Genomic DNA, 137018 nt, shown 5'->3' with positions numbered 1-137018 from the left:
CAAGGGCTTGCTTTTTTGTGTTTTAGAGCAGAATCAGAAACATTATCTGCATAGAAAACCTCTCAATATGTAAATAAAGGATATATATACTATTGCAAAACAAACAATTGCACATGGATTGTAGAAGAGACAAACCCTGAGAATCTGTTCTATTACCTTGTAAAATATCCAAAGAATCGGGAACATAAAGATCCAAAGTCTTGACAGATTTAAACTCTCTTGAGCTTGTTTTTCCAGTTTCATCTTTGTCAGCCTCTGAGGAATTGCTTCCAAGCGTATCAGCAGCCAATAATGTGTCGATCTGTTAGGAAATTAAGAATGGTTCCCTTGTTTAGATAACCAGAACTAGCCACAAATGAGTCGTGACTAATGAATTGGTGTCAACTAAATGACCAGTACCTATAGGCAGAAGCGTACAAAAAAGGCTTTAAATAAAAAAAACAAGAAGAACCTTACCGCCGGAATCAAAATTCCCTGAAAGTGTCGAATGTTTGAAATATAGTTTTTAGGCTAAAGGTAATGATCTAACTTAGCATAAATCTAGGAAGACAGGAATCTGATCTACATAAAATGGGCTATCTTTTACGCGAGAAAATTTATGTATAACCATCCTTACGTGTTCCTCCTCTTTGGAAAGACCAGTGACTGGAGAAGTGCATCTATGATCTTCAGAACCAACAAGTTTGCGCTCCTGCGAAAGGGCCACATCCTCTTTAAGGGAATTAGCAAACCTCAGAGACTCCAAATCTGAGTCATCCTTGATTGAGAATGAATTATTTGCCACCTCAACAGCTCCATTCAACTTGACAGCTAATGACAAAGAATTCACTTTTATATCAACTTGGCAATCCTCGCCAGTATGATTCTTCTGATTCTCTTTCCTAGTTATAGAAAACTCGGCATTATCAGAAACATTATGCGCTTGGAGTTGCTTACGTTCAGGACCACTAGCAGCGTGTGTTGTTGCAGTATTATGCTTCCTACTTTTCTTCCTGGTGCTCTGGGGCTTGATTAAAAATGGAAGTAAATCAGGACGTGTACATGATTCTGGAAATTGATCATCAGGTTCTATTATACAAGCCTCATTGCACAAACTGGTGGATGACAAATTTTTCTCTGTGTTCCCATTAACATTTGAGACAAGGTCCCGAAGCAGTCGCTGGACAAGCGCATTTCTGAAACCAAAAATCTGCATGCCACAATTCAGATATTACAAAACAAATTTTTTTTTTCTTTGCCTAAGCAATCATTTAACAAGTCTACTAAACCGTTTCTTTCCTTAATCCAATACATACAAAAGTAAAATGGGACACAATATATTAAGCCAGAAACATCAAATAAATCATGGAGCTGCTACATGCATATGTAATAAAACGGACGCAATATAAGAAATATGGCACCAGCAAAATATTTTTACTACTCCTAAGAGGTGAAAAATAGTGCAATCATTAAGTCCCTACAAAGAGATGTTACGATCAATTTAATTAGCTTGAACCATCAATTGAAGGCACTGCACCCATTTGTACCTTCATTTCTCTCTCTTGCTAGTTGCTACTCTCTTAATGGTACCCTCCTCACTAGTGCTGTTCTTTACACACAAACACTTGATTTTAGGTGGTTCTTGACACGAGCTGGCCACACATGACAAACACTTGCTCTCCTCGCTACCTTCTATTGTGAAAACCTCATCACCATCTACATGGCCTCAAATTCAGCTTTTCATGCTCATACCATGCATATTGAGCTAGATTATTAGTTTGGTCGTGAATGGGTTGATTCTCGAAGTCATTTACTTTCACTTTCCTTTGACCTTCAGTAGATCAAACTGTGACTTGTTCACTAAAAGTCTTTACAAGCATCATGTTCTCCATCTTCTCCATCCGAGACTGCTAAGTTTGCGCGTAAGTGTAAAATCATGTGTTGCACTTCCATACTAGGTTTAATGTGTTTCCACATTTCAGGCATGTTTGTTAATTGTACAATGCAATATTAGGCTTGCATCAATGGGTATATATACCTCAACGATGAGTATAATAAGACAAGTATAACTTCAAACAGATTACCTATCCTTCTATCAAATGATGATTCTTCACTTTGGTTTACAAGGGAGAAGTTCAAATGTAAAGCCAAAGACTCTAGCGCCTAGCTGGAGAATCGTCAGGGGGTTTTCAAGTAGTTTCAGATTTTCAATCAAATCAAGTTAAGGAATACGTTTTCCAAACAGAATGCAAAAACTAGACATGGAGATAATTACCAGACAGCAAAGGAATATTTGCGTCCAAAGCTCCAAAAATGACTGCAACAACCAGGGCACTATTCCAGTTAAGCCCAAAGAGTGGTAGGAGTGCGCCACGGAAAAGAAGCTCCTGAGTAATCCAGTCATCAGTGTGTCGCAACATGGAAGTTTTGGTTAAAAAACAATTGCATGAGGTTTTCCAGGTATACCTCACTAAACCCAAGGCAGAAATGCTACGACCACATAGTCCAAAGGCTGCAGGGAACTAAGTACCTGAGATACGGGAACATGAAGCACATATCACAACAGCACCACACTGAACTGTGCTTAACTGCTTATTAAGTATTAACTTAGTCATTACAGAATATTTATCCACAAGAATAGATGAAGCTGCCGGACCTTACTATTGTTAGATAATGAAGTAGATTAACCAAGACTCATTTAAATTTAGGCTTTTTTACACCTGCACCCCCATTTGAATATCTCGTGGTCAGGGCAGTTGAAATGTCTTGAATACCCTTTTCATTGAAAAGTTACCAAAATTTAAAAAACCCTTAAATTTATTTTCAACATTTTCCTGAACCATGCTATCTATCCCCAAACAAACTAGACGAAGGAATGCAATAATTGGTTGATGATTTATGATTAACACCTACTTAGTCTCATTGCAGGCAGGAGATTCCCAGGTAGACCCTGCCGAATGTTGGTTATGACAACCTTGCAATTGTTACGCATGAACCAAAACATCCAAAGTGTGGCTATTTTAAGTGCTCATTTTGTTTTTGCAACTTATGCATCACTCCAAAAACCAATTTCAGTAAACGATGGGAAAGTATGCATCTCAAAGTGACAAGTACCGATTATGTCCCATGCGGTGGTCGCATTAAATGACAAATGAGAATGGTATACTGACTGCTATCAAACACTTGAGTTCCAAAGCATTTTAGGTCTTTGTAGGTAATTATCGAGTAGTAAAGTGCAATTAAGTATGGAAGCAACCAATCACCCTTACATGATAGATTAAGAGCAACTGTTCCTAAAAGAATTACCATATGTGAATTACTTGAAAAAGAAAAGTATAAAACAGAAAAATACAGCATACCTGTTGATTTGCTGCTTCACTAGACTCCGCAAAATCAGGCCACATTTGAAGCAAAAGATATCGGGATGACGAGATTAGTACAACTAATCCAATGATCAACTCAAGATGCCACGTCTCAAATATGACTGTCAGACTGTAGAACATAAAATTTATACTCTCGTACGGTATGATATAAGAATAAGGTGCTTAGAAGAGAAGAAAAGGAGAAACTGAACTGTTAACTGCAGCCAATTACTCTCAATAATATTTTCCAAACACATGCTCAAGCATGTAGCAAACAGCAAGGAGGATGTCTACCAATTTTACTTAGTGGCACCTTTTTTCGCTTTCTTTTCCTTTAAGTTAAGAAACTGTTTTCGTGGCATCGCGGTGATCTATGAGACTAATCTGGAATAATAGCTCTAGATTATAGTTTTTAAATTTTTTTGAATGATATATGCAAGGATCAAGAAATAAAAGAATAGTGGACGACAAATGTAACTTGGTTCCTTAAAGTGGACCGACTTAAGAGAAATCTCTTTGGTGAGTTCATGGTAGTTTCCAACGTCTTGGTGTCAATCCTAAATTATGTTTCAGCTTAATTACCTAAAAACTAACAGCAACATAACAAATTACTGGCGTAGAAATGCATACATGACACTTCTGAAGAGCAGTCAACAACTGGCAATCCTTCTATAAATGCGATCTGAGATACCTGCAAGTTACAAATTTAGGAAGAGATGTTGGCGTATGGAAAAGTTGTAGAGCAAATCTAATGGGTCAAGCTACGACGACAACAAAAATTGACACATAAAAACCAGACTATCTTAACCATTCATATATGATAATCTGAATGTTGTCAATATGGTTGCTCAATTCTCATACATATTACAGGTCTCTAGGCTGTAGCACATTAGGCGTCATTTCTCATAACATCTTTCCAACCAAAATATGCATGTTCCAGTAAATTCTTAATTTTCTCAACAAATAAGAAGGGACTAAATTGATACAAGAAATGGGAAATGGCAATGCAAGGAGTTTAGCAGACCAACCTGTCTAATTACTAAGCCCAAAGCAAGTATCAGACCAGAAGTAACATTGTAAGCTTGAAGTACAACCTCTCTAGGGGTGCTAGATATCAAATTCTTCCCAACCAAATTATCATTTAACAAAACCCCATTACTTTGACCAACTAATAAATCATCTCTGGCAGAAGACTTATCTACCACTGCACTATCCTCAACTTTTTTAGTCCTACTTGTGGTTAACTTCCCATCTTTTTTCGACTTCTTCACAGATTTTCGACTTGCAAAGGATTTCACAACAACCCCAAAACTTTGTAGCTTGGTAGAGAAGTTGTTTCTCTGATGATGAGATAACAAGTGATAACAGTTTTTAGTACCTAATAATTCAAAAACATGCGGTTAAAGCAATATAATATAGACATCAAAAAGTGAATACTAAGAGAAAACCAAGGGGGAGAAGAGATTGATCTACATGTGCAGATGATCAAGTCTCTAAATCAAGAAAGAAAATCACATGAGCACTTCTTAAATTCAATAATAGCTCATAACAAATAAATCAAAGACCAACTAATAAGCAATACTAAAACTCAGCATAAAAACAACTTAAGCATGGAAACAACGATTCGGTAAGTAATACTGTATATGAGAAAACAATAAAGTAACAGAGTAATAATGTTTCTCCAGTACTAGTAATAATGCTTTAGACCTAACAAATGTGAGAGAACCTACTGAGTTACAATATCACAATTGCATCAGTGCGTGAATTGAATCAAGTACAATTATGTATGGTGTCAGTTAGTTTAAGGCTTCTAAGAAATATCAAATGTTTAAGGTTCAGCTTGCCAGCTTGGTAGACAGGGTTTTAAATGGTCTGCACTTCCTTTAATTTGGATTGATCGTGAACCAAGCGTGACTATTAACTGCTAATTTTCAAGTTACAATGCCAGAATTTTGTTCCATCAGAACTTCGAACTCTTGAAGTTCAAGAAGATGAAGAAATAATAGTGTGGAATCAGATATGAAGAAGTACGAAATATATTTAAGTCTCATACAAAAAGTTAAATGGAAATTGGGAGGCAAATTAAAGAGAAGAATTACATGTAATATAGAATAAACATTGAGTGTTACAACTTACGAGTACAAAAGAAGAAATATCAGTACATGACCTCAGAAACTCGGTATCTATGTTCGTTTAGAGCAATCCAAACAATTCATGCGACCTCTACCTTGGCAATTTGAGCATGCAATGGATCCCTCGTTCGTCTTCTGAGCCCCTAACGACTGGAAAATGTCATCCACAAGGCTAAAATTGAGTGCATTACTTTTAACCAAACTGGATCCTTTACATCTTGAGCATGCTATTACCCTCAGATCACCACATTTCTTGCACATCCCTAGAGATCTGCATACATAAAGTGTTAGTTATTCACTTATTCCCATCGCCTACATATATACATAACAGATCCATCATAAACTTGAAATGAATGCACCTGCAAATATGGTGTTAGAAAAATAAAACAAGCTGTCTAATGAGAGTAAAATTCATATCATGACATCAACAATAGGGAGGATGAAGAGACAGAAACAGTACTTCCATCATAGAGGGTGGTGTTTTAAAGGGGTTTCATCATGCTTTGGACAATGCAACTTAGAGTACGATGGTAAAATAATATTTCAACAGAAAAAAAGAAGACATTTGCACTATATCCTCTTTCTTTCACCCTTTACTGTCTATATCACAGCAAAGTTAAGTCCACATAACTTACATTAAAAACAGAATAATAGGCATGCCACAAGCATATCGCTTCCAAGATATTTCTATGTAGGAAGTATAATCAATGATCAGATACTCCAATGCTTTTCCACAATATTTCACACTCTATATCCTGACTGCATAAGTTTTCATGCATTGTAGTAGGCATGTCTGTGTTTGTATAAAATCACAGCAAGCTAAACCATTTTAAGAGCAATATTAAACGGTATGAGTAAAAATTGCAGTTTCCTTTTCTTTCCTATATCAACATATCATGCATCTGTCAAGGCCAGGGTAATCACACGTGGAAGGACAATTGGATGGATGGCAAGGCCATTAGACCAGAGAGTACATTCTGGAGGCCAATTAATACCACCTAGAGAAATATATTAACAATGACGGGTGGAATGTCTCTCATACTCGTAGAGCTCTTACTCAGGATCTATGGAAGCCAATAGCCCCGATTACTGACCTAGTTGGAATATGGAAGGACAAAAACCACATCTTGTATGAAATGAAAACAAAAAAAATGTTTAAGTTTTACAGTCTCAGGAAGGCTATACGATATGCTTATAATGCTTCTGAAGGGTATTGTGGAGTCTAACCTTGCAAGGTCTCAACCTCATCAGCAGAGCGAGAAATCCCTAAAATCTGTTGAATGCTAATGGCTTGCTCCAATTTTGGGCATTCTTGAGCTACACAGACAGTGCAATCCTAAATCAGCAAGGTGCGGGGTGTATGCATTACAGATAGCTGTAATGTCATTAAGAATCCAGGTTTTCTAATTGTACTGAGCATACTTAAAGTTCAGACAAAATCCTCCATCAAGTGTAGAATTGTCTTTTTTTCCTTACTCTATCCTCCTAGGAATCTTTTCAGCCTAGTTTATAACATTGACCTCTAGATCATCATTCAGATCTCACGAGACTTTACACTTGTTCCTCACCATTGTTTATGGGTAAATTGATGCAACTTCGCCCATTTGTACAGCTCTTAAAGGTCATACTAAATCTGGGTCAGGGACAGGAGTAAGGGTACTGTAAAACAGGTAATTATGCAGATTAAGATGACACAAGAAACAGACTAAGCCTAAAGCTTTTGCAGGGAAATATTCTCACTTAATCAAAAATTTCTAAATGTAAGCCACAGAACCTAGTATGAAATTCTAATAAACTTTACAACCTAACACTCAAAACTTAAATAAATTTTCTAAGTCTTACATCATCCTAAACTTACCATACTTCAATGCTTTAGTACAAAGGTAAATGCAAGCATTCACATATAAACAGTTATAGGCAAATGCGCAGGGCAAGAAGCGAGCCTATACTGGCCTCGACGGTGGGCAAGAGACTTATATAATGATTTGTCAATTGTACTTAAGCATTGAAGAAGAGACTTCTATGAGCAAGAGATAAGTGCAGAAACATGAAACTCTACATGCAAGTTTTGGTACAAGACAATATGAAAAGAATAATAGTTCTATATAACAAACTTTTAAAAGAAGAAGAGAAAAACATACGTTATTTGAGAAGCTGAAATGAAAGCATCAACTTTAGGGGCAGTAATTCACTTGCTGTTTTCCCCTCAACTTTTCTTTCTATTCAACTTCCTTATCCAAGTCGTTTGACTATTTGATGGGCCTTGGTAGATCATGGGTTGGGTCGCTCTCTACTAGGACTTGGAAATGCACCAACCCATGGATCGGTTCGATGTTCTATCTGAACTTACTTACAGTCTTGTTTTCTACATTTTTAACTTCACCGAAAAAGAAAAAAGGCTACATTTTTAACCAATCCAGGACAAAAGTGGTAGGGTAGTAGTAAAGAAATGTGATGGAAATAACAGTGGGTCTTTCTTTTCTCTATATAAATGAGTTGTGGATTTAGGGCTTTGAATCATTGTTTGAGAACTTGCGGCGGGGCTGTGGAGAAAGAAGTAGGATGAGTTATGAGAAGCGTTGGGCATGAGAGGATTGGCAAGATTTCTCCTTGGTTTAGTTTAGCATTTTCAGTCTAATCTAACTAAGGAGATAAGTTTGCCGAATGCTCTCATACCGAAGGTTTCTCATTCCTCTTCCCTCTTCCTTCATCTCCTCAAATCCAAAACAGTTCAACCGATTGGCTTTGGTTTCCTAGCTTTGATCTTCAGTACTTGGTTTGTTCAGTTCATACTTGACACAGATCTTATATTATGTAAACCCAATCTAATTAATTTGTTGTTCATTTTTTCTTCACTCTATATGGTACCAACTGTTAATAGATTTGGTATATATGATGTTGTTTGTTCAGCTTTAAGTCAGCATGCTAATACTCGATCTGGGTAGATCATTAGTTTCTAAAAATTATGCAGCTACATCTAAATCTCTTGAAGCTTATACTGTGCATGCTAAGATGAATCCTTATTCTTAAATAATACATCTTATATTGTACAGGTAACTTGGACCATTGGTGCGTAAAGCTTAAGCAGCCGTGAAATATGTCAATTTTTTGTTTTAAGCAATTGGTAGATTTCAATAGTAGCTAGTTGATAGTTGATACTGGATACGGAATAGGTTACCAAAAAACAGATATTGGATACTGAGTATGAAAACGAATACCATCCTACACCATAAATGATTGTCCATTTGTCCCAACTCCCAAGTGAATCTCTTGAAGTTGCGAAAATGTTCACAAGCACGTCCTATCAAAGTATCAACTACCAGGCTACCAGCCACTCAATATGTTTTACTCTCAACTTCTGCTGCATTTTAGTCACTTTCTCTCAGTACTCTAATAACAACTAACACAATAACCGATACTGTCACGGCACGTTTAAGTTTTAACTACATATATTCTGATTTAATTAAGTTGCTAAAGTTCTTTTTGTTTCTTTTTAAAAAATAACCCGAAATTATCATAAACAAGCCCAACTTCTCATTTCTTTGTTAAATTAACTATATAAATGCCCCCTTGAGCTGTAGTTTTCTTTTCAAAGGTCTGACAGGTTGCCAGATTTTCAACTCCTTTTGCACCTAAATCTTATAAGTATCTAAGAAAATGTGTAAATAATAAGAGCAAATGTGAAGAGGGGCACAACAAAAAAATTCCGTGAAAACATAAAATTCGATTTAACCCCTGAAACCTGTGAAGATACCTTACCAAAAGCAACTTTGATAGTTAAACCATGAAAATCGTAATCCTTTAGTATAGTTCACACCACAATATAAAATATCAGGATATGAGTATTTATCGATATTCAATTTCTGGATATGTATCGTAGATATATCTCTCTCTTTGGGGATATTTGACATTGTTTCACATGCAAATATCGTAGATATATCTAAAATATCGATAAATATCGTGGATATTATAGATATTTATTGATATATCATGATATATTATTTATATTTATTTAAAATATAATAGTAAATATTAAATAAAATTGTTATATACACAAAATATCCCCAAATATCTCCAAATATCACAAATATTGTCAAAATATCACCGATATTTACAGTCGTATATATCTCTAAACATATCGTGATATTTATATATATTTTTCTGAAATCTGGATAGATATCTCCAAATATCGTGATATATCGAGATATTTTGTACTATGGTTCACACTTCACATAACGTACTATTCAATGACACTGGATAAGAACAAGATAGTCAAGGGCTTAATCAAGGTATAATGATGTTTTATCATCTTCAAGTCTTCAACACTACTTTAGAATAAAAAACTTATTGAGGCGTGTTGTGGAAATACAAGTTCAAACCGATAATGACATGAACATTTATGTGGTTAGTTAGTTTAGTTTGTTTTCAATATATATATATGTATATGTATATATATATATATATATATATATATATATATATATATATATATATATATATATATATATATGCGCCTTAATTTCCCACTAACCATACAACAAACCATACGCATAATAAAAATAAATTTAGTTCCTCCACGAGGCGCCTTAGGTTCTAACTAAACTAATAACCAGCCAAACATATTCTATACTTACCGCATTTCATGCTTTCAATTCTGAGAAGTGGATTCGTCTCTGCACAAGTAATTAGTTTGACCCACACTTCTGCAAAACCATATACAATCATTTATCTAAAGATATATCATTAACCAATATATTACCATAATTATATTAATTAAAGCTTTCTTTGCGTGTCCCTAAAATCACGTCGTATCTATGTCTTACATAGTTTTCCTGGCTACCACAATCGCTTCCCAACGCCGAACATGTACATCCACATGCATCCCCTCACATAATGAACTACTCTGTGCGTAACTACCCTGAGCGGGATGTCGCATACCAGGTAACCCTCACACGAAAGTCATTATGCAAGTACTGCCACTATTCGGCATAAAATATCGCGCATCTCGTTCTAGTTTTGCGAACGGAATAATCAAGCCACCATTCGGCTACGCCATAAGGGCCATTCAGCTTCTCTGAAACGCCAGAAGGGCCAATCACATTACTTACGCCAGAAGGGCCATTCAGATTCACTGAAACGCCTGAAGGGCCAATTATATCACATACGCCCATCGCAAAGGCCAAATCATGTGAGTTGTGGTAGCTAGGTTCTAGGATTTTTGTTACGTAATTTATTCAGGTGTCATACATTTATATCTCAGAATAATTTTTATTCTATCTCATGCCAGTATACTTAATTGTACTCAATTCGGAAAAACAATATTTGTTCCCGACTCTTCGATTTTCGAGGTGTGAGGCACTCTCAACTTCCAAAAACCCATAAACAGTTTAAACATGCGGAAAATTTAAAAACCAATAAAATTTTTAACTTAAGCAAAAGTCATCTTCATTATAAAAATTCACAAATAAGATTAGGTTACAAATCTCTTTTCAATAACTCTGTATTTAAAATTACAAATGAAAATACAAATAACATTGTCTCAACTGAAAATCTATATCACCTCAAAGGAAAACAAAGCTTATCTTGAAATGCGATGCTAATGCAAACCACAAGCAGCAACCAACCTTCTTCAACACTAAACCTGTCAAGACTTATCAACTATGTTCATTTAATGAACACACCCGATAAGCAAACATGCAAATCGGGTCAGCATTATAAACAATGCTGGTGTGAGTAGCTCTAAAATATAACATATACTTGTACATATACATACCCAATCCATAAGGCAGTTAGTTCCTCCACCGAGGTGCCTTAACTTCCAACAACTAATACAACATCCTTAAGTACAATAATTAAGGCAGGTAGTTCCTCCACTGAGGCGCCTTAACTTCCCACTAACCACACAACAAACTATACGCATAATAAATAAGGCATGTAGTTCCTCCATCGAGGCGTCTTAGGTTCTAACTAAACAAATAACCAACCAAGCATATTCTATACTTACTGCATTTCATGCTCAATTACAGAGTGTGTCGTCTCTGCCCAAGTAATTAGTTTGACTCAACCTTCTGCAAAGTCATATACAATCATATATTTAAAGATATATAGTTAACCAATATATTACCATAATTATATTATTTAAGACTTTCTTTGCGTGTCCCTAAAATCGCATCGTATCTATGTCTTACCTAGTTTTCCTGGCTACCACAATCGCTTTCCAACGCCGAACATGTACATCCATATGTCTCCCCTTACATAATTAACCACTCCGTGCATAACTACCTGAGCGGGATGCCGCACACTAGATAACCCTCACACGAAAGCCATTATGTAAAATCGCCACTATTCGGCTATGCGGAAAGGGCCATTGATTCATTTGAAATGCCGAAAGGGCCAATCACATTACTTACACCGGCGGCCATTCAGATTCTCAAAGCGCTAGAAGGGCCAATCATATCACATACGCCCATCACCAAGGTAAATCCCATGAGTTGTGGTAGCCATGGACCAAAATATCGCTGATATATCCGATATATCGCCGATATATATCGGTATTTTGGTACACCGACATCGATATTTCGACATATATCCACCGAATATAGAATTCTTTTTCCGATATATATCGAATTTTCGATATGAAACTTTATATCGCCGATATAATCGATATTTCCGATATAATCGATATATATCGGTTGACTTTTTGACCATTTTAAAATATAAATCCGATATTTCCAATATATTTCCGATATATATCGGATATTTCCGATATTATATTTCCGATATATCCGATATTTCCGATATTTTAAATAGTTTGGACTGGTTACCAAAAAAATAGATATATCCGAAATATCCGATATATCCGATATATATCGGTTTTTGGGTACACCGATATATTCATCGATATCGATATTTTGGGCCTTGGTGGTAGCTAGGTTCTAGAATTTTCGTTACGTAATTTATTCAGGTGTCATACCTTTATATCTCAGAATAATTCTTATTCTATCTCATGCCAGTATACTTAATTGTACTGAAGCTCAACGTTTCTCGTTATAATACAATCCACATTATCATGTGCCAATACTATTCATTGCACGATATTTTGTATTGTTGGTTGATTGATGAATGGTGGTAGTGAGTGAGTGCTGGAGAGTGTTGTTGAAGCTTGGGACAAAGCTTCGACAGGTGTTAATGGCGGCGCCCAGTTTTATTTCAAACTTTGTTGTTGGTTGGTGGGTTTTGGTTGTGTATTTGAATAGATTGTTGGTGATGGGGTTGTGTAGTGTGTGTGAGGGCGGTTGAATGGGGTGTTGCTGATGTTCTGGAGGAGCGCTAATGGCGGCGCGAATTCGAGATCTAGTTTGGATGAAGGGTATTGATTTAATGAGTTGGGGATTTCGCTTTTGTTAAAGTGATTGGGGTTTTTCCCTTGATCATTTTCGAGTATGTTTGGAGGGGTGGCGATCGGAACTGACGGTGGTCGATCCGGTGGTGGAGGCTGCTGGTGAGTTGATGGAGAAGACGACTTGGTTGGACTTGGGCTTGGGCTTGGGTCGGGACCAAGTGGGTCGGTTTTGTTTGGGCCCGATTCTATTTGTGTTAGTTGGGCCAGTTCTATTTTGTTTCTTTGGCCCCCGGTTTTAGGTTGTTTGGTTGGGCCAAAACTCTATTTTTATGTTGGGCCGGTTCTATTTCTTGTTGGGGCCAGATCTAATTTTTTGTTGTTAGGCCGGCTCACATTAGCTTTCTTTGGACCTGTTTTTCTGTTTTTGTTTTGGGCTTGGTCCATATGTTTTAAAGTGGGTCAGGTTGATTCACTAGGCCAGTTTAGACTTTTGGGGCCGGGTCCTAAGGTTTGGGTTTGGGCTTGGGCTTGGCTAGTTGGGTCCGAACCATTTCCTTAGTCATGAGCCCATGAGCCATGCACCTTTGCCCTTAGCCATGAACTAGGGCTATAACCCTGAACCTGTTGAACATGGAAATAACAGTTTGAGTTTGACAATGACAGGTTGACTTTGACATTGACCGTTAACCGTTGACCGTTGACCGTTGACTGTGGAATGTTGAGTTTTTTCCAGATTTTCACATATTTAAGAATATGGACAAATGTAGTAATAAAATATTGTCGAAAATTGTATAACTTTGTTTGTCATTATCTAATTAAGATTTGACGTGAGTAATGTGTAAAGAATATAAATATTGGCACGTAACAAGAGGAGAATTCTTATAAGACTTGTGATTTGGACTCGAATAATTATGCGTGATATTTGGACTTGAGTTGTTCTTTCTTTTTAAAGTCATTTCATTTTGATATTTAGTGGAATGGACTTATATTTTTATTATTTATATACTGTTTATATTGTGCACAAATGGAAACAATGCGTGCCTTTGATGGTGAATTGAGTTCACATAAATATATTGAACGAATACGTTACAGGATTGATTACTATTATGAGTTGCTATTTAAGTGAATTGTAGTATTTATGAAGGCTTGAGATATTCCATATGGTGTAGTGTAATATATAATTGGCACGTGAAATAATAAGTTTCAAGATTTGATATAAAGATATTTGGATATTGTGCAATGAATAGTATTGGCACGTGATAATGTGGATTGTATTATAACGAGAAACGTTAAGCTTCAGTACAATTAAGTATACTGGCATGAGATAGAATAAGAATTATTCTGAGATATAAATGTATAACACCTGAATAAATTACGTAACGAAAATCCTAGAATCTAGCTACCACAACTCATATGATTTGGCCTTTGTAATGGGCGTATGTGATATAATTGGCCCTATGGGCGTTTCAGTGAATCTGAATAGCCCTTCTGGCGTAAGTAATGTGATTGGCCCTTCTGGCGTTTCAGTGAAGCTGAATGGCCCTTCTGGCGTAGCCGAATAGTGGCTTGATTATTCCGTTCGCAAAATTAGAACGAGATGCGCGATATTTTATACCGTATAATGGCAGTACGTACTCACATAATGGCTTTCGTGTGAGGGTTACCTGGTGTGCGCATCCCGCTCAGGGTAGCTACGCACGGAGTGGTTCATTATGTGAGGGGAGGCATGTGGACGTACATGTTCGGCGTTGGGTAGCGATTGTGGTAGCCAGGGAAACTAGGTAAGACATAGATACGACATGATTTTAGGGACATGCAAAGAAAGCCTTAATTAATATAATTATGGTAATATATTGGTTAATGATATATCTTTAGATAGATGATTGTATATGGTTTTGCAGAAGGGTGGGTCAAACTAATTACTTGTGCGAGACGCGCCCACTCAGAATTGAGCATGAAATGCGGTAAGTATAGAATATGCTTGGCTGGTTATTAGTTTAGTTAGAACCTAAGGCGCCTCGTGGAGGAACTAAATGCCTTTTTATTATGCGTATGGTTAGTGGAAAGTTAAGGCGCCTCAGTGGAAGAACTACCTGCCTTACTTATTGTAGTTAAGAGTATTGTATTATTCGTTGGATGTTAAGGCGCCTCGGTGGAGGAACTAACTGCCTTATTTAGTGTGTAAATATATGTATAAGTATTTATTGTATTTTAGAGCTACTCACACCAGCATTTTTATAATGCTGACCCGATTTGCATGTTTGCTTATCGGGTGTGTTCATTAAATGAACATAGTTGATAAGTCTTGACAGGTTTCATGTTGAAGAAGGTTGGTTGTTGCTTGTGGTTTGCATTAGCGTCGCATTCAGAATATGTTTTGGTTTCCCTTAAGGTGTAATAGATTTTTAGTTGAGACAAATGTTATTTTATATTTTCAGTTATATTTATAACTAAAGAGAGTTGAAAGGAGATTTATAACTTAATTAGTTTTGTAAATTTTTGTAATGAAGAGGACTTTTGTTAATTTGGAATTTTTATTGGTTTTTAATTATCCGCGTATTTAAACTGATTATGGGTTTTTGGGAGTGGAGAGTGCATCACACCTCGAAAATCGAAGAGTCGGGAACAAATATTGCTTTTCCGAATTCTGTCGAAATTATATATATAATTGTTGTAAAGCAAGTGTCTAAAATAACATTACTTGTGGTACGTTGTTGGTTAAGTAGTTTGTCATCACACATGAAATCTAGGTTCAAGACTTCCCGGCATGCCAACAATTATTAGTAGAAAATAAATGACCCATAAATAAGGGGAGATCGGTCTCTCCAACAAGTCATGCGCATGAGGTTATAATCGTCCAAAGACACAAATATCGAGACAAGCACGTAACTGTTGAAAAAAACAAATTAAATAAAAAAGAAAAAAAAAATATATTTTCTCATCCTCTTACCTCATCTTCTTCTCTCAACTTCCTCACATTATGTTTGTTAGATAAAATTTCATTGCTGAAACTTTGAAGTCGTAACTAATCCACAAAGCCAAAAGAATATTATAGTACAAATGGGAACTTTATAGACTTAGGGCATCACCAACGGAGCCTGTATCTAGGCCTTGAACTTCAAATTCGAAGGACTAATCCAAAAACTAGCCTCCAACGCAGCCAATTATAATCCTGGATATCTCTTTCTATTTCTATCGATGATTTTATAGGAGTTGAAACCCAAGCCCGTTCGCACGTGACCATAAAACATGACTGCACTGCACTCCAACAGTTCATTTTTTTGGTTTTGCAAAACCCTAACGGATATATTTTGAACAAAAGCAAGATATCGAATTTTGCAGTAAACTTCAAAAGCTTTAAAGGACATTCGGTTCTACACATACACATAAATCACGACATTCCACACAACAGCATTCTTTAAGCCTAGTGATTCCAGTTCGATCACAACTTGACTTCACAATATATTCTCATTGCAATAACTTTAAACACAAATACCCACAAACTAAATAAACAAACAAAATCGCAAACACTAACAATAATCTTGAATCAAAACAACATCTGCATTAACTTGATATGGAACTACTCAAATTAAAGGATGACCGTATCAACAACAATAGGAACAAGTTTCACATTCAATGTGATACAATATCTAAACCCAAATCGAAGCCACTTCATCCCAAAGTGAACACAAATATAAATGAATGTGAAGAGAGAGAGAAGAAGAAGTGCTTACAGAAGTTTGAGTTGCTTTAGTAAAAGAGAGAGACCAACAATGGAACTTTCAGAAGAGAGCTCCCACCACAATCGAGTTGTTGGGTATTTTTTGTGAACGAGAATGAATTTCACGTGTGTTTTGAAGGGTGTTGTCACACCCCAAATTTCCAGATAATATTTAAAACAATAATATTCAATTATCTAGAAACCCGGGGTGAAACAAAACCCAATACCCTGTTATCAAACACGATAAAAAAAACTTAAATCAAAAGAAAACTAAAAGGAACAACTCTTCATCACATTATTAAACTACAAAGAAACTAACCAACTCTATTACATCTGTCTCAAAACAAAACCGTACACTTCAGAAAAACTTAAACCAGGAGACTCCAAGAGCAACTCCAAATCACGTGTCCTCATCCACTGCACTCCACCATCTATGTTTCCAAGAACACACCCACATTGCAAAACAAAGCAAACATGAGTCAACAAATTGAATTTGCTGGTATGAGTAAGACTAAAAATATAAAATAATATAGTAGTATGTTCAATCTTTCAAATCAAGAAATATACTATCAATCATTTCAACTTGGAAGACAATTTAGTTATGTATTCTCAAAACGGCATGCAGTTTCTTCCCAAGTAAGATTCCAACCCCCAATATACATTTCCAAGAAATCTCAGATACAATTTTCATCATGCTCACTTTTCAAAATAACTCATAATATAATTTTCACTTACATTCAACTTATTACATACACATGTGATAACTTATTTAAATATGAGTTTGATACACTTTACTTTTAAGTCAGCACGTCGTCTTAGGGTAGGACAACGTCTCTGCATAAAAAGTTAATAAGTCATACCCTCCTACAAAACAAAGTTAGATTTCCCAAATGTAATCATTTATAGTATACATCTATTTCACTCTTACTGCAACCATCATGTGTATATATAATCTGGCATAATATATCGCTAATATTAACTAACATTTATATCATACCACCATATCCATCATATCACGCTAACCATATTCACATTCCTTCGTAAGAAATTATATGCATCATATCATAATATATCACCAATCATATCCAACAACTCGGCAACTCGCTCATACTTAAAGCCAATATTTTTCTTAAAACCGCCACTCGTCTACTGATGAGAACGATAAACTATATCACAACTAGGGAGTACATTCATCCCTCATGAGTATCAACTCACACAAACCACGTATATATTTCTTTGTAAGAAATCATGTACATCATAATACATAAATATTCATATGCAATAACTCAGTCACATGTAAAATTAATGTTTTACTTTAATATCACTCGTCTACTTATGAGAACGAGGAAAAAGTCATAGCCAGGGAGTACATTCATCCCTCGTGAGTATCAACTCACACAAACCACATAACCATTTCTCATAAGAAATCATATACATCATATGCAATAGCTCTATCACACGTAAAATCAATATTTTACTTTGCTTATTAATTATCTCGTTGACTCATTTATTAAAAGACACAGCCCAACATTTAGTTCCTACTCCACGATTTGCACTACACACATTTGCCAAATCACACATATCCGTGTGCCTCACTCACACCGAGTACCACTACAAGACATATGTCCCAAGCGGGATATCGCCTTCAGGAAACATACTTTCATCTTGTAAACTCGTAACTTGTGAGTCACACCCATCTCTGGGCTTTCCATACACATAATCACAAAGCCTCCTTTGGGCATAACAAAATATCAGGTTATTTATGGCACAATCAATGAATACCTTGGGTCATTCCCACTACATTCAAGGAATACCCATCATAATACTAACAGGTCATTCATGACACATTCAATGAATACCTTAGGTCATTCCCGCCACATTCAAAGAATACCTATCATAACACTAACAGGTCATTCATGGCACATTCAATGAATACATTGGGTAATTCCCGCCACATTCAAGGAATACCCACCTACATTCCCATACATTCAAAGAATGCAGCCAACCCGCAAGGCGAATACATTAGTTCTTCTCTAAGGCGGCTTTTCACATGACATAATTAGTCATAAACATTTTATTTCTTTTCTTTTCATCAAAGAGGCGTGGAGAGATCTAAAGATGTGGATGACACATTAAATTTTCACCGGACACTTTTACACCGGATTTTTAACACTCAAGAGTTCTAATTTATTATAATATTTTCATTACAAAACAAACATCGTCTCAAACAATAGAATCATTACTAAATATTCCAAACACAATAACTAATCAACTCACCTCATTATCAGTTATATAAATCATAGATATCAAAAGGTTCAATCAGGAATAACGCATTAGTTGAATGTCTCATGAATACATTTTAAACAACCACAATCACGTACACAATTAAGTACTAATATTGTACATATATAACTATCACAATAACTAATAACTAATAACTAATATATAATATAGTGGCTGCACTTTTGCTCAAAGCTGCCTACGTATCCAAATCTTTCAAGATTGGAATCAAGCCTTCGTATCTTATCAGCCACATAGTCAATGCTATAGTTTTTCCTACATTTATCCAAATGACATGTAACTTAATTATTTAGAAACTAAGGTATGCAGATATACTTTTTCATGTAGAACTCGAAGTCCCAACCTCAGCCCATCTAGAAGGAAACTTAGGTCGAAAATGGTAAAAATCCAAATTTTCAGTAAACTAGATTTCTGACGGACTATCTTCCGAATGACACAACTCTTTTCACTGGTATCTAAACGCATCGAGGCTTTTTGTGTTGAAAAGCTGATACACAGAACTTACTTTCTAATGTTTTACAAAAATATTCAATCTCATTCTAAATATTCGAAAACTAGGCTCGAATACAGTGCGCAAAAACTGATTTTTGACACACTATTTTCTCCCAGTCAAACTTCCAAACACCATAATTAATTCAACATACCTCAGAATGCAATGAGGCCAATTGGAATAGAAAACAGACTTCCAAATCTTACTTTTTTACGTTTTCATAAAAATCTAGTTCAAACTCTAACTAAATTAAAACTGGACTTGAACACAATGCACAGAAACTGATTTCTGACGCACTATTTTCTGTCAACCAAATTTCCAGACATTATATCTATCTCTACAGATCTCAGAATGCAACGAGGCCAATTGGTTTGGGAAGAAGACTCAGAAAACTTGCTTTTTCATGTTTTGGTGAGAGTTTGAATCTGACTCTAACTATGTGAAAACTCGATTTCCAAACCAGGCACAGACCAGATTTCTGCAGTCAGAAAATTCTGACATGCTAACTTCCGAACACCGTAACCATATCCACCAACCTCAGAATGCAACAAGATCAATTGGGTTGAAAATCAGACTTCCAGACCTTAATTTTTCGTGTTTTAAAAAAAAACTAGATCAAACTCTAACTAAATTAAAATTGAGCTCGAAATCAGACCAGCGCTAAGCATAACTTTCTTACATCTAAAAGAGAATATCTAAAGTATTGCAAGTCAATTGGTATAAGGGCTTAATACCGACTGTACCATCTAGATCGATCCATCCACATATATATATCAAAAAGGTAATTTGCGCGAGTAGCTAAACTCATTCAAAAACAATAGAACCCAATTATCTAATCTAAGTGCATAACAATTCAAGGTAATAAGAAAGATGCATATCACCGTCTAATTTTGGAGCTTTGTGTCAGTACCACAAAAACCAGACTTCTCATATATATATCTAAGGCCCTTCAAACCCATCAAAGTCCTGCAGACCATCAGTAGTTATATCCAGAACACTCAAAGATGTCCAGAACACTCAAAGATGTCACCTAGCTCAGGAAAACTTATAGTTAATTTTTTATTTTACAAATATCTAAAATGGTTCCATTTGCTCATTACACAAGGTCAGGACTTTCTTCTTGTGTCAACTTTGCTATTTCAGTCGACACAATTGTGAGGACTGTTCCGTACCTCATTGTATCTGTTATCTCTTTTGTAAGATTAATACCAAAGTTTTTAGTGGCTATTCCCATAGATGATAATAAAAAAAAAAGGATTCAATGTTTACAAGAATCATCTTCGCCTAGAGTAACTATTATATTTGTAACCCTTTTTAAACCAAAGTTAATAGAAGGTGACTTCTGGTCAAACACCTGTTATAAACATGAAGTTCTTCCAAGATATATATTATGTCGGCCATCCTTGACCATAGAAACCATACCCACGAATAGTTATACCTAACCAAATTGAAACTTGAGTTCGCAACTTAGAATGCCATTTAAATCTTTTTGATCAAATTAATATTTTCATCACAAGGTTCCAATAAATAAAATAAATAAATAACTAATACAATCATATGATTATCAGTCAAATACATTTTTTTTTAAAGAAAAGGTTTAGACTACTCACTCGTGATACGCTCCTGTTGCCAGCAAATCCCCAGCAAGAAACCTCCTTTTTCTTCTTTGAGTAAAACTCTCTCTCTCCACTGTTTAAAACTTTCCGTGTAAACTCCTGTGTAAACACCATTTTTTTTTCAAAAACCCCTTAAAAATAGGGAATGGCCTAGGGTTTATCTTCTTTACCCTATCTCTTTCTAATCTTTATCCTTTTTATTTTTATCTATTATTATTATTATTATTTAATTTTATATATATTTAATTAAAAAGGAGAATAAAAATAGGGGTGTTATAGGTGTTTAGTTCTAGCATTGGAACACCATCTTTTTTAGAGTTTTAGCTCCTTCAAATGGACCTGATAATCCTTTAATAGTTAAGAATTTTGTTGGTATTTGGTTTAAACCACCACTTGATTGGCCTCTAGAGTTAGAGGAATGGAAGTTGACATGCCTTTACATATATTGGTCCATTTGGAAAGAAAGATGTGCCCTTATTTTCTCATAAAAATACAGGTCATTATAATTTGCCAAATACATAACACAAAAAGCAAAAAACATTGCGTACACGTGTTAGGAAATTAGGCAATGGTTAGATTAGAACTGACGGACAGCTATAGCCCTCGCCGAGAGTACATATATACACTATAATCATCAGACTATCAGAGTCAGTTCTTTGGCAACTCCAATATAACACAATTGTCATTCCTTATATTAAGAACAAAATGTATAAATAGGTAACGAACTATACACAAAATCAAACATTGGTGTATAAACTTGTTTTTTTAGCAAATTTGGGTAAGAAAGTGTACCACGTTTTGCAACGTTAGCTTCTATTTCACTTCCGTCCTTATATATATATATATATATATATGTGGCATGGTATTTTGTTTTTCTCTAATTATATTCCTACGTGGCTACCTAAAACTTGGACATGGTGTGCCGTATCTCCAACTGAGTTAGCATCCTCTTCCTCCACATCAAATGTAAAGTCTTCAGTGTCGCCGTTGACAAAATTCGTAGACAAAAATGAAGCGGTGGTTTTGGACACAGACAAGAGACAACCCAAGGAATCAAGTTTGTTCAAATTTCCAGAAGACGTTTTCAATATGGGGAATCCGATGTTGATATTGATAGCAATGGCTGACCCAAAGTCATAAATAATCCTCCATAGAACACATTGGAGGAACACAAATTGACACAACTACAGAACTGGGTGCACAAAATCGGAAGTCTATCAATCCTCATACAAGGAATTTGAGCTGCATTTCCCACAAATGGTATCCCCATCTCTCCTAAATACCCAATTTAAATACACCGATTCGAAACCCCAACAAGAAAAAATTCAGCCCATTCTTCACAAATTGTTAATCATCCTTATCTAATTTAACAAATACAACCCATTGCCATGTCCTTCACCAATCACTATTACTTGATTCACCAATCACTATTACTTGATTCGCCACAAACCGCCATTGAATCTCATTTCCAACACGAATAAAAGATTAATGAAAGGAAAAGTCAAGTTCTTTTGTGGCTCTGGACCTTAAAGAATCATGCTTGTGTTAAGTCTCTTTCTCTCTCTTTCATTATTGAAAGATGATTATATTCACTGGACATTTAGTTTATTGGAAGCAGATTAGTTGCATTGACTTCTCAATTGGAGGGAGCTAAGGTAAAGAAAGAAGTTGATGGAGTGTTGTTAGGCCTTTTATCAGTTGTGTTTTGTTCTCTTTCTACCATTAGAGAAGCTTGAAGGATTGAAATGTTTTTTTTCTTCTCCAAAATTTCACTAGTTTGCTACAGTGATATCTGCTAAATAATCAATATATGTCGAATTTGCAGGATTCTATATGTCATCATACCATGTGGCAACCTTTTACATAGCCACACACAAAAATAATTAGATAAAAAGAAAAAAAAGTGTGCCACGTACGAAAAAAAAAGGGGACAGAAGTGAAACAGAAGTCAACGTTGCAAAACGTGCTACACTTCATTACCCAAATTTGCTCAAAATAAAGTTTATACACCAATGTTTGATTTTGCGTATAGTTCGTTACCTATTTATGCATTTTTTTGTCTTATATTAATGATAATTTTCTATTTGAATCTTGAATTGCTTTGTCTGAACTATGAAACCTGTCTCACTTGTGCGGTTGTGCTCCATGGAACTCCGCTATACTGGTAAAGGACATTGAGCTTGTGTGTTGAGAATGTTTCTCTATTGTTTTTCACAACATAGTTATGCACTGATACTTCCTCACCTAAAAAAACGCACCTCATTCTTAAAAATCAGATTGCCAAATGCCTCCTTACGTTTAGCATCCTTAACCGTCACCTATGACAAGCCAGGGTGATTCGCTTAAACTCTTTCCTTTTCATGCCTCATCGCCAGCGAATGTCTAGACATGTAGTATTCAAGACCTAAATGGCCAATTTCATAGCACCACCTCTTAAAGAACCAACATATGCACAGCCTTCACAGAGTACAATAACCAAAAGTAATTGATCATAGGATTCCGACTATAGCAAACTCTATTGCTCAATAAACTAATGACTACTATACTCCAAGCTAAGATATCTAGAAGATCCAAGCTTAATCAATTAATCATGAGGCTGAATCTAAAAATTAAACTAATGGCATGTTTAATTTCTATTGTAACGTTCTTGTTACATTGCTTCCAAAGTCTTATTATTATTGGGGTTGTGTTAATTACATATGATAAGTGGTAATTTGATGTATGGAATGAGTAGTCATAACACACACGGAACTACATTTATATCAAGATCTTAATTACTCACAAAATTTACGTTAACGTATAATTTGAGCAAATGTATCGACCCAAACCTAAACACTTAAGTATGTGATTAACTACTAGAATCTAACTCTCTAAGGAATCTATGTGAGAAGGATTTTTCAAATCGGATTTTACACTACAATTAATTTACTTGCTAACTAAGAGAAATAGAGAGAGAAGAAGATGTGGAGGGTTAATTCTACTCACGAAAAGATTAAATTCCATTAGTTAAAGCCTTCTCACTACATCTCTAATCCTTCTTGGGTTTATAGACAAACCCAAAGACGGATTCGAGTTTCGATCCCTAACAGTATAATCTTATCTCTAAGATCATACTGTTAGCATAAGAAGTTAAACCAGTATCTCATTTCTGAGAGTACCATTCAACTTCTGACTAGAATAAACACCAACCTTTCAAAGTTGAGAACTTGACTACTCAAAGAGGTCGTGTGCGCTACTAGTCCTAGCATCACTTGGGTAGTGCGCGCGACACTGTCTAGAGATCAGGATCCCAAAATTTTCCGAGAGCTACCATTTTGTGGCAGGATGCATATGCTAGTCTATAATACGTGAGCAACTTATTAAAACTCCGTTATCGGAGTCTGTTTATCACATTGGCATTATTAACCCTCCACTAGGGAGGATTTTAGCTCATGATCATAGGATTTATAAATCACAAACTAAGTAGGTGAAAAAAAAAATTAGAAAAACAGAAGTACTAAAATTGAACTAGAAGAAAAGATTTATTACAAGATTGAAGTTTCATTCATTAATGTTATTACAAGTTCTAAACTTACAAACTAGAAAACTTGGTAAATGAAAACTAAAACTAAAACTAAGCATATGGAGAGAGTACTCTATCCACGTACTCCTCCATGAATGAATGAATTCATTACAATCCATATATATTTTCCAAACAAAGAAAAAATAGCACATGTTTGTGCACAAAAATCTCCATTATTTAATCTAATGAAAACTTTTGCTTATATTATTTTTCACCATTTACTCATATTAGGTCCATGTTTTGTGGCATGGTGTCTTGTGTCAATAATGAAAAAACTCAATTGTGTAGGCCCATGTGGTGGGCTACGCGTGCTTTGACCAGTAGTGGGTATGGATGTTGACTTTTTACAAAGTCCCGTCTTTACGTAGAGCTCATCCCACTGATCGTTTTGACAGCTCACTTGTCGAAATCGGAGTCCAGGTTCAAAAGATATGAGCGTCGAAAGTTTGATGATTTTTCTGTATGTTAATCTTGTTCTGACCTGGAAATATCCTATTTGAGTCCCGGGCTTTAGTCAGGTTTTGTTGAGCTTCACATGTGCTAAGTAATAATACTTCAGGTACAAACACTATTCCGTGTTTAAATACTGGTTTTATCATCATTTTTACGTTGACTGTGAAACCTGAGAAAACACAAAAATATAATTATTTCACGATTATTAAACACATAACTAACCAAAATGTTATGTATCTACGAGGTTTTATATTACAGATTTGGGTACTTATCACACCACCCCCAAACAGCATTTTACTTGTCCTCAAGCAAATAAGAGACTAAAACAGATAAGTGACAAAAAATGTGTAGTCTTAAACTAGTTCTCGTTTTGTAGAGTGTAGTTGCATTTACCGTATACAACAAGACCTTAAACCACTAGAAATTCCCTAGTAAACGATTTATAACCTCATGAGAGTTTTTTTAGAGAAGATACTCACAAAGTTCACCTATACTACAACGACTTAGTAACAGAGGCTTGTTTCTTTTATTAATCTCATATATCTACACATCTCACAAGTGAGGAACGAGGATTAATTCCTTTGAAACTTAAGTTAATATACACACAATAATTAAAATATCTACATATGAACATGCAGTGAACTTTACAATGAAATGTACAAACATGATGGTTTCTAGATCCTTTGGAGAGCGCCCTTAAGTAGGTTCTCACAAGTATGTGTTGAAATACAAATTCTCTCATAATTTTTCCACTCAAGCTCGCTAACTCAAGTGTGGCAGTGGACACACGTTTTCTCATATCTCAATGACAAACAGAAGAGCCAAGGTCAATAAATCACATCTAATACTTATTATCATACCATCCTACTCCTAGTTGAGTTAGATATATTTATTAGGTATTGCGGGGATTAGACACCAGAATGTTGGTTTAGTTCAATGAAAATACATTGTTTATAAATTACTACAGGATAAATCATAATTTTTTTTTGGTCGATAAAACAATATTGTATTAGAATCATAGTTTGGGATTTCAGAATTATCAGAATTCTAGAAAACCAAAATCCACAATAATATTTCGATCTGTTTCGGCAATAAACTGCTTCAACACAACGAGAGCAATGGTAAAGAACGCACTAAGAAACAGAGGAATTTGATGTTGGGGGAGATGAAACTGAACCAAGATAATGGCTGCCTACGTACCCAAGATCTATTCTCTAGGGATCAAGTTTCAACGTAGTTCCTTATGAAAAATAGTTTGATATTTATAGAGGTAGAGTAGAGAGTCCTTGTAGCTCAAGTAATCTTGTATCTTGAGTAATTGTGATAGAGCATAACTGTCAACTGATAACTATCTCTTTGATAATAAATTAATCTGGACATAAATCAATGTACATTAGTGGCAAGCCATGTGGCTGAGGTTCAACCTTAGACACATGAGTTAATGGGCCTGTACATTTATCTATGGTATTGCAAATTGGGCTTTAGCCCTGTTGATTAAACGAATAAAATAGAGGCCCCTACTAATGGACGTTTGCCACGTAGGTGGGGGTCGAAACACCGCCCCCTCTTTGTCATGCGAACAAAGTTCACATGGCAAAGAAGAGAAGAAAAATCACGGAAAACGTGAATTAATAAAAGAGTAAGCGGAGTGTATAACAAAGTGTCGTGGAACGTAAACGATAAGAAAAATGGACAATCGGGAAAAATTCGTGAATTAGCGGAAAGAAAAAATGTCATAGGAGGACTAACCAAGTATTTCTCCAGTTGTTGCAATGCCATCGCACAATCAACGTTTCAAGTTGCCGCCCCCTTTAAAGTCTGGAAGAAGGGATGACAACGATCGGAACATTTAGAAATAAATCTATGAAGAGCGGCAAGCCGACCAGCAAGTCGTTGAATTTCCTTCTTACTATTTGGTGATGGCCTATCAATAACGACGCGTATCTGATCAGGTTAGCCTTAATACCTCTACGAGTCATGAGGTATCCCAGAAATTTTCCAGAAGAGAGGCCAAAAGAACATTTGGCGGGATTGAGTCTCATGTTATACTTGTTAAGCCTATCAAAAACAAGTTGAAGATCGGAAAGATGATCACCAGTAAGCTTCAATTTAACGACTATATCATCGATTTAAGCCTCCATTATTATCCCCAGCAGATCGGAAACAATTGTATTGACAAGCTTTTGGTAGGTTACACCATCATTTTTCAGACCAAAAGGCATAACAGTGTAGCAGAAAATGCCTTGGTCGGTAATGAAGGCGGTGAACTCTTGGTCATCCACATTCAAAGAGATCTGGTAGTACCCTGAAGAAGCATCCATGAAAGATAGGCGTTGGAAGCCCGAAGTGGCGTTCACCAGTTCGGAAATTCGTGGCAACAGATACGGATGAATCGGACAAGCTTCGTTAAGGTTCGTTAAAGTTCAAATGAACTTTATGATGAGTGGGAAATTACATCAAGGGGACTTCATGTTAAGTGGGGTGAAATCCATTTTATCCAGAAAATTTAAACAAACAGACGCCCCCGGTCGAGCCTATGTGGAAGATGACACCTGCCATTACCTCTTACAGGAGTTAGAGATTTTAGGCGGTACACACGTTCGGGTCCGACTCGAGATTGTCTTTTTTTTCGCGTAACCAAACCCTATCTAGGTCGGTAGTTTGTCTAGGATTGTGATCTTCCCTCTAGTTGCTTCTGTGACACCTTCCTTCCTTATCGGATCAGACCTGTCTAGGACGACGATTTTCCTCAGTCAGCGAGGTCGACCTTCCCTGTCGAGTCGGTCGTTTTGGGATATTGGTATTCCTTATATTTTCTTCGTGACACCTTCTTTTCCTCGTGGGTCGGACATGCGGGATGACAATTTTCTCAAATCTGTGAGGTTGGCCTCCCCCGTCAGTCGGTCGTCTAGGATGAAGGTTTTCCTTATAATTTCTTAAAGTGGCGCTTCTTCCCCTGCCTGGTCGGACTGTCTAGGATGGCGATTTTCCTCAAATCTGCGAGGTCGGCCTTCCCTGTCAGGTCGGTCGATCTGGGATGAAGGTTTTCCTATATAATTTCTTCGTGGCGCCTTCTTTCCCTGCCAGTGGTCGGACTGTCTAGGATGACAATTTTCCTCAAATCTGCGATGTCGGCCTTCCCTGTCAGGTCGGTCCAGTCTGGGATGAAGGTTTTCCTTATACTTTCTTCCGTGACGCCTTCTTTCGGAGGCATTCGTACCACCGTTAGCGGCGGCGGCGGTCTTGCGTAACCTAGAACCTAGTAGCGTATGCGTAACTTTTTGTCACGTTGTTGCTTGATGTTCAAAAGTGAGTCGACATCCTTTGGCGTCTTGCTATTGTAGCGGAAACAATTAACAAACTGATTTTCTAGTTCATTGAATTGGTGAATTGATCTTGAAGACAACTCACTAAACCAGCGTAATCTTTCTCCCTTTAGAGTTGATGGAAAGAGCTTACATATGAGCGGATCATCTCCACCCCATAACACCAACTTATTTTTGAACGATAGAACATGCAAGCCAGGATCTCCTTCCGACTCATCATAAAGTTCAAAATCGGGTTGTTTGAAGCCGGGATGGTAGTAAGCTTCTTGAATGTCGTTTTTAAAATTTATCAAAACGCCATCATCATTGGTATCAAGTTTTTCATTCTTACATCCCTTGACTCTCTATCGTTAAGTTCTTTTTGCAATCAACTCTTTCAACCGTTGTTCGTTAGAGTTAAAGTATTGGCTCGAACAATTTGGGATTTCTGGTCGTGCCCATGTGGAGAAGGATACCTTCCATTATCTCTTATTGGAGTTAGAGATCTTTGGCGATACGCACAATCACTCCGACCGGTGATTGTCTTTGTCTATCCTCGTAACCACCGTCTAGGTCGGTAGTCAGTCCCCTGGCGGGTGGTCGGAATAATTATACCACTTCTCCATGTTTTGTTGCTCTTTATGCGGGATGCCCGCCTTCCAGTCATGTCGGACATATCTCGAATGGCGGTCTTCCCGAAATTGCTTCTCGAGGTAAATCTTCCCTTCGGATCGGACATGTCTAGGGTAGTAGTTATCCCCCGCCAATCCGACTCTCCCCATAGGTACGGGTAATAGGGTCATTACTCCTAAAGCGCGTAATCGGTTGATTGTGTTTTGAGAAATAGCACGTTCTTCGAGGACGACGAAGTGGATCGTCAAGACGGTCCCATACACTGGAATGGCTGCGTCCCCCGTGGTCGCCTTGATGTTGTTGAATTTGCAACATCGTCCACCCGCCTTTGCCTCTTTGCGGCTTCCTTCTCAAGTTCCTATTTAAATTTTTGACTCGTCGTAACTCCCGCTCAACCGTATTAGGGGTGAATTGTACATTACTATCACCTTTTCGTTAGTTGGCGTGAGAGTAATGTCCACGCCCATATCCATGTCAACCGGAAGGATCGACATGGACGACGGCGGACCGCAGGGAGGATTACCGACTTGTCAATTTTCTTGTTGCAAGGTGTTAGGGTTGGTGCCGGATTTGTACGGCTTTCATGCGATGGCGGTGTGCGGTTATTACTTCTGATCGGATGTTGAGAATTGATCCTACCACTAGGATCAACTTGATTGTTCAATGGTTCTTGCATTGGCCGATTTGAATTCAGGGGGTTGCGAGTATTATTAGCGGGAGGAATATGTCGACTATTTGGTCCGCTTCTTGTGCTTACCATCTTGATTGTTTCACGTGATAATGAATTCTAAATTCCCCACGACGACGCCAATTATGTTTCGCAATAAACCGCTTCAACACAACGAGAGCAATGGTAAAAAAAACACTAAGAAACAGAGGAATTTGATGTTGGGGAGATGAAACCGAACCAAGATAATGGTCTGCGCACTCGTCCAAGATCTATTCTCTAGGGATCAAGTTTCAACGTAGTTCCTTATGAAAAATAGTTTGATATTTATAGAGGTAGAGTAGAGAGTCCTTGTAGCTCAAGTAATCTTGTATCTTGAGTAATTGTGATAGAGCATAACTGTCAACTGATAACTATCTCTTTGATAAGAAATTAATCTGGACATAAATCAATGTACATTAGTGGCAAGCCATGTAGCTGAGGTTCAGCCTTAGACACATGAGTTAATGGGCCTGTACATTTATCTATGGTATTGCAAATTGGGCTTTAGCCCTATTGATTAAACGAATAAAATAGAGGCCCCTACTAATGGACGTTTGCCATGTAGGTGGGGGTCGAAACACGATCCATGTCATATCTTGATTTTGACTAATTTCGGAATCATCAATATTTCGACCCTATGTTGTATTTTCTATTTTTTTGAAAACCAAAATATCGTTCGGAATTGTAAACACTTATTAGAATATTAATGTGAGAGGTTCACAATGTCCTTAAAGCAAGTCCAATGGGGGCTATATGGGCTACTAAAGGCAAATATAGTACCCCAACCACAAAAATGTCATTATAATGGGACTGCTAAAAGGGTCTTAAATTTGGAAGGAGTAAAAAACCCAGTCAAAGTTAAGACTTTCGTTAGCAGCTGCTATAATAAGTTCCGGAGATGGACGACATAGTTTCTGGCGTCCGTGTGTTAAATTTCGACGGACGGCAAAAACTGTGCCGTCCGTCCAAAAAAAATTCAACTTAAGTTACAAAATAATGAACAGACGGCAGAAACTATGTCGTCCGTATCATTTAGCATTTCAAAATAGAAAACGCGATTGGATTGGTTTTTTATTTTGGGGTGCCAAATTTGGCTGGGCAAGCTAAAAGGCCTATGTGGCACATTTTAGCAGCCCAATTTAGCAGCTCTCTATTGGACTTGCTCTTATAATAGTTACATCAAAATTGCACTGTCTTACAACTGGAGGAATCTAATCCTGGCTTTCCAACTGGAGTTTACTTTTTTCGTTCGACCCCTTGAGCCCTTCCCAATAGTTTAAGCAAACTCGCTATCGGGGCTTAAACCCGGTTCGACCCCATGAGCCCTTCCCAATAGTTTAAGCAAACCCGCTATCGGGGCTTAAACCCGGCCTAGGAACAACCACCTGAAAAAGCAGAATCTAAGACTTCAAGCAGCCCTACTAGAATAGAAAATGAAGGCACCTTCGTTACAGGAAGAGGTGGTGATTGTACTTTGAATGGATAGAAACTCCAACTGGTTGACTTGGTTACCTTTGCCAAAGATGAAGTGGATTGCCAAAAGATCGATTTGAAGCCTAAAACACCAACTTTCTTAAAGTTTGATCATTCAGATGAAACTCACCTGTTGGAGAATCTATTTAAGATAAAATCCTTCCTTTCTTTGCTAGTTGGAAGCTCCTGCTGCGTCACCAACAGCGGTCATTGCCCCCTTTCTAGCTTCCTTGCTTGGTTCCCTTCCTTGCATGGCTGTTAGAGTTGACTAATGGCTTTTGCTATCCGTTTCGGAGAGCGTGAAATGAACTGAAATCCTTATCCAATCAAAGCGGATTCCAGAATCGAAACCTTCCTCAAGCAATTGCCTCTTCATCTTTCTTTCCCCACGCCTTCCGCCTTTGCTGTTCTTGTCTCTCAAAAAAGGGGAGTCCACTTCCAGATTCGACCCATTCCTCTAAGTTGGATCAGGCGCTGCAAAACAACTTGATGTTAATGGAAAAGGAATAGCGGAAACATTTGCTAATGTTAGAAATCATCATGGGCTTTCATCTCTTCATTATGCTGCTCTTAAAGGACAGTTAGAATTATTGAAGTACAAACGGCCAAGATTACAATACATCGGGCAACCACTAAGATTGTAACATATGGTGCCCAGGAAGACTTAAAAAGTGGTACCAAAACCTAATTACCTAAAACACGTGAGAGGTAGGGGAAAGGTAATGTCACCATATTGAAAATATTGCCAGATTGACCGTGGTCAACTCGGTCAACTGACGGTCAAGAAAAAAAGTGGTACTATTTCCTAATTTTTTTTTGAAATTTGGTACTATTTCCTAATATCGGTCTAAAAAGTGGTACCAAAGTCTAAAACACCCTTCAATCAAAACTCAAATTCGTAACAATAGGAAGATGAGATACCCAACCCCAAATTATGTATTTGCAATTACAAATAATACTATTTAATCACAAAACTTATCATAAAAAAATCCTTTGATTTATTTCTTTCCAGCCAAATGGTTCACGTATCCCATGAGTGCAATGGTTTTACTCAGTAACATCCCCGTAGAAGTTCATCATAATATGCGAGTTAAGTTAGACACATGTATGAAGAAGAGCTCACCATATCTGCGATAATAAACTTCTCCAAACACAATTGTAGAACTCTATCTTATTTTTTTCGATAAATATTCCCCAAAATTCACATAATAAATTCACCAGTTTCAATGCATAATTAGCTTAAACATTTCGTCCTTCCAGTGACCATATATAGATAATAGATTAACCTCCTCTACTTACTAAGTTACTATCCAGAATTATGCCCATTCATCACCCGGAATGAGTTGCAGTCTGTTTCCCTGAACGGTGACGCCCAACAGGCATGCAGAAATACTTTCAACAGGAATCCCGTACCAGGATAATGCTTCCAACGTGTCAAATATACTTTCAACATGAATTCAGTATCAGGATAATGTCCAACGTATCAAACGCTTCATGACCATGTTGAACATCGACACAAATGTTTGTATCATTGTACTTAAGATGGCAGTACTATATAGATGCAACAGATAAATCAGTTTTATGACTATGTTCCTCGAAATGATGCCAATGGTATTACTTAATAGTGATCCAGCTACTGCCTGCCTCTTTTCTTAACCCTTTCTCATTCATAATATTTCTCAAATCTTCTACGCGATCCCATCTTCCAATGGCAGCATAAAAATTGGAAAGTGATACTATATTTGCAGGTTTATCAGGCTCTAATTCAATGAGGCATTTGGCAGCATATTCACCCCTCTCAATGTCCATATTAAGTCTACAAGCATTTACTAGGGCTGCCAATACAGCCCCAGTTGGCCTAGTTCCCCTCTTGGACATATCATAGAAGAGATCCCAAACTTCATCGACCAGGCCAGCTCGGCCTAATAGGTCTATAAAACAAGCATAATGCTCAGAATCTGGATCAATCCCATAGTTTTTCCTCATTGAAATAAAACACTCCCGGCCTTGTTCCACCAATCCTGAATGCCCACAAGCGGATAGAACAGCAAGAAACGTTACAGAATTTGGAGAAACACCACTACTTTCCATTACTTTGAACAGCTCATAAGCTTCAATACCACAACCTTGACTTCCATATGCACCTATAATGCTGGTCCAGGAAACTACAGTCTTATGACGGATTCGATCAAACAACAAACGAGCAGTTACACCTTTCCCACACTTTGCATACATATCCAAAAGAGCATTACTCAATTGAGTATCGGACTGGAACCCAAACCTAATCACCACACAATGTATCTGCTTCCCCATAAAAAAATCTGAACACATTGAGCAAGCCACTAGACCACTTGTTAACGCAATTACATTTGGTCTCATATTACTCAGAATCGAAAAACACTCTTTATACTTACGGTTCTGAACACACCCAGAAACCAACGCATTATAAATAGCATTATCTTTTTTACAACTTAGATAACTAAACACTTTCAACCCTTCATCTATCATCCCGCAATCCGAGTATAAATCAATTAGAGCAGTACTCAACACAAGTAAATCACAACCCATGACTATAACCAATGCATGAACTTCCTTTCCATGTTTCAAACTCTTCATCACTGCACAAGCCTTAAGCACAGAACATAAAATAAACCCACTAAACTCCACTCTCTCTTCCCGCATTGCTTTAAAAACACGAACGGCATATCCCTCCATTCCAAACTTAACCAATCCCGATATCATAGTGTTCCATGTAATAACATCCTTATATTTCATTTCTTCGAACACTTTCACCGAATCATTAGCACAATCACACTTGAAGTACATATCAAGTAAAGCGGTATTTGCAACAGTTTCTAACTCCGAACAATATTTAATGAACAATGCATGCACTTGTTTGCCACGTAAGTTATTTGAAAACGAAGAGCAAGCAGCAATGACAGGAGTGAAAGTGAATGCATCGAGGTCGGTACGTGTGCGACGCATCTGAATAAACAGACCCCATGCAGCGGTTGTGTCATTTCTGCGAACACGTCTTGAGAGAAGAGAATTTAGAGAGTAAAGGCTTCGTTTCGGAATTTCATCGAACGGAAGGTGTGCTGACGTGGAGAATTTGTTTTGCAGATTTAAGGTACGGCTTATTTTTGTTAGACGGGCTAGTAATAAGGTCATCAAATCACGAAAATGTTTTGAATTTGAGAGCGGGGTGCATTTTTGTAATTAAATTGAACCGGGTTGGGCCCGTAATTGAAGGCCCAAAGTCCAATGGATCTAAATTGAGAAAAACGGTGGTCAACTCAGATTACGCGTTTCATGATCTCAATGTTTATTTAACGGTTGATTAACATGGTTGCAGATGTTTAATCAATGTAACCGGTTCTAGGGGAGCAGTCTCACTGTTGTACTTTTTTAGTTACCTACATTTGTCACGCAATAACATAGGATTACTAGTATTTCACCCGGCCATGCCGGGATTGTTTCATTCGATGCTTTAAACGTTTGGGTTTGCTTGTATTTTGGGCTTAATTTTTATAAAATTATTAGAGTCAACTACTTAACTGGCTTAGTCCATTTTGGCGACATGGGGATGTAAAAAACGGGAATAAAAACAGTGAGATGGAATGATAGATCATTAGGGAACCTTTATAGCTTAAAAAAGAAAGAAAAAGAGAAATCTGAAATTTTTTGAAAAAAATATAAAAAAAATAAATCAGGCGAACCTCACATTTCAACAATCTAAAGGAATAATAACTATATAATATCCGTTAAAACCAGCGGACCTAATCTTACTTAATATACTACTCAAATTATGGACAATAGTATAGGACCTTGGTGGATTTGAACCACCATCTCTTGGGATGTATTTCACATTCAAGTGCTCTTCCATTGAGCTAAAGATCCACTTTAAAATGTCAATTTGCAACATAACCAAAGTTAAAAAGGAAATAGACAATAAATATTTAGAAAGGAAATTAAATAGTTATTGATCAGACCGTACTTTCACTCTTGGAGAAAAGACATGTTACCAGTAACCCCTATATCCGACGACTCTAGCTAACACCTTACCTGTGAAGGACTAAATAAAAACAACTAATTAAAAATAGTAAACTTGCTAGTCAACCTACAGACGTAAGCACATTACGCTTCCGTGTGTTGTATATCACCTAACAAAATGGTTAAAAGATTCATATCACTCTGCCACTTTACTGAAGTAAAATTGATGATACATTTTCTTCTATTTTTTTTTTTTATTTGCCTCATCAATCAATTGGGGCTTTGTGTAGAAAGGAATCACTCGAGCAAAGGGAAAAACCTAAAATGTATACCTGTTCCACGATAGAGTTATCGGTCAAATAAACCAATGCGCTGCTTGTTCAGCTTTCCATAAGCCCTCTTATAAATCAGTTCCCTCATGATTTTCAGATTAGGATATTTGTAATTCAGGGAATAAGTTAAAGGAGCTCTAAACACTTGAAGGATCATTTTCTGTGAACTTTGAGAATGACCATTACATCGACTTTTTTTTAAAAAAAGTTGTCAGGAAACAGATTAAAGTTACCCAAATGTCACATAAGATTCAACCCTACGCAGCATATTGACAGTTGCCTTGTTAACTTTAAGGAAGACACCATTGAATATTTGCAAAAAAGATACCTCTTTATGCTTAACACATGCCTGATCAAGAGAAATTTGGAATCAGAATCTCAATTGTCTTTACCTGTCTCAAACGGAGGAACTGCAAAATACTTTTGGTATTTGGGTCCATCGTATTGATACTGCAGAGAAACATCAGAGGGCATATAAATAAGAAACAAACCAGCAAAATCCTAGTAACTACACTAAAGGGGGGTGTATCTCAGATTTCACACTTGCAAATAATCTCAATTGTCTTTACCTGTCTCAAACGGAGGAGCTGCAAAATACTTTTGGTATTTGGGTCCATCGCATTGATACTCTGAGAGAAACATCGAGGGCATATAAATAAGAAACAAATGTATTGCTATTTGTATCAATAACATCACAATAATCTTTCTTTTTAACCTTCTGAGGATCCTCAAACCTCGCAATACGAACCACTGTTTACCGACATCAAGGCGTCACGAAAAGAGTTCAATCGAGAGCGATTTGAGCCTCCTCTAGACCTTCCGCGGTCTTCAATGTACACTATCTTCCCTTCTCGATATCTTTGTACAACCAACTCGAGGAACTCTGGATACATATGCTTGTATTCAGGTTCAATAAACCCTTGCATTCTGATTTGCTTTGTGACAATGCAGAATAAGTTGCGTACACCTTCATGCTTGGTGAGGTTATATTGAGATATCAAACCATAGACTGCAATCCTACCATGGACATTCATGTTTAGAAGAACTGCATCAAGCGTGCGACCCCCCACGTTCTCAAAGTAGATGTTTATGCCTTCAGGGAAACATCTGGTAAGAGTAACGACCAACATACGTATAAGCAGGCTTCAAGGGGAAAATTTCAAAACTCGAGAAATGATGTATCCATGACATACAGATTCAGTTAAGGTAGTCTTCCCCCTAAGGAGTCCTAACCCATTCTAGCGATGGCAATCATGTATATGCTACTGAGAAGTAAAGTTCTGTGAAAAGGTTTGAGAAGTACCTTGAAGTTTCTCTCTGATCATTTGATACTGCCGTCCTCGTTGATTGTATGCTCTACAATTTGCCTCTCGTCTTTCAAATGCGGTTGTTGAGCTCCGGCAAGGCGGTATAGAGCATCCCGAAACAAATACGTGTTTCTTCGCCAACTACTCAAAGGCCAAAAGGACATAACGTTAGATAGAATAATTAAATTATGCCGTCTTGAACTTTTTCAACAATCAAATTCCTCTCCTTATACCGTGTCATAGCCACTTCAAGCTCCTGCGGCAGCAAGATTTTCTTCCATTGATGTCTCCTCATCCAACTGTCCATCCGCCATGGGGATGTGTTTGTTTCATCGCCCTAATGCGACATTTACCGGCATTACCATGATCGGTTTATTTCATCAAACCTAATTATTAGTCGAAATATCAATGAACATAGAATAAAAGCAAGTCTATTGTATGGAAGTAACAATAAGAACATAAAATGAGGTGCGTTAAATAAATGGTTTGTGTTTATGCTTTACCTTGTCATAAAAATGAAAATGAAAATAAATCATAAACTGGTTCAATAAACATTGATGATTCAAGACATAAATAAGAAATATTCGTGTCCGAAGTTCATCTACTCAACCGCCTCTGCACCCCCTTATTTTTGTATACCTTTTTTTAGCAAGATAAGATTGAGAATATTCAAGTATTTATCTTATTGAGCCTTTACCAAAGAAAAAAAAAGGTCTAGTCTTATTGATCTTAAGTATATGTTAAGTAGGAACCAGGTTTTCCTCTTAATAAAGGATTTGAAACTCATCATGTTATATAAGCGTTAAGTTAGATAATATAGCGGATGGGTGTTATCAAAGCAAATATTCGTTACAAACCTTTTCAAAGTAGCTGTTAAATCCTGCTCCTCTTTGTAATTAAAAACATCATCAATTAAGATGAATGAAATGGATGGCAGCAGTTTACTGGATAAAACCAACAACGGCCCAGAATCCAGGTTAAGTGGAAACTCAAGTATCAAATCCCCTTTCAGATCCGGTTCTCATCCTCTCAAATCTGTTGTTACTAAAAAATCTGAGCTACTTGCTAGCACTAAACAATCAGCCCCATGCTGGCGAGAAAAAGTTTTATTTTCAGTTGAAGGTTTTTGTTTTTTTAAGGATTCGTAGTTTGAGCTAAAGGTTTTTCGTTTTTTGAGGATTCATAGTTTGAGGCGATGGGATTTTTTTTTTGAATCATTTGTTGTGTTTTAATGTTCCGTAGGTATACCACGAATCATAATTTTGGTTGGAGTGTAATTGTTTTCTTATAATTTTTTAAAATCTCAAAAACATATAACCAATCTCAAGCAAATCCAACATCCGTATAATTTTTAGTAAGGATTTGGATTGTGAATAATTAAAATACTGTCCTGACTTTTAATTAACTTTGGGTATCTACTTAAAAATTGTGCTGACGTGGCCTCCTGAAATCACAGATGAGCATTTTCGCCCACTGTGCAATAATGGTTTTAGATATATTATGTAAAACACAATACAAAATATTAGAATATGGGTATTTATCAATATTCAATATCTGGATATGTATGGATATATCTCTCTTTGAGGATATTTGATATTGTTTCACATGCAAATATCGTAAATATATCTAAAATATCAATAAATATCGTAGAGATTGTAGGTATTTCTTTATATATCATGATACATTATTTATATTTATTTGAAATATAATGGTAAATATTAAATAAAATTGTTATATATACAAAATATCACTAAATATCCCCAAATATCACAAATATCGTCAAAATATCACCGATATTTACAGCCGTATATATCTCTGAACATATCATGATATTTATATATCTTTATTTGAAATTTAGATAGATATCTCCAAATATCGTGATATATCTGGATATTTTGTACTATGATGTAAAGTACAAAGCCAGAAGCATATCATAGTTCGAGAAAACTGAAACAAGAAGGTCCAGGACCCCAGATAACATTTTCAAAGTGTTACAGCTTCAATCAGGGACTGCAATCCTTACTTGGAATGTTCAAAAGAACCACAAAAGCTCAAAAAACACTCCTCACCCGCAAGCACAGTTTACAGCAAACACAACAGTGGAGGAGAACAGCATACACAACTACCTTCGCATGTGGGGGGCATAGAAAGGCTTTTAGCCACCTTCACACATTCCAGGTCCATGAAGCAAAAACACAACTCCACTCTTTCCATTCCAAAAACCTGCAATCTATAAGCTAAAACTAGGAATAACAATGAAGTTGTTTCCCTATATAATATAGCTAATTGACCAATATAGAGTGCTCGCATGCGTATCTAGTGTTCAATTTCACGTGAAACAGATCTCTCAGAGTGGCGATAGTCCCATCCTTGATCACGGATCTTTTCCCTTTCCCTTGGCTCAGAAATATCACAGTCATAGCGGTATTCCTCAGCCTCCTCGTCATAACGATCATATTTGCATTCAGAAACATGATCATAACGCTCGTGATCAGTCTGAGGCTCAAGATGGGAATACTGTCCCTCACCTCGTGGTTCACACAGGTCGTGTTCAGGCTCTGGAAGGTTGTAGCCATGTCCATGATCAGGTTCCATATTGTCATGGTCCCTGTCACGCTCACCGCGTCTATCTCTTCCATGTTTTGACTCAATACGGTCATAGTCAGTGTCTTTATCACGGGAACGCCCACGGTCGCAATCAGTATCCCTATCCCTGTCTTGAGGATGTTCACAACCGCAGTCTTTGTCTTTGCGACGGTCAGAATCACGACCTCGGTCCCGATCATGTTCTCGTCTCCCATCCTTATCCCTATCTCTGTCCCTAGTCCTCTCACGGCCCCTATGGAGTCTTTCATCCCTAAGCTCGCGATCCCTTGTCCTGTCATGTGAGCGTTCACGAGACTTCTCGCGTTCACGGTCTCTCTCTCTACCCCTCTCATGAGACTTCTCCCTGTCCCTTGAAAAAAATGTTCATATGAAAATTATAAGTCTGAACAGAAATGAAGCAACAATCATAGTCAAAAAGGACATTGAAAACATTTTACATCTTGCCAAATTGCACTGAGAAAATATATAACAGGACTCGTCTTACCTGTCAACATGACGTTCCTCTCTAGACCTTGGCTCTTCGGAACGAGAGGGTCCACCTGAAGTCAACTGTTGTATCTCTCTGAGAAATGTATTAAACAACAATTAATTTAATAAGATATATTTGAGAAATAGATACGTTTACAGAATGTCAGCAAGCAAAACCAACAACATATTGGATCTGTGTGATTGCAATGCCCCACATGCGATAAGAGGATAAATGCTTAATCAATCTCAAATAGTATAAATATAAATGTAATAGAGAATAAAATGGAATAAAGAAAAAAAGCACAATGTAATAGATAAGAACACATGCAGGCGACGTAGATACCACCTCACCTTTTGTTTTAGGATTTGAAATATCAAGAGAATGTTGGAATTTGCAAGACAAAATATGTTATTTTTGTGAGGTAGCATGCATGCAGCTCAGAAAGAGCACAAGGCATATAGAAAAAAGAAAGAAAGAACACAGGTAGGCGAGTTGTGTACATACCACCTCACCTTTTGTCTTAGGATTTGAAATATCAAGAGAATGTTGGAGTTTGCAAGACAAAATATGTTGTTTTTGTGAGGTGGCATGCATGCAGCTCATAAATGAGTTGCCTGCTTCCTTAAAAAATAATAATAAAACATAAATCGTCAAAGGAGCCTAAAATTTTGTATCACACGGTATAACGCAGAAAAAATAAATTAGGAGTTCTGTTTCCAATTTTTTTGTTGTTTCTTTCTTGCTCCTTTCTGGACCAGTAGCATCTATACAAATTTATGCAGGCTAAAGGATCCAAACCTATGTTACATGAACACGCTATATTTTGAAAATAAGCTATGATGTCCACAAAGCAAACTAAAAAGACAGATGGTCAGATGAGAGCCAATTACCTGCCAGAGTACTTCATGTTGACTTCTTCACCTCCAATTCTGGTTGATCCAAGACCACCTCCCAGTCTGCGTGGCCTCCAATTTGGAACTGTTCTACCACGTTCAACATCCACAAGAATCCTTCTGTCATTCAGCTTCCTTCCATCACCTTGTTTGTATGCAGCTGTATGACATAAAAATCAAAACCATTAGCGTCAGTGATAGGAAAACAAAACGGAAGGTTTAAAATAGCATACTGTTTACACACATTTCATATCCTGTGTATGCATGAACTCGATGAAAGCATATCCTCTTGGCTTATTTGTTGATTTATCAGTGACCATATGGACCTGTGATGCTCGAAAACAATCAAAAGTCAGAAAACAAGACCTCTTGTTCAGAGAAATCCAGACTATGGAACAAAATAATCACCTCATACCAACTACTTCTTTTGTTTATACTTTATAACCTAATAAAGCTTTCAAACTAAAATATCCTATATGGCACAGCAGACAGACACTATGCCTCATTAGCCATGCTCACCTTTTAAGGTGTAAATCTTCGTCCAAGTTGGATGCATCACCACCATTGCTAGAGTTCGCAGGAAAACCAATGTTTGAAGCCATTTAACCGGTTGTGAAGAAATTTACCATCCCCTTACCAGGGCAAACGTAACAAAAAGAAAACTACATAAAACAGCATTGGAAATACCTAGATATCCTCTGAATGGCCGTGAGATTATTGAATGACCTTTGAAGTAAAACCAAATTTTTTAGTATAACTACAGAATTAACCCAAAATTCAAATAAAGGAAAGGATTAGGATACTCCCGACTTGTTTTACCTATCATGGATAAGGAAATTGAAGCTCTCCTTTCATATGGCTTGACAAATAAAGGCCAACAGTCTATGTACATTACTAATCTGCTCACTAGAATTTAGAGCTTTGCCAAGACGAATGCTGCCGACTGTTGGAAATGGATTGCCAGAAAATCAAGGTAGATAGGAGAAATACCAAATGTGGAACAGAATAACCACCCTCTTACCAGGGATTTTGGCATTTTGCCCATTAGAGAACCAAATACCATCATCACAAAACTAAGAGAATATCTAACTCCCTACTAATTCTCTGACTGTCAAAATTAGGACACACATAACTAACCCGTACATAATTGCAGGTGTGGCCTGTATGTATTAATCCACCACATATTGTGGAGGATTATTCAACAGACTCGCTTCCACAGTAGGCATATGAGCTAGAAAAGTGGGGACCATGCATTTACAACTTGCGGCCAAGTTTTCTTAGAGCCTCACAAAAGGCAATTACAACTTACCGACCAGGTATAAGTTTGAAATACACTCTTTACTAGCTTTCAATTTACATTACAAGGTCAATAGTTCAATACAACTCATTTGTAGGAACCTTTTAATATATAAAGCGGTGTCATTACTACAGATATAAGCAGCAGTAATCCAACCATGTAGTAAAAGGAGATATCCAAACTCACAAATTTTTCACACACACACACACACGCACCACAGATCAGTCTCACAAGACTCCCAGGTGGAGGCCCAGATGTGTTTACCTTCAATTTTCTCCCGAAAACAAGTAATAACTGACACCATATATGGATTGGATCTTAGGTGTCTTTTTAGTAAAACATCTTGGGTAGTCAGATGTTAATCCTTATATAAACTAATAAACGAGATAGGCAGATAGTGACTTCGAAAGACTTGCTTCACTCTCATGTAGAGCTGACCAATGAATGGAAACATATTATTTAGGTATAAACAGCAGTTCCACAAAAAACATTACTTCAGATAAATCTCACAATAAACATTAGATCTGAAGTCTCACCACCAATGATAGCGTTCAAAAGGTGATATTAAACTTATATTTGTTTGGATATGTACTATTTCATGTCAAAAAAGAGTAAGGAGCTGTACATAATTTTAAGGTCCATTTCCTGATATCATTTGATTTCCTATTCAATGTGTGAATTTTGACAGTAATTAAAATTCACACACTCTATGGTCAAGTATAAATGTACGTACCTAGTGATCAAAGTGGCAAAAAAGAATAACACCCTACTAGTGCCAACACTCCTGATATCTTTTGTGAAGCTATCGAAAAATATCTGGTACATGGACTCGCCATATTTTAAAAATAATCTGTGTTGGATACATATCCACATGTCTGTGCCGGACACACACGGACACATATTGTATGTGAGATACCTCAATTTTTTTATATTTCGCCGTGCTATATACAGACACACATATCTGTGTCAGATACGGACACACGCATCCATGTCAATGTAACTTAGCAAAAAAAAAAAAAAATAGGCAGGGCATTGGATTTTGAAGACTTTTGAAAACGTGTGGAGGTAAAGACAAACAACAATCAAAACCTCTTACCAAACAAGTCAAAAGGCAATAACCCAAGCGCCTTTTGGCTTGCCCTAAAGTACCTACTACCTACCTTCTTGATTGGCCCATATTGTTCAAACTCCCTTTTGATTTTGCTCTCAGTTGTCTCATAACTCTGTGATAGAGTATCCTTTTGTCAGTCATCAAAAGAACATTCACATTGAAACAATTAATGAATAGAATATTCTAAGATCACTCACAAGCCTTGCCACGAACAGTGTCTTGTACGGATCACCTGATATATTTGGGTCATTCGATGGATCGTCTAGAAAGAAAAAAAACAACAAATAATTAGTAAATAGTTAGTCTATCGAACAACATAGGAAATTATAACTAAAAGGAAGGGCTGGCTACTGACATTTCTCAAGCTCCTCGGCAGCCTTTTTTGCACCACTTTCCAGTCGCAACTGGTGAACTCTAGCCCTCCTTTGAACCTGAAAATAAAAAAATGCGTCCAAAAACCAACAAAAATCAGATCAGAAGCAATGACAGAAAGCAGCAACATCTGTGTTGGGGGGGAGGGGGTAGCCAACACATGCCAGCATTTTCCAATGTTTTTACTTTTGAAATTATTACCAACATAATTAAAGTTGAATTAACATGTGTGGTTCAGAATTCATGGTGCATAACAGCTAAAGACAGATTAATTATAACAGAAACAACAATGAAATTATGAAAACATATAAAACAATTTAGGGCCACAAAAAATTGAGAACCCTGAAATTAAAAAACAATAATCACAAGAATTTATTTTGGGCAATGCCAATCGAGAACAATATCATGTGCTAGTGAACATTAGGAAAAGAGAGTCATCTCAATGCTTTGAGTAACACTATTTTCTATAACCCACTGGTTTCAACTTCTAGAAGACATCCTGTCAACTTGAAGTGTACTAAGGCATAACATATGGAAAGGCACAAGAATAAAGCACAAAAAGAAATTAAAATTGACGCAGTAAATAACGCACCGCAGTTTCAGCCTTTTTCGCAGGTGGAGCATATTCAGCGGTGCCCGGTTCAGCAAAGTTGCTCACATATTGAGCCATACCTAAAATACACACCCAAAGGGCAAATTTCTTCAAGAATGATAATATTGAGATGTGGGTGATGAAGAATTATGGTTTGAGGGAGTCGTTGGTACAAACTATTAAAGAAAATGAGAATATGATTTATATAGATAGCCCCAATAAACCCTATAAGGAAACTAGAATAACAACATTATTATCAAATCAATTTATGATCTCCACTATTCTAGAGTGTCCTAATCTACCATAGAATAATATTATATTCTCATAATCTTCCATTTCTCCGGACGATTGATCAGTCAAGAAATTTCTCTGCTGGTCTAATTTTATGGAAATTTAGGCCATTGTGTTTCGCAAATAATGACGAACTTATACTGATTAATGGATCAAATTTGGTTTCATGTGACTCAAAACAAAACACGCTTAGGGTTATTATGATTCATGGTGTATCGGATTGCTCTAAAATTGACGTAATGGTTTCTCATCAGACCTGAATGATACCAAATGTTGGTGAGGCAGTTTTTTACTCATTTAGACAAATGGAGTTTATGCTGTACAAAGTTAACACCATGCATTTTTCTAGCACACTGAGTGGAACTTTGGGGATAACATTCCTAAAATGGTTATTTATTTAACTAGCTCCTAGAATCATGCTCATATCCTGACTCTTGTTCTGAACTAACGCTTGTCAACTCCCTGAAACTGTGCATCTTGCTGCATAATTTTAATCATCAATCTTACCAGTTACCACTACCCTCCGGTGAAGCCAGGCCATATCTATAAAACACTATATAGTTCTAGGGAATTACTGCACCTTCTCCTCGGAAACTGCTTTAGTAGTTCCTATTCGCCTTGTATTAGGTTGCCAGGGCATGCATGTCATTGTCAATTTGTCGTCATGATTTGCCGTGACCAATGGACAACTATATCTACTATCTATATACTAAAACAGAGACCTTTAAAGGAGGATTTTCTCTCTCCTATGTGTCACTCTAATATGAGAGTTAGATTTTTCATCCATCCCAAGACTATAATATGAAAGATAGTATTTTCTAATAGCTTACAATCCTAACTACATTGAACCTCTTTGGAGAGTTTAAGTGTATTTCTAATTCTTATATTTGGAGCTATTTGGAGAGTTTGAGTGTATTTCTAATTCTTATATTTGGAGAGTTTGAGTGTATTGTCAATTCTTATATATTTGATAAAATAAAAAAAAAAAATTGCTAAAAAATAGGTAATTTGTAGAATGTAATTTCATATTACGAATCAAACACTTTTATTGTTCTAATTTTTATATATTTGATCAAATAAAAAAATTGCTAAAAAATAAGTGATTTGTAGAAACTAATTCCATATTACAAATCATACAATTTTAGTGTCTATGAGACCATTATAAAACACCGACTTATTTCGAATATATCTTTAACGCGTAACAATTATACTAAAAATAACATCACAAAATATATAATAGAAAATGAAAAAAAAAATAATAACGACAAAGCAATAATGACAAATATTTTAAAATATGTATAATATTGAATGAAACTAACAAAAAAAAAAACAATTAATGGGGAACCAAAAACTGGATGCAAATGTATCAAACTAACCTCAAATAATATTTAACGGAAAATCAAAACTGGATGCAAATACAAGCATTAAACTAATCTTAAAAATTAATTAATAGAAAATCGAATATGGATACAACTACATTAAACTAACCTCAAAGAATAATTAATGAGAAAATCAAAACTTGGATGCAAATACATCAAACTAACATTAAAAAAAATAATTGTCATAAAATCGAAACTGGATGCAAATACATTGAGCTAACCCTCAAAGATTAAATTAACAGAAATCGAAATTGAATACAACCTGCATTGAACTAACCTCAAAGAAAAATTAATTACAAATTAGAAACATAATGCAAATCGTTGAACTAATCTTAAAAAATAATTAACGGAAATCGGAAACTATATGCAAATACAACTTTATCAAATAATAAACGAGAAATCGTAAACCTGGATGCAAATACATTAAATTAATCTCACGTAATAATTAACGGAAATAAAAACTGGATGCAAATGCATCGAATCGACCTTGAAGAACAATTAACGTGAAATTGGAAATTGGATGCAAATGTATTAAACTAACCAAAAAATAATTAACGATAAATCGTAAAACTGGATGCAACGGCATTGAATTGATATCAAAAAAAATAAATAACGAGAATTGGAAATTGGATGCAAACTGCATTAAACTAATCTCAAAATATAAATAACGGAAAATCGAAACTGGATGCAAATGCATCAACTAACCTCAAAACATAGTTGGGTTATATGTTGTGGGAATGTCTCGATAAATATAGTTTTGTATTTAAAATTGTGTTTATCTTATCTCTTTTTCAGATTCAAGTAGCTTCAATATATATGAACTTCGCTTTATTAGGCAATCTCACAAAACATCAATCAAACTTCTATTATTAAACAACAAAATGAAGTTGAAGGATTTTATCAAATGCAAGTTTTTTTTTTAATGGAGAGTGAGGTTTTCACGTTATAAGAAATTTGGTTTAGTGATAAATATAATATTAATATATAATAGTTCTGCATATTTGCAAATATTTTTCAGAATAATTAATATAACAACACCCGTTCGTAGATAATCTTTGAAGATCGATTCCATATAGTGAGTCATGCATAATTTAAAGAATAATTAACTGGAAATCGAAAACTGAATAATCTTCGATGATCCCACATAGTAAATTAAGCATAATTTACTTTTTATGTCATGTTTGCAATGACACTACAGATGGATCAGTAGAACTTGGTATTACACACCACATTAGATAATTATAAGGAAATCGAAAACTGGATTCAAATACATAACTGAGCTCAAAGAGTAATTAACGGGAAATTAGAAACTTTATACAAATTGCATTAAACTAACGACAGAGAATAATTAATGGGAAATTAGAAATTGGATGCAAATCTTTGAAAAATATTTAACGAAAAATCGGAAATAGTATGCAAATACATCAAACAAACCTCAAATAATAATTAATGGGAAACCAAAAACTTGATGCAAATGCATTGAACTTAACTCAAAAAATAATAAACAAAAAATAAAAAACTGAATGCAACTGCATTGAACTAACCTCATAGAATAATTGGTGGGAAATTGGAAACTAAATGCAAATGCATTGAAATAACCTCAAAGAATAGTTAACGAGAAATCAGAAACCGGATATAATTGTATCGAACTAACCTCAAAGCATAAATAATCATAAACTAGATGCAGATGCATTGAACTAACCTGAAAGAGTTATTAACGGGAAATTGAAAACTGGATCCAAATGCAATGAAGTAATCTCAAAGACTAATTAACGAAACATTGAAAAATGGATGAAACCGCACTGAACTAACCTTAATGAATAATTAACGGGAAATTATAAATTTGATGTAACTGCATTGAACTAACCTCAAAAAATAATTAATGGGAAATCGAAAACTTGATGCAAATGCATTGAACTAATCTCAAAAAACAATTAACATAAAATCGGAAATCGGATGCAACTGCATTGAACTAACCTCAAAGAATAATTAACGGAAAACCAAAAACTGGATGCAATTGCATTAAACTAAAATCATAGATTAACTAATGGAAAATAAAAAATTGAATGCAAATGCATTGAAATAACCTCAAAAAATAGTTAACTAAAAATCGGAAGTCGGATGTAACTGCAAAATGTCTACTTTTTTAGCCTTCTCACATGAATAATTACGAGTAATTAGGAACCCAAAACGAAAGTGAATTTATAAAAACAGGCCCTTACATATATGTAAACTGTATAGAAATTGTAAACTATCGAACTAACCTAGAAAAACAATTAATAGGAAATCGTAAAACTGGATACTGAGATGTATTAAACTAACCTCAAAAAGAGTAATTGGGAGATTGGAACATGGATGCAAATACAATGAACTAATCTCAAAGACTAATTAACGAAACATCGAAAATTGGATGCAACTGTACTGAATTAACCTTAATGAATAACTAACTGGAAATCATAAAGTGAATACAATTGCACTGAACTAACCTCAAATAATAATTAACAGAAAATTGGAAACTTGATGCAACTGCATTGAACTAGCCTTAAAGAATAATTAATGAAAAATTAGAAACTGGATGCAACGTACTACATTAAACTAATCTCAAAGAATATATAATTAATGGAAAATCAAAAACTTGATGCAAATGTATTGAACTAATAACCCTAAAACATATTTGTATTATATGTAGAGAGAATAAATGTCTCGACAAATATAGTTTTGCATTTTAAATAGTATTTATTATAATTTTTTTTATTGTGATTGGGAATGTCTTGCTATTCAAGCAGCTTCAATATTATTTTGGCTACATTGGACATTCTCACAAAGCTTTAATCAAACTTATATTATTAAACCTAACAATAAAAAGAAGTCGATGAGTTTTATCAAGGTTTGGTGCTTCCTTTTTATAGAGAATGGTGCAAGAAATTTAAATGAGTAATTAATATAATTTTTATTTTTTCATAGTTATGCATAGTTGCTAATATTTTTTAGAATAATTTAATATAATGACACCCGTTCATAGGACACGTTCATGTGATAAATCTTTTCAAATGAGAGTAGTGTATTTTTTTGATGATATGAAAATAATCAATCTGCTTTTTTAGTGATTTGTACACATTAGTACATAAAAGTTGAATGGTGATGATTTGACTAAATCACCATAAATCTAATAAAACTATTATACAAGCTAGATTAAGTTTAAGATAATTCTATTTGAAATTTATGGATTAATATTCTAAACCATAAAGTGAAAAAGTTATCTCAATTTAATCCCTTAGTTTCCAAGTACTTATACACCATAATCATTTGCTCATTAACATATTTGGGTTTATTTTCAATAAAAATATATTTCGATTAGAAAATTTGCGCTAAATCACTATAAATTTAAGAAAACTATTATACAAGCTAGACCGAGTTTAAGATAATTCTATTTAAAAATTACGGATTAATATCCTAAACCACAAAGTGAATATGCTATCTCAATTTGATCCCTTAGTTTCCAAGTACTTATGCACCATAATCGCTGCTCATTAACGTATTTTGATTTATTTTTAATAAAAATATATTCTGATTCGAAAATTTGTGTGAGACATTTTGTAAAGCTTTTTCAGCACACAAAATATTTAATAGATCCCGGGCGTATGCCCGGGTCCAAAATCTAGTTGTTCGACTAAATCCAAAAACTTGTGTAGGAACAATGAAATCATGAAATGTTGCGTCTTAGGTTTGGAGATTGGGGGCACCTTCAGCAACCTTGTACTACAATAATAACTCATTTATTGTTTGAAATCTCTACTAGTAGGATCTCTTATAATTAATCTGGACTCTTAAATTCATCCGGGTATTTTTCGTACGCATAATACCCCACAAATGAATAATTAAATCAAATACCTAAATACTATTAAGAATGACTATTTGGTCTTTTTACACCTATGTAAATTCTTAGTACTGATATTGTCCTTCAATTAAAGTGTTGCTTAACACTTTTTAATAAGGGTAATCGGTCATTTCATGTGGTGGTGAATTAAAAAACCAAATCCACGCCATTTTTAATTGTATGCCCACACTATAAATGCCCATTTAATATTAATTGGGCCCTTAATTAGTAACTTAATAATTAATAATTAATAATTAGACGTTAAAAAAAATGGAAAGTCTAGGAAGACAGCGTGAAGAGAATACGAAGGGAAAGAAACCCAAATATTCTTTTATTCTCGTTGCTAAACCCAAAATCTCCCCCACTCTTTTGACTTTCTAATCTCTCCATTACCGATTTTTTTCTTTGACTGATATTAAGAAAGGCCATATGTCCATCTTGTTGGAGTTATCCCTCACGTGAGGAAGAAGAAGAAAAATCAGTAATGTTTGTGTGAAGAAGGCTGAGCGTGCACTCGTTCAGATTGGTCTTGCCTGGAAACGTGCCCGCGCTCATGTTACTGGATATTTGGTTCGAGGAAAAATCATGCCTATATATCTTTCCCTCCAATCCGCAGTATTTCCCGCATTTGGATTCCTAACAGGAGCATACATAATGTTGGCATCAGATAAAAAATTTACTGCCTTTGCCACAAATGTATTTGCCGGAATCTGCTAGAATTTCTATTACTGAAAAACAGACTATACATTACGAAATTTGACCCAAAGAACCATTAAAACAAAGGAAATAGAACTCCACTGCTCTAATGAACCATTACAAATAATTCCAGTTCCATAAAACATGACAACAAAATTATTTTCAACAAAATATATTAAACAAGCTGCACACTTGTCGAGTAATATATATGGACACATAACATACATTGATCAGACAGTGCATTTCAAATGCATGTTGTGTAAATTTAATGTAACTTATATGAACTATATAATAAAGTTAATAACCATATGACTACCAACCATAAAAAGAACCAAAATTACCTTTTCCACTAGAAACTAAACATGAAAAGACCATTTATGAAGCTATAAAGATACAATCTTTTACATAAAAATTTAAAGTAATTCAGGCAAACCCATGAGCTAAAAGCCTAATGTCAAAAACTGTTACACTAAAAACACTACATTAGTTGTTACCTTGAGCAGATCAAGCACATATTAAGAAACACCAACAGCAATTAATGGCAACATGCACCTTCAAAAACTTAAAATACTGAACCCCAAATAATGAAATCGACAAAGAATAATCAAAATTAAGTAAATTGGTTCAAAACCAAAGTATTAAAAACTCAAAAAGATGAGAAATTAGTACCTGATGAACAAAGAAATGGAAAAGCTCTCATCTTGTCTGATATTTGAATTAGAATTTTCGGAAACAGAGATAAACTTGTTACTTAGAAATTAATATTTAACGGCCAAAATTAAACATGTTCAGCAGATAAGGAAAACTACAACCACGACCAATAGTTACTTACCTTTGTTGAAGAGAACCTTTTATTCAATAGATCGAACAATTATGCCTAAAATGAATCTCGAAACTCTAGCCATACAAAACGAAAATGAAAATCAAAACCCTAGCCACCCAAAACCAAAATCAAAATCAAAACCCTAACCACCCAAAATCAAAATTCTAGACAATTTGTAGGAGGAGGAAGGAAGAAGAAGAGCAAGAAGGAGGAAGACTCACTGAGTGAGGAACAACCTTACGGTTTAGGGTTTTTCTCTTTTCCACTTTTCGATGAGCGCGAGAGGTGAAAAACTCCCGCTTAAGTTTTCCTTTTTTTTCCAACCTGATTTTTCTTTTCTTTTTTCCATTTCACAATTTCTAACGTATAGGGAAACATCACTAAATATCTCAAGAAATGTTAGAAAATAATTCAAGTATTTCAGCAACGGTTGATAGCATTTCTAACGGATTATAAATGTGAATAATTTGCTAACGGATGAATAAGTGTTACTATTAAAAAAACCCAAATGGTGTAGTGAATCACTGTCTATATGAACAATCATTGTTCATACTTATTTGGGGTATGAACAATCACTATTCGTATGAACATACTTATTGAATGTTCATACCTATTTGGGATATGAACAATCACTGTTCATACTTCAAGATAACATATAATCAATAAGAACACCTATTAAAGTATGATTGATTGTTCATATGTATTGTTCATACTTTAACATGAGCTATGAACAATCATTGTTCATACCTATTTGGGGTATGAACAATCAATGTTCATACCTCAATATAATGTATGATCAGTAAGAACACCTATTGGAGTATGAACAATCACTGTTTCTCAACATAATGTATGATCAGTAAGAACACTTATTGGAGTATGAACAATCATTGTTCATACCTATTTGGGGTATGAACAATCACTGATCATACCTCAATATGAGTTATGAACACTCATTGTTCATTGTTCATATCTATTTGGGGTATGAACAATCAATGTTCATACCTCAATATAATGTATGATCAGTAAGAACACCTATTGGAGTATGAACAATCATTGTTCATATCTATTTGGGGTATGAACAATCACTGATCATACCTCAATATGAGTTATGAACACTCATTGTTCATTGTTCATATCTATTTGGGGTATGAACAATCAATGTTCATACCTCAATATAATGTATGATTAGTAAGAACACCTATTGGAGTATGAACAATCATTGTTCATATCTATTTGGGGTATGAACATTCATTGTTCATATCTCAACATGAGTTATAAACACTCATTGTTCATATGAACAATCATTGTTCTTACTGATCATACATTATGTGATGTATGAACAGTATAAACACTTATTGGATTATGAACAATCATTGTTCATACCTCAACATGAGCCATGAATACTCATTGTTCATATGAACAATCATTGTTCATGCTTATTTGGGGTATGAACAATCAATGTTTATACCTCAATATAATCATTGTTCATACCTCAACATGAGCTATGAACACTCATTGTTCATACTATTCATACATCAACATAATGTATGATCAATAAAAACACTGATTGGAGTATGAACAATGATTATCCATACCTATTTGGGTTATGAACAATCATTGTTCATACCTCAACATGAGTTATGAACACTCATTGTTCATATGGACAATCATTGTTTATACCTATTTGGGGTATGAACAATCACTGTTCACACCTCAACGTAATGTATGATCAGTAAAAACACCTATTGAACTAGTATGTACAATTATTTAGGATATGAACAATAATTGTTCATACTTCAATATGAGCTATGAACAATCATTGTTCATATCTATTTGGAGTATGAACAATCAATGTTCATTCAACATAATGTATGATCAGTAGGAACACATATTGAAGTATGAACAATCATTATTCATACCTCAATATATTGTATGAGGTACGTTAACTTATTTGGATATGAACAATCAATGTTCATACATCAACATAAAGTACGAACACTCATTGTTCATAGTCATTTAAAGAGTAAAATCAGAAAATATTTATTTCAAATTTGGGCTATTTGTCCTTACAAGTTATTTTCACTCGAAAATTGGTTTTCCATATTATTTACACTCGAAAAATGCCTTTGAGAGTGATTTAAAAAAAAAAGTAAGTGATTTTCTCTCGCACATGGCCCTTGGGACCAATTTCTTGTTTCACTAAACCGTACAACAATGTACAGATCACAAAGATCTTGCAAGAACAACAGGCTCATTAGTCTATGCTCATTCCAAAATCTATATCCTATACTCCTCTACTGCCACTTTACCACTGGTTCGGTTGTGGCAAACAGTAGTTGGTCGTGCCACTCCGGCTGGGGCATGCTATAGCAACTCATGCAATTTTGAAGTCTCAAATTTTCAGAGATGGCGTTTGACATACATCATATGTCAATCATTGCTGGACCAACACATAATTGAGGGCTCTGGAAGAGAAACCCCAAATACTGTAGTACCCATATTCATGTGCAGAATGCAGTTTATGGAGGAACTTCCAAAGTTGTAACGATGTGCAAGCATGGTACGTTCCGAAACTTGAAACAATGATCTATAATCTATTACCCTCAAGCAACTACTTCTCGAAGACATGCTGTCAGTTTAGCTTTTTGGGATCTAAATATTGCTGATATTTTACTAGAATTAATCATGCAACTGAAATTATCTATAAGTTTTATTACAGCCATTCTACTGTATATAACAAAAACATCCCATAGGTACCACAGCATGTCAAAACTGTTTTAACAGTCCTCATGTGCCTTGCCTCTTTCAAAAACAACTGTCCGCTATATGGTTACTTGTAAAGCTCCGCCATGGTCTGCCTCAAAAGTGCCACATCAGCACCAGTCATTTCACTCGCCTTCTTCCCATTCTGAAAGAAGTGGAATGTTGGCTGCAACAAAAGGTTAATGTGGATTAGTAGGTTAATGTGAAATGGATCCAAATGATGGGGGTTGACTCAGTCTAAATGTACAAGTTGGTTACTTAGATTTCTTGATAGACCTCCACGTCAAAACTACAGTTCACCTATAGGCTCACTGGACCAAGACACTATAGTTTTTACACTGATGAATATAACAGAAGTATCTAATACAAATATCAAATATGAACGGCCCCAATAACATAAGCCATGATTAGTCCTAGTATGGTACAGAATTGAGAATTGTTTCACTTTCTCTTCTCTTGAATAGACACGTAGACCTTTCTACAAGAGTACAAGAATCAGACCTTTAACTGCCCTAGTTTTGCTAATGGTCTTTCCTATATTTTTCTGCTGACAACCCCTAAATGCTGTTCAAGTTTATTTCAATGTTTTGCAGTTTTGGTATCAGTTTTGATAGGGAAATAAAAACAACTAAAAGAAAATTATTCTTGAAGAATTTCCCTAATCGGGGAGACCACACCAAACACAATATCACAAATGAGCACTAACAGAAGTTGGGAAAACTATAATTAAAATTAGATTAACAATCTTTGCAACATAGATGGAAAATCAAATTTTGAAGAATTAAGTTTGCTGGTGTGTGTGAGATAGGGGTTAGGGGCTGGGGGAGGGGGCATCACAGATTAGGGTTAAATTTGAGGGTCACCCTAACCCTTAAATTCCCCTTCCCCCCCGTTGAAGGTGGGAATCAAACCCAAGCCATTGGGCCCAATCTCCCAAGTCCTGACCAGCAGGCCAATGTACATCTTCAAAGTTCAAACTAATCAATTACACAGATGAGCATTATTGACACAAGAATTTGTAAAACAAAAATTAACACAAAAACCAGCCCAAGTTTCTACATCTCTGGGGAGGGGTGTTAAGAAAATAAGTTCAGGTCAAGTTTTTTTTACCACAGAACAAATCTTCCAATCTTTCAGTGTCTTCTCGAGCTCCTTCTACAGATAAAACATTTCTAATTAGTCAGACATGGATAACATAAATTAAATAATGCAGAATGTTCTGTTTCCTACCAAAGAACCTTACTAGAATGTAATAACATGGAAGATAGTCTCAACTCAATTAAAAAACTAAGGCACATTATCTTTATCACCTCAATATTATTCTCATTTGTTTCCCAGTCAAGTGAAAAAGACCTCCATTCTTTCTACCAGATGATCAAACTAGATTTAGACACAGTTAATGAATGACTTCAAGGGTAACGTGAAAGATGTTACTACAGTTCAAATTCAGCACTACATGGTACTCCCTTTTACCACGATGGACATCAAGTGAGCACCAAAATGTAATAACATCATATTGTATACACCACTCTATAGTCCAACTTATCCTTCAATATGCCCAGCTAAATCCCATTTAAACTATTACACAACATTGATACCCCTTCCTTGAGAATTGAGATTTTAAAGTCGTGTTCTTGATAGTGGTATCATACCTTCTAAAAATCTCAAACATTCATGTTGGTGAAACTGAGGTAGCAAATTGATATCACCCCGATGTGCAAAAGCACACTAACCTTACAATTAACAGAGGGAGGAATCCCCATCTAAGGTATTGAGAGACCTCTAGGTTTAGAATGACAGACACTACTGATATAACTCAAATGAGTATGCTTTCTCTTTAGCACTGATAATGAAAGATTGTCATTTGACTTGTAGAAGTCAACAAAACAATTGTCACACGATTTATTCATTACAATGTAAGTCGGACTAAGCAAATCAAATAATGAAGATATTAGTAATAGTAACGGGTCATATATTGAGCCCTGAACTTCCACTCAAAAAGATTGACTTCATGTCCTTGTAACAGTATACTCTGGCTAGAGAAGGAGACAGGATTAACCAATTCCTAGTCTGTGTGTGTGTGCATAGGCAGTGGTGTTTGTTCGCGAGGATGGATTCCCAAGTCAAGTAACCAGACCTCTCACTTGAGTACTTAAATCTTAATTCTTCCTTAACAGCCTCTGATGAAGCCATGGAGAGGGGTGCTGCAATGAAAGATCTTCTACTTGTCGATGCATAGAACGGCATATATTAATGTCTGTGTGAGGTGTAGTGCAGTGCCTGAGTTTGTATACTTTTCAATTTGATGGAGCATGCTGTAAGCTTTAGACAAAAACTAGTGTGTGGTTTACAGATATTATATCTAACAAAATAGGTATGAAAATGTCTAATGCCGTTCATAATCAATTAAGTCGTGGGTGTCTTACTTGATCAACATCAATTTTATATATTTTGACATGATGGTAGTTCTTGCTCAGCTCTTCAATGATGGGGGCCACTAGTCTGCCTGCAAAAACAATATTGAGAAAGAACACATTAAGAGGAAAAATAGAGAGAAAGAGAAAATGAAGTAGTGTTGGAAATAAATTGATGGAGTCTTACAAGGCCCACACCAGACTGCAGTAAAGTAGAAGACAGAAGGCACGCGATCATCTATAAAAGGAAAAGAAAATAAGGCAAAACAATACGCAAACTGAGAATACATTAAAGAAATACATTACCTTGAGCCTGGGCTATTGAGTTGTTAAACTCTTCCTCAGACTTAAGCATTGAGAAGTTAGACGAACCTGAAAAAAATGAAACAAATTGAGGTAAGTATTTATTAAACAACAATTAATGTTATGTTAGTAAGCAGAACACTTACTGGTAGATGGAGGTGATGAAGAGAAGTGCCTTGGGAACTTTGGAAGTTGTTGTTGTTGGGAAGGATGAGAGGTTTGAGATGATGGAGTTCTAAGAAACGTCTGTTGTGGAATTAAATTACTATTATTGTGAAGGAGGCGAGCGAGTGATGATGCTCCCCGAATCTTTCTTGCTGCCGCCATCTCTCCTCTTCTCTTCTTCTTCTTCTTCTGTGAAGCGAGTTTTACTTAATCGGACTTGGGCCAAAAGCAAAACTCAAAACCCGACCCGTTAGCTTTGGATAATATTTCTACGAGTTATACGAATCTGAATACGGAACTCGAGATCACATATTCACATGAACCAAAGCTATTTTCACAGGCTACTTGTTTTCCGAATCTTCTCATCAGCTACGTATTTCAATCACTCTTAATCTCAGCATTCAGGCATCATAATTAGGAATAGATGTTTAGGCGATATAGTTATATTTGAATCCGAAACCGAATAGTTTGACAATATCCGAACCCGAATCGGAATAAAACCTAAATCTTTAACTCAAATCCGATTCCAACCCGATTAGATAATACTTAAAAAAAAAAAACTCAAAAATTATATCCGAATCCGAACATAAATCCGACAGACAAACCCAAATAAATAAGAGTCCTGTTATTGCCAGACCCTATATTGTGTTGGGCATACCCCGAGTTGGGCCGGAGTCTGCCCATTGTGTTGGGCGCAACTTCGAACCATACACCCCCAACCAAAACACGGAACAAACCGGCAATAGCCAGTTACCACCCTTCGTCAAATTCACAAAAAATCGCAAAAAAACCTACCAAAACCAAAAACAAAAAATTGTGCAAGGACAACTTCTCCAACAACGACGCATTCTTCAACAACAGCAGCAGCAACAACATCATCAATTTTTAGCTTCACATTTTCATTTCTTACATATACGTCGAACTTCTACTTTCTTCATATTGCCTAGTTTGCTAAAATAGTGTTTGGGGCAATGGTTAAAGTTCTATTTTTATTGATTATTGTCTAGTTTTGAGATGCCCCACTGTGTTTATATGTTGTTAATTGATCTTTTGAGGGTTAATATGTTATAGTTGGTGGAGAATTTGGCGGATGTGATTGAAAACGGAACAAGGGATCAGCATACTGATGTGCTTGTAAGTGTTTTGTATATAATATGTATATCAGATAAATTGTGTTTCCATCTTGTTTGTGTAATTTTTTTTTTATTTTTTTTATTTTTTATTTTTTTTTGTAGATTAATGAGTTGACTAGCAATTTTGACAAGTGCCAACAACTTTTCAGGATTTCAGGATCCATTAGCTCAAAGGCTGTGGTAAGTTATCCTTGCACTAGTTTTTTGTCGTATAAAAATGTGAACTCGTTATGTTTTGATTCCAAGTGATCATTTTATCTCGTTTACTGACGGTTACAAGTGATCATGTTATGTCGTGTGCATTCCATACTACAAAGATGTAGCGACATTTCCTGCGACATATGCAGAAGTTTTGACACTTGGGAATCCAGAATATCCCCATCTTCCCAAGCCACCAAAGTGTGTTCACAAATATCATTTTATCAGCTATCGTATTTATCTTCATCCTTATTGTCATCTTTTCGTCGAAGCTTTTAGAATTTTTGTAAGAAATAGTTTTTCATGCAAGTAGCATAAAATGTTTTGAATGTAACTTAACATTGTGATATCTCAACTTGTCAAAATTAGAAATGCATCATGTCATATGTTAGGAGCAGTTCATGTCTTATTATCCACCAAACGGTACATTAGTAAAATGTGGTTGCAAGGCCCAGTTGGTTTGGTTGGCACTTGCGCGCACTGAGGAAGTGTGAGCACACCATGAACGGGCAGAGAGAATATGATAAAGGAGACGAGTAAACTACCCTAGCCCACGTCCCCACCCCACCCCCACCCCCACCTCTGGAAGGCAAGGCTTACTAGTTAACCCTTTTTCTATTTATCTTGACTGACAAAACAGAAAAGATCTCAGGATAGAAACTAGAATAAGTTCCTACGGCCACGGCCATATAGGCTACATTGAGTGGGCTTGATATGATTAGGATCTAGCTATTTGTTTCTGAGTTTTCCTTATCAATATTAAGTGAGGAGGCATGAGATGTGAATTTATCATGAGTATTGTTTTGATTATCCAGGTTACATTTGTTTCAAGTGAGCCACTTCCCCCTGAGTTTGCTCATTCCCTCAAGTACGGGAAGTTTACTTACAATCTCTACAGCCACAACTTGCTTCATTTTGGTAAAGTAATTATCATATCAAAATACTTTTATTTCTTATTTATTTTTCCAATTTACTTATTATTCATTTATTTGGGTATTTTGTAACAATGCCTCGAACAAAGAATGTGAAGAATGTAGCAAAAAGTGTTTTCACGGGTGTTAAGAAGTTGTTAGGTGGGGGGAGTAGTAGTTTGGGTCGCGGTGTCCCGCCTGAGAAAAAAAGAGGAAGGGGAACAACCACCTCGGCATCAGTTCGTAGAGGGGATCGGAAAGCGGATGATCCTAGTAATGTAGTTGTAAGTGGTGTAGAGTTAGGAAATCAAAAGAGAAGAAAGGAGACAGTTCCGAGTGATGTAGATGTAGATGTAGATGTAAATATAGATTTAGATTTAGATTTAGATGTAGATGACGATGACGTAAATATGGATCGTGGGAAGAGTGTAGTTGTAAGTCATGCTGATAGTGAAGGAGATGATGAAGAGGGTGCTGATGATGTAAAAGAGGAGAATGACGAGGAGGAGGAGGATGCGGAGGATGAGGAGGAGGAGGAGGATGACGAGGAAGTCCCAGAAGTCCCTGTACCTGTACCTCCAGTGAATATTATGAAAAAAATCTAACAATGACTTGGAGTTCCAGAGAGGTGTTTATGGAGGTGGCCCTCGTGTGCCACATCTGTTGTATGACTATGCGGTGCACGTGGCTCGCGATGTTTGGGAGGGGCAGGTAATATTATCATATAGTGCCTATTAGTATTTAAATTTTGTATTACGAAACCTTGTGCATACATTAATACTGAGTTTTTGTTGTTTTAGGCGGAGCGAGGGGTGTTGAAGTGCCATGGGCACCTTAACAAGTTGGTACAATGGGATATCGTCGGAGAGTGTTCAGACTGTTCTAATTTTTACGTGGAGCTTAAAAGGACCGGCTTATATGCTCTGGTCTTAGGTGTATACAGGCATCAGGATCTTGTGTTGGTCTCTGCGTTTGTGGAGAGGTGGCATCCAGAGACCAACATGTTTCATATGCCATGGGGAGAGATGACAATCACATTGGACGATGTTTCCCAACTCTTAGGAGTTCCGATCAGAGGCAAAGTAGTGACTGGGGACACTGATTTGACCTTGGAACAGACAAAAAGACTCATCCACAAAGGTCTTGGCATACCCATGGACAAGATAGATGCGGAGATGAAATCGGACAAGATAGATGCGGAGATGAAATCCAATAAGTTCACTTCCAAAGTTAGGATGGATTTCTTGATGAAGCAGTTTATTGGGAAGGTAACGGATGACGATTTACGTGATGAAAATGGGGTTGTTGTGAAGAAGGCGTCAACCCAAAAAGAGTTGCAGTTTGCTGTGAGAGCTTATATGTTATTTTTCTTTGGATGTACCGCCTTCACCGACACATCTGGAACTGTAGTTTCCGTTTGTTATCTGAGACTACTTTTGAAATTTACCGAGATCAAAGACTACGCGTGGGGTGCAGCCTTATTGGCTTACTTGTACAGGGGTCTTGGGACTGCCACAAGTGCTAAGGTGAAGGGTGTTTCAGGCTATTTCACTCTCTTACAGGTATTAGTTTTTTTGTTTTTCTTTTCAATGTCAATTTTATTTATCTATTACAATGTTAACTGGGTGTCTATATTAATCTAGGCATGGATTTATGAGTACTTCCTGGTGTTCAGGCCATTTCTAAACTTGGACTATCAGTTGAGCATGTCGCGTGCTCATAGGTACTCAGTTACTCAGTCTTTTTATGCTAGCATAACAGCTGCATTGAAGCATACCCGAGCGGTGATTGATAATATGACTTGTACCGATGTAAGTATTTTTGTTTATAAATAGTTTTATTTATTAATTGATATTAATAGTATGTGGTTAATGATTGATTTCCTCGATCATATGCTATTTGACAGGTTGAATGGTATCCCTATGCTGAAGTCCGAGCTACATGCCAGGTGGATGAAATAGTATTTTTCGAGGGATTTATATGCTTTCTTGATGATGTTGAGCAATACAATATTTTGAGGGTTGTGCGTCAGTTGGGTCATATGTAGTTTGTACCCTCAGATCCCCCAAGACCAAAGACTTCGACGCGAACTACTTCCAGACGCGGGTACGATGTGAAATTTAATATTGCGTCTTCCTACTGGAGTAAATGGCAGAATCACTTGATACAACTTGAACATCGAGGACCCATTGTGTCTTATCCATGGGAGTGTGTGAGTAGATACATGGGTTGGTACGAAAACAATAGTCATATTCGAATGATAAACCATGACTATCCTAATCACTACTCCCTACAGAGTCTTCCATGTCATAATCTGGTGAGTTAATACCTTATAACGTTAGTTTTTGTTTTTTTTTGTTTTGGTATTTTATAAATGTATATACTAATGTACGTAGTTTTTCGTTTTAATTTTGACAGCACCCCATCGTTGATGAAATTTCTCGCTTGCTCGATCAAGGCATGCAATTGGGTGGGACTGCGATTCCAGACGATGCATGGAACGAGTTCATAGAGGCATACAATTTGACCCGGTGCAAGTTCATTGGCGGACGATATCGTGAAGGAGCATAGGTGAAGAAGCAACCTATTCTTGAACATTGATCCCAACTCTTGGAGTTCTAGTAGTATAGGGCTGTTTAGGTTGATTTTGTTGTAAAGAGTGACGTTGTGATATCTGTACCCAACTTTATGAATACTTGATTTTGTCGTATGTTATTTCAAAATATTATTTGATGTTATGTGATTCTCCATTTTATGTGTTTGGTTTTGAATTTGAAAGTGTTAGAATTGTTGGAATATGGAAGTTGAATTTGGAAGTGTTAGAATTGTTGGAAGTTGAATATGGAAGTTAAGAAAAAAGAAATTGAGGTTCTCCAAATTTCAGTCCCAAACGACATGGCCACACCGGTCAAGAGGAAAAAAACAGAACTTCGGATTTTTCAAAGTTCAAATCCCAAACGACATGGCCACACCGTTTGGGACTTAATCCAAACGGTGTGACCATGTCGTTTGGGACTAAGTCCAAACGGTGTGGCCATGTCGTTTAGGATTTGAACTAGGAAAAAATACGAAGTTATGTTTTTTGGCCTCTTGACCGGTGTGGCCATGTCGTTGGGATTTGAACTTTGAAAAAATACGAAGTTCTGTTTTTTGGCCTCTTGATTGGTGTGGCCACACCGTTTGGACTAAGTCACAAACGACATGGTCACACCGTTTGAACCAAGTCCCAAACGACTTGGCCACACCGGTCAAGAGGCCAAAAAACAGAATTTTATATTTTTTCCAAGTTCAAATCCCAAAAGATATGGCCACACCATTGAACATCCAAACCATCCAAATCAAACAAACATACATCCATACATCAAATTCGACCAAAGAATACCATCAAATTTAAGAAAATTGTATCAAAAACCAAATTACAATTCCAACCACATGAACATTAATTAACATAGACTTATTCCTAGTCAACATCTATTATTGGTATTTCGGACCCATCATTAGTGTGCTCGTCTTCCAATACTAAATTGGGAATGTTCAATGCCATAAATTGCGCTTGTCTTGCTTGTAATGCAGTATCCCAACTATCTGCAATTAAGTGTCGAGCTCTACATCATCTTCGCATCAGTTTTGGAACCGGACAATCATCAACAAGTTCAACATGGACAAAATGACATCCCTGTACGTAAGTGGTACCCAACACTTTCTTTACTCTCTCAGGATTTGATTGGGTTCTCAGTGGCAAGATAAGATGGCAGTACATACTTCCTAAATGTACGAGGACGACATTAAATCTCGAAGGAAATAGATATCCAACAAAGGGCATGGCCATCCACTTATTATAGGGTGCCCAACCACATGCATGAGAAATTGTAGGTTTCACAAAAGTAACCTCACTGTGAGTGTACAATGTACAGTATAAGGGGAGGTTGTCATTAAGTTCTTGTAACAACTCATTTCTCATCCACGACCACTCTTCCTGATTTTTTCCCAGTGCAATGCACATTACTCTATACCCGCAATTGCCATCACTCACAGGGTCATCCACTTTAACAATATATTTGTGCAGTTATTCTGGAATATCCAAACCATAATATTTCAGCCCCCTCAGGATGCCAATGTCTAACTTTTGAGGTGATTTTTGAGAAGAGTTATTCCGTGGTGTGGTTGTTTTAGGTGGTAAAGGTGATTTTTTAGAAGAGTTCTTCCGTGGTGTGGTTTTTTTTTTTGTGGCAAAGGTGGTTTCGGAGAAGACTTCTCTGTAGGTGGGTTTGGAGTAGGGTATTTCGATGGTGTGGGTGTTTTATGAGAAGGCTTGGAATTTGGCGTACATTTCGATTGTTGCGACGAGACCCACTCTTCATGCTCACGTTGGGAATGTTCAAAACCAGATGAATCTCGCTTTGAAGAGTTCTCATCCTCAGTTGGAAGCTTTCTCTTGCACCTACCCTTAGGCTGACCTTTGGTTTTCGCCTCCTCATGAGGTGGTTCTAACCATGTACTTTCTGGCACTACAATATCCATAAGCTTCCTAACCATAACTCTCTGCTCTTCTTCAGAAGCCATTTCATACCTTTTCATAAACATATCCATTGAAGGTCTACAATCAGGACCAACACCCACCGACACACTTGGAAAAGCAGACAGAGTTTTCCAAAAAGGATCGATAGCACTCAAAGATATGGAACGTTCTTGCTTTTGAAGTTCAATGATTTCCTGAGCACATGGCAATCCATGATCAGTGCGCAAATAACACCACAAATGAACTTCGAGAGTCCTTAGCAAAGACGGCTTACACGGGTATCTAGTTCTTCATAAAGGAAGTCCAAACATTTTCTTTGAGACCGGGTTTTGAGTTCACGAAATAAAGGAATCCGGTGGTGGTCTTTGGGTTACAATTAGACTTTTCTCAAACGCCTCTAATCTCGGGCAATTTGGATCTCTAAAATCGGGTGGATCAAGTAAAACATACTTAGAAAATCATGTCCGTTTTGTGTTTCCTAGAACACGTTTCACTGAGCATGAGACCCTTCGACTCTATTGGTCGTTGTACTCCCCAAAGTGAATGTGTTGATCGTCCAACAACATACGAATCAATCCTTGTAAGGAAACCAAGTCTCTCGCACAGATAACTAACAAAATTGGAGTACTCAACCCTATAGTGTTTTTCCAAAGCAACAATTCTACGGTTGAAGATATCCTCAGTCCTCGATTTCACTATAGTGTTCCACGAGAACTGGCCTTCATCTACAAGTTCTGTGGTGGAAAAAAAATCATTGCATTTCTGAAGGACGCACATAGAGATATGCCATCTATAGAGATGCTTGTGCGCGTCAGGAAACACAATATCAGCGGCACTCATCAAGGCCAAGTCCCTATCAGACACGATCATAGATGCCCTTTCTTCACCCAACAAGCCGTTAAACTAACGCAAAGCCCACTCATAGTCTATCGCTATTTCAGATTGAAGCAACACTTGACAGACCGTGAAAGACTTCCAAGTTGAAGTCACCCCCACAAACTGTACAAAAGGCCACCGATACTTATTGGTTTTGTAGGTGGCATCTATGATGAAAACTTTTGGAAAAGTCCGAGCCATTTTAACACCGTCCGGATGGGCCCATAACAATCCCGTTATCTCATCCGTATTCGTATCCTCTCTCACCTCCTCGAAATAATGGTTTTCTGCTAACAACTCACGCAATCTTTGCATTTGCGAGCGATCGTTCATATCCAATGTCCTCACCTTGTGCCTGACATTGTAGACTTGACATATGCTAGATAGGTTATCAGGAAACCTATGTCTGATGGACTTCAAAACTTCTTTAGGCTTAACTCCATTTTGAGTCATCTCTGACAAGAACTCGAATTATGGAACGGTCAGTCGAGTAGCAAATGCATGTCCTTCAAGGGTTTTTGCCAATTGATGGTTGTGAACACCATTAAGAACGGCAATTTTCCACTATCGACAGTGCCGCGTTGGAAAATACATCTTAACTTAAATGGACATCCACGTTTCTTGGTTCCAGTATTTCTCTTATTAGCCTTCTCTGCTTTTTTGTGTGAACGATACACGCCCGAACTCTTGCAAGCTAAATCCAGCCTTGGTACTTGGTTCCTGTTAGCATTCTGCGACTTCCCAATTACCACAACCACATTACATTGTTTTCTCCGAGCAGTTGCCCAACCAATTACATCATTACGTGTATGAAATATCTAAAAATATGAAAGAAAACAACAATCAATAAACTAATATACTTTCATTTAGAAAATAAAAACAAGTGAAAACAATGCCTACTATGTACCTCTTCCGTAGTAAATATTTATGTTGTATCCATTGAAAGCGGTTGAACATCGAAACACACCGAAGGATCCTAAATGAAGAACAGTTGTTAATTGATGTATTATGGACCCCGTAAAGATATAGCCACACTGTTTGGATTAAGTACCAAATGCCACAAACACACCGTTTACTACGGTTTGTGTTTTTCGATCTATGTTCAAATCCTAAAACGACATTGCCACACCGTTTGGAATAAGTCCAAAATGGTGTGGACTTAAGTAAAGAGGCCTCTTTACACCGGTGTGGCCTCTTTACACACCGGTGTAAAGAGGCCAAAAAACAGAACTCTATGTTTTTCCAAGTTCAAATCCCGAACGACTTGGCCACAAATCCCGAACGACTTGGCCACACCGTTTGGGACTTAGTCCAAATGAATGGTGTGGCCACACCGGTCAAGAGGCCAAAAAATAGAACTTCATATTTTTTCAAAGTTCAAATCCCAAACAACATGGCCACACCGTTTGGAACTAAGTTCTAAGTGGTGTGGCCAAGTCGTTCGGGACTTAGTCCAAACGGTGTGACCACACCGGTAAGTTTTTTTTTTCTAAGTCCAAATCCCAAAAGACATGGCCACATCGTTTTGGACTCAGTCCAGATGGTGTGACCAGACCGTTTGGTGTGCAATACGAACAACCTAGCCGGGTCGTTTAAGCCTCGGGTGTTCGAATTTTCTCTTTCAGTCCTATATATCACTGTACACATGCATAATTACTACATGCATAATTACATTTAATTTAGATTTACCTTATTCTTATTAAATGCATCATCATCCATTCCTCTATTTTCTTCACTTTGAACTTGTTCTACATTTTCTTCTTGAATGGGGTCATGATGCATTACATTTTCTTCTTCATCTTCATGTTCTAAAATGGGGTTGGACTCTTCCATTAGTGTTTAGTGTTAGTGTTAGGATATAGTTTTGTTTAGGGTTTAAGGGTTTAAGGTTTTTGATGTTGGAAGAGAAGAGAAGAGAAGAGAAGAGAAGAGAAGGGCTGAAAAGGTTACAACAAGTCAAATTCACGTTGGTTTCCAATGACACATTTGTAATAATTGTTTTTGTTTTTGGGGTCTGCCCAACACAATATGGGGTCCGGCAGTAACAAACACCATAAATAAACAGATATGAAAATCAACCCGAAACCGAACTATTCGGATTTGGGTTGGATTCGGGTCAAACTCAACCCGATTCTCTGCCCTAGGAGAGAGTCACTCGCTGAAAGTATCAATGCTCTGGTCGACCCTATCAAAGAGCCTTACAAAAGAAAAGTCGGATAAACAAAACTCCAAGAAGCTTTCTTCTTGTTCATTTGCAGCAATACAAAAAAGGGCAAGGCAAGTAGTCCAGAAGTAAGCAAGTAGCAATGAGACACTATACGGCAGACACACCTGAAAATTCAAGAGAAAAAGTTTGAAATCCATAAACAATTACAGCAACAAGTGATAAAACGCACTAGCACACCATGCAGTTTATAGGTCAAGGATCATGAGCTGATTAATTGCAATAATACATGAGATTTGCCTGATAATTTCGATAGATGCTACTGGTCGGCTGTCACACAGGAAGCCTGACAGGAACAATGTTTCTCACTGCACTTTTCAAACACTTATATTCTGATACGGGTGGCTAGGCCATAGAGTCAGTTCAGTACGACTTACTAGCTTTTTCCCATAAGGTACACTAGGCTCAAGCTAAGATTCTGTTCGTGAGCATGGAACATCCTCCTGTTCTTAAACTCAATTTTCGAACTATAAAAGTCGCAAACTAGGAGAGATTAAAGCTGCTCCCCTCATCAGATGTCCATTGGAGCCACTTTAGGGCTCCTCTCTTCCATAGCTTTGCCTTGATCGGTAGGCGCCTCCTCCTTTATCTCTAACGACTAATCAGCTCCAGTATTGGTCTTCGGATCCATGACAGTGAAGGCTCCCCACCCAAACCATAAAGTGTGCAACCTTAATGAGATCCTCACTAGATGAGTCTGTGAAAGACTCAAAATTGCTGTCCCAAAGAGCACTCTAAGTTTTAGAAGCTTGTGAGCAAGATCCAATGGCAAAAACCTGATATTCAAAACAATAATCCCCACTACGACAACTGTACTAAAGGCAAGCTTCTGATTCATGCATCCAATCCAGTAACCAGCAGACCACTCCATGAGGCCGTCTCCAAGACCGTTGTACCTGCACAAAATAGAGGTAAATAGTATGGTCAGCAAAAACTAGCTCCAGTACTAAATCAATGTAAAAAATATAAAGATACAGGGTAAATTAGATGAAACTTGGTCCACCAGAAGGGTTTAAAAGATTCACTCATCGACAAAAGAAAACCCACTAACATGCGAAAACTCTAATATCTACTGAACTAAATTCAAACTGGACAGTTTCCATATCTACAGTAATCAAGCAAAGCAGTTCCACTGTTGGGAAATGAGCTCTGAACTTGCTGTTGATAGTTTAAAGCGCAAGAAAAGCAAAATTATTCTTTCGGAAACCACAATTGAGTGCCGCCAAAACTATTGCTATCTGGAGCGTCCAAGTTTACGTGGACAATGTTGACAAAATAGCAATTTAACTGGAAATGACTCACCATCGCCAAAAAATCTCCCTTACTAGATCATCCCCAAAACCTCTTGAAGAATTTAACGGATCCCATATTGGTTAGTAAGCCGACTTCCATCCATTGAGATAAGATCTCTAGGAACCTTGTCCACGGTCTCATCCTAAATAGAAGACTAAAAGATTTTTGAATTCAAACTTATGAAATTGAGGTCTAAACCACATAGGCTTTTTATACAACTCCGGGTAGAATCTCACATCTTCATTACGATTAACTTCATCATCCGTAATTATAGACCCTTAAAATTTCAAATTATCCTCTTCTTCTAGCATTTCCTAAGCTGTGAAAATACAATGTATTCTACTCTCCTTGGATCTATGCCTTTCCATAGATCTATGCTTTCACACAAACTTCTATCACAACCATCTGCACCAACTTTCCCTATCTCCCCGTACACACCAGTCAGTGAGGAACTCTCCACCATACCAATCTCTTTTAAATCTCCAAGACAAATTAATTTTGGTCTCCACACTCCCAAAAACAACCTAGCTCCAAGCCCTGATTTCAGGTTAGACATATCCGAGAAGCAACTTCAAATCGGCCAAAAAGAGAAGGCCTCCGAGAAGATTTTCAGAACTCGAATGTAACAGGTATATGGTCCAAGTGTCTAACGCCAAAGTAAATTCAGAGTATACTGTTATTTGGACAAGTTTTAGACACTAGGAGCCTTAGCTGCCCTAGAATTACCACATAATCATTCCTAAAGCCATGCTAAGAGTATAATTATGGCAGCCTGAAACATATAAATCACAAAGACAAAAACTAGAACAATAGGGCCCCTTCCACAAGCTTCACCTAAATCTGAGGAAAGGACACAAGTTGAGATCTCCATGATTGGGTAGCTCAAATAGGACACTGGAAAACCAAAATACAATGTCTATTGATTTGTTAAATACCAATAGAACTTTAAACATGATATATCGAGATCAACCAAGATGCCTGCATTTTTCCTTCAAGTTCACACATCATTTGTAAGAAAAAGTTACAGTACTTGTGCCTATATTCCTTCAAGTTGACAGAATTTGGCCCTAAATCAGAGGATTGAGATTGCAATTCATCTTCGTCTGCAAATAAGGTCAGTTCAGATGTGACTAGAAAAATAGGGTTACACATGCTGCTTATTCAGGCCCAAGCCGAATGCAGGACCCAATAATTACTCAAAGAGTGTGTTGCCTTCAAACAACAACAAGGAATAGGGGATGGCGTCAATTCCTACATTCTCCTAGAAAGGGGGTTTAAAAGATAAATATGGACATTCCCTGCATAAAAGGGGGTCAAGACCTTAAACAGTAGGCAAATAGAATAACAAATTAAAAGTACGAAGTCTATCAGAAACTAACTCTCGGATCTTAAAATAATGTCAGCAATCTCACATTCACTCTTACCAAGGTCTTGGCTAACTTCAGACTACTTCTGACAGACACGTCTGTATGGTTGTAGGAAGGTCTGATATAATTTTGGTCTGGAGCTCGAGTATAAATACTTAATCAGGGCATGATTACTAAAAGATATTATTACAACTGTATAGGACCTATTGATGACATGTGGAGTCAGAGGTACAAAAAGGTCGTACGCAGAGTTGCGAAGAGGAGACATAATGCAGCGGATCAGGTCCGCGGTAACCTAACTGCCGAGAACTACCATATAGGGAGTGGGACAGGTGGAGAGCTGAAGGGCGCGTGATGAAGAGGAGATGAACGAACCTGATGAGAAGGGAAGTTAGGAAAAAAGAGAGAGTATAAAAAGAATAGAGAGAGAAAAAGAGAGTGAGGTCCATTAGGTTGTAATTTTTTGAGTATACATTTTGGCGCCGTCTATGGGAAAAACGAGATAAAATGGCCACCATAACAAAAAAGGGAGTAGGAAGACCTAGAAAAGAAACTGTTCGAGTGGTAGTAGAGGAAGTGGTGAGCGAAGAAAGAGAGGTGGGTGGAGAGGAAGAGATATCTGATGTGGCGGCAGACGCCACCAGACTTATGCAAGAAGAAATAGTCAGGTTGAGGAACGAGAACGACGAGTTGAGAAAGGAAAGAGACACCGCACAGGAAGACGTGGAACGTGGGGATCATCGGGGCAGTGAGATGGAAGGGGAAAATGAGGAATACCAGCCCCGGGGAGTAGATCCAGTAGAGGGCATCATACTGGAGGTAGTACAGGCAATGATTGGGAAAGATAGAGAAGTGAACCATGCGGTTGAAAAAGTGAACCAAAGTGCCGCTCAAAAGGAGGTTGCTAACTTCAATAAGAATCCACTGGCGGATTCGATCTGGAATTCAGAGGTACCTAAGAGATTTAGTCAACCAAGATTTGAAAGGTATGATGGGAAGGGCGACCCAACTGATCATTTGCATCACTTTAGACAACAGATGCCATTGTGGCAGGAAAGTAAGTATGATGGACTGCGTTGCATAATGTTCCCTGCAAGCCTTAAGGGGGGAGCCTCGGATTGGTATTATCGCTTATCTTCGTGGAGCATCAGTAGATTTGAAGAGCTAGAGCGTGCCTTCGTGGACCATTTCATCCACCGCCAGAAAAGGAGGGTAGTGGATATCGCGGCCTTATTCAACATCAAACAGAGGTCAGCGGAATCGTTAAGGGAATTTCTGTGTGGTGGAGAATCTGGATGAGCATACAGCGGTCATTGCATTTCAGCACGACTTGAGGTAGGGGACTAAGGTCCACGAGTCAGTGTCCAAAATCGAAATCACCACTCTGCACGCTTTGTACCCAAAGGTAGAAAAATATATTCGGTACGAGGACATAATGCAAAGAAATGAGAGGGAACAAAAGAGATCTGGGAAGGCAGTGGAGGCGGTGGACAAAGATGATCGAAGAGATAGGGACAAGAGAGAATAGAGAGAAGGGGAATCCTACAGAGGGGAAAGTCCTGGACCCGAAAGAACTGGAGATCGGAACAGGAGAGATATTCGCGAAAGAAAGCCATACCGTGAGATAGAACAAACACCTCTTAACAGGCCATTAAAGGAAATCTTGCCACTTATCAAGGGGTTGCAGCATTATGAAGGACCGCGGAATACACCTGGAGAGATAGAGGGGAAACTTTTTTGTGCCTATCATAAAATTAGGAACCATGCCACTAACGAATGTTATGCTTTGAAGTGGCTGGTGGAAAGAATGATTGAGAAGGGGATGCTCAGAGAATATGTCGTGGAGGTTCGTCATGCGGAGAGAGGGCACCCTCCTGCTAGGATCTTGGGAACAATAAATGTCATTTACAGTGGAGAGACACTCGGAAGAAATGCCCACCGAGACAAGATAAGAAAGACAGCGAGCTTACAGCAGGTAAATGAGGTGGCAAGCACACCGCGGTTAGTGTTGGGAACCGCGATGGGCGAGAGAAACATAATGTTCACACCGAAAGACTTGGAATTAGTGATTTCGCTGTATGAGGATGCTTTGATGATTACCATAGCAATGGGTAATTATCTAGTGAAGCGGGTGTTGATAGACTGCGGAAGTTCGGTAGATCTGTTATTTAAAGGGGCCATGGAAGAGATGAACATAGATAGAGATCAGTTAAAGGTTCCTCAGACCAATTTGTATGGCTTCAATGGTAGCATGACAGAGCCTATGGGGGAGTTAACGTTACCAGTAACAGCAGGTCCGACGACGGTATTCACCAGGTTTATGGTGGTAGATACTGGGTCCCAATATAATGCCATTCTAGGGAGAAGATGGATTCATAAAATGAATGCCATTCCGTCGACCTATTATCAGATGATCCGCTTCCCCACGAGGGGGGGGGGGATGTACGAAATAAGGGGGGATCAAGTCACCGCGCAGAATATACACCAGGTGACGGTAAAAAATATGACAGGAGGGGAAAAATTGACACGCGAGAAAGGAGAAGCGTAGCAATTACAGGAGGCGGACTTGACTGAAGGATACGAGTCTCCTCAGGGACCAAAAACTCTTGATGAGATTGAGATTGTGAACCTGGGGGTGGGAGAGGAAGAGAAGTTTACTTCAGTCGGATCGGACTTGCCAGAGGAATGGAAAATCAAGCTGGTACAATTATTGATAGATAACGCTGACATATTTGCATGGGCGATTGAAAATATCACAGGGATAGATCCAGAGTTTGCTTGTCATCACTTGCATATGAAGGAAGATGCGAAGCCTGTAAGACAGAAGATGAGAAGCGTAAGACCTAAATACGCGGAAGGGATTCGCGAGGAGGTTATACGGCTTAAGGGCGCGGGGATAATCAGGGATGTGGAATGTATGGAATGGTTGTCCAACGTTGTCGCTGTTCCAAAAAAGAACGGCAAGGTCAGAATGTGTGTTGATTTTGAGGCGTGAATAAAAAGAGTGCCCAAAAGATCGTTATCCTATGCCGCATGAAAGTGGATGAGTTAGTAGATAGAACTGCTGGTTTCAAGGTGTTATCTTTCATGGATGCGTCCATGGGATATAACCAGGTCGCGATGTTCGGCCCAGATCAAGAGAAGACAACCTTCGTGGTGGAAGGAGGTACTTACTGTTATACAAGAATGCCTTTTGGTTTGAAGAATGCGAGGGCTACATTTAAGAGGTTGGGGGAAAAAATGTTTGAAGACAAGATTAGGAAGGGCATGGAAATATATATTGATGATATGGTGGAAAAAAGCATGTCAGAAGAGGAACATTTGAGGGGTCTCCAAGAAACTTTTCACATACTCCGGAGGCATAGGCTGAAACTCAACCCCGAGAAATGCACATTCGGGGTATCTTCAGGAAAGTTTTTGGGTTACATAGTCACGTACCGTGGAATAGAGGCCAATCCCGAGCAGATTAGATCCCTAGTTGAGATGCCGTCCCCTCAGAATGTGAAGGAGGTGCAACGGTTGGCAGGAAGGGTCGCGGCATTGAACAGATTTATATCTAAATCATCGGACAAATGCAGACCGTTGTATCGGTTGTTGAGGAAAACGCCAGATTTCTGATGGACCACTGAGTGTGAGGAAGCCTTTCAGGAGTTGAAGGTTTATTTAGGACAAGCACCTTTGCTATCGCGGCCGGAGTAAGGAGAGAGGTTGTATCTTTATTTGGGGGTTTCAGAGTACGCGATAAGCTCAGTCCTGGTGCGTGTTGTAGAAAGTAGAGAAGCCAGTTTACTTTCAGAGTAAAACCATGCTAGACGCCAGACGCAGCGATCTGATAGAATCGGAGAAGTATGCCTTGGCGTTGATTTTCTCTGCATTGAAATTGAAACCCTATTTCGAGACTCACTCAGTGGTGGTGATAACAAATCTACCCCTCAAGCAAGCGTTGAAGGTAGAAAAGTCAGGCAGAATGCTAAAATGGGCAGTGATGCTTAGTTGTTACGAAATCCAATATCAGATTAGAACGGCGGAAAAAGCGTAAGCCATGGCGGAGTTCTTAGCAGAATTTCCAGCCGAGGATCCCACTTGGGGAGAGGAAATGGTCATGGATCAGGAGGGAGAATCTAAACGTGATCCCTTGGACCCTTGGGATATGCGCAATGGATGGAGAGTATTCGCGGATGGATCAGCTACAAATACCGGGAATAGGATTGCATGGTTTTGGTGACTCCAACAAAAAGGCTCATTTGCAGCGCCATACCCCGTCGCTAATTGTATGAAAATGCGTCGCGATTGATCAATTGCAACGCCAAACTAGGCGTTGCAGAAAAGTGGGTCACAAAAGATCAATTGCAACGCAAACAATGGCGTTGCAATAACTTTTAGTCTTTTGCAACGCCTCACTTCGTTGCTAATAGTTTTTTTGTGTTGCTACTTCATTTTCCAAAACTATTTTTTTTTAAAAATATTTCAAACTATTTGCAACGACTGGCGTCGCAAAAAACATTTTTTAACAACACCATACAGCGTCGCAAAAAGTTAACTTTTATCAGCACCGGCCTTTGGCGCTAAAAGCAAAGTTTTTAACAACAATTCAACTTCATCGCAAATTGTTTAACCCTATTGCTACATGTAGAGCGTTGCGAAAGGGGCGTTTTTAATTGCTAATGGTCAACACCTGTTTTGTATTTTTAGCGCAATATTTTGTTTTGATTATTTTAAATGTACAGAATACATATCAGAATAAATTTGACAATAAATCATACCAAAACAAATTTCATTAATCAATATTACTATTACAAAAAGTATTTCAAACATTTATACAACTTTTTGCCACTACATCGTTTTGACATAATCTGGACAAAACAAAATCTACTAAATTTTAGACAAGGTCTTCAAAACTAAAATTTGGAAAAATTCACAAAAGTTCATACTTTGCGGATATTAAAAGCATCCACCCAAGTATTCTTTATTAATCTACCAGCAATGCATCAACCGATCGACCAATCTGGCACACCAAATTAAAAAGGGCATTAGTAAACTTATCCGAAATAATGAAGCTAAGATGGTAAAATTAACCATTTAGCAAAACAAATCATAGAAATTTGTTAAAAAAATGCAGCTCATAAAGTAAAAGAGATGAGAAAGAATTACTTTCTCAAAGTACTAGCTAAAGCACATAAGTATTGCTTAGATCTTAAATGAACATATGTAGGTTTATTTAACTAACACGATACGGAATAGTTCAGACAGACAGAGGAGACTTAAACCAATGTCAAGATCACATGCCCAAGATTGAGAGGAAATGCATGTGTAGAACTGGTTCAGCTTCTTGGCCACAACATCAACTAGGTATTCTACATACTCGTACGTTCATGGACTTCCGATTCCTTGAACCAAACACAAACCTAGTCATAGAGATTACAATGCTTAGTGAGTCATGCTCTAAGATGTCAGGAAAGGTTCATTCCCAACAGATACATATTTGTATTAACTAATAAAAATAATTTAAGACTCATAAAAGAGATTGCAATCAACATTTTGTCAATCAACTCAGAAGATCACACAACTAAAATATCACTAAAAGTTAAAACAAATATCTAATTAGCCCGAGTGCTTGATTAATGACTTCAAAGAATTGCGAGGGGACAAGGGGTGCTTGGGAATCAAATAAATTAAATGATGTGAAGAAACTGAGGGATGCAAACCTTAGCTAGTGGTGTCTCAACTTTTGGCTGCATTCCAATGGATGTGGTATTGGCAAGGATCATCCTGACCTCCGGTCTAAAACTTTCTAATTCAACGCTAGATAACACATCTCCTCCAACTAAATCAACAAGTTCCAATAAGATAAGGGAATTAAATTGAAAATAAATAAATAAATAATAGAATAGAATTTTATTGAAACGATATGTCTAAAAGACAGAAATCAATGAGAACAATAAGACAAGATGCCAGTAAGTAACTAAGTAAGTATCTAGATCACTTGAACAACTCAAATCATGATCCTTACTTCACTGTTAATACATCACAAGGTGATTCATGTTCAGCAGAACTACATCAAACTTTTTGCCCGCAATGTTTTCAAAATATATATCAATGCCTGAGGGAAAGTACCTGAAAGTAAGCCAACAAATTGAATTACTAACCTTAATATACATTTTGGAAGTTGATTAATGTAGGTAAGGGTTAGCGTAACCCAATAACTCTTTTGAAAAAAATAGTCCTTATATAAGATAAATATAATCACTTAAGTGTGGAACTTGTTGCCTTCATATGCAGAACACAAAGACTTGTGCAACAAGATAGTTGTTCCCTTTGGAACAGTGTTATCCCCAATTGGATTTTCAATGCCCCTAGTTTTTATTGTTACAATCCACTTACATGTAAGAATAAATAATAACCTCTTCAAAACTGCGGTGAAGTCATGCTCTTCTTTATAATTAAAGGCCTCGTCAAATCCAAAATTATTCTTCAATAGATCAACCTTCAAATCCCATGGATACACGAGTAACATAAAATGGAAAAAGAAACAGATTAGCAAATACCACAAGATCAGTTGAAATTATAAAAATAACTATTTTGTTCTGGAGCTTTGCTGTGACATGCCAAGAATATGCCTTGTTGAACACTGCTTGGTACAGACCATCCAAAAAGCATGCAAAAGGATTAGCATTAATTATTCATGAGACATACAAACATGTAGTTATCTAAGCAATAATGTCTTAGTAAAAAGCCTTGTGCCCCAAAGCCTTGTCCCACAAAAGACCGATAATGGTTAAGTACCTATAGATTTCAAAAATCAGCACAAAAAGACATCATAATTTTTAACAGTGAAAACAAGAACCAATTCTATTATATATGGACTGAACCTGGATAGTAAAAAGAACAATTCATTTAGAAAGAAAAAAGTGTCAAGCTCCTCATCACATCAAAACAGTACAAGTGCATTACAGTCTTGACTCTTGAGTTCTAATTGTCTTTCTGGGCAAATGCTAATAAGCATTCCTATGAAGAGTTACTGCAAACTAAAATGCCATGTTGGAAAAAAAATGACACTTAGTCAGAGAATGGAAATAATCCAACAGTACAACCCAAGACCTTCAAACCAAAGTCAAAGAAAGAGAACCAACATCTCAAACACGATATCCTAAACCTACCTACAATTTAAATGCTGGAAACTTGACAAGATTGCAAAAGCCAAGATTTTGGTTCCAAAACAGTTGTAATTAAAAACACTCACAAAATTCAAAACTAAACATAAACTTACTGATCCATTGATTAATTCACAACATGGGACCTCATAAATAAGTTCAAAGAGTCTCAAAATGCAATTCGAATCCAGCCAACACACCCACAAGTATTGTATTGACATAAAAATCCAATATTTCAACAAAATTTTGCATTGTTTCGAACATGACCCATTTCTATTTAACTATAATCAAAATTACCTGTATGATAAGAAGAGAAGACCTTTTGTTTCAAGCGTTCTTTGGTGCCACATTTGCCACTACTGTCGAAGTCGTTAATGTGGACATAGAAAAAAAAATCAATTAACCATTGACCAGAGAGAGAAAATCAATTAACCTTCGAACTGAGAAACAAGAAGTTTAACGGCGGTGGTGGTAGATTGTAGAGAAGTCGAAGCTTACCTTAGATTTAACAGTGGTGGTGTATTATGCAAAAGTCGAAGTTTTAACGTGGTGGAGGAAACCCAAAAATCTAATCTGAAAAGAATTAAACAAAGATTGAACCAACCAAAAGTCGATGCTTTAATGGTGTGGAGGATTGACCAAAATTAAAGCTTTCAAATTTAATCAAAAGAAAGAAAAAAGGAGAATAATACCTAATCTTTGAAGTGTGCTGGAGGAAAGGAGGAAGAAGATTTTGTTATTGCTTTTTTTTTGGTATGAAGATGATTCGGTGCAGTAAATTAAAGAAAAGATGAGTATTGCTGTGTGGGAGGGGCTTTCCAATTTTTAAGGGTTGGAATCCAATAATTAGAAAGGCCCGTGAGAAAAATTGGTTAAATTAGAATATCCCGCCCTTGTAAAAAGACCATCAACGACGCCATTGTCATAGCAGCGAAAGTAAAGTGAAAAAAAAAACGTTAGTTATAACTTATAAACAAAAACTTCTTGCAACGGTAGAGGCGCCACAATTGAATAGTTGTTTAGTAGCATCGACAACGGCGTCGCATTTATCACAAAATGTATTTATTATTTTACCAAAATAAATAATTACGGCCTATTGGTCACACAAAAGGCGTGACAATAAGTAAGTTTGAGTCAGGCTGGAGCAGATAAAACGGTAAACTATTAGGGACACTAGAGGCATCACAATAGATATCTTTTACTAATGAATTTTGAGCGCTGCAAATGAGTGCGCTGCAACTGAACCCTTCTATTGTAGTGCTCCTGAGAACACAAGGCTGGAGTTGTCAATGAAACTGGGATTTGTGGCTTCTAATAATGAGTTTGAATATGAAGCAGTGATAGCAGGTTTAGATTTGGCACAAGATCTGGGAGTAAGCGAGTTATCGGTGTTCTCTGACTCTAACTTGGTTATTTGTCAGATGAATGGGGGGTTTGTGGCGCGTTGTCCAAGGATGGCACGATATCTGGAGGTTCTACAACGAAAAGCCAGCAAGTTCAAAAGGATTTAGTTTGCCCATTTGGGCCGCGGTGAAAACAGACATGCTGACGCTTTAGTATATGTGGCTGCTGTACTTCCAGGAACAGAGGGTCGCTCTATTGAAGTAAGAGTTTTGAGCAGGCCAAGTACATCAGAAGAAGAGGGTCTGTGTCTCACCATTGAGAGGGAGGCAGGGTGGATGACGCCTGTTAAAACTTTTCTGATGGGAGTAGAGATAGAGAATACAAAGGAGAGACGAAAGATGGAGCAAGTAAGTCAGAGATATGTTCTGTTAGATGGGGATTTGTACAGGAAGAGTTTTAGCGAGCCACTATTGAGATGCATAGGGCCACAGCAGGTGCAAGAAGTGTTAGCCGAGGTACATGAAGGTGATTGTGGAAGTCACTCAGCTGGACGAACAACAACCCATAGATTGATATCTCAGGGGTATTTTGGGCCCCATATGAAGAGGGATGCAACAGAGTATGCAACAACTTGTGAGAAATGCCAGAGGTTTGCACAACTCATCCATTCCCCAGCAGAGCCGTTGCATAATGTGTTTAGTCCGTGGCCATTCGCCATGTGGGCACTGGATATAGTGGGGCCCTTGCCCATGGCAAGCGGCAAAAGAAGATTTATGCTGGCCGCCATTGATTATTTCACCAAGTGGGTGGAGGGAGTGGCACTACAGCAAGTCAAAGAAGAGAATGTGAAGAAGTTCCTTTGGGAGAACATAATATGCAGATTCGGATTGCCCTATACAATCATTGCAGATAATGGAACACAATTTACTGGGGGAAAGGTGCGTCAATTCCTTCAAGCCTACAAAGTGAAACAAGGGTTCTCGGCGCCATACAATCCGGAGGGGAATGGTCAAGCGGAGGCATCAAACAAAATCATCATGGACAATTTAAAGAGAAAGTTGGAGGACAGAAAGGGAGCGTGGGCTGATGAATTGAATCACGTTTTATGGGCTTATCGTACCACACCGCGAACTTCCACGAATGAATCACCATTCGCAATGGCATACAGAGTAGAGGCTGTCATACCGGTGGAAATGATAGAGAAAACGACAAGAACCAGGGCCGTGGAAATGGGTCTAAATGAGAAGATATTAGCCATTGAGTTGAATGTAATTGAGGAAAAAAGAGATATAGCTCGCATGCGACTGGAGGAGTATCATCGAAGGCTACAGAGACAGTATGATAGACGAGTAAAGCCACGGGCATTCATGATTGGGGATTTGGTGCTGCGAAGGGTTACCCTAGCCACTAAGAAGGAGAATGACGGCAAACTAGGACCCAACTGGGAAGGACCGTATGTCGTGACAGAGAAGGGAACTTCTGGCAGGGGCAACGATTGAGAAACAATGGAATATAATAATGTTGAAGAAATTCCATGAAAGAAGCAGTGTTTAGCTTTCCGGGGGGACAAGAAAAATTGTTGTATATATAGAGCGATTAAAAATGTATTGTGTGTGGAATTCTAAGTCAATGAAATAAAGAATGCATTTCTGGCACCATAGCATGAATACTGGTTGATCAAAGACAGCGGGGGGGATGAGCCCTTCTCGGATGCAACGTCCGAATCAAACTGGGGGCAAAATAAGTGCCCCCATCAGGCTTCACATCCGTTCAAAATGAGCGGGGGGGACGAGCCCTTCGCGGACTTCACGTCCGAATCAATCAAGGGGCAAAATGAGCTGCCCCGCATTAGGCTTCCCAGCCATTTAAAGACAGCGGGGGGGATGAGCCCTTCGCGGACGCAACGTCCGAATCAAATTGGGGGTAAAATGAGCTGCCCCCATCAGGCTTCACAGCCATTCAAAGAGAGCGGGGACGAGCCCTTCAGCGGGCCTAACGTCCGAATCAAACGGGGGCAAAATGAGCTGCCCCCATGGGGCTTCATACCGTTCAAAAGAGAGGGGGGACGAGCCCTTCGCGGACGCAATGTCCGAATCCAACTGGGGACAAAATGAGTTGCCCCCATCAGGCTTCACAGCTGTTCAAAGACAGCGGGGGGGATGAGCCCTTCACGGATGCAATGTCTGAATCAAACTGGGGACAAAATGAGTTGCCCCCATCAAGCATCACAGCCGTTCAAAGACGGGGGGATGAGCCCTTCGCGGACGCAACGTCCGAATCAAACTGGGGGCAAAATGAGCTGCCCCCATCAGGCTTCACAGCCGTTCAAAGACAACAGGGGGGATGATCCCTACGCAGAGTACACACCCGAATCAAACTTGGGGCAAAATGAGCTGCCCCATTAGGCTTCACAGCTGATCAAAGACAGTGGGGGGATGAGCCTTCACGGACTGAATGTCCAAATCAATTATGAAGCAAACTTAGGTAAGATAGAAAAGAACTCCAACGCTAAAGAGATCAAAAGTACATTCAATGGGAATTAGATTTGCTAACAAGGAACTCGGGAATGCAAAACAACTGACATTAAAAACTGCTGGGCATACCCAGAAAACCAGGCAAAGGATATAATACAAAAAGTGCAATGAGTCATAGTATAGGGATTACAACAAACACAAAAACACAAGTTTCGCTTAGACAAAGACATGAATTCAAGTGAGTTACTACTGCCCTTCGGTCGCATCCTTCGGAGTGGACGCCAAATCCCCTTCACCAGAGGAAGGAGGATCGTTATCCAAGTCAATGGGAAAGGCAACCACACTGGATGTGGGTAGAGGCATCACTTGAGTAGCAGCATCAGTGGGGGAAGTGACCTGAGAGGGAGCAGGCAAGAGAACAGAGGTTGGAATATCCGCTGCTAGAGGGGGAACGGGAAGAAGACGGCCAGACGCAGTGAGATTTTTGAGCTGTTGTTTAAGTTCACAGCTAATCTTCTTCTCGGCTAGACTACGAAAACGGTCTGCAGCCTCCATCACGGTCTTGTTTACAGCGGCTTGAGTAGCTATCTTACCCGCCACTTTTTGGCCCTTGAGTTTGGATGTTACACCGGACACATAGTCGCGATGCTTGTCTTCAGCTAGCTGGAGCGCCTTTTGAGCCTTCACGGCTATAATTCGAAGATCGTCACGATCTTTCTCCAACTTGGCGTATTTGGCCTTCTAGCCATCAGGGCCTTCAATCTCTTGCTTCACGGTCTCCAGCGATTCCAGCGTGTTGGTTAAGCCGCGCACCACGTAGCCAATGTCCAAACTCAACTGAAAAGAATGATTGGTTACCAAACTATCCAAATGAAAAGATAGGTTGCAAGGAGAAAAATTTAAACCTTTTCCCAGCCATGGTAGATGGAAGCTCTATGCAAAGCAAACGTGCCAGAGTCTCCATATGCTTAGTCTTTGGGAAGATGCGAGCTAAAAAAAAGAAAGGCCGCAACAGCGGTGTTTTCTAGGGCCGAGTCATGAGTTGTTATATCCCGTTCCCTGGCCCTGAATTGAGGGCGCCATATGTCAATGGCACCAGATGGCAAAGGCCCAGATGGATAAGGGTCTTTACTAGGGCGGCGTGAAGGAGCAATAGGCCGCGATGGTACAAATGCAGTTTCAGTGAATGCCGGAGCAGCGGTTCTAGCCTTTTTGGCTGGGGGACTCTTGGCCTCAACTTTGGTGGCCTCCTCCCCGTCCGAGTCACTGTCCCAAAGTTTGAGCTTATTAGTGGCCATGGCAGCTTCAGTTACAGCGGATGAGGGTTAAGTAAAGTCGTCTTCCCAATCCGCCACAACAAAGTAGGAAGAGGGGGCGGTATTAGGAGTAGCGGTATGAGATTGAGAGGCAGCTCGTTGGGCAACAACTTTGGAGTGGTATATCTTGTTGGTGTACTTGAAGGACTTGAAGGCCTTTCTTTTAGGGTGAGGAGAGGATTTGGGAAGTCTTTCTTTGGGTGGTGCTGGGCGGTAGAGCAGACTTTGATAGTTACCAATGCTTTTCAATGAAGGATCAAGGAGAAGAGGGTTGCCCTTGTCTGAATCTATACCAAGAACTTCACACTGGGCACTTCCCAAATCACGGAGCCTTTGAAAAATTGCTGATGAGACGCCAGTGTAAATTTTAGATCGCGAATCTGGGCTCCAACCTGTGTCACAGAAGAAAGACAAGTTAAAAGCAAGTTAGGAAAGGGCACTGCGAACCAAAAGATGTTACGTTCCACTAGAAAGGAAACTGAGATGCCTTAGAGAAACTTCAGATGAAAGATCCGCGGATAGAAAACTACCGGACACATATAACGGATAATAATGTCATACTTTGTCAGAGGTAGTAATGTGGAGGACAAATGACTTCTTCTGTGGATAGGTACAAAAGGATTGGTATCCTACACTACCAAATTTGGTGCTTTTCTTTATATAATAATGAGTTATTATGTCGCAGAGTTGGATTTTGGGTGAATTGGTTTTGTTGTAGTGATTCGCGGCGTATAAGATGCGCCAAAAGTTACCAATGCCTTGGCATGGGGGGATATTGAAGTGGTTACATATCTCGACATCTAGAGGAGTTAAGGGAAACCGCAAGCCTGCAGCTATCTGACCTACGGTAGCGATGAGACAACCGGGCCGCGGTGTGACTAGATGTGGGAAATGGGTGACGCCAGGCACGTGCTCAAGGATCACGTCGGCTGGGATGCCGTAAGTAGTTTTAACCATAGTACAAAATATCAGGATATGGGTATTTATCGATCTCTGATTTATGGATATGTATCGTAGATATATCTCTCTCTTTGGGGATATTTGACATTGTTTCACATGCAAATATCGTGGATATATTCAAAATATCGACAAATATCGTGGATATCGTGTATATTTCTTAATATATCATGATACATTATTTATATTTATTTGAAATATAATGATAAATATTAAATAAAATTGTTACATATACAAAATATCGCCAAATATCTCCAAATATCGCAAATATCGTTGAAATATTGCCGATATTTACAGTCGTATATATCTCTGAACATATCGGGATATTTATATATCTTTCTCTGAAATCTGGATAGATATCGACAAATATCGTGATATATCGGGATATTTTGTACTATGGTTTTAACGGCATCTAAGTTGGGTCTACAGCGATATGAAAGCGGGGGAGGAAGAGGGGCTTTCCTTCCTGAAGTGGAAGGTTCTGCGGCAGGGCTAGAAGTGTCAGAAGCCGTTGACTCAGATCGTTCCGCGGTATGACCGCTAGATCTGGAGGTGGAGGACGTAGATCCCTTGGAGCGAGTACCTGAGGTACTCACATATTCGGATTCCGACATGATGGAATCAAACAAATTGGAGAGCCCCAACTGAGGTAACAAGGGGGAAATAAACCACGAAGGGAAATGAAGGAACAGTAACACGAATAAGCGTAATCGGGTACAAAGGACAGGAACAAAGAGGATGAAGACAAACCTGAGGTAACAAGCAGCAAAGAGCAACGAAAACGAAGAACAGTGAAGAAAACTCGAACCTTGAGCGGCCAAAAATCCACCGGAAATGAAGAACAGTGAGAAGGAGGAGCAGAGGGAGAAAAGTGAGAGGGTTTAGATGCAAAAGTGGGGTTTTGAAGAAAGAGAGATGTTTGAGCGGGATACTAAGCGACAGTGGTAAAAACGTAATATCAGAAGAAAAAGGACCAGAGGAAAAAGGACACGTGGGTCCTTGAAAATCGAAAAGGCAAGTTCGATGCGCGTGCGCCGAAAAGACAGGTTTCATACACGTGCGCCTTGGACACGTGGATGATGGCGCACATGCAAAGGAGGTATGTGCCAGAGATGGAATATTTGGAGGGGGAGGTTTGAGATGATTCTCGGAACCGTAGACTGTCCGCGGACCATAAATGATACCGTGGAATGTCAACGGGACCGAGAGGGGCATCTGTATAGGACCTATTGATGACATGTAGAGTCAGAGGTACAAAAGGGTCGTACGCAGAGTTGCGAAGAGGAGACATGATGCAGCGGATCAGGTCTGCAGTAACCTAACTGCCGAGAACTGCCATATAGGGAGTGGGACAGGTGGAGAGCTGAAGGGCGCGTGATGAAGAGGAGATGAACGAACCTGATGAGAAGGGAAGTTAGGAAAAAAGAGAGAGTATAAAAAGAACTAGTGAATGCCCGTGCCAGTCGGCACTCTAGACACATTGCTTTTGAACAACACCCCAAGAGACAATCTCTATGGTAGCATTAGATCGATGATATAACCATTTCCAACAGTTTTATACTTCATAATCATTTCATACGCATACTCAAGTGAGCTTAATTATTGCAATTATATGCATTTCATTTCTCACAAACCAACTCATTACACATACCCTTACACATTCATTAATTCAATACATATCAGAATGAGAATGATGAAAATAAAGGGAGAGAGTCTTCAATTAAGAGCATCATCATTTTTTTTAAAAAAATAAAAAAAATCCAAACAGAGTCTCCTTTGTATTTTCAACATTTCAAAACCTAAATCTGTCATAACATGAAAATCAAACAATACAATTCTCATAGATCAACCATACCAAAATATATAACTTCATATTTATACATAACACAAATTACTTCTAAAACTAAAAGACAACTCATTAAACATTAAAGAAGACTTTGCATAATTTTTCACCTAGGACTAATTATAGTAACGAAAGGGAAAAATAAAATAAAATAAATACTCCACGCTCACTGATCGAGTTCCTCATTTCTCTCATTCTCCTCTCTATGCATACTGTTCACACCATTCTGCTACCATATGGATAAATGAGCCATGGAGCAAAGACTACAATCATGTCGCTGAAAAATTATGGAAATTTAACTTTGTACCTGCAAACAAACCACATACACATGATTTTTTTAGACTTGATACATTTAGCATATTGTTTACAAAAGAGATGGTTCTCAAAATAAAATAATCTCTATTCTTATTTTTAAGTATCCACGCTATCACCAAAAAAAAAACCTATCATAAAAACTTACATAGCATATATATGGATACAACATATTCTTTAATTTCTAAACCAATAAAAGTAACATTCTTTAATTTCTCACTCACCTTTTCTCATTGGTATCGATGTTCTTAGAGAAGAACTTCTGGGTATACGACATTTGTGGTACAATTTCTTGCATTAGGTGGAAGAAAAACGGATATTCTTTTTGAAGAAGTACATCTGGACATGGCCACATAGAGTTGCCCACGACTGAAAACTGGTGTCCTCAAATCAATGCCAACATATTTCACTGACTGACCTTGCGACTTATTAATTGTCATGGCATAAGCTAGTCGAAAAGGGAATTGTCGCCTTGATAGTTTGAAAGGCAACTCTGAATTTGAGGGAGCCAAAGATATTCTTGGGATGAGTACCGGATTTCCAGCTTTCTCTCCAGTCAAAATTTTGGCTTGAAGGACTTTACTCACACATTGAAGCACCATAAGTCGTGTCCCATTGCAAAGGCCATCTTTAGGTGCTATGTTCATGAGCAACATTATAGGGCATCCAGGTTTTAACTTGAGATTGAAAGGTGGTAAGCTAGAAGGGTCGAGGGAGTTGAGAAACTTAGTGGGATAGTGATCCCCACTTGGATTATCAATATCATCTTCGATAATTTTATCTGCAGCCAAATACTCGAGCGCTTCACCAGGGAACAAATTCAGTGCAACCTCATTAATTGCACTCACATCATCATTACGGGCAGCAAGAATAGTACGATTAGTTAAGAAAGTTGGAGACGGTGTGTCCATAACATCCAATTGGGGATAGACAGAGAAGATGAGTTCTTGGATATTGGTACACTTGCGGATTCCATTCGGCAATTGTACGCATTCTTTGGGATTCAAACCAATCTAAATGAATCAAAGCAAAAAATGAATTCATTAGTTTCTAAAATAGTTCGTTTATATATGGAACTAATAGAGAAAAACCATTCTAATTAGAAGGCATTAATAGCACACCTCCAACAAAAAATCGGCGAATTCGACATTCTCAGACTCCGCCATTTCAAGCCGCATGTTCTGTACCAAGTGCAAAACTTCTAAATAACTCCAAAGGAAAGAGTGTCATAGTGATGCACCAACAAATTGCTCTCTCTGGCCTAACGGTATAACAGGTAGTGTTTGTCGAAAATCACCACCAAGAACTGTAGTGATACCACCAAATATCTTCTTGTTTCCGCAAATATCTTGAAGTGTTCTATCCACAGCCTCAACACAGTATCTATGTTGCATGGGCACCTCATCCCAAACAATTAGTTTTGTTTCTTTAAATAGGTCAGCAAGGTCGGAATGTTTAGCAAAGCCGCAAAAAGTGTATCCATCACATCAATTGGAATTTTAAATGTAGAATGAACAGTGCGTCCACCAAACAATAACAAAGATGCAATTCCCGATGATGCCACCATGATAACAATAAGGCGCATGCTGCGGCAGGCCTTTGCAATTGTATTATATAAAAAAGTTTTCCCTGTACCAGCTGCTCCATTCAAAAAGAAAAGTTTGCCCTTGTCACCATATATAATGAATGAATCGGTCAAAGAAGTTGTAAGCATGAAGTTGTTCGCGTCATTAAGATGACTCACATCAATTGCGCGACCTCTTCTCCTATGCCTTCATCTTTGAAGTTAGCGTTGCTCCCAAATGAGCCTATTGCCAACAATTTTGCTCCAATCCTCCTTTTGCTTTGGCATGGGCGGGAAATCTTCCAATGTCTTCCCAGATTCTAAAAGGATTTGTTCCACCAAATATAAGCCGTAATCTGTTATTTGCTCATCAGTTGGATCTGGGATGCCATGTTTTGTTCGAAGCCAGTGTCCAAGATCATCACATATACTCGATGCAAATTTGCTCCAAAGTAGATCTGGTCGTAACGGATGACACTCTAAAAGAATTACACAAAACAACCTCCGCAGTTGATATCCAGTTTTCATTATCGCCGCCTCTTCTAGGCATTGTATCCACTCATCATCAGCTTCCAACAGCCCACGGGCAATATATGCTTCTTTGTATGTGTTGTACACGGTATCACCAACTTTATAAAGATATACAAATGAGGTAGGCCCTTTTACAACAGTAAGTAACAAGCGTAGATAAAACCTCTCCCCGGTATTAGGGCTTGCAAAATACATCCTACCAATGGAAGGTCCCTGAGTCCTAGGAGTCCACTCTTGAGAGTCTTTGTGAAAAACATAGTGTCGTGGAAATTCTTGATAGGTATATGCTCGTGCATCTGGATTTTCATCACAACGTTTAAAGAAAGCTGTCAGTGTTGAAGTTTGGTCTCTGGCTCGGGCAAGAATTGCATCCATAGGCTCTTTGCTATTGAAAACAACCCTATGCATACTTTCCAAATGAAGCGCCAATCGTTGGACACTTGGAAACTCTTTATGCATTGGATTCTAAAATAGATTCCATGCAGCTTCTGTTGGTCCAATGTACCTTGCATCGATATATTGCTGAATCTCATCATTTGTTCCTGCTGCCACCACTGTTGCTTTGTCATAGCCTTTGTAGATGTACTTGTTAATATATTTAACAGCTTGACACGATGCACAACTTCAACATTGATATGGCAGTCAAACATTTTAGACAAATATGCATTATAGGGAACAACATCTCCATTATCAACTTTAACCATTTTATTCTTCCTCTTCACAAAATATTTCTTGCCAGTGTCACGCCTTCGGTAAATGGAGTACCCTTTTTTATCCATAATTGTTTCCTCCACAAACTCTTTTGGATAGCCTTTGGTGCATCGACCATTTTCCATACATGAAGCACTCGAATCTCGATCACCACAGGGGCCATGAACCATGCACTTCTTCACTGTTTCAAATAATGCAGGGTGGGTGTCGGGGTCTGGGAATTCGGCACATACAAATTTATCCACTTGCTCACTGTTTCGAATCTTGTCATCATGCGCGAGAAATAAAAGGCAATGCATGTGTGGAAGACCGCGCTTCTAAAATTCAATGGTATAAACATATGCAACCACCCGACCGAAGATATCATTCTTCAAGATTTCTTTCATAATTGCTTTTCGTTTCAGCTCAAATACCCGTGCAACTATTTCAGGCCGAAGTGTTGAAGTTTGGTGTTCCTTGAGCGCATCTTTAATTTCTTGCCAATTAGGGTTTGCAGTCACCATAAGAAAAATATCTGGGTGCTTATAGTGCCGGGTGATAGCCATTGAATCCTGAAAAATCTCGTACATGTGCCTTGGACTTCCAACATGCGAGGAAGGCAAAATGAACCGTTGGCCAATTTGATTAGGACTTAATCCCTCAAGTGCAACATCTGTCAAACACTTGTACACATCCTAACGGATGGTGTCTTGATTTAGTCTAATATATCGTAGACAGTTCTGTTCATATGCAGCCCAAGCATCAACCAAAAATTCATGCAACAATTTACACCCAAGCAAGATGGATGAGTACTCTGTGGGTCGTTCAAACAAACGGTAGGCGTAATATAATAATTGGGTGAGTCTTGCATTGCTTGGAGCATTTCTCTTGACGTCCCACAACTTTAAATCAGGTGACCAACCCAAATCCCCATAAGGAAACAGAAGAACATAATGCAAAGGCAAATAAGCGGGATGACATTCGCTTATCCGTTCCAACTCATGCCCTCCTTTCAAGCGAAGTACAATATCACGCATGGCATCAACCTTACTCCCATCTCCAGACAATATCACTGTGATCTCATCAATTGTCAGAAGATTGTACCTTCGTCTATCCGAACGCGGATCATAGTATAGATGGACCGGAACATTGTTATTCTTAGAAGTATTTTTAGTTAAAACCTCAAATGCTTGCTTATAGATATCACAAAACTTATGGGTCTGCAGAAGAGTTTCTTGTACAGTTTTCAATACTTCCCTTGACAAATTCGGGTTGCGATTGTGGCGGTGATCCAAAGCAGCTAAGGGATCATAAATATAAAGTTGTGAAAACTTAGGTTCCATCCCCGGATCAGGCAACAATGAACCGATTTGGTGCTGCAACTCCCTATGGACAGTGAATGAGGTTGGACCACGCCCATGTAACACACGATCGTTAAATTTGCAACCAAGACTGGTAAAGGCATTACACACATTGTATTGCCGAATCTGCTCACGGAATAATCTTGCACGTTTATTAGATCCTTCGAATAAAGATTTAAGTGCCGGAGACAGTGGAGAAGGAAGCGGTAGCTTAACTTTTCCTTTTAAACAGCAAGTTCCAAATAAAGGTCGGTTGCGCCTTGATTTCAATAACTGTTCATCTTTCCAATGAAGGGCCGAACAAAATGGACAAAGAACATCCATCTTTCCCAAAAAGTGACGGCGATTTGGAACTGGAAGCGCATGACCTCTATGAGAATTAAGAATTTCTTCTTCACTTTCGTCAAATACAGTTATATCATGATCACTGCAAAAATAGACCTATGATATATCACGCTTTACGATATGTTGAAACCTAACATAAGAGTGAGAATTTAAGCGCTTAACTTACATAGTGTTATCCTCACAACTTTGCATTGTTACATCTTTTGTGACTGGAGGCTGGTTTTCTCTGTAAGAGATATCATACATTGATGAAGAGGACCCAACTTCGTACGTTGACCTCGTCTTCTTAAAGGAATCTGCTATGTAATCAGACATAACATCTTTTTCTCTCTGTCTTTGATTTTGTTGTGCTATAGTCATTTGATCGTGATTTAGAGGCACTTGCATTTCCCTTTATCTTCGAAGACGTTGTGCAACAGATCTTCGATTAGGAGGTGCAATAGATCTTTGACTGGGAGGCACAACAGATAACATATTGGGAACCGCAATAAAACTTCGATTAGGAGGCACAACATATAGCCTAGTGAGAACTGCAGTGGATCTTCGATTAGGAGGCACAACAGATAGCCTATTGGGAGCTGCAGTAAATTTTCGATTAGGAGGCACAACAAATAGTCTATTGGGAGCTATATTAGATCTTCGATTATGAGGCACAACCGATGGAGAAGGAGTAGATCTTCGATTATGAGGCACAATAGATGGAGAAGGAGTAGATCTTTGATTATGAGGCACAATAGATGGAGAAGGAGTAGATCTTTGATTATGAAGCACATCAGATGGAGAAGGAGTAGATCTTCGATTAGGAGGCACATATACTAAATTGGGGGGCGTAGCATATCTTCGATGGGGAGGCACATATATCGGATTGGGAGGTGTAATAGGATGTCGTCTTTGTGGAATTGATCGCAGGTGAATTAACGACTCCTTTCCCCTCTTTCATTTCTCCGGTTTGTGGTAATGAAGTCGCGACCTAAGATACGCCCGTTAATATGTTGATATAGTTGTACTCGTAAATAACAAACAATCAATAGAATGATAGATATGTAACTGGACAAATATATATGTGTAAACAAATATATGTGTGTGATAGATATTAAAGTGGTTATGACACAAAGTGAAATCACATAATAGTATTTCATACTGTTGCAATTCGCTCTTGCACAGCCTGAATTCGCTCTTTCACCATGATTGCCTAGGAAGGAAATTATGCAGAAAGTTAAATGGTATAATAATTGAAATGATGGTTTAATAAGGGGAGTTTTGAGAACAAAAGCGGGTGAAATATTATACCTGGAATATTGGTTTAGGGGATTTCTAACCAACTTCTGTGAAACTCAAGAGAAGCTCATGAATATCCTCCTGAACAAAAAATCAAATTAAGTTCAAACAATGTTGTAATAGACTGATTCTCATGATAGACAATATTCAAATGACATTTCGATTCCCGTAAATAACAAACAATCAATATAATGATAGATATGTAACTGGACAAAAGCGGGTGAAATATTATACCTGGAATATTGGTTTAGGGGAGCTCTAACCAACTTCTATGAAACTCGAGAAGTTCATGAATATCCTCCTGAACAAAAATCAAATTAAGTTCAAGCAATGTTGTAATAGACTGATAGACTGATTCTCATGATAGACAATATTAAATTGTCATCGAAAATCCGAACTACACATGGTCATCAATATAGAGAACTTGCTTCTTGGTAAGAACAGTGTAGATGGATAATTGAAATATCTTTCGACGTATTGTGAAAGTGCAGTATGAAGATCTACTGTTCAGTTCCATTTTAAAATAATAACCTAGGAATAAATTGGTCGCCTCTAATGTGAATGGTACGCAGGCATCTCCAGCAACAGAAGATCTCAGTAACTTTACTGATAGATCAATATGATCATCTATTTTTTATTTCTTCCTTGATTATTACAGTTGTAACACTAATGATTGTCAACCCACCCAGCTTCTATTGACACTACATGAATGATACACTACATGAATGATACAGTTGTAACACTACATAAATACGGCCTTTATTTCTTCCAACAGTTGTAACACTACAAGAATGACACTATGTTGAACATCAATAAAATGACAAAGTAATTTATGGATTCTAGTAATTTTTGTGATGAATGAATTAGTAACAAAATTGAGTCGAAAGGGATTATGACTACTTACGTTAAAACCACACTAACCGGAGGTGTTTTTTGGCACTTTTGCAGTAGATTTCTTGATCATCTTGATGATATCATTTGTGCCATTAAAAGAGAAAAAAATATATTATGCTTTGCAATTTCTAAAGAGCAAATGCAAGTGCCAAAGAGTCGAACAGAGTGGTAGGACAATAAACCCTCAAATTCACCCAAAATTGGTCTTGCTGCGAGATTGACAATTGAAATCAAATTCTCTCAAAAATGAACCTTTAATTGAATTCTCAAAAATGAAAAAAAAAAAAATCATAGCTTTAATTGAGACGGAGATAAAAAGAACCTTTAAGAGATGCAAATCAAGCCTTCTTTGCTGCACCAATGTTTTTCAGCTGTAGAAAGGAGGAACCATTAGAACTGGGGTACCAATGCTTTTCAGCTGCGGTAGAGAAAGAGTCGTTTTTAAATTTCTGAATCAAGCCTTTCTTTCTTTGACTCAACAAATGAATTTAGCTTGTCTACAAACTTTGTTGGGTTTTTCGAAGGGTTTTTCAAAGGTTTGGGTTTCTAATTTCGCAAGTGTTCCGCACACAGCAGCCGTTAGATCTTGCTATAAATTGATCTGGACCATCCTTTGTTTGTAATTTTGTCCTGTAGTGCTAAAAAAAACCTTAGCTTATTATATAGATAGAGAGAGAAAAAGAGAGGGAGGTCCATTAGGTTGTAATTTTTTGAGTATACAACAACCTACATATGTCAAGGATAATTGAGTTACTACTGCATGTAAGTATGAGATTGTCGAAGGTGTCCTCAATCTCCAAACCTAAGACATGAGTACATGACACACTACACCATAATAGCTTTTTTGTGACACTGGGTTTTTCTCATTAGTGACGCCAAATTGGCGTCAGGACTGTTGTGACACTATTTTGGCGTCACTAAATTGCTAAAGCCGTCACCAATAATTTGAAAATAACCTGGATTAAATTTTGAGAAATTATAAGAAATATTGTGACGGCAAGATAGCGTTAGTGTCTAGAATGCAAGAAATTACAACTTAAGGGACCGTGTCTTCTTCTCTCGAATAAATAACAACTCGAAACTCAGTTCCCATCTCTGTATTTTTATTTCACCCAATTAGCCTTCCTCACTAATTCATTAAATCAGATCTAAACTCGAAACAAAATAATACGATCCCGCTCTCCCATTCACTAATAACAAGGTACGTCTCCATCTTTATTTATAATATCGTTTGTATCAAAATTTCGAAATATCTCAGATCTGATTTCAGTATTTCTAGATCTGTACCTTTAGTATAAATTTGATTGAAATTTTTCTTCTTGTTTGTTAACATTTCAGATCTAAATTAGTAGTAGAAATACAATGGAGAAACACTGTTCATTGTTAATACATTTCGATAAAGGGACATCGGCATTAGCCAATGAGATTAAAGAAGGTTTAGAAGGAACATACCTGCTAAAGTAGAAGCAATGAAAAAAGCATTTATGTTATTATTGAACGGCGAGACGTTACCGCAATTGTTTATTACGATTGTGTGATTACTACTATCGGAAATTTTAATTTGCATATCTGAAATTTTAATTCCATAATAATTATATACTAGAGTTGGTATTGTTAAAGTACTCGCCTAGTCGACATGAGTTCATTGCTTATAATCACCCAAACTTTAGACTAGATTAAGTCATTTAGTGGCATTTCACGTCATTCGGTTTACGAGAAAAATAGATTAGAAGGCACACATCACTATGCTATGCACCATAGTCCTTAGGCAACTAGATGTCGGCATGGTGAGTAGCAGTTTAGAGATTTTGGTTCATATTTCATTACTCATTAGTTACAAGTGGTGTATTAATAGCATGAGGAGTATTAGATGCTAATTAGTAGGATAAGTATTAGAAAAGGAGTTACAAAATGACAAGAGAAAGGAATATTGGCCTAATTCCTTTAGTTCTCATATCTATCTCAACGTTAGCTTAACTTTCTTTGTCTTGCTTCCATTAAATTTCCTTGTATATCTCCCTGTTAAATAGAAGAAAAAACAATTAAAGTAAAGCTTTGAAAGGGGATCTCATTGATGGGTGTTTATACTTTGTTAAGGCAAGTAATTAATTTCTACTTGAATATTGAAGTTCAATTGCTCATTTAATTTACTCTCTAACTTCAAGCCATGGAGTTAGTCATGGGTATTGAAATTAGGAAATTATTAGCAAGTTATTGGTGTATTGATGTTTGAATTTCAGAGAATTGATGATAGAAACATTTATCGGAGGATGAGCATGCTGAACCAAGAGTGGGTTCACTTTGTTTTGGTGAGTGATTGCTCTCTCTTGAGTATGTTTTTCTTAGTTTCTACCAATTATGTAAACACCAAATTAGCAAAGATGACTAACCATTTCATTAATTTTCGTTGTTATAGAATAATTAAGATACACCTTGTTGTTGTCTGACGAGTTAATCCGCGAAACCATAGTAACACAGAAAAAATGAAATTTAACGTTATCTATACTGTGAAGGAATATTATGTCCTGAATTTTAGTGGCTTGGTGATGGCCAGGGCCTGCAGCAGCCTATCAATGTCCTGTAGCGAACTGGCAGTGTCCTGTAGTAGCCTGACAGTGTTTTACGGCAGCAAGGAATACTTTTACTACTAAACACTTTAGTTTTACGGTAGGACTGGTCATTTAGAGCTTCTAATTGTAGCATGAGTTGTCTTGCTCTTACATACATAAGGTGTAGTTGGCCCTTATGTAGTTGCAACTGGGGTGGTGTAGTTTTGAGTCTAGTTTTCGTCCCTTGGAATTTGACACATGTTACTTAGTTATTTTGCATAGGCATTGACATATCCTTTGTATCAAGTAGTTAACTGTTGCTAAAAAAAATTGGTACTTCATTGAATCCCACATTGCTCCTATGAGATCTATGTCTTGTGTTTCCCCTGGTTTTGTTATTCAGTTACACATCTTCGTTGAGTGCTTAAGTATTTTAGCAATTTCTTGCAAGTTGCAACCATTATATGGTTTTGAATCCAAATTTGCCTATGCATTTAATCAACTTCTTTTCAAATTTTAGAGTAATGCAGTAATATGTCTTATTTATTTGTTTTGTGTCTTTATCCAACTTTGCATGACAATATATGCTAGAGAGGCTCGTGTTTCTTTTTTACGTACTAGATACTACTTGGATAGTTTATCCATATGACCTGTCACTCTAAAGCTACTAATTTCTGGTTCATAGCTTCCCTTTTTGCTATCAACCTACATGACCACTAGTTTTCATATGTTGTGTGGTAATTTTTGTGGTGCTAACAAACATAGACACATCTCATGCCTTTAGCATCTTGTTCTACTTCATACAAATGTTTTAGCTTTTAAGTGCTTCATATAGTAAATCCTACTATGCACCTGTCCTCCTTTTGCTTTGGTTTCCTTTGAAGTTCAAGTTCAAATTGTGCTAGATGGAATGTTATTTGCCGAAGAGCAAGAAGGTTTGCCGAAGAGCACTAGACACTATGCAGTCAAGCCTATGGGGCGCAGTAATATTGAAAGCTTGGGAATTATACGTACAACGCTGCGGTCAAGCCTATCTGTCTTGTGTTGCTTTGTATCCCTTTCCCTCTTGTTTGGGTCAACATGGCGAAGTTACTTACTTTCATAGGCCAGTACCTCTATCAAAGAATGCACTCAACGGTCTCAGCGAGTTCTTACGCCATACCATTTTGGACTTGGAGTTGCTGCAAGGTTGGTTCTACACTCTTCTGCAACAATTCATCATTTTATACATGCTTGCGTAAAGTTCTGTAGTTGCAACTAGGGTGTTTTTGTGAACCTGAATTTGATTGTCAATAGAAGACCAAGGATGTCGAGCTTCACAAGAAGCTTGGGACTTGAGAAGTACAACCTGAATTTAATGGTAAGTGTAGTTATATTATGCATGCACCATATTAAAATATTTGTATACCTTGTTCGTAACAATGTGTTTAGGTATGAGTTTTGATAAAGCTTATGGTTGTTTATTGTAGCTGCTAAGGTAACCCCTTTTCTTTTGGGAGACCAATCCACAGAGGAGAGGGTACAATTATTTCAAGCAACTAGACTTCACTGGTGGTAGTGTGAGTGTGTGCTGGCAGGTGGTGGTAGTGTGGTGTATGTGAGAGAGTGTGTGCAGGTGGTAGCGTGTGAGTGTGTGTGTGTGTGCAGGTGCTAGTGTGGTGAGTGTGTGTGCAAGTGCTAGTGTGAGTGTGGTGTGGTGCTGTTCCTGCTGGGTGGAGTGTGTGCTAGGTGCTGCTACTGGGGGCCTGCCTTCTGCTGGTGCCTGCTGCTGCTGTGCCGCTGCTGTTGCTGCCGGTGCCCCGGTGCCTGCTGTTGCTGCTGCCATGGAACTGTCTCCCTTTGGTATTCTTGACCCCTTTAATCTATTCTTGACCCCGGTGCTGCTGCCATTGCTTTGAGAAGTTCGTAAGAAGGCTATGAAGACAAGAAAGACGAAACATGGTGGCTGGTCTTTGAGAGATCTTTCAATTCTTGTCTTTTTATAAGTCGTCGTCCACCGGTTCCTTGTTTTTTAGATAATCTCATTGGTTCATTGTAAGTGTAGGTAGGAACTTATATAAATAGGCATTGTTAATACAATTGTTAAGAATTGAGAATACAATGTTGTATTAAATATTTTTAATACAAGATTCTTTTTTCTCTTGTGAAATGGTAATGAAATCAGTTGTGGATGAATGGAAAGAAATATATAGTAGTGAACTAGTGATTGGAGCACTAGCAGGTTGTTTCAATATGTAGCCAACAATTTTTTTTTTTTTTTGAAATATTAATACAGATTAGTGACACCAAAATGGCGTCACAAATATTTGTGATGCCAAAATGATGTCACAAATTTGTGACGCCAATTACTGACGCCACAAATATTTGTGACGTTAAAACGCCGTTAGAAATTTGTGACGCTAAATTGGCGTTACAAAAAATAGTGACGCCAAAATACCGTCACAAATATTTGTGACGTCAGTTTGGCATCACAAATTTGTGACGCTAATTTGGCGTCACAAAAAATAGTAACGCCAAAATGCCATCACAAAAAAAATAACGCCAAACTGTGATGCTATATTTGTGACGCCAAAATGGTGTCACTAAAATTATTTGTGACGCCATTTTGGCATTGCAAAAAGGCTGTTTTGGTGTAGTGACATTTCATGGGTTCTTTGTTTTCTAACATATAATTGGTCCTACAAAACTTTTGGATCGGGCTGAACAATAAAGTAGTACGTCCACCGGGCACGGCAAAGGCGTAGCATGAAGTCAACATCATGCCATGCAGCTCTGGCAACTATTTTAGCCTTTTAGGCAAATAGGAACTACTAAGGCAGTTGTTAGGAGAAGCTGCAATACATACCTAGAAATATTCAGTCTTTAACAAAGATGGCTTCACGGGACTACGGGAGGGTAGTGGTAAGATTCACGGTTAGAACTATGCAGTTATACGTTCAATTTCAGGATCTCGATGAGCAGTAGTTCAGAATTAGGATAAGGATCTGTTAATCTGTAAGGTTTCAATCAAACACATTGGAACCAGATACTCATTTGGTATTTTGGTTATTTTGTAGTATTAGGTTCTTGTAACTCGCAAGTATCAATTCAAACAACTATTTACACTTAAACCCCGTTTCTCGATCAACTTACAATATCCTCTTCGACTCTTTCAACTTTCTCATGTTCTTACTACTAACCAGCCTTCAATAATTTCCTCTGTTCAAACGTAACTCTACTCAAATGGCAGTGGTTATATAAAAATCTATGCCCCAAGCCCCCAAAGAACATCAACCTTGTCTTTGTCCAAACCAAAAAAAGACACTTCACGTACTTACCTCAGTTCTCCACATTTGTTTTAAAACATAAATTTTCAGTTTATTGAATTTTCAGAAGACCAAATCAGATTTATCAGAAACCACTCATGAAAGGTTCCTCGAATCTACCACAGGTTCCAGAACAAGTTGTGTGATGTTTGATCTCACCACTTGTAAGTGCTGGACTACATATGTTTCTTGTAAGCGTAGACCAAGTAACAGAAATTTTTCTTTTTTTAGTGCCCAACAGCTTGCCTTATAAGTGCTATGTCGAGAGTCCATCAGGAATTTTGTACCATTGAAAGTCAATCTGGTTAGAAAAATGGATTTGCACATATCCATTTTTCTAGGAATGAGTAATTTGTCTCCCAAGTTACCCCACTTGAGATGAAATGGGTTTTACTTAAAACAATATATAAAGAGATAAAAATATTTTCGGTGCATTATGCCGAAAAGATGCGACCTTTCAAAATAGGCACTAGTTCGAAACAGTGTTTTATATCGAAATGGTGCGTCCTTTCGAAACATGTGACTTTTCAAATAGGTGCCTAATTTTTTCAAAGAGTCACTGTACTGTTTCGAAAATGCACTACTCACCTATAAATGGTAGATGAATTTGGAGAGAAAAACACACCAGATCACATATTTCTGATCTTTCTCTTCTCCCTCTGTTCTTAGTCAAATACTATATTGTGTTCGCTGATTCTATAGAATTGAAGTGCTAGCTTTCTATAGAAGAAAATTCATTCTATCTTGGGAGACAGTTTTTCATTAACCTTCAAGCACCGTGAGGGGGAAAACCTGTCTTTAAGGACATAGTGTTTCTTAGAAATTTATTGAAAAATGTTAACAGACTTGGAAATTTAGAAATTCATAACACCGTTGGACATAATGTTAACAATAAGTTGGAATATCCTCTAAGAAATTTCGAAGCCGCTCTGCTTCTTCTCCAGCCTTGTCCAACGCTATAAATTCTGATTCCATACTGGACCTTGCTATGCACGTTTGCTATGAGGATTTCTTTAAAATTTATGCATCTCTCTTAGAGTAAAACACCACATTTGATGTCTTTTGAGTAATGCTTCAACAAATTTCCAATTTTGAATTAATTAATTCAAGGAGATACATAATCCCCCACATTTTTCCAATTTCTCATGACAAAATCAATAAATTGGAAAACCATTTAGATATATGTTTTTCAAGTGAGACGTCTTGTTAAAGAATGCCACATATCATTCATATAGTGTCTAAACACTTCTAAGACCTAAATTTGCTTACAAGTATGTTGACATTCACTTTAATTCCACCCATGTTCAATGAACCATCTTTGTTTAAACTCAAACCATATGGCGCCAAGACCATTACAAAGACCATGGTGGTTATTCAAGTTACTGGATGTCCATTAAATTGGACACAAACTAGTGTGCTTCAAGCACTTCATCGACGCAAATTGACTTTTCATTCAATCAGTATGTGAACCATTCCCTTCTTTCACATCTCTTCAAACGGATTGAAGGAATTTCGAAGGTTACCTTAGCGTTCACTACGAAAGAACTGTCAAAATATAATTTATGAGTGTGTAATTAACTAGAAATACATACCTGTCCCATCGCATGGAAAGATCATAGTGATGAACTATGAAAAGAAAACGTTTTTGTCTTGTTATCTTGTTAAACCTTTTGTAAGCGGACCCGCAATATTATCTTTTAACCTTACATAGTCGATTGAGATAACTTCATTTGAGAGCAATTGTCTAATGGTGTTATGTCCACGACGGATGTGTCGAGATTTCCCGTTATACATGCTACTTTGTGCTCTACCAATAGCAGATTGACTGTCATAGTGTATACACACTGCTAGCACAAGTTTAGCCCAGTTTGGAATATCCTCTAAGAAATTTCGAAGTCACTCAACTTCTTCTCCAGCCTTGTCCAATGCTATGAATTCTGATTTCATAGTGGACGTCGACCTTGCCATGCACATTTGCTCTGAGGATTTCCTTGAAATTTATACATCTCTCCTAGAGTAAAACACCCCCACATTGGATGTCTTTCGAGTAATGCTTCAACAAATTTCTAACTTTGAATTGATTAATTCAAGGAGATACATAATCCCCCACACTTTTCCAATTTCTCATGACAAAGTCAATAAATTAGAAAAGCATTTAGATATATATTTTTCAAGTGAGGCGTCTTGTTAAAGAATGTCACATATCATTCATATAGTGTCGAAAACACTTCTAAGACCTCAATTTTGCTTACAAGTATGCTTTCAAAACAATATCTTAAACAATTTTCTTTATTAGCACTCTTTGGCGCAATAGTAAAACACATATATCTTATAAATAATAAAATACTCTTAGAACCCTTTTAGCACCCGCCATTCCTAACATCTATAATGAAGTAATTAAGGATTCTCAGAAGCTTGGATCATAATCCCCCTTAAGTGTGGCATTACTACCACCCTGTCTGCTTTCAAAAAGTCTATTCCAAGAATGACTTGAAAATGGTCTAAGCAAGCTACCATCATGTCCACTTTTCCTCGCCAGTTGTTCATTTTAATGTCAACTTCCAAAGCGAGTCATTTCACCGATTCGGCTTCTTGGTTCAAGCGTTTCATATAGCCTTCACATTCTGTGAGTTTCAATCCAATATCCTCAGATAAATACTCTGAGATTAACGTATGAGTCGAACCGGTATTCACCATTGCTAGTATACACCCATAGTTGTTGAGTTCAACTTCTACGAACATAAAGTCTTCATCGGTGACCGAAATGTTCATACCATTCAACAAACTAGTAGGACTAGCTACTGGAACATGAATAGTAATAATAGCTCGTGATGTTGCCATTTCTCTAAAATACAACCACACCTTGTTATTCCTTTAAACCAAAAAAGAAAAGAAAACATAAACAAATTATGTTCAGTAAATAAGAAGAAGAAAAGAGAAATCTGTCTTAAGTTGTTAAGAATATACAACTTAAATGTACTTACTCTTTACCAATCACCAAACAGTACAAACTTTTTATCTTTTGAGTGCCTTGTACTTCTTTGTTAAATCCGAGCCTAATGTAGAAATACTATGTCCTTAAGACAAATTTTTCCCCTCACGGTGCTTGAAGGTTGATGGGAAACTGTCTCCCAAGATAAAATAGATTTCCTTTTATAGAAAGCTAGCACTTTAATTCTATAACACAACATAGTATTTTGACTAAGAACAGAGGGAAAAGAGAAAGATTAGAAATGTGTGATATGGTGTGTCTTTCTCTCAAAATTCATCCACTATTTATAGGTGAGAAGTGACTTTTTGAAACAGCACAGTGACTCTTTGAAAATGTTAGACACCTCTTTGAAAAGTCAAATGTTTCGAAAGGACGCACCATTTCGGCATAAAGTACTGTTTCGAACCAGTGCCTATTTCGGAAGGTCGCACCTTTTTGGCGTAAAACACTGTTTCGAACTAGTGCCTATTTCGAAATGTCGCACATTTTCAGCATAATGCACTATAGTGCACCCTTTCAAAAAGGTTTTTCTCTCTTTACGTATTGTTTCAAGTGAAACCTATTTCATCTCAAGTGGGGTAACTTGAGAGACAAATTACTCATTCATATTTCAATAGATTTTTGCAAATCCATTTTTCTAACAATCCCCCATATGAATGAAGATTTGGCTTCTTTTATTATAAACATCAGATTTCTGTTCTTTTACAAATGAACTGTCAGCCGTTTGTATAAACCTAGACAATCATCTTCATACAATACCTTCTCGAATACTATTGGTTCTCACGTTTGTGTTCATTTTGGCCTTGAACACTTCTTGGTTTCAGAGAGTGTTTTTGAGACATTTGCCTTCAAAATTCTCAATAAAAGTGGCCCCACTTCACACTCACATAGGTGATTTCTATAAAGAGTATCCTGCAATACTCCACTTGAATAACATAAATTTCCAAGATATAATAAATCATTAAAAGCTTGACTTATTGTGGTGTGAGGGAAAATCTGTCTTAAGTTTGTAGGAAACTTATTCCAAGCACCGTCTTTTTGCTTCTTCTTCTTTACCGAACAGAATTTGTTTCTGTTTTCTTTTTTGGTTTTTAGGATTAACAAGGTGTATTTCTATTTCAGAAATGGCAACATCACGAGCTATTATTACGATTCCTGTTCCAGTTGCTAGTCCTACTAGTTCGTTGAATGGTATGAACATTTCGGTCACCGATGAAGACCTTATGTTCGTAGAAGTTGAACTCAACAACTATGGGTGTATACTAGCAATGGTGGATACTGGTTCGACTCATACGTTAATCTCAGAGTATTTATCCAAGGATATTGGATTGAAACTCGCAGAATGTGAAGGCTATATGAGAGGCTTGAACCAAGAAATCGAACCGGTGAAAGGACTCACTTTGGAAGTTTATATTAAGATGAACAACTGGCAAGGAAAAGTGGACATGATGGTTGCCCGCTTAGACCATTTTTAAGTCATTCTTTGAATGGACTTCTTGAAATCAAACAAGGTGATGGTAATGCCACACTGAGGGGAGGGAGGGTGTTATGATCTAAGATTCTGAGAATCCTTGCTTCATTCCAGATATTAGGAATGGCGGGGGCTAAAAGGGTTCTAAAAGTATTTTATTATTTGTAAGATATATGTGTTTTACTATTGTGCCAAAGAGTGCCAATAAAGAATATTGCTTAAGATATTGTTTTGTAAGCAAAATTGAGGTCTTAGAAGTGTTTTGGCATTATATGAATAATATGTGACATTCTTTAACAAGAAGCCTTACTTGAAAACATATATCTAAATGGTTTTCCATTTTATTGACTTTGTTATGAGAAATTGGAAAAATGTGGGGGATTATGTATCTCCTTGAATTAATCAATTCAAAATTGAAAATTTGTTGAAGCATTACTCAAAAGACATCAAATCTAGTGTTTTACTCTAGGAGAGATTCACAAATTTCAAGGAAATCCCCCTAGCAAACGTGCATAGCAAGGTCCACTATGGAATCAGAATTCATAGCGTTGGACAAGGCTGGAGAAGAAGCTGAGTGACTTCAAAATTTCTTAGAGGATATTCCAAACTGGGTTAAACCTGTGCCAGCAGTGTGTATACACTATGACAGCCAATCTGCTATTGGTAGAGCACAGAATAGCATGTATAACGGGAAGTCTCGACACATCCATCGTAGACATAACACCGTTAGACAATTGCTCTCAACTGGAGCTATCTCAGCCGACTATGTAAGGTCAAAAGATAATATTGCGGATCCGTATACAAAAGGTTTAACAAGAGAGCAAGTGGAAAAATTATCAAGGGGAATGAGCTTAAAGTCTTTGAAATAATGGAAAAACCAACCTAGTTAACTAGAGATCCCAAGATCTAAGTTCAATAGGCCAACTAAATTATGTATGTGACTCAGTGAGCACTGAAGACATTCCTATACTCTAACCCATTCCTATATAAGACAGTGCATATCTGCCGCGAGACCCATGATAAGAGAAGTTTTTAATGAATTACTATATCTTGGAAAGTTATGTTATCCAAGTAGAGTATTGCAGGATATTCTTTATAGAAATCACCTATGTGAGTGTGGAGTGGGGCTGTATCTATGAGAATTTTTAAGGCAAATGTCTCAAAAACACTCTTTGAAACCAAGAAGTGTTCAAGGCCAAAATGAACACAAACATGAGAACCAACAGTATTCGAGAAGGTACTGCGTGAATATGATTGTCTAGGTTTATACAAACGGCTAGCTGACAGTTCAAGGACATTAATTGAAGTCTACTGATCATCCAATTAAATTTGATTGTTTTTCACTAAGGCAAGTTCAAGGCCTCCCATGCTACTTGACTTGATGCAACATCTTTTCATTTGTAAAAGAACAGAAATCCGATGTTTATGATAGAATAAGCCAAATCTTCATTCATGTGAGGGATTGTTAGACAAATATATTTGCACGAATCCATTGAAATATGAATGAGTAATTTTTTTCTCAAGTTACCGCACTTGAGATGAAATAGGTTTCACTTGAAACAGTACGTAAAGAAAAGAAAAGAAAATTTGAAAGGGTGCACTAGTTCAAAACAGTGCATTATGTCGAAAAAGTGTGACCTTTCAAAATAGGCACTGGTTCGAAACAATTTTTTATGCCAAAAAGGTACGACCTTATGAAATAGGTACTGGTTCAAAACAATGCTTTATGCCGAAATGGTGCGTCCTTTCGAAACATGTGACTTTTCAAAAAGGTGTCTAACTTTTTCAAAGAGTCACTGTGCTGTTTCGAAAAGGCAATTCTCACCTATAAATAGTGGATGAATTTTGAGAGAAAAACACACCAGATCACACAATTCTGATATTTCTTTTTTCCCTCTGTTCTTAGTCAAAATAATATGTTGTGTTCGCTGATTCTATAGAATTAAAGTGCTAGCTCTCTATAAAAGGAAATCCGCTCTATCTTGGGAGACAGTTTTCCATCAATCTTCAAGCACCGTGAGGGAAAAAATATGTCTTAAAGACATAGTGTTTCTACACTAGGCTTGGATTTAACAAAGAAGTACAAGACATTTACAAGGAAAAAGATTTGTACTATTTGGTGATTTGTAAAGAGTAAGTACATTTAAGTTGTATATTCCTAACAAATCTAGCCGTCACGCACTTATAAAACTAAAAACAAGCACTCTTATTTGGTGAGACACCACATATAAGTCTACATAACTATACAAGTAGTCCACTACTTTATGTGGTGAAATCTCTTAAAGATCTTCCTAATAGCAAGATAATATGACCCACTTTTGATTAGTTATATACTTATATGGAGCCTAACAGAGTAACAGATATTGGGCAAGCTTAAAAAGGATGATTTCGTCATCATATTAAAGGATCCATTAAAGGTAATTTCTAATGGTGGGGGTAGCACAACTGGTCCGTTGTCACACCCCGAATTTCGACAGAATTCGGAAGTAATGCTATACGAACACATAACGTTGGTTATTAACTTAGAACCTACACAAGAATGTACCGAGATTAAACTTAAGCAAGATGACGTTGGTATTAATTATTTTAAATAATTCAGATTATATGTCTTCATGCCATTACAAAATCTATTATAGGTTAACTGTCTATATTAAAACAAATTATTACTGTCACTTAAACACCAGACTAATATATCATATCTTTTTAGCATGTAGTTTCTTGACACGTAGCAGACTCTATGAAAATTAATATTCTACTTAACTAATCAATAATATAGGGGGTAAGTTCATCCCTGCATAAAACATTATGGAGTCTTTCATTATCATGCACCAAAGAAAAATCAGTGCCCTAATACACTTAAAATAAAAAAAATCACTCATGTCATGGATACTACAATAAAACTTTATATTTACTTTAGTCATGCTATCAAAAATATTAAATTTAAAACAACCCTTGAATCCTAATTCATGCTTGCAACTGGATCAAATATAGCACGTATCAAAAATAATTTTTCATATTCATCTATCAAAATCATATAGACTGAAACAAAACAATTAAGAATAAATACTCGACGCTCATTGCTATTATTTTTATTACTAATTATTTTAACCGATGAAAAGATTCAAAAATTAATCTCCATATACAGTGACAATTAACATAAGACTTGCTACCGTATAACACGAATTTTAAAAAATTTAGGATAATATAAACTCACTTCTAATATATCCCCCATAACAAGTTATATTCTCACGGTAATATTTATGAACCATAAATCAAGGTATATATTTAAGAATACTCGAATATGCAAAATCAATATGAAACTAATTTAACAATATTAATCAATCATGTCATAATTTATCGGCAAGAAGCACACTTATAAGACAAAATAAAAATCCGTTTGTTGTTGAAATACGATCATCATTATATTAAGACATCCTCTACATAAATTCTAATATAGTTTAAAAATAACAATTATCACCATTATTTTAATTAATCATTAATAACGTGACCTTAAGAAAACAACCTACACATGCATGCTTTCTTGGTAAACCAATATTAATCATCACATACGCACGGTAATAGTTCCTCTATATACAATAATATAAAACGTGTATACGCAAGTATACACATCTCAAAAAGAATGCACGTGTATACGCAAGTATACACATCTCAAAAAGAATATACGTATATTTTATTTATTATTTTTTTCTTTATATTTATAATTAATCACATCTAACAAATTAATCTCTTATACTTTAAAATATTATTCATCCATTAAAGTGTACGAGTGAGGCGAGATAGTTCCTCCAACATCGAGACAATTAGTTCCTTACTCAGTACGTTGCAAAGTCATTAGTTAAAGCAGCTCATTCAACAGTTAACGCAGCTCATTCAATATAGATTAAAATATCTTATTATTTCTTGAATAATAACATAACACTCAAATACAAAGTTCACAGACAGGTTGTCATACTTAATCCATACTCCATGTGAAAATGATCACCAACAACAAAACCACACTATAGTAGCACACATCATTTTGATCAAATCCGTTAATAATTAACATATTACACATATAACCACTCCTTATATGACAAGGAAAAATAAAAGCATTTCATATGCACTGCACAAGAGTAACTAATATAAATATACACATTACACGTACAAACAAATCAAGAAAAATATTTACTCTCTTTATTTCTATATCTCTTTCATTTTCTTTGTAAAAATAAAACAACCAGCGGAAATAGTTTTGAAAATAATACTTCTTAAACACTACCCATAAACCACGATCCGAGAATCACCTAGACTCACCTAAGTCTAAGCTAACCAAATGCTCCGATACCAAACTGTCACACCCCGAATTTCGACAGAATTTGGAAAAACATTATTTGTTCCCGACTCTTCGATCTCCAAGGTGTGACGCACTCTCCACTTCCAAAAACCCATAAACAGTTTTAAATATGCGGATAATTACAAACCAATAAAAATTTTAACTTAAACAAAAGTCCTTTTAATTACAAAAATTAACAAATGAAAATGCAAATAACTTTATCTCAACTGAAAATCTATATCACCTCAAAGGAAAACAAAGCCTATCTTGAAGTGCGACGCTAACGCAATCCACAAGCAGCAACCAATCTTCTTCAACACTAAACCTGTCAAGACTTATCAACTATGTTCATTTAATGAATACACCCGATAAGCAAACATGCAAATCCGGTCAGCATTATAAAAATGCTGGTGTAAGTAGCCCTAAAATAAAACATATACTTATACCTATATATACACAATCCATAAGGCAGTTAGTTCCTCCACCGAGGCGCCTTAACTTTCAACAACTAATACAACATCCCTAAGTTCAATAACTAAGGCAGGTAGTTCCTCCACTGAGGCGCCTTAACTTCCCACTAACCACCCAACAAACCATACACATAATAAAAAGGCATTTAGTTCCTCCACGAGGCGTCTTAGGTTCTAACTAAACTATAACCAGCCAAGCATATTCTATATTTACCGCATTTCATGCTCAATTCTGAGAATGGGTCGTCTCGCGACAAGTAATTAGTTTGACCCACCCTTATGCAAAACCATATACAATCATCGCCTAAAGATATATCATTAACCAACATATTACCATAATTATATTATTTAAGGCTTTCTGCGAGTCCCTAAAAATCACGTCGTATCTATATGTCTTACCTAGTTTCCCGGCTACCACAATCGCTTCCCCAACGCTGGCCGAACATGTATATCCACATGCCTCCCCTTACATAATGAACCACTCCATGCGTAACTACCCCGGTGGGATGCGCGACACGGTAACCTTCACACGGAAGCCATTATATAAATCTTTGCCGCTATTCGGCATAAAATATCGCAGCATCTCGTTCTATTTTTGCGAACGGAATAATCAAGCCACTATTCGGCTATTTCGCGGGCCAATCAACATTACTTAGCCCAAAGGCCATTCAAATTCACTGAACGCCCGGAAGGGCCAATCATATCACATACCCCACCGGGGCAAATCACATGAGTTGTGGTAGTCGGGGTTCTAGGATTTTCGTTCGTAATTTATTTGATTGTCATACATTTATGACTCATAAAAATTCCACTATATCGTAATGCGGGTCAAATACCTTATTGCACTATGCCACAATATTTAGAAATATCTTAATTATATCTCATAACCACTTTCATTACATCACACGTGCCAATATATTATTGCACTAAGCCACAATCCCGTGGGAAAATATCCACACATACTATACTACCTCATAGTAGCATCTCACATATACTATAATGGAGCGTTTATACATTTATGTCTCCAAAATCTTTGCATTTAATATATATATCCCAACATATTATATAAGGTCACAATATCAACGTCAAATCTTAATTAGATAATGACAAACAACGTTATATAATTTTCGACAATATTTTATTACTATATTTGTCCATATTCTTAAATATGAGAAAAACTGGAAAAAGTCAAGATTCCACAGTCAACGGTCAAAGGTCAAAGTCAACGGTCAACGGTCAAAGTCAACACATCATGGTCAAAGTCACCACATCATGGTTGAAGTCAAACTGTCATTTTCATGTTCAACAGGTTCAGAGTCATAGCCATGGTTCATGGCTAAGGTCAAAGGTGCATGGCTCAAGGGCTCATGACTAAGGAAATGGTTCGGACCCAACTGGCCAAGCCCAAACCTTAAAACCCGGAAGTCTAAACATTGAAAGACTACTATTAAGTCTTATGGGATGGCCCCAAACAATCAAGCTAAACTGGCCCAACAACTTAAAACAAAACCAGGCCCAATCAAAACAAAACAAACCGGCCCATTGAATTAAACCAAATTGGTCCAAAACTTAATTGAACTGGTCCGGCCCAACAAGTTAAAACAAAATCGGGCCCAACCAGAACAATTGAAACTGGTGTGGTCCGGCCCAAAGGAACCAACCCAGGCCCAAGCCCAATTCGTCATCTCCTTCCTCCAGCAGCTCCACCAGCCACCAAAATCCACCACCACTTCTCCACACACCACCCCTTTTTAACCAAGCGGTTGGTATCCTAAAGAAAAACCCGACATCATTAATTCACAACAACACCGGTTTTGGCAACTGTCGAGATCACTCTCCAACAGATCTCGACCGCCATTACCGGCTGTTCAAGCTTCCACCGATCAGCCACCATCACCCCACTACCACCATTCATTTAACCAACAACCCGCGACACCAACAGTAGCAGTTCAAACAACGAAAATTACAAATTAAACCAAACCCTCAGTATCACAGTATCAACCTCGCGCCCCATTAACGCACCTTCAAGTGTTAACCACCTCACCCAAACAACAATAATACCACATCAACCTGTAACCCCCGACATCAATCCACAAATTCCAAACCAAATCAAACAACAAAAGTTCAAACAATCATCATGATAGGCGACGCCATTAGCACCTGTTCAAAGCTTGAACAGAGCTTCCACAGCCCCACCCAAATCCGGCATTCAATCCCCCACTAACCTCCAATTAGTAATACAATCAACACTACAAGTGTATAACCAAAAAAAAAAGAGATAAACAGTTACAAATCATGTACAGGACCATTGTTTATATACAAGACCATTGTTTTGTTTGGGCACGAGGGCTCGCGCTCCATTAACAGGCCCAAAACAACCTTCGACAGTTCAATCTCAAATTTTCGGAGTTTCAACAGATTTTAATCAGTTTTAATAACGACAGTTTTACCAATGACAGGACGAATATTAATACCAGAATAATTAACCTATTTCGTGAAATAGAAAACTAATCTACTCACCTTAACTAATGTACTCGAATTTAATCCTCAGAGTCAGAATCGTCGGCGGCTCCACCCTCCAGCAAACGAGTTTCTAGCTCTGCCTCCATTTTTATTATTTTTTTATTCTCCAGGAACCCTATTCTCTAGAACAATGTGATTATATACTTGGGTTTGAAACCCAAGCCCAAAACAGATTCGGGCCCAAAAATCAGGCCCACATATCCCAAACCCAATCCGATCCAATTTTTTTTAAGAAAATAAAAAAATAAATAATTAATTAATAAATATGTATTTTAAATATGGGCGTTACATCCGTCCTTGGGTTTGCTCCCCCAATGGTCACTAGTTTGATTCCCCTCAAAGCCACTGGCAAGGCAGTAATCGGTCGAATTTCCAACTAGGACCCCAGGATTTGTCGAGGTGCGCATAAGCTGGCCCTGACCCGGTTATAAATCATTTTGTAAGTGAAGTTGTGGATGTTTTAGATTTGGTATATATATATATATATATATAGGAGATGGTTATATGAGCTCCACTTAAAGTTACTCCAAACAAACTCCACCACTAAATACAATGAATTAGAAGCTAATTTTTGGTGGAGATGTTCTCTACATAATAGAGATTATCCTTGCAAAAAATCAATTCATTTGAAGATGTACAACCTCGTCAAATATAATTTATAATGTTTTGAAATTATCCAACGGCCCATATTTGTTTAATTTCGGTATAACTTTTGACAAGGTTAAACATATTCAATTAAGTTGATTTTTTGTGGGGGCGTTCTTCATCATATTATGTATATCTCCACAAAAAATTAGCTCTCAATTCATCTTATAAGTCCATTATTAGAAGTGGAGTAACTTTGGAGTCACTATAAGGTGGAGTTAGTATAACCATCCCCATATATATATATATATATATATATATATATACTAGTAGTATAGCCTATAATGATCGTGGCCTCTTAAATTCATCCGGGTCTTTTTCTGACGCATAATACCCTTGATGAATAATAAAATCAGATGCCTAGATATTTATTAATGAGGACTACTTTGTCTTTTTATGCCTTTATAAATTTTCATTACCGATATTGTCCTTAAATAAAAATATTGCTTAACACTTTTAAATAGGAGCAATCAGTCTTTTCATGTGACAATATATTAGAAAGGGTTAGTTAGACTTACCCCATTTTCAAAAATATTAGTGATACCCCTAATTGCAAGATCCAACGCCATTTCTGAGATGATTTTTTTTTAGGATGAAGAAATCTAACCATTGGATCTTACAAATGGAAAATATCAATAATATTTTGAAAAAAGTAAGTAAGTAGTAATGGGGGGGGTAAGTCTATCTAACCCTATTAGAAAACCAAATCCACGTCATTCTCAATTGTACGCCTTATTATAAATGTCATTTAATTAGCAATAATTGGGTTATTTAATAAGAGGTTAAGAAAAGAAAAAGTTTAATCAGAAAATACGAACCGATTCTTTTCCCTTCTCTCCATCTCTTCTGTTTCTCATTTTTTTTTCTCACAATGAAACGACCACTCTCATTCTTTTAATTTTGGGTTTTTCCCTGTAAGACAAAAAGGAAATAAAAAATAACCTAAAAATTGAGTGTAATCTGAGTGTAACCAAAAGAAAAAGTAACCAAAAAACCATTAGAGAAGAGCTCGGAGAAGAAAGTGCCACGGAGGAAGACCCCTCTCTTTATCTCCTTCTCATCCTATAATTCTGTGTTCATCTCTCTCTTTATAAAAACCAATGACATTAAATATGGAATCGATGTCTCTAGCAATCCGATTGCTTTGCTGATGGTTTTCTTTGTGTTCAGGAATGATTGGGACACACTAAAGAGGTTGCTATCCTTTCGACTGAAGCAAGTATGGTGAGGTATGCTTACAAGTTAATCTTAAGCTACTAAGTGAGGGACACAATGAATAATGATATACCATATGTTGTACATGTATACTGTTTTTCATTAAGTTTTTCTTGCAGATTGAAGAGAAATTCTACGATGTCTGGATTTGTGTATTGTGCAGATTGAAGAGAAATTTCCTTATGCACTCTAGGAGATGATAGAGTACACATATATTTTGTTTTAGTTGTCAAGTTCTACTAGACAAAGCTACACGTATGAAAAAATTGTAGCCATTATCAAGGTATGACATAATTTGATTCTTATATCATTATTATTTTTTTCTTTGTTCGTTTAGTTTAGTTTTTTATTCAAACTAAATACTTCTAATTTTTAACATGCTTGCATAAAACTTCAGAACATCTAATTTCCGGGTATCACTTCTTCATTTTCTCTCATTGTACAGTCTGATTGCTTTTCATTTCTGTCCAGATACTACTGCAAGATAAATATTGTTTTGTTTTGGGTGCGAGTTTACCCAAATATATAAAATGTAAAACGTAAATATTGGCTCATTTTCACATAACTCCACATAATATTGGCTCATTTCCACAGATTTCCACATAATATGCTCATTTCCATGGCTTTCAAGGAGTCATTTACTACATTCCAATAATAATTCATTTCTTTCCCATTTTCAATTAATAACTTTTGGAATTTAGGACGAGAGGCAGAGGAAGTAGAATCAATACGGGCTGCGCTACCAAAACTTGAACAGTAAGATCCTAAATCCCAATAGCCTTCTCACCTTTGTGATTGGACATCATTTGATCTACTTAATCTCTAATTGTCAACCAAAGAAGTCTTAAGTATATGCACTAATAACTAATTCCGTACTATCTCATGTACATATATTGTTCATCAGCAGGTGTATATCTCAAATCTGATATGTTGCCTCATGTTGAGGTGAGTTGTGATCATGCACTGCTCAGTTCTGTTTAGCTATAATTTGGTATTCACCTTTGCAAAATTTGTGGAGTTCTATGGTAAGCTACGTGTTTAAGTTCAATTTATGCTTTAGTCCTATTTAATTGCGTGCTTTTGTCCATGCTAATTCTTTTTGATGTCTGGTACTATATTTATCTCTGTCGAATTTATATAATTGGACACAACTGTATATTTGTACACAGGGGAAGGCATGAGTAAGCTTTCATTGGCTGACCATGCTACAATTTCAAATGTCTCCTGAGTATGGAGCAACCATGGGATTTTTCCCTGTTGATCATGTTACTCTCCAATACTTGAAGTTGACTGGAATAAGTGATGATACTGTGAGTCCTTTATTACTGCTAGATGATTTGTATTATGATTTTATCCCATATTGACCAACTTATTTTTTCATTCAAAATTTAGGTCTCTATGATAGAGGCCTATCTATGGGCGAATAAAATGTTTGTGGATTACAATGAGGTACACTTATTTTATACTGCTTGGTTTTCTTACAATTTTTTTTTTTTTTTTTTTTGTTTTCCTAGCATGATCATGGATGAAGGTTCTTAACGTATGGTTTCTAACATGTACACAGCCTCAGATTGAGAGAGTGTACTCCTCTTATCTAGAATTGAATCTTGTGCTACAGCCATGTGTATCAGGTCCTAAGAGGTAAAAAAAATTGTTTATAGTTGCATTGTTTTTTAGTGACCACTTTTGGTTAGTTTTATAAGCAATCTCTTCTCTTGGCCCTTATGACTCTTGGCAGGCCCCATGACCGAGTTGTGTTAAGTACGTGAAATGAAAACCGACTGGCATGCTGCTTGCTTGGACAGCAAAGTTGGGTTCAATGAAACTTACCTTGCCGGGACAACATTTTCCACCTTCTTGAATGAGATCCGACCTTTAGGAGCCGAAGATAACTGTCAAAGAAGTGAGGGTCAGTCGAGTGTTATTTATATTGATAAATATGAAAACATGGTTAAATCTAGCAAGGGGACGTCATCAACAATCCATATATTTAGCATCAATTGGGAACTTACTAAATGGAAAATACACTGCTTTAGTTGACTTAAAGTTGTATATCTATTATTATTTATGATGTTATTATGTAATGATCATATCTTTTTTTTTGGGTTGACTTGTGCAATATGCAGGTCTAATTCCACTGATGTTGAAGATCTTGAGAAGAGGTTGGCTTCACTTCGTCGCATCTGAATCATCCATGATATCGAGTGCAAGACGCTACAGATACATATTATGCTTATGTAAGATAAGTACGAAATGAAGTGAGTGCATGAAGATGTGATAGACATTAATAAACTTTCATTACATACATGTGTTCTTTTTCTCTGTAAAATTTCTACTGAACTGGTGGGTGCATCTCTACTAGCTCAAATCAATCTATGTTCGATTTCGGACTGTGCATAAGCCATTCCTTATTTAAATATAGTTTTTCTTCAAAGTTTGTTTTATGAGTTTTGGAGAGAACCCCATTTGGAGTTGTGGAGATCAGAGACTTATTCTTTCTGTTATGCCCCATGAGAAAAAAATTTCTGCCAGAAGCTTGTAAAGAAACCCAACTCCATGCACTCAATCCACAGTCATGGCTTCAAGTTGAGAGAGGAAAGCTTACTAAATCCCCTCCATTTTCCCTTTCTTCGATGTAAGTACTTATTTTATTATTTAGCTTGGTTTCCTTTTCATGATATTGAGTTCATTTGTATGTTCTTAGAGAATCTCTCATCAAGGTCCCCGAACCGCCTGTTCTCCCATTTTATAAGCCTGTCGATTATGTAGAAGTTCTAGCTCAAATTCATGAAGAACTTGAGCCTTACCCTCCTCACGAGAGGTCGAACCTTTACTTGCTGCTACAGTTCCAAGTCTTTAGAGTGCTTGAAGAAGTCAAAATGTTACGGAGAGTCTCCTTCTAGCTTGGCAGAAAGCAAGCACAATTCATGAGAAAATTGTTTTTGGGGCATGGTTAAAGTACGAGAAGCTGGGTGAGGTGCTAATATCTTAGTTGCTTGCTTCTTGTGGTAAATGTACTCAGGAGTTTGGGCCAATAGACATTGCCTCATAGCTTCCTACTGGTATGGATTTTAATTCCCCTGAAATATATGGGATAAATGAGAAGCGAGTGTCTCGAACTGTCTTCTTTCAAATTGAAGATGAGAGAATAACCTGTGACTGGCAGAAGATTGCCGCCCTGTCAGTTGCATTTAATTCAAGGCTTAATAGGGATTTTAATGAATCACTTCAAGAAGACAGATATTTCCAAAAATGGCATTTCTCCATCGGGTATGAGGGCAATCAGGGATTTTAGTGAAACTGAGAGTCTAAATGAAATTTGTCCTGATCTTTTTTTGGAATTATTGATATTTTCCAATAAATTTTGCTGTGAAAGGCTCAAAGATGCCTGTGATAGGAAACTTTCATCTTTTGTTACTTCAAGAGAAGAAGCAGTGGACCTTATGGAATATGCTCTTGCAGAAAACTCCAATGTCCTTACTGCTTCATGTCTGTAAGTGTTCCTTCATGATTTTCCCAATTGTTTGAGTGATGATCGGGTAGTTAGGATATTTAGAGACGCTAATAGACAACATAGAGCAATCATGGTTGGGTTTTCTTCATTCTCACTATACTATTTGCTACGTGAGGTTGCCATGGCCCGAGATCCCTGTTCAGATATTACAGCTTACTTCTTGGAACAATTAGTTGAATCTTCAGTCAGTGGCAGGCAGAGGCAGTTGTCTTTTCATCAGCTAGGATGCCCGACTTCTAAGGAAACAATATGACAAAGCTTAACGATTATTTGAGGCTGCTGTGTCAGCAGGCCATGTTTATTCTGTTGCTGGCTTAGCTAGATTGGATTTCATCAAGGGATGGAAACAACAGTCTTGTGACAAACTCAGCTCTGTGATTTCCTCCTTTAACTCTCTTGGATGGATGTATCAGGAGAGAGCACTATACTGTGAAGGCGAGAAGAAGTGTGATAATCTTGAGAAGGCAACAGAATTGGATCCAACACTTAACTACATGTACATGTATCGGCCTGCATGCCTGATGAGGAAGCAAAGTGTTGAAGCTGCTCTGGTAGAAATAAACCGTGTTCTTGGTTTCAATCTTGCATTGGATTGCTTGGAACTCCGGTTTTGTTTCTATCTGGCACTAGAGGACTACCGAGCTGCCTTATGCGATGTTCAGGCAATTCTTACATTGTCTCCCAAGTATAGGATGTTTGAATGACGGGTGGCTGCTACCCAACTATGTACACTTATGCATGAATACCAAGTTGTATGTAGGCTATCATTTATGCATATTTCGTTATCGTTATAAAATGATTTTGTTTTGAATATTAGGCTATTAATTATGCTTATATGTCTATTATTTAAAATTCTATTCTTTCAAATTATAGTCACCATGGACCAACAGAGAACTGTGAAAATGCATCGGCCAAGGTGCGCGAGAATAATTGCGCAAATGGTTGACGTATCTTAGGCATGTTGATTCTTTGACATCATTTTGTTTCCTACTATAAACAACCACTTCAAAATAAAATTACTAGAAATTTCCAAATAAGTCACACATTTGAAAATACTTGGGTATGTATACCAAAATAAATGCCACAAACAACATAATAAGCATCTCATAACAAAACGTGCCGTACGAAGTATGGGGCAGATCTACTTAAAAAAATTGTTGTTTTATACTATCATCTTCCTACCACGTTTCATATAGGAAACCAAAAAATGTTTCATAGTTTTTGAGAACTGCTTATTATATAAGCGTGGGTACCCTATAAGCGTTCGTCACATTAAAGGATCGCTTTTTTATAGCAATAAGAACACTTAATGAAGTATATAAAGCTATTAATCTAATGATTGAAAATAGTATATAAACACAATAAAAGCGTGGAATGTTGAATATAAACAACATTTCATTCGGGGTACAAGTTACTTAAACAACATTTCATTACTTGCAGGTTGCTAGAGAGTACAAGTTACTTGGCTGAATGATGGGTTATCCTTTAGGGTATTTAGAATGCAATGGAGCAAGGATCTCTTAAAATATGGATTGAATCTGAATCCACTCCAGTTGTACAAACTTTGGGCGTTGAGGTGCAAAAGGACAGGAGCTATGAAAATTTCGCAGAAAACACTATGGTTAAATATGGAGCAGCTTAACTCTCATCTTGATAACTATGTTCACATTCTCTTCAATAAGTTTTGTGTATCGTTCATGTGCAGAACACGTGCATTTTGCTAGTATATATAATTTCTACGAGTGAGTATACACTTGATACAAATTAAATACTAGATAGCAAGAAAACAACTACAGACAAACCATTTTAGGAAGGTAGAAATAAACCTTGAAAATTCTCACCTTATATTTTCTAGTCGCCACAAAGTGTAACTCCTTTCTTAGCACCACCAAAAATCTGCACCTAAGTACCTTACTTCAACGGAATGAGACTCGCAATGTGAGTCACCATTGTACTGAATTTAGAGCAATCTGATATACGAATCTCAACAATCCTAAGTGTGTTTTGTTTTAGGTTGTAAGAAACCAAATTTGAGCCATTTATCAATAAAAGTTCACCATTCTTTGCAAAACCCAACGGCCTCGAATTCATTAGATCCAAATCAGCCAAGCATCTTGACCTGATAGGCTTCAGAGCACTTAATTTCAAGACATATAGTTTAAACCAGGACTCCTTCACTCCATAATTCTTCATAACCCATATCTCCATAAAAGAATTATCAAAAAAGCTGCAAATCATAGACAGCTGTCCTCCCAACACCCTTGGAGTTATATCAACATAATCCTTTGTTGTGAATAAATAACTACGGAACAACGTTACCCACAACAAATAGATCAATTCTACACAAGGATCGATCATTCTCACTAGACAAGACTTCAACACCCTCCAAGTATTATCCCAACGCTTCTCATTAACAATTAACAAGCATATAAAGTAAAGATAATAATGCAAAAGAGAACCAACTACAAGACAAGGATATATCATGGTTCGGCAATTTGCCTACGTCCACACTGGCGAGATCCAAGCTTTACTAGATGTCCGAAGTAATAGATTACAAGAGCTCTCAATTCACTCACAAAGAATGAACACTCAACTCACTAAGAATTTCTCTCTTACAATCTCTCTCTTTCTATCTTTTGGTTAGGTTTTGTTTCTACAGAAAAAACCTATATTTATACTATTTCATAAAACTTCCGAAAAAGTCAAAATTGTCTTTGAAAAATGGTGGAAAGCGTGGTCGCTACTCGACTAGGCAAAAGTCGAAGCGCAGGTATATGATTGATTCTTGGAGGTCGCCAAAGCATGAGCGCGGGTCACGCCTTGCCCAGGCATAAAGGGAGCACGGGTCGTGCCCTTCACACCAAAGAGAAAAAATGTCATTTTTCTCTACAATTCTCCACCTCGGTGAGGTTTTAACACATAAAACCAAGCCGAGCACATCCAGCAAGAACACATCAATCCAGAACTCACAGTCAACCGCCCCAAAGGGCTATGCCCACAAAGGGCCACCCACAAAGAGTGTCTTGCTCACAAAGAGCCACCTACAAAGAGTGTCATGCTCACAAAGAGCCACCCACAAAGAGTGTCTTGCTCACGAAGAGCCACCCACAAATAGTCATGCCCACGAAGAGCATGTCATGCCCACAAAGAGTGTCTTGCTCACAAAGAGACCCACAAAGAGTGTCATGCTCAGGAAGAGCCACCCACAAAGAGTGTCTTGCTCACCAAGAGCCACCCACAAAGAGTCATGCCCACGAAGAGCACGTCATGCCCACAAAGGGCCATGCCTACGAAAGGCATCAATCAACAATGCATGAGCCTCCACTATTTGTGGAGTACCTCCAACCAATGTTGGAACTCAACTCCATAGAGAACCTTCTACAACCCAAAGCCCTTTTGCCCTTAGGCAATGAAACAAATTCCCAAGTACAAAACTTGTCACGAGCCTCCACCATTTTTTGCATATCCACCGACCAATCTCTGTAATGAGCATCTCTAACAGCTTCTTGAAGCTATCTGGCTCATCATCTTCAATATTCAGTGCGTAGGCAACCGAGTGCGGTTGACCATAATGCTTCACTGGCTTACCATGCCCGTATTTCATAACTTGTTTCACACTTCTCTTTGGCTTTGATCTAGCCAAAGCTTGCTGCTCAGGTTGTTGTAACTCTACTTCTTGTTGAATAGTTCTTTCACTAAGAACCTCACTCTCTTGTTGAATAGTTCTCTTAAATGTCTCGAAAACTTTATCTTTGGACTTCAAGATATATACCCACACATAGTGTGTATAATTATCGATGAAAGAGACATAATACCGGTTACCTCCCATAGAAGCCACTCTAGAAGGTCCCCAAACATCTGTATGCACATAATCCAGGATGCCTCTCGTCTTGTGCTTACTTGTACTGAACTTGACTCTGCACCGCTTGCCATAGACACAATGCTTTCATGAGAATTCCATACTTGGTTTCTCCAAGTCTTTCAGTAGCCCTCACTTGCACAACTCAGACAATCCCTTTTGGCTCATATGCCCAAGGCGCATATGCCACAATTTTGTGCACTCAGAATCATCACTACATGTACCCACTACTACATCACCTATCACTGTACTATCCAACAAAGTATACAAGTTTCCATGTCTTTGACCCTTCATAATTACTAAAGAGCCAATAAGGATCTTTAGGACTCCACCATTTCCCACAAAATTGTGGCCTTTGGAATCCAAGGTACCAAGAGAAATAAGGTTCTTCTTTAGCTTAGGAACATGCCTCACATCAGTTAAAGTCTTCACTACACCATCATGCATCTTGACCCGTATAGTTCCAATTCCTACCGTCTTACAAGCAACACCATTACCCATCAAAATGAAACCTCCACTCAAGTTCTCATAGGTAGCAAACCACTTCCTATTTGGACACATGTGGTAGGAACACCCGAAATCAAGAATCCACGTATCGGTCATGTGGTCGTCTTGTGTAGACACCGAAAGACTTACATCATCCCCATCAAAGCCGGAAGCAAGACTTGCTTCACTAACATCCTCATTCTCAATCTTAGCACTTATCTTGTTACTCTTTTTCGGGCTAGGGCAATCACATAGATAATGCCCTTTTTCCTTGCAATTGTAGCACCGTACATGTTTTAAAGGTTTCTTCGAACTACCCTTCCACTTGCTTGTGGAAGTCATCTCATTTGACATCACCCTCGCCATCTTTTCTTTTGCTTCTTTATCAAACTTCTCTACTTTAAATCTAGCATTTGACATCTTGAGAGTTTTTTTTCAAGTCACACACAATAACCCCAAAAAATATCTCACTCAGGAACTTTATCGAACACCTTGTCTACACAAATTTCGAGCACTATGGTTCTTTACAAAAACTCAAAATCCTAGGTCGTATACCTCACTCTGATACCAATTGTTGATCTATATAACTGTGGAACAACATTACCCACAACAAATAGATCAATCATACACAAGGATCGATCATTCTCACTAGACAAGACTTCAACACCTTCCAAGTACAATCCCAACGCTTCTCATTAACAATTAACAAGCATATAAAGTAAAGATAATAATGCAAAAGAGAACCAACCACAAGACAAGAATATATCATGGTTCGGCAATTTGTGTACGTCCACACTGGCGAGATCCAAGCTTTACTAGATGTCCGGAGTAATAGATTACAAGAGCTCTAAATTCTCTCTCTTTCTATCTTTTGGCCCAGGCATAAACGGAGCGCAGGTCGCGCCCTTCACACCAAAGAGAAAAAACGTCATTTTTCTCTACATCCTTCATATCACGAGGTTGTGAAAACTCTTGAAATACATTCTTCTCATTATCAAAAGAGATGACTATGTTGACGCCCTCACCTTTCTATTTTCCAAGAAAATGAAAAACTCCATTCAAGAAAACGGTTGTCCCATCACCACTCATAATCTCATAAATTGTCTTAACTTTTCTGGTCAAGTACGAAGCATCACTAACTGAGAATACAAAGATTTCCACATCAAAATAGTCACCAGTTCACCACAATATATCCTGTTCCTCATAGGAATCAGGGTAGTAAATTTGCAGTAATTTGTAGTCTTCACTAGTGACATCATAACCAAATCCATAAACAGTGTAATAACGAACATTGATTAAGTTTTCAAAGCGGACAATCTTGGATTTCCTTGTACACGGATTTAATAAGCACACAAAATCACACAAAATAAAGCAAATTAATCCATTACAAGATCCTATCATGGCAACCATGTCTAACTGGTAATATAGTAGACTGAATTTATCTAATGAATCATCTTCTACATAATAGATTTGTGTCGCTCCAATAGCACGATTAATAGTTAGAATGTGAGCTAGCCCATCTCTTTTGATAGCTTGATTGAGATGTCTTTTTATGAAACCAGAATCAGCAATTAAGTCGTGCCAAGGCTTGCATACACACCTGAACTTTAAGAGGGATTTTGCTAGGAGTCTTGACAGAATTTCAGCAATCATCTCTTCTGGGAGACACACCATTAGTCTCCTCTTTGCTCATTAGAGGTTAATTAGAGTCCTTAGATATATACCCTCTCAGCTCGCCTTCAGAGTCTCCAACATTTTCATAACACTTAAAAATCTAATTACAGAAATTTAGGAGAAATCTTACTTGCCTAGACAAAAGTTAGAAGTCTCACACTAAAAAAGTAGAGCTAATCTTAAACCTAATCACCATGAGGTGTCAATATACTTCCATCATTATTCAATACAGATCAAATATATATATATATATATATATATATATATATATATATATATCATGGAAAAAAAGAAAAAAAGAAATGTAAACAAGATTTAGCAAGTTTGGTTAAGATATCAGATCCTGTCATTGTGTCTTTTGATCTTACACTTTGAAGCCTTTAGATTGAATGTTTCTATTGTCCGTTTGGTGTAAATACAAGTTCCTACTCACGTGTTTTCGTTCGTTCGTTTAGCTAGAGTAGGGATTCGAACCAACCTAAATACTACGACAACCTACAACTTGTATTGCTCTAAGTTAGGAAACATAGTAAGTAAGTTTCTTATTTTACTTTATGAAAAACATGGTTGGTTATACTAAACTACTTAGTTTCCTTCTAGATTTTTAAGGTTACTTAACATGCAAACTACAATAAAATGAAAATCGATTTATAAAAGTGTGGAGGGAGTAAATCCACTCATATTTTGAAACACCCTTCTTGCCTGACTCTAGTTATTGCATATTAATCTTCCTTAAAATTCCTAAACAAATTTTAAATCATATTATATTGTGATCCCTAACAACATAACTCATCTTTAAGATTATGTTGCTAGCATGAGAAACTAAAACATTGACTTATCTCTAAGTCATCACCTTAGTTCCTAACTAAACTCCACACCAACTACCATTTTGGGGTAGGATGTAGAGTCTAGCTTATGGTTTTAAACAACTACTAGAATTAAATAAAAAGGGTTATTCCTCACATGAGCATCATTAACCCTTCACAAAGGGAGAGTCTAGCTCATGATCCTTGGAATTAAAATGAAAGTTACAAACTATATATGTAAATGAGAGAGAGAAAGAAGAAATGAATATCAAACAACCCAATTACCTAAGAAAAACAGAAGTTTTTTATTTAGAACTAGAAGTGTTGTCCACCATTAAAGTGTTACAAGCTTGTCACACCCCAAATTTCCAGACAATATTTAAAACAATTATATTCAATTATCTGGAAACCCGGGGTGAAACAAAACCCATAACCTTGTTATCAAACACGATATATACAAAACTGAAATCAAAATAAAACTAAAGGGAACAATCCTTAAATCACATTATTAAACTACAAATAAACTAACCAACTCTATTACATTTGTCTCAAAACAAAATTGTACCCTTCAGAAAATCTTAAACCAGAAGACTCCAAGAGCAACTCCAAATCACGTGTCCTTATTCATTGGACTCCACCATCTATGTTCCCAAGAACACACCCACGTTGCAAAACAAAGTAAACATGGGTCAGCAAATTGAATTTGCTGGTATGAGTAGACTAACAACAAAATATATATAATAATCTTTCAAATATAACATTACCAACCATTTCAACTTGGAAAACAATATAGTTCCATTTTCTAAAACGGCGTGTAGTTATTTCTTCCCAAGTAAGATTTCACCCCCAATATACAAATTCCAAGAATCTCATATAACAGTACTCATCATTCCCACTTTTCAAAATAACTCACAACATAAATACCACTTACATTCCATTGATTAAATGCACATATGATAACCTAATTAAATATGAGTTTGGTATACCTTACATTTAAGCCAACACGTCGTCTTAGGGTAGGATATTTACGTCCCTGCAGAAAAGATTAATAGATCCTATCTTCCTGCAAAACAAAGTTAGACATCACAATAAAATGATTTATCTCGGCCAGTCAAATTTCCATTCATAACCAAACCTCATTTAAGACATTTAAGTCTAATTGATATAACCTGGTTCGTCCTGCATATTCGGGGAATACTACTTATCATAATACCTATATCAAGGGTAGTCATTCATATGACAGCATTACGTCATAAAGTTTCTGCGTGCATAACCATAGATCTCAGACTATCACAAGTCATTAATATTTTCGTAATAACATATCAAGTTATAGTCATTTCGCAGTCACATAGAAATCACAATCATTTACTAATATTATTCACAGTCACACTTCACATCCATAACATCACACAATTCATATACTTTTACTTAAAAACCACTCGTCTACTTATGAGAACGGGGAAATATCACACCCAAGGAGTACATTCATCCCTTGTGAGTATCAACTCATACAAACCACGTATATATTTCTCATAAGAAATCATATACATCATAATATATAAATATTCATATGCAATAACTCAATCACACATAAAATCAATATTTTTCTTTAATATCACTCGTCTACTTATGAGAACGAGGAAAAGTCACAACCAAGGAGTACATTCATCCCTTGTGAGTATTAACTCATACAAACCACGTATATATTTCTCATAAGAAATCATATGCATCATATACAATAACTCCATCATACGTAAAATCAATATTTTACTTTACTTATTAATTATCTCGTTGACTTATTTATTAAAAGACACAGCCCAATATTTAGTTCCTACTCCACGATTTGCACTACACATATTTGCCAAATCACACATATCCGTGTGCCTCACTCACACCGAGTACAACTACAAGACATATGTCCCGAGCGGGATATCGCCTCCAGGAAACATACTTTCATCTTGTAAACTCGTAACTTATGAGTCACAGCCATCTCTGGGCTTTCCATACACATAATCACAAAGCCTCCTTTGGGCATAACAAAATATCAAGTCATTCATGTCACATTCAATGAATACTTTGGGTCATTCCCACCATATTTAAGGAATAGCCATCATAATACTAATACGTCATTCATGACACATTCAATGAATACCTTAGGTCATTCCCGCCACATTCAAGGAATACTTATCATAACACTAACAGGTCATTCATGGCACATTCAATGAATACCTTAGGTCATTCCCGCCACATTCAAGGAATACCCACCTACATTTCCGTACATTCAAGGAATACAGCCCACTAGCAAGGCGAATGCCTTAGTTCCTCTCTAAGGCGGCTTTTCACATGACATCATTAGTCATAAATATTTCTTTTCATCACAGAGGCATGGAGAGATCTAAAGATATAGGCGACACATTAAATTTTCACCGGACATTTTTACACTGGATTTTAACACTCAAAAGTTATTACTTATTATAATATTTTCATTATATTATAAAATATACATCGCCTCAAGCAATAGAATCATTAATAAAGATTCTAAACACAATAACCAATCAACTCACCTCATTATCCATTATATAAATCATAAATATCAAAAGGTTCAATCAAGAATAACGCATTAGTTAAATGTCTCGTGAATACATTTTAAACTACCACAATCACATACACAATTAAGTACTAACATTGTACACATATAGTTAATTATCACAATAACTAATAACTAATATATAATATATAATATAGTGTAGTGGCTGCACTTTTGCTCAAAGTTGCCTACGTATCCAAATCTTTTAAGATTGGAATCAAGCCCTCGTAGTTCTTATCAGCCACATAGTCAATGCTATAGTTTTTCCTACATTCATCCAAATGACATGTAACTTAAATATTTAGAAACTAGGGTATGTAGACATAATTTTTCATGTAGAACTCAAAGTCCCAACATCAGCCCATCTAGAAGAAAACTTAAGTTGAAAATGGTAAAAATCCTAATTTTTAGCAAACTAGATTTCTGACGGACTATCTTCCGAATGACACAACTCTTTTCACAGGTATCCAACCGCATCGAGGCTTTTTGTGTTGCAAAGCTGACACACAGAACTTACTTTCTCATGTTTTACAAAAGTACTCAATCTCATTCTAAATGTTCCAAAACTAGGCTCGAACACAGTGCGCAGAAACTGATTTCTGACGCACTGTTTTCTGCCAGTCAAACTTCCATACATCATAATTAATTCCATAGGCCTCGGAATGTGATGAGGCCAATTGGAATAGAAAGCAGACTTCCAAATATTACTTTTTCATGTTTTCATAAAAATCTAGTTCAAACTCTAATTAAACTAAAACTGGACTTGAACACAGTGCGCAGAAATTGATTTCTGACGCACTATTTTCTGTCAACCAAACTTCCAGACATCATATCTACCACCACAGACCTCGGAATGCGACGAGGCCAATTGGGTTGGAAAGCAGACACATAAAAATTATTTTTTCATGTTTTGGCGAGAGTTTGAATCTGACTCTAACTATGTGAAAACTCGATTCCAAACCAGGCACAGACCGGATTTCTGCAGTCAAAAAATTCTGTTGTGCCAACTTCCGAAGGGTGTAACTCCTTCTACATAAACCGAAATGCTATGGGGATTTTTGAGTTTGAAAGAGGGCGGATAACACTTACTTAACATCCTTTAAAGAAAACCAAAATCAATCTCTAAACACACTGAAATTCGTCTCCAAATCAAACAAAATTCCTGACTCGAACATGAACAAAACAACACCAATATTGGAACAAAGTGTACGCCCATGTCAGTACTTATAAATATGATTAATAGAATGAAGGGTTCTTGCTCAAGTAGGATCAATATACAAAAATTAATAGATAAGTTCTAAACTAATATACAAGTGAGGCACATGCCCATTAAAGTCTGACTTAGCCTTAGCCTTATATAATTATTAAGTGATAAAAAAATTCAAGGATGTGAGTACCTACTGTGTACTCGATCAAAAACCATATATTCATGTCTTCTTATCTTAGAAATATTTGTGACCACAAGTTCCTACATCCTTAAATTAAGGGACCAAACCTTAGACAAAAGGAAATAAATTACTAGTATGACATAATCTATAGGTTTGATCTATATAAAGAGAATCCACCATCAATCTAGTATATTAACACACATGAATTTAAACAACATGAAGCTAACATCAATATATCCATACTAGTTGCTACCTATGAGACCATACCAAACAATACCCGTAATATCTATTCTAACCATACCTTGTCAATCTACATGACAATGATTTCCACAAGAATAAACTCTTAGGTGCCAACACAATATCACAACTTCACTAGTGCCATACTACCATCTGGTAGGTCAAGTCAAATTTAAGATAACATTGAATAGATTCTTGGAACACAGAGAAAAATCACATGCAAAGAAATCAAGCATTAGCCCTTAAAGCTACTACTGTTAATTAAAACTTCAATGTATAAATCTTTGTACGTGTATGTTTACCAACAACCATACTCCTCAAAAATATATATATATATATATATATATATATATATATATATATATATATATATATATATATATATATATATATCAAAACTAAACTGCTGGCCAAAGCCAATAATAACAGTGCCATCTATGTCGATCAAATTAATATTCTTTTGTTTAATCTCAAAGTTCCACTAATATAGAATTAAATACACAACTAATCTAAATCCCAGTAATAAATCAATTATATAAAATTAAGGTTTAGACTACTCACTCGTGATACGCTCCTGTTGTCAGCAAATCCCCAGCAAGAAACCTTCATTTTCTTCTTTGAGTAAAACTCTCTCTCTCTCCACTGTTTAAAACTCTCCCTCTCTCCATTGTTTAAAACTCTCCGTGTAAACTCCTGTGTAAATACCCTTTTTTTCAAAAACCCCTTAAAAATAGGGAATGGGGTTTATCCTCTTTACCCTATCTCTTTCTAATCTTTATCCTTTTTATTTTTATCTTATCTCTTATTATTATTATTATTATTATTATTATTATTATTTATTGTACTAGGAAAATATTAAATAAAAACACAGGGTGTTATAAAGTTTTTCTCTAAAAACTAAGAACTAAAAAGTAAAGACAAGGAATGTAAAAGAAAATAAAAGTCAAGGAAGTAAAAGCTAGCTAACTCCCAAAATCAGCCCCCCTTTACACAAGAGAGCCTTTTTCTCTTCTCCCACGTGAAACACTCTCATCTCATTTATTTTTCTCTTATCCACAACTAACCCCCATGTGACACCTTTCATTTTTTTTAGATAATCATCACCTAAATCCAACAAACTCATTAACTTCATGCAAGGTGTCAAATTTGCACCAATTATTTGCACCTTTGTCTTGACTTGCATGATGACTCATCAAATCTTGTGGGCCCGCCTAATGGGTCCATGTGTAGTGTCCAGTGGCAGTTTGGTATTTTGGCATTTTTACAACTTCCCGCCTATGCGTAGAGTTCGTCGCACTGATCGTTGGGGCAGCTCACTCGTCGCATTCAGAGTCCTAGTTCAAGAGATATGAGCTTTAGAAGTTTGACGCTTCTGTGCACGTAATCCCATTTCTGACTGGATTCTGTACTGTTTGAGTCTTTGGGCTTTAGTCCAGATTTTGTTGGGCTTCACATAGGCTTAATCGGAAAGCTTCTGTATACTCTCTATTTCGTGCTTAAATGCTGGCTTTATCATCATTTTTACGTTAGTTGCTCCAACCTGCAAAAGCACGAAAATGCGATTATTTCCTGATTATTAAACACATAATTAACCAAATTGCTATGTCTCTATGGGGTATAATATCACAGTTTTGGGTGCTTATCATCTTCCATAAGTCATAACCATCTGAGATTAGTCAAACTATTCCCATGAACTTTCGATAAGAGAAACACATCGAAAGAAATCCCTATTTAGTTTTAATTCAGAAATAAACCGTGATTCTTCCTACTTTCCTTATGTTGTGCGTAGTGCTTAAATTATGAGTAAGTACTCCGTGTCTAATAACGCTTCTTTGTCGAATCGCTCAAATTGATCATTGAGATTAAGGTGCTTTCATGGTCTAGAGCAAAAAACATTTCCTTGAAGCATTAGATCTATCACAAATGTCTCAAAGTGCGATTATCAAATTGTTGGAAAGATAGTACGAAAGTTCCAAGTAAAAAGCTAGTGGGTACAGTTTTGCTTTTCTTTTTTGTCTTTTTTTCCATTCTTTTTTTTCTTGGTAAACTATTTTCTTAAAGATTTGAAAGCTTCGTTAAGCAAGCAATAATACAAGAGAAAGTCTAAGGCTTCTACCTAGTAAATTACAGATCCTAATTCCTAACAGGAGTTAATGTTCTATGGTTCTATCATTTCCACTTACTAGATAAGGGCGCATATATGGAATACCTCCTCAAGAGAAAGAATATCACCTTCTAACAACAAATGTTTTTTTTTCCACTTTTTTCATCTTTTCTATAATCTAGAATTAACATTCTTGATTAAATTTTATAAAATATGTTTGTTGACCATGCTATCGCTACGAGTATGACGGAAGCACAAATTAGAAGATTTACCCTTAAGCTTATTTAGTAGTTTCCTATATATAATCACGAAAAATTCAATCACGTATCCGTAAGAACTTGCTACAATTTCCATTTATCGTGCTCGACAATTGTTCTTGAAGCTCAAGCACATCAAACAACTTCAAACAACCATAATTGTGTCTTTTGAAGCTAACACCAACATATATATGGATTTATGATGTTACTAATGTGAGTTCTTATATGATTCCCTATTTCCCTGCATCCTCTTATAATTTTTTTCCCTTTGTTCATTGGTTCTCTTTAGTTGATTTTTGTTTAAATTAAAGTTGACAAATTAGCATTGCATGGAGTAGACGTTACTGGACTCTGCTTTAATAGTCATAAGGTACTGACTTCTACTTGCTGATTCAAGTTTATTCTATCCATGTCCACGTCGTGCTAAAACGTGAAAAGTTCGATAGTGAAGGGAGCAGTCTAAGGGCACGTACCTGGTATCAATATTCAATGTCCCATGTGTTGGGTTTATTTGTTAAATTTGGAAATTTGTTTGTACTAGAAACATAAAAACTTAAGGTTTATTGGAATAAAGACATGAGACTTAATCGCCATGTAAACCCAATCTCAACTACCATGCAAGCAACATGCAAGTAAAATAACAATGGAAACTCATGACTAATACTACACTGACACAGGAAAAATGACACAGTCAAGACACAGTGACGTGGCATGTTGCAACATCAATGTTGCAGTGGTGAAAATAAGAGCCAAAAATCTTTTTTCTCTCACTCAAAACACGTATTCTCTTTCCATTATCATCTTTCCATTCTTATTTTGTCATTCTCATCTTTTCTTCATAGCAAATCATTCATTACATTGATTTTTTTATAGTGCAACATTGATATTGTAGTGGTTTTTATGGTACAACATTGATGTTGAAGTGATATTTCTCGGTGCAATATTGACATTGGCAGTGGTTTTCATGGTGCAACATTGATATTGCAGTGATATTTCTCTGTGCAACATTGATGTTGCAGTGGTACTTCTCAATGCAACATTGATGTTACAGTGGTGGTTCTTCATATTGCAACATTGATGTTGCAGTGCCACGTCACTGTGTTGGTCAACTGTGTCAAATTCTCTATGTTAGTGTAGAATTATTGGGAAACTCATATTAAGTATATTCGTACCCAATACCTCAATGAGATGCAATGAAGAGGAGATCGATCGACCAATGAAGAAATCGACAATGTGGGTATGATTTGATCCACTAGTTGTAATATTTGCAACTTTTTTGTATGTGCGGTTTGGAACCTCCTTTGTAGAATGGCAGGTCCTATGTGGAATTTTTTGGTGATTAGTGATTTTTCATATGGTGTGTACTTTATTCATGTTATAGAGTTACTAAAATTGCTTTGGACATAATGTATTTGTATCCTTAAATAAAAAGTGAGTGCCTAAGGCATATATGTCTCTTGCGTGTAATAATCTAAAAGGGGTGGTATTAGAAATTATCTTTCAAAGGCTTAGATATGCTACAAATTTAGTTGCTTAATTTGGACTTAAATATATGTGGCTTAGAGAATTAAACACCAATAGATTGAACAAAATCTTTTCGTATTTCTTAACAAAAGGTCGATTGTGTGATCTTTTGACACATTGTTGAAGTTGATGCTTTCTACTCATTATAAAATCTATAATGAGGTTCCTTTTAAAAACAAGGATTTAGACAAGGAATTGAGGTTGGCTGGAGTTGAGCTTAAAGGTATTCCATTTATAGGGTTACCAATATGTTAACTCTGTGGCGGTTCACTACAACGAGTTTTAATTTGTGATGCAAATGCATTGACTAGCCTCAAATAATAATAAAAGAGAAATCGAAAACTTGACACAACTGCATAGAACTAACCTCAAACAATAATTAACAGGAAATTGGTTGGAAACTGGATGCAAATGCGTCAAACAAACCTCAAAAAGTATTTAACGGGAAATCGGAAACTATAAGCAAATGCATCAAACTAATCTCAAAGATAGCTAATGGGAAATTGAACACTGAATGCAACTGCACTGAACTAAGTAACTAACCTCAAAGAATAATTAACGGGAAATCGGAAACTAGATGCAAATGAACTAATATCAACAAATAATTAACGGGAAATACGGAAGTGGATGCAAATGCATTGAACTAACTTTAAAGAATAATTAACGGAAAATTATAAATAGATGAAACTGCATAGAACGAACATTTAAGAAAAATTAACGGGAAATCGGAAAAAAGATGCAAATGCACCGAACATCAACCTAATCTCAAAGAATAATTAACGGGAAATCGAAAACTGGATGCAAATGGAAAGAACTACCATCAAAGGATAATTAATGGGAAATCAGAAACATGATGCAATTGCATCGAACTAACATCAAAGAATAATTAACCCGAAATCGAAAACTGGATGCAAATACATCAAACTAACCTCATAGAATAAATAATGGGAAATCAGAAATTTGATACAAATGCATTGACCTAACCTTAAAGAATAATCAACGGGAAATCAGAAACTAGGTGCAACTGCACTGAACTAACCTCAAAAAATAATAACAGAAAATCTAAATCTGGATAACTGTTAATTGGAAACTGGATGCATTTTACGGTAAATCAAAAATTGTTTGCAAATGCATTGGACTAATCTCAAAGAGTAATTAACGGAAAATCGGAAACTGAGAGCAACTGCATTGAACTAATCTTGAAGAATAATTAACGGAAAATCAGAAAGTGGGAGAAATTGCATTGAACCAAGCTCATTGAATAATTAATGGGAAATTGGAAACTAGGTGCATGCAAATGCATTGAACTAATATCAAAGAATAATTAACCGGGAAATCGGAAACTTGCATTGAACTCACTTCAAAGTATAATTAATGGGAAATCGGAACTAGATGCAAATGCATCGAACATGCAAATGCATCGAACTAAACTTATAGAATAATTAACGAGAAATCAAAATTTTGATGCAAATGCATTGAACTGGCCTCAAAGAATAATATTTAACGGGAAATCGGAAACTGGGTGCAAATGCATTGAGCTAATCTCGAAAAATAATTATCGGGAAATCGAAAGCTGGATGCAATTGTATTAAACAAACCTCAAAAAATAATTAACGATTAATCGAAAACAGGATGCAACTGCATTGAACTCACTACAAAGAATAATTAACGGAAAATCGAAAACTGGATGCAAATGCATTGAACTAATTAAACTTATAGACTAATTAACGAGAAATCGGAAACTAGATGCAAATGCATTGAACTAGCCTCAAAGAATTATATTTAATGGAAAATAGGAAACTGGGTGCAAATGCATTGAGCTAACCTCAAAAAATAATTAACGAAAAATCGGAAACTGGATGCAACTGTATTAAACAAACCTCAAAAAATAATTAACGACAAATCGGAAATAGGATGAAAATGCATTGAATTAACCTTAAATAATAATAAACAGGAAATCAGAAACTTGACGCAACACCATCGAACTAATGAAAAATTAGAAACTAGATGCAATATAATTGTGTAGAACTAACCTCAAAGAATATTTAACGGTAATTCGGAAATTGGAAACAAATGCATCGAGCTAACCTTATATAATTATTAAGGGAAAATTGGAAACTTGATGCAATTACATTGAACTAATCTCAAAGAATAATTTAACGGGAAATCGAAAATTGGGTGCAAATGCATTGAACGGGAATCGAAGAATAAGTAACGGAATATCAAAATCTGGATGCAAATATATTATTGAACTAGCCTCAAATAATAATAAAAGGGAAATAGGAAACTAGACACAACTACATAGAACTAACCTCAAAAAATAATTAATCGGAAATCATAAACTGTATGCAAATGCATCGAACAAACCTCAAAAAATATTAAACGGGAAATCGGAAACTTAAAGCAAATGTATCCAACTAACCTAAAAAAATAACTAACGGGACCAAAATCAAAAATTGTATGCAAATGCATTGAACTAACCTCAAAGAATAATTAACGGAGAATCAAAAATTGGATGGAACTGCATTGAACTCACCTCAAATAATAATTAATGAGAAATCGAAAAGTGGATGCAACTCCATTGAACTAACCTCAAAGAATAATTAACGGGAAATAAAAAACTAGATACAAATGCGTTAAACTAACATCAAATAATAGTTAACGAGAAATCGGAAAATAACTTTGTGCAAATGCATCAAACTAACATCAAAACATGGTTGTATTATATGTAGTAAAAATATCTCGAAAAATATAATTTTGCAAATGGTGTTTATCGTATCTCTTTTTGTATGACTGAAAATGTTATTCAAGTAACGTTGTTTCAATATGATCTTCGCTTCATTGGGCATTATCACAAAACTTTAATCAAACTTCTATTATTAAGCAACAAAAAGAAGTCGAAGGGTTTTATCAAAAGTGGATTCTTTCTTTTTATGGAGAGTGGGGTTTTCACATTGCAAGACATTTGGATGTATGAGTGATCAATATAATATCCACATCTCATCGCTCTGCCATAGTTGCTAATAATTTTCTAAATAATTTACATACGGCACCCGTTCGTATGTAGGATGGGTTCGAAAGCTAGTTTAAAGTTTAGAGTTTAACCAAAAAGAAACTGTTGAGAAGTATAAAACAATAAATATTAGCAGGTGTCGACTAGCAAAGTTGGTAAAACCTTTGGGTGATAATACTAGAGGTCTGGGGCTCGAACACTGCCAACATTAAAGAGTTACTGATCTCATTTAAAAAAAAAAAAAAACTATAGGCTCTTTAAGTCCACCGACACCAAACCATACAATATTAGTATTAGTGTACTACTGAATACAGATTCTAACTGATGCATTAAATTCCGAAAGGGCTTTGAAAAAGCAGGGAGTAACTTTCTAAGACGGTCAGTGAAGTAACTCCTAGAACCATTCTTTTTTTTTTAATCACTCACAAGGACCGGGTAGATGAAAGGTCAAGTATACCCTTGACACGAAATTAAAAACGGCTCGGGTAGATGAAAAGTCAAGTATACCCCTAGTGCGAAATAATAAATGGCACGGCCCAACTGAAACGAGCCAATGTATATAGTATGAACACTGATTGTTCATATCTCAACATAAGCTATGAACAATCATTGTTCATACCTATTTGGGTTATTTGTTCATACCTTAACATGAGCTATAAACACTCATTGTTCATATGAACAATATAATCATTAATCATACCTCAACATAATGTATGATCAGTAAGAATACATATTGGAGTATGAACAATCAATATTCATACCTCAACATGAGCTATGAACAATCAATGTTCATACCTCAACATAATGTATGATCAGTAAGATAAACACCTATTGTTTATATGAACAATCATTGTTCATACCTATTTGGGGTATGAACAATCAATGTTCATAACTTCATACCTGAACATAATGTATGATCAGTAAGAACACCTATTGAAGTATGAACAATCATTGTTTATACTTCAACATGAGCTATGAACAATCATTGTTCATACATTAATATATTGTATGTATGAGGTACGTTCACCTATTCGGGTACCTATTTGGGTATGAACAATCATTGTTCATATATCAACATAAGGTATGAACACTCATTGTTCATAGTAAAATGACAAAAAGGGTAAAATCAGAAAATAATTATTTCCAAATCTAGGCTATTTGTCCTTATGGGTTATTTTCACTCTAAAATTGGTTTTCAGGGTTATTTTCACCCGAAAATTGTCCTTGAGAGTGATTAAAAAAATATGCTAGTTTATTTTCACTCGAAAATGGGCATGGGGACCAATTTCTGGTTTAAAAAGACTAAATTATCACATGGGTAAACAACGAGAAATAAAACACTTGCTTAAGATATTATCAGATTTAGAGACAAAGTTCTATCGTTGAACTAATAGTCAACAAACTAGGAGAGATTAAAACTACTTCCATCATCAAATATCGATTATAGCTGCTTCTGGGCTCTTTATCTCTAATGATAAAATCAGCTCCTGGGTCTTCTGATTTATGATTTGGAAAGGCTCCTCCACCACTCTAGCCACAGCAATGGTATGATGAAACTTTTTTGAATTTGCAAACCACAGAAATTTGTCCTCCCAAAATCCCAACAGTTATATCATTATAACATTTCAGATCACGAGGTTGTGGAAATTCTCGAAACATTTCCTCCTTAATATCAAAAGAGATGATTCTTCTCACGTCTCCACATTTCCTTTTTCCAACCTAATGAAAAACTTCATTAAAAAAAACTAATGGTTCATCCCTGTTCACAACATTATAAGGAGTGTTGAAGTTTTTGGTCCAGTAGGAAGCATTGCTAAGTGAGCAAATACATATTTCCACATCAAAAAAGTCAGAACCATCATGTTCGTCTTCACTGTCATCCAACTTAACATAATTTTGTGTTATTTTGAATAAAACAAGTGGTTATGTTGGGGTTAGAAACCTTTTTCTTAACTGTTTCCTTTTGGGATTGGAAACAGAAACGTAGTGGGCTAGTGGACTCCAATCTAAACTGGAAACTGTATCAGTTCCATACTTTAGCGGATCTACTAGTGCTCCACGTTTTTCCTCTCTATATATACGCCTCTTCCAGTAGCCTAAAGAGCATCTACAAAACTTTATTTTTCTTATCTTCTTAACTACGTTTTTGGGCAGTAATAATATCAATCTCGTTGTTCGGCCTTTTCTTCTTTGTTTAAGTGCAATTAGCACAGAAGATTGATTAGTGGTTGTTGTATCCTGGAGGTTGGCGTGGTCTATCTGCACAAAGAAGAATATACACAAAACAACCTTAAAGAAAGCGTACCGATCCATGCCTTAGCCTTCTTGTATTCACAGTTTGTTCTTGTTGAAGAAATTATTTTCCAATAATTTTAAGGTTGTTTAACAATGGAATATGAAGAAGGTAACCCGTCCAAGTCTCACAACGACAATAGCCATAACCGACCGTTCAAGTTTGCTAGTGAGCACTTCAAGTGGTGGAAGGAAAAGATGATGTTCTATAAAACCCTGGTGAAAGTGGAAAATGTTCTAAGTGAACTTATTCCTAATGAAGATGTTTTGCTGGAACCTGCTCTATCTGTTGCTATTGATAAGTGGATCACTGTGGATTTCAAGTGTAAGAATTGCATCCTGAACTCGCTTGCTAATGATCTATACGACTTATACTCTGAACTTCCATACGCTTCTGATGTGTGGAAAGCCTTACAAAAGAAGTATGATATTGAGGAAGCTGGCTCCAAAAAATACGCTGTAAGTCGTTATCTTAAGTTTCAGATGGTAGATGGCAAATCTGTTGTGTCTAAATGTCATGACCTACAGATTATTGTTCATGAGATACTTTCAAAAGGGATGGAAATTGACGGGGAATTTCAGGTTGTTGTTGTCATTGATAAGCTTCCTCCCTCTTGGAAGGATTTTAGGAACATACTAATTAAGGCATAAGTCTAAGGAATTTTCAATGGAGAATCTTATTATGAGACTCCTTAGAGAAGAGGAATCACGAAAACAAGACCATAATGAGGAAGTAGCTATGTCATCTGCCAAGGCTAAGGTTAATGTGTTAAACCAACAAACCAGTAAGACTAAATCTAGTTTGAAGCTTAATAAAAAAGCCATGAAGAACAAACCTTTCAAAAAGAAAGCTCCTCAAAATCAGATGCATATGAATCAGAAACCACCCGTTGACATGTCAAAAGTTGTCTGTTATACTTGTAAGAAGAAGGGGCATTATGCTCGAAACTGTAAGTATCGTAAAGTCAATGACGCTAACGTTACTAAGGAACCTTTTGTTGCTATGATAACTGAGGTCAACTCTGTTAATGTCTGTGAGGGGTGGTGGGCTGATATATACTGGTGCTTCTAGGCATGTTTTCTTTAATAGAAATTAGTTCAAAAGTTATACTACAACTACGAATCAGGAGGTTCTACTTGGTGATAATCATACAACTAAAATTCTGGGTTCTGGTGATGTTGAGCTGCAGTTCACTTCTGGAAAGAAGCTGCTATTAAAGGATGTTCTTCATACTCCTAAGATTATGAAGAATTTAGTTTCTGGTTTTATTTTAAACAAGGCTGGTTTTCAGCAAGTCATAGGTAGTGATCAGTATGTGATCACTAAGTATGTGGTTTTTGTTGATAAGGGTGTTTCGACCAAATATGATCAAAACACTAAGTGGTGACGAAAGAGATGAATAACATAGAAAAATAGTGAGAAAAGTGATTGTGATCGAGAGAATGATGAGACTATACCTTTCGGTTGCCTACGTACCCAAATTATTGATGGGATCAAGTCTCAAGAATGTAGTTCTTTATGAAAAATAGTTTGGTATTTATATGTGTAAAATAGAGATTTCTTATAGCTCAAGTAATTGTAATTGAACATGTATGACTTTTAATTGATGATTATCTCTCTTTGATAAGAAACGAATCTGAACATAAATTAATGTACGTAAGTGGCAAGCCATATGGCTAGGGTTAGCCCTAGACATATGAGTTAGTAGGCTTGTATATTGATCCATGATATTGCAAATTGGGTCTTAGCCTTGTCGATTAAACGAATAAAGTGGAGACCCCTACCAACGGACGTTAGCCACGTAGGTGGGGGTTGAAACAAAAGGCTATGCATATAATGAGATGTTTAAGTTGAATGTTGCTGATCTAAATAAAACTTCTACTTCTGCTTACATGATCTCTTGTTCTGTTAATGTTTGGCATGGTAGATTATGTCATATTAATAGAAAGTATGTTAAGAACATAAGCATACTTTGTTTAATTCCTAACCTGAATGATGATTTTGCACACTGTGAATCTTGCACTAAGGCAAAAATCACAAAGAAACCTCACAAATCAGTTAAGAAAAGTATAAATCTGCTAGACTTGGTACATACTGATATTTGTGAGCTTGAAGGAGTTCTGACTAGAGGTGGTAAACGATATTTTATTACTTTCATTGATGATTGCTCAAAGTATGCATATGTTTATTTGCTGAAGAATAAAAGTGATGTTTTTTATGCTTTTTAAGCTTATGTACTTGAAGTTCAAAATCAGCATGACATGAACATTAAAGTAATATGAAGTGATAGAGGTATTGAATATGGTTCTGCTAATTTTAATCTTTTCTTGCAATCATATAGGATAATTCATGAAACGACAGCTCCTTATTCACCTAAAATGAATGGAGTAGCTGAACGTAGGAACAGAACACTTAAGGAATTAACTGTTG

At 36.9% G+C, this 137018-nt stretch overlaps 8 protein-coding genes, 2 long non-coding RNA genes and 2 pseudogenes across 19 annotated transcripts in view; 5 read left to right on the top strand and 7 right to left on the bottom strand.

Annotated features, from left to right (window-relative positions):
- Positions 1-8791, bottom strand: part of LOC147514911 (uncharacterized) — a 10206-nt gene extending 1415 nt beyond the window's left edge. The window contains exons 1-9 of the mRNA XM_086585491.1: positions 7615-8791; positions 5569-5744; positions 4370-4719; positions 3972-4032; positions 3339-3463; positions 937-1189; positions 617-810; positions 157-301; positions 1-46 (exon numbers count right to left, since the gene is read on the bottom strand). The exon at positions 1-46 is cut by the window's left edge and continues 335 nt beyond it. Coding sequence (XP_086441617.1) covers positions 1-46; positions 157-301; positions 617-810; positions 937-1189; positions 3339-3463; positions 3972-4032; positions 4370-4719; positions 5569-5734 — 1340 coding nt within the window. The 5' untranslated portion in view covers positions 5735-5744; positions 7615-8791. The remainder of the gene's footprint in view (positions 47-156; positions 302-616; positions 811-936; positions 1190-3338; positions 3464-3971; positions 4033-4369; positions 4720-5568; positions 5745-7614) is intronic.
- Positions 8792-30198: 21407 nt separating this feature from the next.
- On the bottom strand, positions 30199-34352 carry LOC147514910 (Tetratricopeptide repeat (TPR)-like superfamily protein). Of its 2 annotated transcripts, XR_015209729.1 has the most exons (2): positions 32378-34352; positions 30199-31552 (listed from the first exon to the last, which is right to left on the bottom strand). XR_015209729.1 is itself a non-coding variant. In XM_086585486.1 (1 exon), the coding sequence occupies exon 1, from the start codon at positions 34247-34249 to the stop codon at positions 32693-32695; it is 1557 nt and encodes a 518-aa protein (XP_086441612.1). In that variant the 5' UTR covers positions 34250-34352; the 3' UTR covers positions 31994-32692. The 2 variants fall into 2 exon arrangements, 1 of the variants encoding a protein (XP_086441612.1); XM_086585486.1 differs by lacking the exon at positions 30199-31552 and having other exon boundaries at positions 31994-34352.
- A 4170-nt stretch (positions 34353-38522) lies between these two features.
- LOC147514909 (uncharacterized) lies at positions 38523-51009 on the bottom strand. The gene is made up of 9 exons (XM_086585478.1): positions 50964-51009; positions 44052-44131; positions 43443-43518; positions 43285-43349; positions 43137-43199; positions 40924-41005; positions 40677-40839; positions 39802-39879; positions 38523-39666 (listed from the first exon to the last, which is right to left on the bottom strand). The coding sequence occupies exons 1-9, from the start codon at positions 50992-50994 to the stop codon at positions 39027-39029; spliced, it is 1278 nt and encodes a 425-aa protein (XP_086441604.1). The 5' UTR covers positions 50995-51009; the 3' UTR covers positions 38523-39026.
- Positions 51010-53759: 2750 nt separating this feature from the next.
- Positions 53760-57276, bottom strand: LOC147514908 (thioredoxin O2, mitochondrial-like). 2 transcript variants are annotated; one of them, XM_086585465.1, is made up of 6 exons: positions 56744-57276; positions 56601-56666; positions 56482-56532; positions 56307-56386; positions 54991-55035; positions 53760-54046 (listed from the first exon to the last, which is right to left on the bottom strand). In XM_086585465.1, exons 1-6 carry the CDS (start codon positions 56922-56924, stop codon positions 53948-53950), a joined length of 522 nt encoding a protein of 173 aa, XP_086441591.1. In that variant the 5' UTR covers positions 56925-57276; the 3' UTR covers positions 53760-53947. The 2 variants fall into 2 exon arrangements, with proteins under 2 accessions (XP_086441591.1, XP_086441598.1); XM_086585472.1 differs by lacking the exon at positions 56482-56532 and having other exon boundaries at positions 56744-57062.
- Positions 57277-57314: 38 nt separating this feature from the next.
- On the top strand, positions 57315-59492 carry LOC147514907 (uncharacterized; the record flags this gene model as incomplete). The annotated part of the gene is made up of 5 exons (XM_086592734.1): positions 57315-57674; positions 57834-57896; positions 57998-58075; positions 58909-59011; positions 59115-59492. Coding segments are annotated over 5 exons (645 nt in total), but the record flags the coding sequence as incomplete, so codon positions are not given.
- Positions 59493-66706: 7214 nt separating this feature from the next.
- On the bottom strand, positions 66707-69434 carry LOC147514906 (uncharacterized). Of its 5 annotated transcripts, none has more exons than XR_015213308.1 (2): positions 69329-69434; positions 66707-67519 (listed from the first exon to the last, which is right to left on the bottom strand). XR_015213308.1 is itself a non-coding variant. In XM_086594423.1 (2 exons), exons 1-2 carry the CDS (start codon positions 69066-69068, stop codon positions 67222-67224), a joined length of 420 nt encoding a protein of 139 aa, XP_086450549.1. In that variant the 5' UTR covers positions 69069-69306; the 3' UTR covers positions 66707-67221. The 5 variants fall into 5 exon arrangements, 1 of the variants encoding a protein (XP_086450549.1); XR_015213309.1 differs by having other exon boundaries at positions 69341-69434; XR_015213306.1 differs by lacking the exon at positions 69329-69434 and adding an exon at positions 68751-69311.
- Positions 69435-71303: 1869 nt separating this feature from the next.
- Positions 71304-72278, top strand: LOC147514905 (uncharacterized). Its single transcript, XM_086592732.1, has 2 exons — positions 71304-71588; positions 71877-72278. The coding sequence occupies exons 1-2, from the start codon at positions 71304-71306 to the stop codon at positions 72276-72278; spliced, it is 687 nt and encodes a 228-aa protein (XP_086448858.1).
- A 12069-nt stretch (positions 72279-84347) lies between these two features.
- Positions 84348-90819, bottom strand: LOC147514903 (uncharacterized). Its single transcript, XR_015213305.1, has 4 exons — positions 90684-90819; positions 90462-90530; positions 90313-90363; positions 84348-84675 (listed from the first exon to the last, which is right to left on the bottom strand). It is a non-coding gene; the product is annotated as an uncharacterized LOC147514903 (long non-coding RNA).
- LOC147514904 (uncharacterized) lies at positions 84683-86150 on the bottom strand. Its single transcript, XM_086594421.1, has 2 exons — positions 85802-86150; positions 84683-85693 (listed from the first exon to the last, which is right to left on the bottom strand). The coding sequence occupies exons 1-2, from the start codon at positions 85856-85858 to the stop codon at positions 84929-84931; spliced, it is 822 nt and encodes a 273-aa protein (XP_086450547.1). The 5' UTR covers positions 85859-86150; the 3' UTR covers positions 84683-84928.
- Positions 90820-92395: 1576 nt separating the features above from the next.
- LOC147514902 (uncharacterized) lies at positions 92396-96041 on the top strand. 2 transcript variants are annotated; one of them, XR_015209725.1, is made up of 5 exons: positions 92396-92544; positions 93584-93652; positions 94798-95080; positions 95189-95252; positions 95362-96041. It is a non-coding gene; the product is annotated as an uncharacterized LOC147514902 (long non-coding RNA). The 2 variants fall into 2 exon arrangements; XR_015209724.1 differs by having other exon boundaries at positions 94798-95252.
- Positions 96042-110987: 14946 nt separating this feature from the next.
- On the top strand, positions 110988-113283 carry LOC147514901 (aconitate hydratase-like; annotated as a pseudogene). Its single transcript, XR_015209723.1, has 8 exons — positions 110988-111129; positions 111548-111602; positions 111754-111871; positions 112016-112156; positions 112239-112295; positions 112411-112487; positions 112585-112755; positions 112973-113283. The product of XR_015209723.1 is annotated as an aconitate hydratase-like (transcript).
- On the top strand, positions 113217-115154 carry LOC147514900 (ETO1-like protein 1 pseudogene; annotated as a pseudogene). Its single transcript, XR_015212958.1, has 2 exons — positions 113217-113481; positions 113551-115154. The product of XR_015212958.1 is annotated as an ETO1-like protein 1 pseudogene (transcript).
- Positions 115155-137018: the final 21864 nt, after the last annotated feature.

This window comes from Coptis chinensis, chromosome 2, assembly GCF_015680905.1.
Source record: "Coptis chinensis isolate HL-2020 chromosome 2, ASM1568090v1, whole genome shotgun sequence".
Taxonomy (NCBI): domain Eukaryota; kingdom Viridiplantae; phylum Streptophyta; class Magnoliopsida; order Ranunculales; family Ranunculaceae; genus Coptis; species Coptis chinensis.
This window is presented reverse-complemented; position numbering and strand designations above follow the sequence as displayed.

Bases quoted from the DNA above. Each gene is read 5' to 3' on its own strand.
- LOC147514908 (XM_086585465.1), bottom strand. From the start codon at position 56,924: ATGGCGGCAGCAAGAAAGATTCGGGGAGCATCATCACTCGCTCGCCTC. The intron at 56,387-56,481 runs GTAAGACTCCAT...TTGTTTTTGCAG, and splicing joins TGCAGTCTGGTGTGGGCCTT to GCAGACTAGTGGCCCCCATC. The intron at 55,036-56,306 runs GTAAGACACCCA...TTTTATCTGTAG, and splicing joins ATAAAATTGATGTTGATCAA to AAGGAGCTCGAGAAGACACT.
- LOC147514904 (XM_086594421.1), bottom strand. From the start codon at position 85,858: ATGCGGCTTGAAATGGCGGAGTCTGAGAATGTCGAATTCGCCGATTTT. The intron at 85,694-85,801 runs GTGTGCTATTAA...TGATTCATTTAG, and splicing joins TCGCCGATTTTTTGTTGGAG to ATTGGTTTGAATCCCAAAGA.
- LOC147514905 (XM_086592732.1), top strand. From the start codon at position 71,304: ATGGGCGAGAGAAACATAATGTTCACACCGAAAGACTTGGAATTAGTG. The intron at 71,589-71,876 runs GTATTCACCAGG...GAGTCTCCTCAG, and splicing joins TAACAGCAGGTCCGACGACG to GGACCAAAAACTCTTGATGA.
- LOC147514906 (XM_086594423.1), bottom strand. From the start codon at position 69,068: ATGTGTAACCCTATTTTTCTAGTCACATCTGAACTGACCTTATTTGCA. The intron at 67,520-68,946 runs GTACTGTAACTT...TATTTTGTGCAG, and splicing joins TTGAAGGAATATAGGCACAA to GTACAACGGTCTTGGAGACG.
- LOC147514910 (XM_086585486.1), bottom strand. From the start codon at position 34,249: ATGACCTTATTACTAGCCCGTCTAACAAAAATAAGCCGTACCTTAAAT.
- LOC147514909 (XM_086585478.1), bottom strand. From the start codon at position 50,994: ATGAGAGCTTTTCCATTTCTTTGTTCATCAG. The intron at 44,132-50,963 runs GTACTAATTTCT...TGTGTATTTTAG, and splicing joins TCCATTTCTTTGTTCATCAG to GTATGGCTCAATATGTGAGC. The intron at 43,519-44,051 runs GTGCGTTATTTA...TTTTATTTTCAG, and splicing joins CGAAAAAGGCTGAAACTGCG to GTTCAAAGGAGGGCTAGAGT.